Source organism: Betta splendens, chromosome 19 (genome assembly GCF_900634795.4).
Source record: "Betta splendens chromosome 19, fBetSpl5.4, whole genome shotgun sequence".
Taxonomy (NCBI): Eukaryota; Metazoa; Chordata; class Actinopteri; order Anabantiformes; family Osphronemidae; genus Betta; species Betta splendens.
In genome coordinates this window covers 11598889-11738043 of record NC_040898.2, presented here as the reverse complement: position 1 = coordinate 11738043, position 139155 = coordinate 11598889, and the positions used below count along the sequence as shown (strand labels likewise).

The following is a 139155-nucleotide window of genomic DNA, read 5'->3' as shown; positions in this document are numbered from 1 at the left end:
TCTGCAGCTGTTGAGGAAAGGAGGCATCATCGCTGTTGACAACGTAAGGCCTTCAACCAGGACAGAACCTGAAGTCGTCTTTGCATGTCGCGCAGCTTATTCTGGAGGCGTGTTCCTCTGCAGGTGCTGTGGGGAGGGAGAGTGCTGAATCCATCCCCTGACGACAAAAGCACCGTAGCCATCGACAAGCTGAACAAGAAGCTGCACAAAGACGCTCGCATCAGCTTGAGCATGATCACAGTAGGAGATGGACTCACGCTGGCTTTTAAACTGTAGGATTATTCTTCCACAAATTATTTTACACGGTGAAAAAACGGAGAGTACCCTTGTACTCTGGACAACTGTTGGTTTATTTGTGTAACAATAAACACTACTCCTGTCATCTATTATAGGTCTCATGCCTCCACACTCTTAATACCCAAATGACTTCCTTCAGTGGTGGGTTCAGCGATTGAGACTGTTGATGCTAAATTCAACAAATGTAACACATGAAATTTTCTATAACTTAAAAATTATACAAACATCTTAAAATTACAATAAAATACATAGTTAATTTAACAAAATTAGTCAATTAGAAATGGCAGCATGATGTTGCACAGAACATGATGACAACCACTGTACAAATATACATGGGTGTCATGTGTCTTGTAAAAAAATTACCAGGCAGGATATGAATTTATTTCAGGGATTTATTGTAAAGGTCTCACATCAACACACAAACAGCTTTCTGATTGGTGTCACCATCCTCAAATGGAAAGTTGATTCGCTCGCATTCTTTTATTTGACTTATTGACCGAGGAAAATCAAAATCTACTTAGCCTTTTCTTGCAACTTAGGAACTGATACATGGGGAAGTGAAGTTCTAACTCATCACACTGCACATTTAGGCTACTCAAAGACCAACCAGTAGACTGGTTTGAGTCTTCATTAATCATGCTTCCCACTGGTAGATAATCACTACCAAATATAAGATGTGCAAATAAAGTGACTTTAAATAAATGTGTATTCTATTGTGCAAAATAGCAGCTCAGATTTACATTCTACATGATAACCATTCAGCAAAATAACAAGCTTTACTCTTTATAGGAACCACTCCTGGATTGTCAAACTAAGGAAGCCAACTTTCAATATCCAGAGGATGGTTTTTCATTATAGTGGTTAAATTGGCAGAGGTCGATAAATACATGTGAAACCTGACTAGTTATTAGAACCACAACGAACAAAAGGTTTTGTCTCAAATTTGGGCTTATGTTTGGTTTTGGCTTTGTCTGTTTAAAATATATTTCCTGCTAACCATAGGAACACTGAAGGTCAGATTCACGTGACAGTCTGAAAACGACAGAGCAGTTCCTACGCCTCCAACTCTAGGCCTAAACCTAGTTTATGACCACCAGCATTGATATTCTTCCCATCCACCAGTGCAGAAAGAGTAAGCTTCATACCTGGAACAAAACGTTTACATGCATTTTAAAAAACTGATTTTAAAAAGAAATAGAGGGAGTTTTTAAAACATTTTAGGTCAGGTTTCTTACCAGGCCTAAGAGTCTGGGTGTAGCCAATTCCTACCAAGCTGGCATTGTTGACCTTAGCCTACAAAAAAAACATTAAGTTATTGTAGTGACAATCACTCAAAGATCCATATAGCATGTGAGATGTAAAACCAGAAGGCTTACCGATATGGAAGCACTGGAGTCTAATTGATATTTGGCAGCAATTCCAAAGCGAGTTCCATTGCTGCCTGCTGTCCAAGCGAGGTTCACAGCAGTCTCCAAGCTGTCATTGACTTTCTGGTAAATGGATCCACCAAACTCTGAACCATCATTTCTACAGAGAAGCAATTAATGCACAACATCACTTGTATGTCTACTTTAAAATCCCAACCTGACATGAATATTGATCAGTGAGTTACATAGTTACTGTTAGTACTTCAAATATTTGTTGATTGAAAACATACACATTGGTGTGAAGCTGAAAATCCCCAGTTGTGTAGCCAACTGCAAAGTTGCTCTGCGTCATCCTGGACTTGGCTGTGTCAAAGGTCATCTGGTACCCAGCCAGCCAGCCCTCGTAGCCGCCCACTGCTGCTCCATGAATAGTAGGACCGGCAAAATCTAAATCCACGTCAGCACCAACATTAAGGTATTCCCTCTTATAAGCAGTCTTAACCTTGCCACTCTTCTTGCTGTAAAATTAAAAACATGCCCTAGTTAAAAGAGGATACAGGAATGCTCCTTGTGTCAATCATGATTTTCTCATTAACATTCAAGTGGAGCTCACCCAGTATTTGGTGAAAATGTAGTCTCAAAGGTGAGTTTCAGCCCTTTAGTGATCTAAAGAGCAAAGTTACTCAATCAGTCACTTTTAATTTAAACTATGTGACTAAAGGTATGATCAGCAATATACAGTTTTTTTTCCTTTTACCTGATCCTCAACACAGACTTCTGTTCCAAGTGTGTTTTCTGTGGTCCACTTCTCTGTAAACGTCAGCCCATACTCAGACCACTTGTACTTGGTTTCCAGGTTTCCAGTGACTTTACTGGTGTCTATGTTGGATGAACCAGATGTTTTAAATTCCTGGAGTTAACACAAGAGAAAATTATTATTACCTGGAAACCAAACAGGTTGAAAAGGTTACACATAAATCACTTAAAGCTAATGTACATTAGAAGCTGACCAATATAAGATTTTATGCCACCAGCATAAAACATACTCTCAAATTGAGACTATTATTATTACTACTATTGTATCATATCAACTCACCACTCCACTTGAAGATTTTGTCTTCACATCAAGCTTAACTATTCCAAAACCTGTAAGGAGAATAAAAGTGAGTAACTGCCAGCATGTCCAACTAATGTCAGTAAATAAATAAATACCACCATAAATAACAACAAGCTTGTACTTACCATATCCTTTACTAAAGATGTCCTTTGCTGATTTTCCAAGGTCTGCATATGTTGGAGGAACTGCCATTATGCCTGTCACAAATTAATACACATTTTATAGTGTAACTGTCATGACGTCCTAAACACAATTGGTCTTTATAAGAGACATAGATATACATTTCTGGTTATTTTGTAAGCCCATCAATGCTGTAGATCATATCCTTAATTATTGTGATTTGTGATTAAATAAATCACATATGTAGATATGCCATAAGCTGAATTTATCCATATTTATTTGTTTTTACCTTTGGTTCATGGTGTAACACTGTAATTAAAATGTGTTGCCGGACACCTGCAGTGTCTCCATGAGTCACACTTAGGCTGTCACGTCTGCGTATGGTCAAGGTTAAGACAGCAGGCTTCTTAAACACCGCCTGACAGGACAATGCTTTAGAAGCTACTTTCTATATTAACACGATTATGAATTATTTGTTTTTAAACAAGGGTCTATGAGGGACACAACACTAAAGTGATTTATTTCAAAAGTCTGTTTTATGCATGCATGCATACGTTCTCGAGGACTGCCGGTTCCTTACCCTTACTACTCAAATAGGTATGAAACTTTGCAAGAAATACTAAATACGCCATAGTTAACGCTGCATCCCGTATTCTGAAGGAGTCTGAACACCCAAGTGTCGTAGGGGGCGTTTTCTAGCTAGCGTTAGCAGACGGGACGTTTGACAGCCATCTTGCTGACATTACAACAAACTGTATCATGAGCAACTTTAGTACCACTAAATGTACAACTTACCGGGTTAAACTGTTGCTAGCGAGCGAGCTGTCAACTTGTTTAATATTAGAAGCGACAGAAAAAGCGTTCAGCACCAGCGTAGGACAACGTAGAAGACGCCGCAGCTAACACCCTCCTCCTGACCTCGGCGCGGCAGGACCCAAACTAAAGCTGTTCACTTTGTGCCTGACTAAAATTGGTTAAAGCTATTTTATTAGTTTTATTATATTACGATTCGAGGTTAATTCATTTAGTATTAGTGGTATGAATTGAAAACAACACATCTTGCTAAGTTGTAATTTTACATTATAGTTTTGTGTGCACTGGCAGGTTAAAGACCTCAAAATCACCATGGCAACCAATACGCCATGGCATGAGTTGGTCATTTGTGATATTTTATACTTTTTAATGAGTGAACAGTCAATACTACTTTAATATTGTGGAGTACCTTTTTCACATAATTACTGTATTACTACCCATAGAAGTACTTAAGTTTTAACCAACTATTATTTGTAAAGTTAAAAATAAATTGCAAAAACATCCTGTATAAGCATTCTAACTATATAAACCCCTATATACTGTAGATGTGTGAAACACAGATCGAATCTTTTTTTTTCTTTAAGGTCTTTAATGATGGACATGACTGAACATTACACTTAAATAGCACATTGTGTTTCAGATAAGAGCAACTGTAAACATAATTTTACATGTGCATGTTGCTGTAACTTTGTTTATGAAATATAAAAATACCTATCAACATTTACAAAGTGAAATAAATTAATATAAACAAATGCATACAAACTGTCATTTTTAAGAACTTTCACTACAAATTATCATCAGGGAGAGGTCAAATAGGTTTTAAGCCTGGTCATATACATTATGATCAAATGTATTTTTTTAAAGCACTAGACAACTAATCAAGAGTAAAGATGACAGATTTGTGGAATTCCTATACAGTAGAACCTATTTTAACACTCAAGGTAATTGGCAAACTGAATTATATTTAAGACAACTGGGAAAAAGCTTTGTGTTCCACACTTTTGGCTGATTTTCTAGGTCTGGTCAGGAAAGGCAGATTATGTGAACAATTTAACAAAAGGAATCAATGCATTTTGTTTATCTTACAACGAGCCATGAGTTGTAGTTTTTTTTTTTTCTGTCAGCATGTAACAATATAATCAAAATATAAGCATCCTGTCCTGGAATGCAACAGACATACAGTACAAAACAATCTACTTCTCAACATGATGAACTTTATACACAGAAAAAAGCATTAGCGTAACATAGCTCCCTACTTATTGCTTTAACAGTGGTCCACAGTTAGTGGTAAGACAAAACATTAAGTCAGGAAGAAAAACTTAAACTTTAAAACAACAGATATTTAAACTGCACAGGAAATGGTAAACACCTATGATGGAATAGGTCGAATACTACCTTAGACCTTTCTTCATGTGGCTTCCTTTTATTGTGTGCTATCGTGTTTTTTTATGACGGGGTAATGAAAAATTTCTGTTTATGTTAAAATAAATTATCCAGCCAATTAGAGAAACAAAGAAATTAACGAGACACACATTCATCATCTTCTGTTTTGAAACCAAGTAACGCATGCTCAGAGGGACTTTTACAACCTCTGCACAGTTAGGGGGCCCTCATCTAATCCAGAGAACAACAACAATAGGAAAGTAGGCTGGAACTAAAGTTCCAAAATAAAAGAAGGTGTGGCTCTGTGTATCCCATCCCATCTTGGTGCTGACAGGATCATCAGTCTGAGTGTTCTTTGTTAATAAGGATATCGCACACAGTCGTAGTTGGCAACTTGACAAAGCAGGTGAAACAGCATGGGCTACGGAGTGTATGACAGAACCACCTCCTGCACCTTACCCAATCAGCCTTCTCATCATAGTAGGCCTAGAGAAGGGCCAGCAGTATTCGTTGGGTACCGGCCCGTTGACGTTACACTCGAAGAAGGAGAACATTGGGAACCAGATGCGAGCTCTTCGACTCTGCTGGTAAGCCCGCGTGTTGGCTAGAGTGTGGTAGTACAGGAATAGTCTGGTAGTGATGTAGAAGGCTATGAAGACGTCAATGGAGTAGTGTTCGTGTGCAGCCAGAATGAAAAAGATGCCAAAGAGATTAAGGACCCACGACAAGGTGTGAATAAAGTTCCAGCTTCGGGGAGTGTCTGCAAAAACAAAACAGTAAATTATGGAATCATCATGGAAAAATATAGTTTATCTTTGTGTGAAAGCGTATTATTGTCCATCATCGTCATCGTCATTTAAATTAGAATTTTAAGTTGTATTACCAATTAAAGACACCGGGTGGCAACAAAGGAACAATATATAATGTCTTCCTAATATCTAAAATTTTAACCATTCAAAACACAGCTTTTAGGAACAGCTCAATCTTTTATAAGGGAACAAAACCTGACAAATACATTTTAAAGATACAATCTGTTTCTATTTTGAAGTGCTTGTGTACATAATTATGTCAAACTACTCACACTCTGTGACAAAGAAGTTGAGCATGGTGAGGACCACTGTGTGGCCACTGAACATGTAGTCACCACATGTATGCACTCCAGTCAGGGTCATCCCAAAACCACTCCAGATGGCCACGGCCCGCTGGAGTTTGGCCCACATGTCACCGTACATCTATGCAGGGGGAAAACAGACGCTGCTCACTGGAACATGCAAACGTGCCGTTCATAATAAAATATATGCAAAGCATATTAGGGCGTTACCTTTCCTGAGCATTGCAGGTGCTGTCCTGGCACAGACAGGGAGGTGACGAACATAGTGATACAGCGCAGCATGAAAACTGTTCCCATGAGGCTGCACATGCGCCGCAGGAGGATGGATCTGCAAGTTGTGAGTAATAGTTATCCAGTGATGCGCAGCAGGTAATCACCGAAGTGACAGCAAGGTGAAGGTCTGACAGGGTTTTACCTGTGCTTATGAAGCAGCAGAACAAGCAGCCAGATGTTGCAGAGGATCACACCACATGCCTCAGCCATGGCAAAGGCCCATGGTATTCTAGGCACACTGTCGAAAAGGAAGAAAAGCGCTCAGGATGCTATCAATGACAACATTCCATAACTACATGATGGAACAAGCTAAACCATGTCTTTTAAAGCTCAAAGCTGATTAAAAACAAACGGGTAAAACTACAATGTATGTCACCTTAAAAAAAAATCTAAAAGACCCCTTTGACCCAAAGCTTGCCATCAGGAATACGCAAGGACAAATATAGAAACATGCGACAAGGAAGTAGGGCAGTTATATTGTCCACCATCTGGCACGATATTCTGACAGTTGACACAAATATATTTCTTTGACATTTAACAGTTGACTAACGTTGTACTTGTCTTTCTGGCACAGACCAGGGACAAAGGTTTCGGAGCAGTCAGACACCCACCTGTCTAGGAAAATATCTGGCAGTGGAGGGTATGTGCGCATGTCGGGTACCCTCTCATGCACAATGACCATGACAAAGGACGTGAAGCCGAACACAAACACCACATAAACTGAGCTAAGCACCGTCTTCCAGTACTCCGGGTCCAGCCGCCTCGTCTGCTGCTTGTACTTCCCATTGGTATACTGGTGGTACTCCTCCCCCACTGGTGCAGTGTCAGTGCTGTCACAGTCTCTACCTGGGTCTCCGTTACACAGCCAGTCCACACTGCCTCCAGAGCCTGTGGGAGAGTGACCATCGAAGGGAAGGCCCAGCTCCTCCATCACGTCCATGTTCTGTTTCTGTAGTTTGCGGATGGAGACCATCAGCCGCTTGATGTCTCCAAGCACCTTGAGCTCCAGAGGTGGCGAGCGGAGGTCGTACTCGCTGAGGGCGAGCAGGCTGGTGCCGTCCAGTCGGTGCTTGTTGCACAGCAGGTCCACGTAGTCACAGAATCCCTCCTCCTTCAGCCACTTGGCCACATGCTTGGGTGTCCAGCGACGGACACTCAGTTGGGTCATTTTGTCTTTGCTTTGAGACCAGAGAGAAGAGCACAAAACCTGATCAGCTCAGACCACTAAACTCTGCCTTTCTGTTACTGTTAGTGTTGTGCCAACTTCCTCATGAACAAATCTTAAGGAGAAAACAGGAAATGAGAGACACTTTGTTTCCATTAAATCAGCAATAATGAATGTAGGTTATAGCATTTTACAAAAGATAACAATCAGTAACCAACTTCCAGAGATTTTACGAGTTTCAGTGTCACATAGATTGAACAGAGATAGATTGAGATAAACACAGATAACTGGAAACAGTATTGCACAATGGAAACTCCACCTTAAAATGTAGGTGAAGGAGCGACTGTAACTGTTAAGCTAGTAGTGGAAAATGTGCCATGCATCATCCTAATTTTAGCCAACACGATCCTAACAATAAAATGAATAGACGTCGTCAATGTTTAATTTCATTTCCAGTGGTCCACATTATGGAATTAAATTCTAGATTGTTATTATTATTATTATAGATCGAGGGTGTATGTAGTCAATAAAACCTGCCCCTTGCATCCACATCACTGTCTCTCAGGGAGGTGGGCTCAGCTAACTGTCCTTCTTATTCCAGTATCTGGTGAAATTACAAACCAGCCTTGTAAGTGAATGTGTGTAAGATCAGCTGTGGTAAACACTGAGCGACACTAAAGCATCTACTGTATCACAACAAGCCCACGGCGGCAGCTAACGGCGGCTAGCGTGCTAAGCGCTAGCATAATCAATGCCCGCGTCCTACTCCTACTCACCGGCACCGAGGTGTGACGGGAGACGATGCGGGGACGCGTCCGTTCAGCTAGCTAGCTGCACGCCATCTCGAAGGACGCTGGAGAAGTCGCGGTTGCCGCATTAAAACGCTCCAAATCATTTCGCGCTGGCTTCGCGGTAGCTAGCATTGTAGCATTGTTGACAGCGCAGTGCGGTAATGTGTAGAATAGCTGCGCAAGGAAAATTAGACGTGTGAGGATGGTGTAGCTGGTTAGATCCGCCTACTGGTGAAAACGATGTATTTGTATCCGCGGTGAGAAGGGATCAATGTGACCACACATTAATAAATATTTGTGCACAGACGTGAAGAGTAAAATGCACTTTTATAGGCTTTACAACGTGTAGGTCGATGTTTTAATTTTAGACTGGGAGCACCTGTTCACGTCAGTACCGAAATGATTAGTGTAAAGTCTCATCAGAGTTTGAAAAGAATTATTGGCAGAAGGAATCGTTTTCTGTTGCGCCAATAGTGAATATTATGCAGGAAAATCCTCCTTCTGTGAAAGACATAGTGAAGGTTCTGTACGGAGGGAAAAGGTTTGGCAATCATGTGGATGAAGTTTGGCCTAATCTCTTCATTGGTGACATGTGAGTCAAAGACATATGATAAAAACAGCTGTTCACTGCTTCTGCATCACGTTTGTTCCCGTTGCTCACAGGTCAGTGGCCAATGATCGCTACCGGCTGTGGAAGCTGGGAATCACTCATGTCCTGAACGCAGCCCACGGGAGGATGCACTGTCAGGGGAGTCACGACTTCTATGGCTCCACTGTGGATTATTATGGCGTGCCTGCAGATGACTCGCCGACCTTTGACCTCTCTCGCTATTTCTTTCCCTCTGCTGAGTATATCCAGAATGCACTCGACACAGCTGGTGGTAAATATCCCTCACGTTGCTTCAATCGCCCACCTTCTCAAATCCCACATCCAGCCGATACAGTAGACTCATTTTAATCTTACTCTGTACCAGGCCGGGTTCTTGTCCACTGTGCAGTCGGGGTGAGCAGGTCCGCCTCCCTCGTCCTGGCCTACCTCATGATCCACCACCATTATACGCTAGTGGAAGCCATCAGTCAGGTCAAAGAGTGCAGGTGGATCTTCCCAAACACAGGATTCCTCAAACAGCTTCGCGCTCTGGACATAGAACTCCACAAGACATCATGAATCCACTGCAAGATTATATTATATAGTTTCACTCACAGAAGCACAAAATGTTTCCCTACCCTGCAAGCAAGTGGATTCATTATGTACTGACAGTTTGTTTGACTGTGCTGCTGTGTTTGATGCAAGCTGCCTTTTCACAAGAGTGAAAAAAAAAGTAAAAAAAAAAGTAGTATAAATCAATTCCAAGACGTGTTTGCATTTTAAGGAATAGTAAATCCATTGTCTGTGACACAAAGTTCATTCACATCATTGTGTTAATCAGATGTTATTTTTTTTATTTTAAAATTGTGTTTTTCTTCAATGTGAAACTTAAATAAGTGAAACTGTGTCAGAGCAGCGTCCTAAAACTTCATGAAGCCGTTTCAGTATTTCTGGAGCATAAATTCAGTGTAAGCACAACATCTTGCCTATAATTACACCTAATTATCACTGCATTACAGCTGATTCATCTCAGTTTGAGTCTTATTGAATCGCAGTCCGACAGCAGGGTGAGGACGCGGCGCGTGAGCAGCCCTGTTTTGTTGTTCTGCCTTTCGCACAAGTAAGACTACACGTTAGGTTAAGCACTAAATTGGGTAGCTGTCCAGTGGCAGCGGATAAACACCTGCTTGTACAGATCACCCTGAGCCGGAGTAGACGGGATTGCTTTAATACAAAAAACATTTGGAGCAGAAATCGATCCAAAGCGGGGGATTAGGACTTAAAATGTCAAGCCAGAAGCGCAAGAGGACGGAATATCTGACTGTCAAAGACCTGCAGAAGCTTTTGGACTCATGCAAACTGCATCTCAGTCAAATCGACGAGGTCTGGCCTAACATATACATAGGAAATGTGTAAGTACGCATTTTATTCGACCTGACTCAGTTTGCCTCGTAGTGAAACAAACAACCCTGCTAGTTTCTACGCTCAGTCCATGTGATACAGCTGCTGCCAAATATATTGTATGGAGCTCAGGGCTCAGGAGTGAACTTCTCTCTGTCTCTGTGTCTTGCCAGGGCAGTAGCCCAAAACAAGGCTGCCTTGCTGAAATTAGGTATAACTCATGTATTAAATGCTGCTCACTCCAAGCGAGGCAGCATAGGGAACCAAAGCTTTTATGGCAGCGACGCTGTGTATTGTGGCATTCCAGCAGATGACTCGACACACTTTGATCTGGATGTTTATTTCCAGCCTGCAGCTGATTTCATTCACAAAGCGCTGAAGTCAACGGATGGTGAGTGTCTTTTTGAGCCTTTGAATATTATATAGTGCCTCAGCAGCTATAAAGATTATAACCAGAGTAATGTTCTTCAGAAATGTGCCACGTTTTGCAGTTTCACTCCACAAATCCTTAATAAACTTAACCTCCCCACTTCTTCCTACATGCCGTCCTTTCAAAGTCACCCACTGCCACAATGTAACACAATTTGTAATAAGTGTATTTTCAGCCAGTGCGAACAATGAGAGTCTTACCTTGAAGAATTTAAGTCCATAATGTGGCCGTGGCTCCTTTCAAAGAAGCTATCAAGTAGAGGACGAATTGGCATTAAAGAGACAGTTGGGCCCAGTCTGCAAAGGGACCTTAAATGAACAAAGGCAGTGAATTGTGGGAACTATTTTTAGCTCGCAGCAGGAAACAGAAAGGCCACAGCACGAGACAGGCAGCCATGTATGATATTAATAAAACCGAGGCCTCTCACTAATCCTCCGCTCACATCCCCCTCTGTTCTTCAGGGAAAGTCTTGGTGCACTGCATCATGGGAATGAGCCGCTCGTCGACCTTGGTGGTGGCCTACCTCATGATCTACCACCACCTGCCGCTCAAGCAGGCTCTGCAGAAGCTGATCCAGAAGAGAGCCATCTACCCCAACAGGAATTTCCTGGCTTTGCTGTTGGATCTGGATCTTCAGCTGACCAGGAAAAAGAAAACATGTCAGATTCTGTAACGAGGAGGCGTCCACGCGTGGTTTTCGCTAGCTCAGACTCAAGTAGTTATAGATTGTTAGGAAACAAAATGAATTAATGGCTTCCTGTCAGAGTGCAATAACACAAAACAGCAGGAAGCCATGCTAATGCATGAAGCAGGGTGTTAGCATGCATGACAGGCATGTTAACATCCAGGGAGCTTATATGCTAATAAGCGTTAGCATTCAGCTCAACGTGCGGCTGAGCCTGACAGAGACTGATCAGATGTGACGACAAGCAGCAACTGGATCTGAGAAGATGTGTATGACATGAAACAGCATAAAAACACGTTTCATCCACTTTACAGTTTTAGTCGAATGTTCCAACAACAAAGTTGTCTCTTTCTTATAACGTGGCTATACGGCAGATGCTTTTAGAGGCAGTGACAGTGAAAAGAGAGAAGGTCTTAATAAAAAGACAGTTAAGATGTAATAGATGTAATATACAGTACAGTAATTTAATAATTATTCAAGTGTTTTTACTTTTTCTTCTTCTTCTGTGTTTGTTTCACAACGAAATGGACCAAATATCTGACAGAAACTGATTTTCAGCAGCAACTCAACCTGGGAATCAATTTACAGTGCAGCATTGTGTCTGCAAAAGTGAACCCATGCAGCCGGTTGAGCTCATCACCATCAAATATCATCCATTAGGGTTCTGGCACCAGTAAAAAACAAAACAAAACAGTAAAAAGAACAGTTCGTTATCAACATGAACTCGTTATCATGGTGAAAAGTGAATTACTGTGTTAACCAATGAGAGGTTTCATCTGGTATTTGAGTAGAAGAAACACTGAACATCACATGGTAGAAATAAATCTTTGTACATGTTGTTCTCTTTGTACGTCGGTGTGATTCCCTTTGATCTCTTACTCATATATTGCAGTTTAAGTGGTATAAGTTGCCTCCTACGCTACACGTTTTGTGCCTTTATGCTCTAAATGATCTGCATACAGTATAAAGTGAAGAGATTAGAAACTCCTGCTTTGACCAGATGCCGGGGCGTCGGTTCAGAGCGGAATCTCGGTAAATATTGCTTGCTTCAAGCTCAAGCAGAGCAGCAGTGATCTAATTCCGCTGCTATTGAAAAAGCTGCGTCCCATCCTTGCCTCCTGTGCCGGCAGCTCGGGTAACCTTTAAGGAATGCAGGAGACGCTGCCAGGATTATTTCGGGCCGAGATTCAGATGTTAAAATAGCAAAAAAGGTTGCCGGGTAGATTACGGAGGGGGAGGCTGTGCCGCCGAGCCACATGTGGCGCCTGCGAGGGGAGAGAAGCAGCGTTTACAACCGAGGCAAGTGTCTGCTCACACCTGTGTGTTGTAGTTGTAGTGGAATCAGTCTAATAAGTGTCACTCCTGCACCGCGCCTTTAATTGCAGGGTAAACATGATCATAAAGCGCATTCATAAACGAGCGCGTTCCACGATCACAATGCTTTGCCTCGTGAATAATCACGTTGCCTGTGTTATTAATTGCACACAGATCTGAGAAGAGCCGCATCCGAACGACTGCAGCGGGAAGTAATTCATAAAACCTCCAAGAAGAGGCCCGAAGGAGGTAAACAGACATCTTTATTTGCCCTCCATGTTAACTGTGGGCACTTTCCCATACATAGCATCTTTAATTACACAGAAGTAGAGCAGGAAGGACAGGTTAGCCTAAGGGGGAGGCTGTGAAAGCAGCACTGGAGCTCAACATGTGCACCGGGGAAATCAGTTCTCTGCCCTGACTGTGGGAGGGAGGGAAGGCTTGTACTTATAGATCAATGAGAAGAAAGAGGAGCCTCCAGGTACTCTGGGCCCATGTTGTACTTGTGCAAAACCACTCTTTTCTCCGCGTCCAGACGCTCATATCTGCAGAGCAGATGCAGGGTCACATGCGGCTCCTCTTGCATGCGCACCTCCGCGTGCCGCGGCGGCTTAACGAAAGGTCACCGCGCCGAGGCTCGGCCTCCGCCACTCATCCCCGCGGACGCGACAATAAGCCCCCGAACCCCGAGAGTCGCATTAGGTGTGCAAACAGGAGGCTGAGCGGCGGCCGGTGTTTTTTTTTGCTGGAACAGCCCGCAGACAGCGGTCGCAGCCGTCGCACAGATGCCCAAACGGATGGTAATGGATGCAGCGGCTGTAGAGCACATTGTAAAGGCGCAGGTTAGATTCGCCTGCAGGAAATGAAAAGATTATGTTTATAGTTCTTCAATAGCAATTTTCTGTATCTCTGGGGAAAGATAAATGCACCAGCTGTTACTGAAGCCCCTTACTGTTACTGGCGTCAGATGAAACAATAAAGAGGAGCATGAGGTGACGCGATAGTTTTCCGGTTTTATTTTGTCTTTATGTTACTCAGAACGATGCCCGGCCCTTAGTTTAGTCTGTTTGGGGCCGTCGGTGCATTTTTTTACTCTTGCTGTGGCTTCTTTACACTTGTTGGGATCTCTGTGACGGCTCAGGAGCGTCCAGACATGGACAGAGGCGGCGGCGGCGGCGGCTACGAGACCCCCTCGGCTTCAGAGCTGCACCGGCTGATGTGGACGAAGAGCGGGAGCAGCAACCACATGGACGAGGTTTACCCCAGGATCTACATAGGAGACATGTGAGGCTGGGGCGCTGCTGGAGGTGGGGGGGGGGGGGGGGTCCGATCAGGATCACAGGCCCTAAAAGCGAGGCTCTCTCCTCCACGCGCTGCAGGCACGCAGCCAAAGACAAGAGCGCACTGCGGGATCACGGCGTGACCCACGTGCTCAACGCCGCTCACGGCGGGTTCGGCGTCAACACGGGGCCCGGCTTCTACAGAGACACCGGGATCACGTACCACGGCGTGGAGGCCTTCGACGCGCCCTCCTTTAACCTGAGCCCCTTCTTCTACCCGGCCGCCGGCTTCATCCGCAACGCGCTGAGCTCGTCGGCAGGTGAGCACATTCAGCAGATTCCCCCGAGGAACAGACGTTTGTCAGTCAGTTCCCGTTACAACAGTCCCTGTTGTATTAGTCATTAAAATGCAAATCAAACACTAAACATAATATCAAGCTAATATCTGTCCCCCGTGGTAATCTTCTCATAAGCTCAGACCTCGGCCGGGGAAATTGGTTTTAAATGGATTGCCCTGGTAATTTGTAAGCAACACTTTTATTGGACATGGAAATTACACAATTATGTTTGTGGCCGGCGCCGGCCTGGCCCGTTGTGCAGAGCGAAGTCGGTATCTGACGCGGCAGTAATGAGCGAGGCCTCCTCCTCCACGCGCCGGCTGATCGGGGGCTGCGGCGTGTGGCGCGGGCGCCGCTAATCCCACCCACGCCGCGACAGTTCAATTACGCGCTCCTCTGCGCCCTAATCCTGGGCCCGATAAGGAGCCGGGGATTACGGCGTGTAGAAACATTTGCTGCAGCACTGTGGAAAAACTCGGAGTGCCGAAGTACTCCACGGCGCGGTAACAAATTAGACAGGAGAGCGTCCACCGCAATAATCCGGGGGTTGAACGCTGTAAACAGAGGCGGCGGCGCCGTCTCGTCCACGCGCTGCAGGTAAGGTGCTGGTCCACTGCGCCATGGGCCTGAGCCGCTCCTCCTCCCTGGTGCTGGCCTACCTGATGATCCACGAGGGCATGACGCTGGCGGACGCCACCCGGGCCGTCGGCGCCAACAGGAACGTGTGCCCCAACGAGGGCTTCCTGCAGCAGCTCAGGGAGCTGGACGCGAAGCTGCGCCGCGGGCGGACGTGAAGGACGATCCGATCATTCGTGCGACTGTGAGACACATGATACTGAGGTATCGATATTTAGGAGCGAACTCGAGGTCACTCTGGGTCAAGGTCACCCTGAGGGTTCTAATGACCACTAGGGGCGCTATAGAGCAAGAAGGGATGAACTACAGGCTATAGAATCTGTATCTGTATCACACTAGAATTAAAAAAACAATAAAAATAAAACATGGCACAAAGTGACTTGTCCTTAATCATTTCTACCAATCGAGCTCTAAGCACTGCTGTGGTTTTAGCAGCCTGACCTCTGCCACAGTGATCCGCGGCAGGAATAGTTCACCCCTCCCCTGCCCAGATCTGGCAGCTTCCGCTGTCTGGTGCCAGCGGAGCAGCTCCACCGCTCAGGCTGCACTTCGGTTTCTGCCCAAGAGCTGCAGAGCGGCGGCAGCGGCCTGCTCATCCTCCCTGCCGGCGACCACCGGAGAAGCCCTGCTTCCACCAAGTTCACTGTGGAATTATCTAAGTGTTTACTGTAATTTGTGATAATTATATGACAACACTGACGCGCAACATGCGGATATGAGGCCAGAGGAGGAGCCAGAGGACCAGACACCTCCCACCTGCGATCTGCTCAGCCTTCTGCTGAAGAACAGGCGCCCCACCGGAGCTGTCAATGAGGTCTGGCCCAGCCTCCACATCGGAGACGCGTAAGTGACAGTCTCACTTCGGGGCCCCTGCTGCAATATGGCGACGTGTTGCTGCAAACAAGTCCTGCTTTCGGCCAAGCGACGGGGCCCACGTAAAAATGTGTAGGTTTGAGTCATCCGCGATGCCTTCGCAGACGCGCGGCCTCACTAAAAATGATGATGTTTGGCGCCGTGTGCAGGGCTACAGCCCGGGATAGAACCCTGCTGAGGAACCTGGGGATAACGCATAGTGAACGCAGCACACGGACCCCAGCACATAGACACCAGCGCGTCTTATTACAAAGACACCAACATACTCTATTACGGAGTGGAGGCGCCGGACTGTCGAGAGTTTGACTTAAGCCCATTCTTCACCCAGACGGCGGATTTCATTCACAGTGCTCTGAGTCAGAACGGTGGGAGTCACACATTTGCATTCAATGTAACAGATCTACAGCCTAACGTGCAGCATGTGATGCGACATGTCCCCCATCGCTGCAGGCGTGGTCCTCGTCCACTGCGCCCGAGGGGTCAGCCGCTCGGCGGCCCTGGTCCTCGCCTTCCTCATGATCAAAGCGGGACGCAGCCTGGCGGAGGCTGCGGAGGCCGTTCACGCCCACAGGAGCATCCTGCCCAACGTGGGCTTCCTGAACCAGCTCCGGCACCTGGACTCCTGCTTGGCCCAGCAGCGGAGGGCCGCGCGGGTCAACAGAGGAGGTGAAGCCCATGCAGATGAACGGGGACCCCCCTGAATAAACAGTAAACGATAGAACTCCGCTGGTGGACTGTTTTTATTGCGCGTAACATCATTTAAAAGCAGTGGGTGTTGAGAATATTGCAGCTTTATATGAACAGGAGGAGTTAAGCTGCGGCCTCAGCTGTTAAACACAGAGTTGCTCCGGCGTGAAACTCGCTTCAAGCACGAAAAAGAAATACAGCTGTGATTTGTAGTTAAGGAGCCAGATACGCAACGCGTTTAACATCACGGAGAGCATTAAAGCGAACGGAGCGCGACCGCCGAAGCCCCCGTTAATAAACAAGGCCCCGCTCCTTCGTTTAGATGCCTCCAAATGACACGCGCGCGTTCACCGCCGCAGTCCTGCGTCGCCAATCACAGCGGCGGCGGCGTCTAAAGAGGCCTGATGCGAGATGACAAAAATACGCCGGAGCGGCTGCGGGCGCGCGTACAGATTCAGGTCAGACTTTGAAAGAGAGAGATGAAACGATGAAGCCGTCTTAATAAGAGATGCTCTCCAGAGCACGCTGGGAGACGGAGGGAGAAAGATGCTGTCAAAATAAAAGGAATTGGATATCACAGGTTTAATGATTTCACTGTCAGAATGAATGATGGCAGAGTATGAAGATATGAGGGAAAAATAAAGGAGCCTGATGGTGTGAAAATTCTGTCTGACGTGTTAGCGGCTTCATCCAGCCATTCTGCAATACAGTCATCATCACACCCCCTCTTTGGGGCCGTGCATTTAGATCACTGAATGGACCATGCATATCATATAAGAGCGAATCAAAGACATGTGCCATCCTGTGAAAACCCTCATCTGTCTAACAGTCTGACACATTTCACTTCTCTTTTGGCCCCGAGAGGCTGCAGAAGATGCAGAACATCCTTAACGGGTGTTAAGGCAGCGCTTACACGCGTCTGAAGGCGTTCTGCGAGAACGGGGGGGGGGGGGGGGGTGTTCATGAGTCGCTCAGAGCCGGGGGAGGAGATTAAAGTTGTGTGCTTGGAAGTGGATGGCAGGGACAGGCCCCCCCCCCCAGGCGGGGAGCGTGGCAGCGAAGGTCACAGCCCCCCCCTAAAAATAAATACGCCCTGCATTTGATGCCCCGTCACAGAGCGGTTACACAATCCGCGCCCCGGCTCGAGTTCGCCTGAACACGGCTTCAAGGAGCGCTTCGCAACCAGCTGGCGGAATGATGACAACAGCACTTTCCGGGGGGAAAACAAAGAGCTTCAATGTATCGGTGAGCGGTTGTGGGGGACGCACCTGCTTAGCTGAGAGAGAGAGAGAGAGAGAGGGCGAGAGAGAGAGAGAGGGCGAGAGAGAGAGAGAGGGCGAGAGAGAGAGGGCGAGAGTGGTGTTTCTTTTCCCCCTTAAGCTAATAAATCATGTGTGAAAGGAAGCCACAGTGACAAAATGGCCTCTCACAAGTCAAAGACTGGCACCGTGATGAACGTTACAAAGGCGGCATCGGCACCGGCGCATGAATACGTCACACCTGGAGGATACGAGCTGGAGAAAATCCTCCACCGAGGGAGTGTGGCCTACGCTCCCGTCAACGAGGTGTGGCCCAACGTCTACATAGGAGACGAGTGAGTAAACAAGCATGGACTTATTAAGGTGGATGGAATGATGGTGGATTATTGATGGTGGAGGACGGGACCTTTTTGCAGACAGACTGCGAAGAACAAGCACAGCCTGCAGAGGTTGGGCGTTACTCACGTCCTGAACGCAGCGGAGGGAACGTGGAACAACGTGGACACCGGCGCCGGCTACTACGGCGACATGGGCATCGTCTACTACGGGGTGGTGGCGGAGGACGTCGCGACCTTTGACCTCAGCCAGCACTTCTATGCCGCCGCTCGCTTCATCGAGGCGACGCTGAGCAACCGGCAGAGTAAGACCACAGTTAAAGGGCCATTCCGCCAGTTGCATGCATGAATAAAAGGAAAGAATCTGACAGAATGTGACTGATTGCGCCTCCAGACAAGCTGCTGGTCCACTGCGTGATGGGGAGGAGTCGCTCGGCCACGCTCTTCCTCGCCTTCCTCATGATCTGCGAGAAGATGACGCTGGTCGAGGCCATAGAGAGCGTGAAGAGGCGCAGGCGCATCATCCCCAACTGGGGCTTCCTCAAACAGCTGAGGGAGCTGGACATGCAGCTGCTGGAGGAGAGGGAGGGACTGAGACGAGAGGAAGCAGCCGCCCGCGTTAGCGCCACTCCGTCACTGACCTGTTAGCGCCTCGTTCAAATCAAAGGAGAACAATCACGTACATGGTCAATCATAATTTATTCTTATGCTAAAATGTACAGCATTTTAAATGACTGACAAAAGGAGAAAAGTCATAAATACAAGAATGTCATTCTGTCCGACTTTTGTGCACATAGCCAGGTATTTCCCCCCTGTTCTCACCAGCAATGCTGTACAGGTACAAAGGCTACAAAAAGAGCAATATAAACAAAAACACAAGTACAAGTTGCGTTTTACATGCAATCCATTAGCTTAGTTTGGTCTATTCACAGGCTGTATTCTTCTACACTTCAGTAAAATATAAATCCAACATTTTATAAAGATAGAAAACAAATCTACAGATGGAATGAAAACGTAGCTTTAAAGGCATTATGTAAAATATCAACTTTGGACTAAATTTATACTTTCTTTATTGTTATTCATCGCTATAATCATTTAGTTCTTTTAAATTCTGCCACACTTCTGGACCGTTTGAAATGTTTTAGAATTTTTCAGGGTACAAACACTGAGATATGCTTTGTTATTTTGACAGAAATCAGTCTGCTTTATTAAACAGAAAGCTGCCTCAAGGAGATCTGTTACAAAAGACTTCAGAATTATACATAGATAGCAATAAAACCTCTCAAACCAAACATAAAACAGGACTAGGTTTACATTTTTTTACATTATTAGAATTAACAAAATATAGTTTCCTCTTTCTCCCTGTGGAGAGGCCAGATATCTTTAAAATGGCTTGCTATTAAGCACAACACTTGTACAGTACTACTCAATGCACTGTCACTAACAGAGACTGAAGCATGCTAGTTGTCACTTTACAAAATAAGTACAATAATTTAAATATACAAAGGCATGAGTATAGTACAAACTAATTGTCAGCACTGTTAGACAGGTACAAACAGCCACTAACTCCACTTGTAGCAGGCACATTAAATGGCTTCATTTGAGGCTGCTACACAACTGCAAGACCACTGATGAAATCTCTACCTCTGAGCTCTGAACCTACCTGCTCTAAAGACACATTAGAGACGCTACCACTAATTAAATAGATTTTCATCGTAATCGATCGATGTAAGGCTTCCCATCTGGACAAACAAAAATACTTTTCAACATTAGCTTCAATGTTCACTCGCTGCTGAGGAGTTTTTGCATTCTTCCCAAGTGCTGCTGCTGCTGGTTTTTAAGTCATAGAACGATAAGAAAAAGGACACAACGCAAGAGAGGGACACAAGGCCAGATCAGTGCATCTCTAGACGGGCGACAATGCACGCGCGAAGGACCAGCTCAGTCAGTTACCGCCTGATGAAAGGCGCTTTCAGGGACTGCTTGGACATGCCTGTGTTCATGTAACCATGGTGACCAGCTGGAGTATACACCATGTTGCCATGTGGTGGAGCCTGCATGGGCTGCTGGGGGTATGGCTGTGTTCCCATCATGCCCATCTGCATAGAGTACTGGGTTGACTGGTTCATATAGGCATGGTTGCCATGGTAGCCACTGTTCATCATGGGCTGGCTCATGCCGTAGCCGCCGAGGGAGGTCATGTTCATGGAGTTGACGTTGTAGGCCGGGGCCGGCATGATGTTCACGCTCATGTTCATGCGAGGCATGGCGGCCAGCGTCCTGGACGGCGCCTGCATGGCCACGGCCTGCGGCTGCCGGGCGTACATCTGCTGCTGGTGGTGCGACAGCGGGGCCGACTTGGCGCGGGCCGAGATGTGAGTCTTGGAGGCCATTTGGGGCTGGATCTGCTGCGAGGGCGGGATGCCCATGTTGCGCTGCAGCATCATGGGCGGGGAGTTGAGGGTCGGCGGTGGGGTCATGGTGGCCTGCACCTGCGGGTTGGGGACTCTGTGGGGGGTCTGGGACAGCGAGACCAGGCTGGAGTGCTGTGAGGAGAGCGAAGGTGTGTTTGCATACGATGTGATGGGATGAGAGGCAGTGTGGTTGAAAGGCAGCGAGTGCGGGTGGTCTATGAATGTGTTGGTGAACTGCTGCAGTTTAGCCAGACTCAGGCCTGACGACTGGGAGTAGTGCCCGCCGCCGTACTCCCCCTGGTGGTTGAGCCTCTCGAAGAGCGCAAAGTTTGTGTTGCCAGATTCAGCGATGTCTGTCAGCTGCATGGTGGTGGTGAAGTTGGTGGGTATGGCGCACTGTGCCAGCGGCTGCTGCTGGCCGTGCTGACTGTGTTGATTGTGAAGGCTATGCTGAGTGTGCTGATTGTGCTGGCTGAGCTGATTGTGCTGCAGGTGGTGATTGTGGTGGTGACTATGCGGGTTGTGGGGATTGTGTTGACTGTGCTGGCTTAGCTGATTGTGTGGACCGTGCTGATTGTGTTGGCTGTGCTGATTGTGTGGGCCGTGCCTGCTGTGAGAGTTGTGTTGGCTGTGCTGGCCGCGCTGGCTGTGCTGACTGTGCTGGCTGTTGCTGGGAGGCCTCTCTACCACCACACAGCCCTGTGGCGACTTGACGTTGCAGTGCGGCGGCGAGCTCAGGCTGTTCTGCTGAATCATCCCACAGCTGCCGGGGTTGACGGCAGCCATTTGCTGGCTCACGGCGCAGCTGCTCTGGGCCAGGCCACTGGGGGGAATGGTGCCATAGGAGCAGCTGTTCTGGGTGGGGCCTGCCCCACAGATGCTGCCCCCCATGGTGGAGTCATAGCTGCTGGGATTCTCGTAGTTCTCCGTGGTGCTCTCGATGCTGCCCAGATCACTGAAGCCGCTGTCCACCACTTGCTGCGAGTGGTCCGACACCGATGGCACATCCATCATGGGGCTCGTCTCCATGTTGTGGAGCGAGGGCACTGAGATGGCACTGTGGTCGGGGCTTATCTGAGTGTAGCCGCTCTCCAGGATGGAGACCGCCGGGCTGCTGACGGAGCGAACCGACTGACTCGGATGAGACTGCGCGGAGGACAGTGGACTGCTGTGGTCTGACTGGGGGCAGTCCTCCAGAGAGGTGAGCTGGGGGCTCTGGGCGACACGGGTGTAGGCCTGCAGGCTCCTGCAGGGCTCCTGGCTCTCCACACAGTCCTGGAAAACGTTTTCCCGCTCCGTCTCCTGTGTCAGGGATTGAACAGCTTGCGCCGTCTCCGAGTCGATCTCCGTGCAGACTGGGGCATCTTCCCTCTGCACGGGACTAAGCGTCTGCCTCTCTGCAGGCTGGGGAGCCACGTGACCTGGACAAGGACTGGGAGCACTGTCTTCCTCTGACTCAGAGTCCAGAGCGTTATCAGATTCTGCGGCTGCTACCGAAGCAACTGCTTCTGCTTTAGGTGGTGGTGCTGCTACTGTTGTTTCTGTGACAGCCTCTTGGAGGTTTTCTGTGACAGCAGCCGGTTTCTCTTCACAAGATGTCACAGTAGAAACCTGCTGACACAACTCAGACTCGTTGCTTTCTTTTGGATCTAAAAAAGACGAGGTGCGTTCAGGTACTTCCTTTGAGTTCTGCTCCAGTTCCACTTTGCTGCCGTCCGGTTCTCCTGCCTTGCCGTGACTGTCATCCTCATCGTCTGCATCTTGATCCTCAATCTGAGTCCTCTGCTCGTCCTCCTCTTCATCGTCCTCATTGTCATTCTCTAGTGACAGAGCGCTTTCTGTGACGTGTTTCACATCTTTGGCTCGGGAGTCCTGCTCGTTCTCACTCTCTTGGTGGTCATCTTCAGGCGGCATGGAGAGATCCCCTCTGTCCTCTGGTCTTGGTGACGTGGCGCCTGGGGAGGCAGCAGCCGAGCCTATCGGAGAAGCCATCGGTGATTCCTCTGGGGAACTTGACTTCTGGGAGCCATGGTCTGTGGGACTAGGGGGCTCTGTGGGGAGCCTCTCTTGCATCATTCCGACACTAGAAGTCCCTCTGGCTGCTGTGCTGCCCGTGTCTGCAGTGACAAAAGCCTGGTCTTGTTTCCCTTTCACATCCCCCGTCTGAATATGATGCTGCTCAGCTTCCATGGGGGTTTCAGGAGGTGTGTAGAGATTGAGCTTAAATCCCATCTTTCGCTCATTCTTCAGCCTCCATTTAGGAGGACCGCGTTTGACTCCTTTGGGCCATCCTTTCTTCCGCTTCACTGGGCGGGTTCTACTGGGTCTCTTAGAGAGGGCATCAGCTCCTAGATATGAAAAATAAATAATGAGAGCTAGAACAATCTAATATGCTATTATGTTGTAGGAAAAAAATATCATGGTGGTGCTAATACCTTCATTCCAGTGTTGAAGATTGTCTTTGTGTGCATTTTTCTCCAGCCTCGGGCGACCTCTTCGCCGCTTCATTGGTATAATCGGTGGCCTTTCCTCCTCCTCTTCCTCCATCTCACCCACTCTGCAGGTGCGCTCCAGCAGGGGCATGGGCCGCTCGTCCTCAGAGTTGTCAAACGGCTCGTTCAGCACCTCAGTCGTCTCAGAGATGGTTTCTGTCGTTACGCTGCTGTTTATTCTCTTTCTCTTACGCCCTCTCTTTTTGAGCACAATGGTTCTCTGCAAACACAAAAGAACAACAACCCCCGCCGTCAGAGTGGTGAAGTTATGTAAAGCGGAAAACTAGGGCAGTAGGTGGATGACCTCCATGAGGATATAGCAGAGATCCATTCAGGGTTTCATGCTAAGTGTAAAATGTTAAACCCACACTGAGACTAAATGTTTGAGCGATGAAGCCTGGTGTGGAAAACCACAAATGAGGCCAGCAGAGCAAGCAGAAACCACAGTCTACATTTTACATTCTCCAGTTGTTTCCCACTGTCTGCTTGCGACTCAACCACTCTCCTCTCTGAAACCCTTCACAAGAAGAATGTGAAATCAATACTGTAACTAATGCCCCACAAAACCCCAACAGCCTCTGTCATCCCTTTCTGGTTTCCAAGCTGTATTTGTTTAAAAAGGTCTCCCTAACGTCACGCAGCCCGTTGTAATATTATCTTAAACACAAGGGGGCAGTGCCATCTAGTCAGAACAGATGTGGGAAGCACAGAGGAGGGCAGTAAATTAACCATGACGACTGACAATAGTACAAGGTTTAGCCTGCACAGTCTCGACACCAGCAGAGAAAACACAATCTATTATCTACAGTACAGCTGCAGGCTGCACACAAGGAGACTCCAGATGATAGGAGGAAGCCATTGAACCCTTCACTGCATTCATGAATATTTATGGTCTCACTTAAGTACACAACATGGTCATTAATGAAGGGAAATATTTGAGGATATGCATTTGATTCTACCTTTTCCCACAATAAATGTTCAGATAATCAATGAGATAATCCTAGTTAATGCCCCCATGGAAAAAAGCTGACAAAAACAAAACCATGATACATAACAAAATAATGTCACCTTTCTCTTGGCGGCGAGCATTGCATGGGCTTTTGTCAGGATGCAGGATGAGCCATCCGAGGCATCGGAGTCGCCGTCGTCATCGGCTTCGTCATCGCTCACTTCCTTGGACGGCAGAATGCGCCGTGTCCACGACGGCGCCGGGCGCCGCTCATAGGTCCTGTAGGGAACCTTGCAGTGGACCTTGGTGAGAGGTTGCCTGTTACTGTGAGTCATCATGTAGCTCTCCCTCTCCTTCTCCCAGCAACTGGCCTGCTCCTTCAGCCGCTCAGCCTGGTAATTAAACAGACAAGATGCATTATCTCTGGGAGAAGCACACACACAGCTCCAACATCTGAGCAGTGACGCTAATGGGAAAACAAGGGATTGAAATTAACATCATGACAAATGAATCACTGCAAATTTCTCCTAATAATAAGAGCGGCATCCTGATTGGACGTCTGCCCGTCATGGAAGTACATTTCCGTTGAGCAAGCATGGAGAGATTGCATTTCATGGAATATTCAGCTCTATCAATTATGTAGTGAACAGATTTAGGCCAATTTTGCACAACATTAGATGCCTGCTGACAGTGAGAATGACTTTCCCATTAATGGCCTCTATTTGAACTCCCCAGCTAATCAAACAAACATTGGAACACAGCATTTCAGGCAAATGTAAACAAATTACTAGTGACTGCTGGAAAAACACCTACATCCATCTCTGCCTCCCTTTCCTCTTCAGACAGCACGGCACTGAAGCCAGAGGGAGGTGTCCAGCGCAGGGCATCGGGGTCCACCGTGTTCTGACGTGGGTTCGCTCTCAGTCTCTCCACGTGCCTCTGAATCTGTCGCTCTCTTCTGATTAGCACAATCCTGAGTCACAGTGAGAGAAGCCCATGAGTTCATTCCCACAGTAGAATGAGGCAAGGTGATGTGTGGTTAAATATGAGCACAAAGATGAGCTCCTTGGTACAGCAGGTGCTCAAATGTCCTTGGGGTGCTTAACCTGACTTACTTCTGTCAATATTCAGCTGCATTAATGGATATGCTGTTAAAAATACCAGCTGGCCTGGATAAGTCAGACAGCATACATAAGCGGCAGCACGGGCTGAAGGAGACTGCGGCTCGGAAACTGACCTGCCATCCTGTCTGTCAATCATGCCGAGCTGCTGGAGAGTAGCGGCAATGTCATGTGGACACATCCCAGTGGCCCTGCTTATTCCTTTAACACTGATGTGTTTATCTGGGTGCTTATAAAGGTACTCCAGTATGACACTTTTCCAATATGCCAGGTAGGATAAGCGACCCAGATCTGACAGTGGCTTCTCCGGGGAGCCGGCTTGTCCTTCTTGCCTGGTGAGAAGGTAACCTAAAAAGACACGATTCAAACAAAAACAAAATGCTTTAGTCAAGCTAAAGGCTGCTGCTGGGTTATTTTAGACTGCAATTCAATCCCTGCAGCCCCTCCCTTATGGATTACATATTCATGCCTGGGTGTCACACTGAACCCTGGTTGGGATTTCACCTTCAAACACTATAAAGGGAGGCAAGTAAATCAGTTTTCCTCTCCTTCAAATTCTGTCAAAAGCAATGATACATGCTGGCAAGGGCAACAAAGGCAGTTTAAAAGAGGGAGTAAGGGGGAAAGAAAGCGACAAAGCGAAGCTGAGAAGCAGCTGGATGTCACTGCTCACAAGAGACTGCACTCAGGAGAGATAACGAACAAGAAAAAAATCTAATACTAATATGTATCTGTGCGTAATTAGTTTTATAGCGACCCTATCAAGGGTCATCCATTATGAGCGGCATGAAATTAATTAATGCCTTTTAATGTGCACCCACTACCGAGAACCAAACAAGCTAATCTAATCACCAAACAGTGAACGCACAATATTCCAGTAATCATGACAATATTCATTACTAAAGCTAAGAGGAGCCTGTGATAACAAACACTTAGCGATGAATATATTCAGCTAAATTAATTGAAAAAGTCATCTTTTATTCGGTGTCATTTTACAAGTATATAATCATTAATAAACCAGAATAAAAGAGCTACTGTAAGTCCTTTGAATTATGATCTGAAAGAGAATTTTTCACACAAGCACTCACTAACGCTATGCTCCCAGCTACCTGAGACAAAGTGTTTCTCTAATACGTTCCAATATAACAGAAAATCTTAATCTAAACAACTTCCAGCTCCAAAGCTACATTTTCCAATAAAGCCTTCAAAGAGCTCAGAACTCAGCTGTGTTCAATCTCCCTTAATCCCTGTCTTTGTTATCAGCACACTCTCAATATCACAGATCCTCTTGCATCTCTGTGTCTGAATGGCTCCCAAAGTGAACAGGAAATCAAATGCTCCATTACCGCCCGCCCTCCCTGCACCGGCTCCTTTTTCTCCATCTCTTCACACATAGTCTCCCAGACACAACTCCTAAAAAATAATAAAATGCCTATAATGACAAAAAAACCTGCCTGCCTAAACACAGAAATCCACTCAAGGCAGCAACTGTTTTCATAAGTGGACCGTAAGGCTTTAAATATTGTATGTGTTGCATTTACTGGACTAAAGCAAAAAAGCTGCATCTACACCTCATCACGAGTCAAGGAGAGAGAATTGCAGGCATTTTCCATGGAAGAAAAGCTCTTCAGGCGATGCTTAGGTGAAATACTATTGGCCATCAAATAATGTATGCAGCTAGAATGTAGTGTTTCTAGCTCCTAATCTTCTGCGATTGCTTAAGCACAGTACATGAATGCTCTTGATTAGGCCACTTCAAACCTTATCCAAATAACAGCACCTTGCCACAAGCTATAAATTCACTCCTTAATCCGAAACTGTTTGTAAAGACCAATGAAAAAAAACTCCAGTGGTCTAAAAAGCATTAAGAAACTTACTGAAATCAATAAGGAACCTTCCAAATCCTTGCCTTTGGTACTGAGGCATGATCATTATGCAGGAGACATTGTACTTCTGCTGGCAAAGCTTTTCCTGGGGGAAGGAGAAACAGATCAAGTATGTCAGAGCTCTGCTGAAGCTGGCAATTTACTGCACCTGCCATTGTCCTTGTCGAAAGCTGTGCACGGTGCACGGTGCACGGCGCATGCACGTACGTACGCACGCACGCACGCACACACGGAGCAGTGGGTTTTCACTGAAAAGTATCACCCTGGTCTGAACCAGTGCACTATTTGAATAATAGTTTCAAGATATAGACTGACCATCAATACAGACATAAGGATTACCACTTACATTTATGAAAAACAGTAATACTCAAAATAAATTAAATCTGTGGAACAGAGATGGACAAATTACAGAAAGGCCTCTCTGTATCAGTATCACCGCTCAAAAATGATGTGCGGTATTCCTTCATTTGCCATGTAATCACTGTGTAATTCTTACCTTGGAGAAATAGCCCACAAGATGACAGCCTTTCTCATCATTCTTCGTAAGTATGTAGAAGAGGAAAGGCTCCACATCATAATACAAGGTCTTGTGATCCAGGAAAAGCTTGGCTAACAGGCAGAGGTTTTGGCAGAATAGTTTGCTGACATTTCCATCAACCTAAACACAGAATAAAAAGAGCATGAGGACACTGTTCAAGCAGTTCCCATTTTGTCTCTCCTCCTCCTAGAACCCATTCAGTGGAATCTCATGCAGCATACAGTTATTGCTTTTTTGCAGTAAAGGGAGGCTGACCTCAAACACGGAAAGGTTGTCCTTTCTGTAGATTTCATTGGCTGGCGGGTGGAACCAGCCACACTTCTTTGTGTGCCTCTGGAGAATGTTTTTGCTTCTCATGTACTTCAGACAGAACTCACACAGATAAAGCTTTTGTAATCTAGTGAAGACAAGGGGAGAGCTGTGGTTTGTACTTGAAGGTTTTATAAATGACACTACTATAAACCATACAGAGAAACTCCAGCACCATAGCAACTGAAAGATGTAAAATAAACAATACCTTGAATATTCAGGAGGATAAGGTGACGAGTACCACGTCTGAATCTCATACTTCCCAAATTCAATGACAGCGGGACATCGCATCGAGTCTGTGTTCAGAGATCCAGTTCTCTGTAAGAAAGATTCAACAAAAGGCAAACTGATAAATATTGCGACCCAGATAATTCAATGTTACAGTGTCTCTTATCGCTGGTTCATGCAAATCTTAAATCAAGATTATGCTTCAACTACTTGTGTGGAAATTACCACCGCGAATAAAATTTGTCGCTAATACTAAATTAAGTACCTAAAAAGACTCAAATATAAATATGCAGGACCCAGATATTTTTACAAAACGAGCAAAGCGAGCAAGAAAAAAAAAGAATGAAGGAATTTCAGTTTGTTATTGAGTAAATCAACCTTAACCTTGTATTAAAACTATATTAATAATGTCAATCAACACAGTTAAAACTGAAATCCTAGTCATTTTTCTTACCTGTGCTGCAAGTTCCTGCACGTGTGTGAATGTCTCAATGTCCTCTTCTGTGACATGGTCTCTCGACATGGCCACAAAGTCCATTTGGGCCTCCTGCTTCACACGAAGCTCCCGGTTGTGGCCTGTTGCAAGCACAACAACACAACATGGCCACATTAGACAGCATATCAACACAGACACTGTTTGAAGCAGCCGTGGCTGAATAATCTCATAAATGCATTCTATGCAAATGTGCTTATACTGTGAGTGCTGTTGCTGAGTCTGTTTGAGGCCGTGTCTCTGAGGAATTTCATAATGTATCATCTTTGCATGTTTATATGAAAATCCCTAATGTAATGAAGTGAAACTAAATCACTCTAATTGCATAACCGCTTTCATGTGCTTAGTCATCCACCAAGACAGTTTCCCATGAATTAAGAAGCAGATGCAGTGAAGGGAGCGAGTGTCGACATGAAAAGCAACTGATGTTGGTAAGCAGGCAGTAATTTTATGAAAGACATCAACACCATGACTTAACTATCAAAACAAAAACCCATTACAAGTGGAAGTGATGTGTCATTAACATATTTATGGAAATGTGATGCAGAGGTAAGCATTCTTTGTACACTGTGTTGTTTAGAACTGTTTAAAACATAGAGCCATTTGGTTTCTAGTGTGTTATTTCTTTAAACTATGACTTCACTCCTGAAGACAGTGAAATGCAAGGGTTGCTGCACCTGTGGCTATAATCATCATGTCAGCTGTGAGTCAACTTGGGTGTGTGAATCACTGGGTTATATATGTCTAATGACCACTGGAAGTGAGGTTGAGTGGAGACAGTGATTTTTAAGAGTAAGGGTGGGATGAGGAAGAGCACAGATGTGACTACAGCCTCTACTAGGTAGTGATCACAATGTGCGCGCTACTGCAGAGGGTCAAGGACAGAGCAAGGAGCAACATGAGGGAGTTAGTGGGCCATGCACTATGACAAAAGCCAACGGGCGAGAGGATGGATGCCACGTGAACTCCGCAGCCAAGTCAAAACGCAACGAAACTGGGTTAAAAAAAAAACTCAAAGAATACAAATTAGGTAGAAGATTAGTAGTCTGTTAGAATGTTGAGGGTGTCTTCTCAAAAGAAAAGATTAGCTCTACTCTGGAAAAACATAACTGCGAGTGTCAAGCTTTAAAAAATAAAAAATAAAAGAAGAAGCTTATAGGTGTAGAGACGCAGGTCTTGGCTGGAGTTTCGAGCCTTGCTTACCATGATTATTCTCAGGCTTAATTCTTCCGTCTGTCAAGTCTGCCTTTCCTGGTGAGGGGGCTCCCTTCTGAGGGCTCACTTTATATCTCAGCCTGCCTAGTGTCCTGTGCTTTTTAAGGAAGGGGTTTAGTTTGAAATGACTGACCATCTTAAAAGCGTGTCCTCTGGGCCGCCCCGGCCCAGCAGATGTGGAGTGCAACCTATTTTTATTAAACTCATTCTTTCCAAGGCGCTGGGGACCCGATTTGGATGCATGGGGCGAATCCTGCTTATGGTGCATGCGTTTAGGCGGTGCGTAGGAAGGTAGTCTCTTTTTCCGCGACTGTCCCTGAGTAGTATATATGTGAGAAAGTCCGTCAAAAAGTCCCTTAAGTTGGCTGCTATTGCAGAGACTACTCAGAGAAGGAACACTAGATTGGCTGGAAGAGCTTTGGGGTGAGTTAGCGGAGGTGGAGCTGCTGGACACCTGCGAGGGGGGGCTAAGTCCCGGCAATGTGGGAGCGGAAGGAAGTGCAGAGGACGAGGGCGTAATCTTTTGAGTGGAGCCAACAACGAAGGCAAATGACTCTGGTGGCTTGGACAGTTTGGGAGGACTCCTGTCTCTAGAGCCTAAATGCTTGGCAGGCAACTCTACGGGAAGAGCTCGCGAGCGACGGCCCACTGGGGAAGGGGTAAAGAATTTGGAAAGCCCATCAATAAGCCCTTTGGTTTTCTTGTTAACGGTGAGTGCAGCTGGGGTGGAGGTGGGCGTGAGGGAGGGAGTGGTGGTGGGGGTGGAAGTGGTGAATTGGGTGGCGTCGACCGCACAACGGGGGTCTGCAACAGCCAATCTGTCTCTGACGTCCTTCACAGATGCAGCATGACCAGATGAAGGTGTGGAACAGACGGTAATCTTTTGACCCCTACCAGGTGACCCCCTTCCTCCAAGTGCTACCATGGAGCCGTCACAACTGGTTACAGACCTGCAAAGACAAGAGCAACAGAGTCTGCTAATTGAAAGAGGGAAGATCCCAGATCAATGTCTATGTACCAAAAATTGACGTTTTAAGCCACAATGCTTTTGACAACATTTAGGATTAACACTAGTAAAACGATTTAAATTAAACCAGAGCTGAGTGTTATGGGAGTTAACACTGCACATAAAATGTTCTGCACACTCACATTCTTTGTTTGAGCTTATTTCTGGGCCTTCCGATTGGCTTTGCATATCGACGTTTGATCTGATCGGCTTTCTTGTGCAGCAGTTTCTTCCCATTCTCCTTGGGCCTGCAGACCTGACAGATCCAGGTTCCTGGAGTACGTCCAAACACAGAGGGTTCCATTTGGATGGGTTCATCAATTCAAAAGGACATAGAGTGCATTCATTTGAAACATTTCCTTTAATACAGAGAGCTGGCGAGGATCCCACCAGCTCACAATGACAATCAATTACTCAGCACAAAGCGAAAATCCATAAGAAAAACACTGGGTCAATTCTGTGTCCAGTGCAATAGACTTCGTGTCACTTTGTTGAGCAAAACTATGTGACTTGTATGAAAGGCCTGCCAAACATCCCACTACTGTATGTGCACCATCATTACAAGTCTCGCTGTAGGGTCAGTACTGTAATCCAGAGATAGCGAGATCTCCCCGGGGATGCTGGAATAATTTGATATCCATGCAAAGCTCCTAATGAGCCACCGCTGCCTCGCTGTGTGCTGAGTGACAGCCCCAAACGGCCGTCTGTGAAGAAAAGGCTTTGAATTGACAGCAGAGAGGGAAACAGAGGAGCCAGACAGTGTAAACACCTCACCTTTTGGCATTCTTGAAAGCGGCGGGTCGCAACATTCCATGTGAAAGCCCCGATCACATGAATCGCAGAATAGCATCTCATCCTGAAAAGGAGCAGCAGGCAAGTGTAAAGGATGTCCCGATTGCACACACGCAACACCCACCCGTCATTTAAAGTCTTTTGGAAATATAAGCCCAATTGTGCACAAGAGAGGCTTTACAAATCTGAGGGAAAAGGAGGAAATCCTCAGGGACGCACAAAATGGATCTACCTCCAAGCCAACAACACAGAAAATAGTGCGTCTTAAGATGTATGCAATATTATACTTACAGCATTTTTGCCCTGTATTCGACAGGAGCTGCAGGTTTTGCATTCAATACACTGCCACCGCAATCTCTTCACATTTGAGGTTAATTCAGGGGAAAACTTCAGACAGGATGGATGCCCTTGAGAGGTAATCAAAAATGCATTTTAGGATATCGTTATCAAAATTAACTGTGTCACTGAACATCAGGCTCTTTCTTTCCGCTCATTTGCACAGTAGAATTAAATATTAACATATTACATCACCAGGAATACAATGACGGGCCTGTTTGTCCGCAGTCCTTTCTGCCTCTGCCACAAGTTGTCTAAAAACACTATGATCAAACATCTGAGCTGCTAATTACAGATAATTTGATCCTAATGAGGCAGAAACAGTAGCAGCACTCATTTTAATGGAAGCAGATCCATGAAAGTCATGTAAAAGCTTGCCTTCTCCCTCACCCGGCTCCCTCTCATGGTTGTAAAACAGCTGTTTTACAGTGAGAGCACAATTTGTGTACACTACGAGCGGTTAATGAAAACCACCTCGACGCTACTTAGTCAAATTTGAGCTATAAAAATGTCACCAGGAGAACAATTCCTTACGGCATTTAAAATAATTGTTCAAACATAAATGACTCCTTGGCAGAGGTAATTTTATGGGGGTGGGGGTGGGGGGGGGGGCGTTCTGTCTGAAACAAAAGAACAATAAAGAAAATGCCACCAATCTGCGGCAGGGGAAAAGGGTTGATCTTTGATCCGCGGAGCCTGGTGTGCTCGGGAAGACGAATCTGAATTGAGTGAAAATGACTGGGGTGATTTTGGATTCTAATGGCCACTTATGGAGCATCTGCCGTTCTTCAGTCCACTGAGGGTTGCAAGCAATTTGGACCCCTTCAGCCACTCAATTTGAACATTGTTCTCTCAATAAATCCCTTAAAGGGAAGTGAAAAACGTAATATCTGGCTCAACAATGCTGGCAACCGCTGCTACCAGTATCAGGTTCATGATACATCACTATATGATATAAGAGATGTAAAGCTGTCAACAACCACAGAATGCACTATGACCTCTACTTAAGTTGCTTCTTGTTTGTTGTCATTGTTAAATAGTGCCGCTCTATGATCAGTTATATAGAAGTTATAAACCCTGGACCCTAAATTCACTGGTAAACTCAAACGTGTCACACCAGGTTTTATATACACTGAAATTCAGTCTCTGTCTGTGAGAAGTACAACACAGCATGGTGCTGCCGCCACCATACTTCTCCGTAGCTATGGTATTAACTAGGTGGTGTCTGCCAGGCGGCGCTTGGAGTTCTGTCCAGGGACTTAATTCTTTGTTTCATAAGACCCAGAAATTACTTTTTCATGCTCAATTTGGCCAAACATTTATCTCAAGGAAGAGTCCTGTTGCTTGCACACCTCTCTTTTTCACATTTATTGAGGCTGCTGTGCTCCTGGGAACAAACACAGCTTTGGAAAAGATTTGTCTTGGTGTTGCAGTGATATAAGGAGACTGTGAGGCCTTATACATAAAGGTGTTTAACCTTTTATACAATGTTCAGTCAATTCAGTTCTAATAAAATTCTGAAGCCACTTCCTGTCACGTCTTACCATTAGAGTCAGTTAAAAAAACAATTTCATTTTATTGCAGTGATAATGAAAACATTTCTTCCACCTTCTGTCCGTTATGGATGATCCAATTGGTGAATCGCTGCTACTTACCACTGCTCCCACAGTCTGCACAGGACAGCAGCTCTTCTGGCCGCTTGTCCCGATTTGACTCTTTCGTTCCAAGACAGAAACTGCATATTGGGATGGGGTCAACCCGGAGCTGGGTGGGAACACAAACAGAGACAAACTGTTTAAGAAACATAAATGGACACACACTGTGCATGTAGCCCTTGAAAGTCTGGTTGTTTCTGGCCAGTTTATCTGGTGAGGATTTTGGGGACCACTGTTGGCATATTGGTGGTTAAAAGAGAAAACCAGTGCGTGGATTTAACAACACTGAGAAACATGAACTGGAAGCATAAGCACAAAGAATGAAAAAAAGATTTGAGTTCTCACAGCCAAGAAATGAATAATAAATGAATCTCATCCTCAGAGATATGCTGCGTTTGAGATCTACTGTACCTCCTTTATCCATTACATATGAATGGTAAAGTGATCTTAGTAATCATAGTTTAAGGGCTTAATCCAATTCCTAAAGCTTGCACTCCAGTCTGAAAGGATTAACCAGCATGTAATCAAATTACCTCAATAATAAAACATACTTTCATTGTTACTGCCATGATCCAGTGTAAATGTTGCAAGTCTCAGAACAAACGCTCACTTATGAGATTATGGTTCAGTTGAGAAGAAATAAAATATGAGCTCAAGGTTTAAGAAGATTTCCCTATTGATCACTCAGAATAAAAAGAGGCTGCCTCACAGAGAGGACTCAGAAAGACTTGTGTCATCTCTTCAAGAAGCAGTTAGGCAAACTCAATCCAATCTTAGACTACAACGTACAATGCAAAACAAAAGACACTGTAATATGACTTTCATGGAGTGTCCCTTTAAATCTGAGATCATACACACAAGCTTCCAACAAACTGCCGCCTCTTTCCTGGTTAGGAGGAAGTTCTTAACGGAAAAAAATACTGGCGGGGTGTGACCATAAATAACCCACCTCATCATTGGTTTACACACTAAAGCCTTGTCAATTGACTGGGGCTTTGAAGGGCACTCTGGGGATGCTCATAATTAGTTCCTGGTTTCTATGACGCACTTCAGCATCCTGACCTCAACCAAATTTGCAACCTCCAAATCTTTATTGGTGCTGACCTACTCCTGACCTATGGCTGAATTAGACAAAATCGTGCTCTTCCCATTTGTCGACATAACACAAGACGGCAGCATCCTTACAATGGGTCACATCGTTCGCAGCGGAAAACACAGCAAACTGTGCTGCAGTGGGAATTTGGTCATGGTCCACGCGGCTGTATCAATTAGCTGTTACGATGAGGGGAAGCGGTTTGGTGCCACAACAACGATTACTCTATTTTTTAACCTGCCAGGTCAATATTTGAAAGCAGGCATTGGGAGTAGAAGCAGACTGCTGCTCACACAGCTGTGATCATGCACACAAAAATACCAAAATGTCACTTTGTGACCAGTGATTAGTAGTTTGAAATGCCTAGTTATTGGAATTATTTACCTTTCAATCGCACAATCACCATTTAATAAGTTAAATGATTTTTTAAACTATGATATCAAGCAATACATGGTTTATGCTTCTATAGCTTGTTGATTTCCTGGATTAATAGCAATTAATTATCTTAGAAACAAAAGCAGCTTACAGATTCTTAAACATGACATGTTTAACATGTTTGCGTTTAGCCTTTTGTTCCTGCCAAATGCAACAGCCGTGTGAAAACAATGCCTCTGTGTTGTTATCACTCACGAGCTATTACATCTTGTTTATATACAGAAAGCATGTGCATGTCACTCTATTATGTGTCCTGAAAAGCAAAAATCATTCTGTAAATATTGCTCAAGAGCTTTACAATTCATATTTTGGACTGATGAGAAGCAGAAAGAGGTGGAAGAATGGATATTAATGTAACGAGCTTAAAATTAACATGTCATCGGCGCAGCTTGTCCATAATATTGATGAAATGCAAAGTTGACAGGCGAGTTTTTAAATAATAGTCTTTACTTCATAACATAGTCTCCACTGACTGAGCTATAGAGTCTCCTCTGGATGAACTGGATGATTAATTTCAATCAGGAATATTCTTAGTCTTGGTGATTAAATCCAATCACACATCTGCACAGCACAGAAATAGGAAAATATGGTACAAACAGCTGAAGAGATGCTGATGATTTAGTTGGGGAGTCTAAATTAAGTGCATTACAGGAAATTATGCTGCTTCGAAAGAAAAGGTTGTCCTGAGTGAGGGGGTGGGGTCCTGTTACAACACTGCTGGTAGAGAGAGAGAGCTCAAGTGGTTGCATAACACAGCAGGGGAAAAAAACTCTCATTCCTTGCTTTTGTTCCTGCCAGAGTCTCTTCAGAATCTAATAAACTCTAAACCGAGCCTGCTCCTTTTGACCTTAAAGTATGTCTTTTTCCCCAACACATACACAATGGTTTTGACTCAACTGAGGCAATGAAGGATCATCCTTTGAGGCTAAGTGCAAACCTGGACTGGGCGAGGTGATGTCACCAGACCAGCAGCAATAGATTCGAAAGTTCCAAATGGAAAACAAGGGGCCGTCCTCAGCTATGAGAACTATCGCAGGACACAGTGTCTCTGAGTGGGGTTTAGTTTCACTTCTGGCCTGAGCACAGACGCAGTCACAGTTGTGGCTGCAGTATCAAGGTGTCACTTCCTGATTATTCACTATGAAACTTGTGGAGAGCAGGGCGATATCGGTGCTGCTCACCACTTCAGCTGCATAACTTCTGCATAAAGAATTAGACCGCAGTTTATCTTGATAAGCCCCAACACACGAAAGCGCAGAAAAGCCTTCACACCAAACTATCTAAATGACTGTAAGCGCCGCGTCAAGGCCACACAAAGACAAATACTTTCCATGACACACTTTCCTATGTGCGACAGTAATTAAATTGCAAAGAACGTACCTAGGTGCTGTCTCCTTACAAATATTTGTCTGCAGCATGCATTACAGCTAAGCACTAGAGGTGCTGAGACAAAATCTCTGCAAACTATACGCCACCCCAGAGGTGCCCAACGCAGCGGATACAATGCGACATGAAAGTTTGTTTATAAGGTTTTATTTCCTCTCTGTGGCACCTCACTTACCAAGGTCACAATAGCTGCATGTCGTCTGTCCCGCCGCACAAGCCTCATTTGTGAAGCACTAGTTTATGCTCATGAGCTTGCAAATGACCAATAATATATACAAAATCTGCTCGCTAATGCTCTGCAGCTCACAAGACAGCCAGCAACATCCCTTAAGGTCATTAGGGTAGAGTTACATAACCTGTGGGAAGGCTGCAGCACACTGCCTACCACACACTGTCAGCATGACTTTCTGATTATCCAAGCTCCCTTATTATGGAGACCAACAGAAACACAGGCCCAAAGGGATACGCTCTAGATGGCGTCGGTTCTGACCTGGCAAAGTGGACTGCAAACGATTACAACTACAGTCAAAAGATAGATCAGGCACTTAGTGGTGCTCTATACTCTCACCATTCCTCCTCTGTGCTAATATTGTGAATTGATCAGGTTCTACAACAGTCTTATCTACTAAAAATCAGGCTTTAGAGTAATGCATGTGCTAGGATTAAAGATCTAAACTAAGAACACATTAACAACAATGTATTCTTACTACACAGATATTTGGGACGTCTCCTATTGTGGTAACAACAGTTTGACAGGGAGAACAGCATGATGTGAAGGCGTGGGAACGAGGAGGCCAAGGTGTGCCTGGAGGTCAAGGTATGCGTACCTGTTCCCGTTCGTGAGGAAGCAGCGTCACTGACGACAGGACCAAGGGGGAAGCGTGCGGACACCTGGAACCCCTCCCCTCGGCGCCGCCAAGGCTCATCTTGTAACGCGGGCCGTTTTTGGACAACCTGCCATTGTTTACCGAGCGCTTGGCCGCCAGCCGCAACCTCTGCCTGAACGCACAGTTGTCAACAATATCTGAGAGGTCGTCCTGGTTCCTCAGATACCTCTCGATATTCTTGAGCGAGGAGCCGTGGGTATCATCCAGGCCCTCAATGGCCCTCTTAAGTATTTTATTCCAATCAATATGGCGAAGATCGCTTGAATTCCATATAGATTCCTTTGATGGCACGGATACGTTTGCAGGCGAGATTGATCCAACTCTCCCAGGAACTCCTGGATCCTTGTAAGAGGCGCTCCCCTTATTTGTAACCTTGAGAATGGAGCCATCGTGAACACTTAATTCCAACTGTTCAAGGACAGTCTTCCTGTCCAGTCCGTGCGACGTGGCCACCGCATGACAAATCCTCTCCTCCGAGGGCCGCTGCTTTTGCCTTTTGATTTTTTGTATTGCTTCAAGAATCCACTCCGTGTACAGAGGGTTCGCAAGTTTTACCATGGCTGAAGAATTAGATTCACAAAAACGCGATCCATACAGATTCCCACTCTCTGCAGCTGAAAACTGGGTACATCCACATCCTTCAATGGGGTCAAAAAGTTACGTTCCACTCTAGGATCCACATGTTTCTTCTCATTCCTGGGTGTCTGACATTGAACTTGAGGAAATCTTGGCACTAGTAAATTCCACAATGGTAGTTACCAGCTGACCTGAAGATTTAGATATCTAATCCGAGATTAAATCTAAAAAGGAAAAAAAGGAATGGATGGTTATAAATCAATTAACATAGCAAAGCAGAAGCTGGTGATTTCATCTTATTCACATTTTATAAATTAGCTTGAAGAAACTGTAATTACATAGGATAAGTCAGAGGAATGCAGGACTTTTAAGTTGTGCTAAAACATGAGAAGCAGATGGATAAAAAGAGATGCAGGAGCTGTCATGGCTGCTAAAGATGAGACTTAATCCACAGTCTGATAGTATAATCCACGCACAGCACCAGATGTCCGCATCAAAACAGAGTATTTTCGTAAAAGCAGTAAGTTTCTGCGCCGTGACAAGCAGCTAGAAACTTCTACTGCTTCCTGGAAAAGTATAAACAGTGTCGACGGCAGACGCATATTTTCGGTTTCAGATTGCAGCTCGACATAAAGTTAACATTTTATACCTTTAACGCGTCGTTTACAAAATGTCACCTCGAACGGTCCAAAACGCACGAAAAGCAGCGCGACGGCGCGCACGCGGAAAGTTTAACCGTTCGCCGTCCGCACGCGACTTTTGACAGCTCGACGTCCGCCGCGACGAACTGGTCGGCGCGAGCTCCGGCGACACAATCCACGTCCGCGCTCGTGACAGCTGCCGTCGGCCGCTCGAGTCACGTCCGCCGAGCGCCGCCGAGCCGCGTAGCGCGGGAACAAACCGGCAATAACTGTGTAACAAACCTGGAGTTGAGCACCGCTGAGTTGAGCTGGTAAATGACAGCGCTGCCAGTATTACTGATGTCACCTAAACAGTCGCCATTTTGTTACAATGTTGTAGTTTACATGAATCCGACATGACGCTGATTACAATCCAATGGAGTCTCATTAAACCGTACCTACACTAATGTGCCCTCCCCAGCAACTTCAATATTGGCTGTAAAGACAAGATCCGATTTCTGGTTTGATAAAGCACATGTCAATCTTTATGTATGAGCTCACTCTACGAGGCACGGCACTGGCTGTATGATCTGTCACTTCACTCAACTGACCCGCCTCTTAAGGTGCCTTCGGTGATGAATCGATCTCATTTACCTCCAACACTCGAATTATGTCAACTTACAGCAGTAGCCACGGCCACGCAAACTACCAGGTACTAAATACGTTAGAACACACACAAAGTGGCTGAGTGGTAATTAAGCGAGATTAATATTTAACCTCATTTGCAAAGCGCTTAACACCGGCCCACCTTTATTTAGATTCCTCCTTGAAACAGTTGGTTACACTTGAAAGTGATTTGGATCATTTTGGGCTTTAATTGGCTGTTTGTTAAATCTATCATTTGTTTGCATATAACCTGCAAAGGGCTCTAGCGCCGGCTTAAAGTGGAACGCGTTTAATTTTTAATAAATTCCAGGTAGCACATCCAACACTCCCGCAGGCTAAACGTGTCCGAGCTATCGCCTTTCCCCGTCTTCATCTCCCTCCCTTTTCATCCTTTCCCCGAGAAACGCCGCAGTTCCACGGATGTTTAACGTCCAAACAACGTGACGTTAAAAGTGGAGGCGATGAATAAATGTTGCGGAGGGGGGAGGAAAAAAGTGCGTTTTCCGCGCGCCGCGAGTCTCGCGGCGACGCCACGAAGGTCCCGCGCTGTGCGCCGCTATGATGGCATGACCTCTTTATCACCATTAACTATCAAATATCTCCAATGAGGAAAAACAGTGAGCCCTGCAGGGAAAACGTCGTCCACGGGGGAATACAAGTTAACGCGGCGGCTCCTCAATTACGGAGCGCTGGCGTTAATTTCCCGTCCACGGCTCCGCGCTTTTCCCACCTTATATTAGGAGCCGATCCACAGCCTGCACGCATTTTCGCACCGTTTTGTTAGACGTTAAACAAACCGACCCGCACGTATCTAATCCGCCGCCGCCGCCGTGGGCGAGAACGCGCAGCAAATTAACGCCAAGTTTCCATGCAAGGGTGAACATATAACTAGTGGCTACGCGAGGAGGCGGATGGGAGGAAAAAAAAAAAAAAACAGCATACGCTACCGTGAATATTTGCTGGTAGTTTTACCTCTTCAAGTTTTCCCCCCCTCGGATACTCCTCTTCATTATCGGGGAAACGTCGAAGGATGAACGAGCGGCGACATATCCGAGCGATTTCGTGGGATTTGATCTGTTACAACGAGGGCTGAGAAGCTTGCGCCGAGACATGGAGAGGACCTGATAACAACTAATTGAAAGGTTAATCTACATAGCAGCCTGTGACAAAGTGGTACCCTCCCCCTTCTTCTTCTTCCACTGTAGACATCCCTACTTCAGTGTAGTGCAGCGGACCGTCGCCCCTTTAGTGCGCTCCTACTATGATATTGTCAATTTGACTTTCTCGCCTCCATCATGTCCACTGATGAGCCGAGAGGAACATTTTTATACACTTCATCCGTTTGTGTATTGATGTAGACACGCTCGCAACCGCTGCCATTGAATCCCTGCGGGCTTTTTTTTTTTTTTTTTTTTAAATAGAACTTCCACTGATGTGCAGTGGATATGAGCCTCGCATGTGGCACAAACGCACAAATTAGGAGTTTAATTTTAAACGGTGCGATTTCATGACTGGCTAATATGACCCAGAGCAGTATGGGATAATATACAGTAACTCGCTAATCTGCTAATTAACTTCAGCACGCCCAAGGAAGAGCAGTGGTTGTCAGCAATAAAGTAGATCATTAAAATTTCACTCTTCACATTTGAGCCGCTCTCTCTCATTCACCAAACTCTTTAGCAGCGTTTCAAAAATGCCAAAAACGCTCATTTTTCATGCTGTAACACAGATGTAATTAGAGAGATAATTGGTAACTTCCCATCACAATATAAACACACACTGTAGTGTACAGACAGCTTGGGGAAAAAGCTTATATAAATATGTTTAATGTGTAATTTGATTTGCATTCATTTCCTTCACGGGTTAATAGTCTTGTCATTGTGCTCTCCTGTATCTTCACATGCACTTAGTACAAGTTCACCTGAATCAGTATTTTCTTTCTTTCTTGATTAAATCTACTGCCTGGTCATTATAATGCATTGTTATTGAGTCTTTATTTATTCTGGCCACCGTAAAACGTGTTAAACAGGTGCAATGCACATGAAGCGGGTCTGAGCGGAGCCACGTTAAAGCCTGGTGTGGTGATGGTGGTGGGAGGCTCCGAGCAGACCTGCCTGTGTCTGCTCATAATGAATGCCACCCTGGGCCCCAGCAGGTCCTTCACTGCTACATGGGTCCAGGGATAATTTGAATTGGAGCATGTGCCATTGCAATTCACCCATCCCCCCCTCGGCTCAGTCCTTGCCAACTGCCACACTGGTATTCACAAGCACTGCTGCCCATCTGCGGGGCAAAACACTGGCCAGGGCCCCAGTTCCTCCTTCACTGAACCCACCATTGAAGGCAACTATCACAAAGTCAAGTTTCCTTTTTTTTGCCTTATTTCATAACAATATATTTAACTCAAAAGAGTAAATGAAAAGATTTTGCAGACTTCTGCTACACAATAAAGCTGCAATTAAACATTTTGAAAAAGCCTCTGGCTCCCTCGCTGATCAAACACAGTGCAGCGTTGTAAAATGTAAATGAAATGCACAGATTTTATGCTTGTTTTTACGCCTCGCGCAGCCATTGAGCAACACAAAAGTTTACTAGGAAGAGCGAGAAAAGTATGTTTAGTCGTTTCCTTATTGTGGCAGGCTTTCTCATTACTTAATCATGGCTCCCTCTTTTTGTGTTTGTGTTTTGCCATCTGTCATCTTGAGAAGCAAATGAACCAGCTGCCATGGAGTGTGATCTTGCCCAATCAGAAATGTGGTCCTTTTCAAAGCGCATCTGCACGAAACCTTAAAAATGCTGATGAAAAAAAAAAAAAAAAACAGTGTCTCAAAGTTGTTAATAACATTTTGGCTGGAGACAGTTTTCACCTAGACGCCCCTGATTAGCATGAACGCATATACTATGCCTCATTATAGCAAAGCGAGCGCTCCGGACCTACAAAATAAAACAAATATGATGTAACAGGTTGGTTTAGAGGAACAAAATGTTATTCTTAATCATATTCCTTTGTGGAACAGATGAGTGTTGAATTGTTTTCAACAAAACACTGGAGACACTGGCCAACACGCTGCCGGCCCACAGTCAGTGAAAGGGGGGCTGGAGGGGAGGGTCCTCCCTCTGATCCTCGTCCCTAACCCCCCAGCGACAGCACAGCTGGGCACCAAGGATCAGCCTAATTTTCAGGTCCCTCTAATGACGGCCACGACGAGCAGCCACTAATCCCCTAACTGAGGAAAATGATCTCCTGCAGCCTCTCTGTGCAGACCCCAGACCCGGAGAGTCCCGCTAGTGCCCGACAGCGTGACTGACTGGAGCCAGGACGCCAGGCTGGAGGACGCGCGTCGCCCCGAATAACAGAGGAACACACAAGTCCTGTGTGTTGTGGAGTTCTTGTATTTTCGGAGGGGGGTTTATTTAAAGAAACGCTGGCGGCTGATGAAACAAATTTCAACGTCAAAACCCGAGCGAAGTAGTTTCATCTTAGATGTCAAATGTATTTTAAACCGTTTTATTTGTGTAATAACCCAAAAAAAACATCCTTTTCATTAAAACTGTCAGATAACGGGACCCAATTCATGATCTCCACAGCTTCTTATTAAAGTAATACTCAACTGAAAATGTAATCTATTCTGTAGTGCATAATGTGGCAGCACTCAGCCCCTGCAGGCCTGAAAGGAGGCTGTAAAAAGTTTGTGAATGATGACACTCGTGGGCTTCACTGCCAAACACACCACTTCTGTGCCACGCTGCTGCATCCTCATAACTCATAAGAGTCTAATTAGCAGTTTATTGGTGAAGCAATAACATTCTGAGCCTAATGATTAATAGAGTTGCAGGAGAGGTTTGCAAAAGTTTGAGTGTTTTTTGTTTTGTTTTCGGCCTTGACTCTGGGTCACGACTAGAATTGATCGTTGACTCCTCCGTGAAGGAGCGAGACACTAACTTAAATCTTACTTTTGGAACATATCCCGCGGGATGATGCGCTCGTCCGCCCGTCCAGTCTGCAGCTTTAGCCAAAATATCACACGCCGCTACCTTTTAAGTGCAGCAACAGCATGAATAGGGATACAACTTGTTGTTGATCTCCACCTGCAGGTTCAGTTTCTAATCGTAGACAGATTTTAAATGGAATGCTCCTTTAAACACAGTCATATTACTGTAATATTTTATGCTAGTACATTGGATCAATTGTATTAAAACATTGGAGCTTGATGCATCCATGTTGCTGCACTTAGTCACATAAAGTCAGTCAGTTGCTGTAAATAGAAAAAAAATGTACATAAAAATTCCAGAGCATACATTCACAAGGATTTGATGGAAATGAGATGTGGCGCATCAGTGATATTCTGGTTTCTCCGGGAAGGTGCATCCGACTCGTCTGATGATGACGTGGGCGGCGTAGTGCCCGGCCCGGATGCACTCCTCCAGCGCGTGCTCCTGGACCAACGCCGAGAGGAATCCTGGGAAAGAAGAGCACGGGTCAACACCGAATCATCCATTTGGCCCAAAATAGTTTGGGGAGCGCTTGCTATTAATTTGATCCGGGCGCTAATGGTTGCTGGGAAATGGGAAAATGAGGTTTGGTCCTCTGCACGGCTCAAATGACGACTGTTTTATGTGGCGCTGTGATCAGCTCATACAGGGTAAAAACAGCAGGCTAAATGTCACGCTCATATAATCTGGAGACATTACTACGTGACATAGTTGGTCAGTATCAAAGGTTAATTGGGAAAATACACTGAAGCCATGCTGTGCCGAGGGTAATTTTCATGTCGTACCTCCCACGAAGGCGTCTCCTGCTCCGTTAGTGTCCACAATATCGTTCTGGTCGATGTCCAGAACGGGGAACATGGTCACCTTCTCCCCTGTGGTCAGGACACAGGAAGGCTGTTAATTAAAGCCCACCAATAATGTTTCCTTTACTGTTTTTTCAAAGTTTTGCCTTATTATTTCTTTTATTGCAACTTCATAGGTCACTTCACACAAGGCTTCATTATAATTAGTTAGAATAACTGCTCATTTGGGTTTTGCACTGCAGCAAAAGTCCAATTAATAACTTAAAAGATAACGACTTTAACTACATACATACTAAATAATTAGTGTCGTATAACAGTTAAGCAATTCACTTAAAACAATGTGAACTATGTATAATCTATGGATTATCTCAAGTGCTGCCACGACAAACCTGCAATATTAATAATAATCTGCCTCAGCTGTTTGCATCTAAGAAGCAAATATAACACATTCAACATGTCGCTGCTCAAAGTCTAAAATCCTCATTCATGTTCCAGGAGGTGAATTCATTAATAGTTTGTTTTGATGCTCAAAACCACGAAACACTTCAGAAAGACTCAGAACGTTTGCGGAGTCCGTGGCATTTTCGCGCAATAATAACAATCTTTCCCATCAACACACAAATGGATTTGTTCTAGCACCGCTGACGAGGTGAATCACATGTTACACTAAAAGGCATTCGTGTGGATCCGCTGCAACGGTGGCCTTAAATAAAGGCACCAAAAGCAACAAATGAACAAATGCTCTAATCCTCGGCGTCTAGAAAGCTTTAGGTGAGTGCTCTGATGAATTAAAAACAATGCAATAACAGTTACTGTGACTCATTTCAGTTCAAAATGGAATCCATTAAATGGGGGCCTCTCTATTATCTTCAATGGATTATACTGCTTCAATTATCAGTAGCATATGCACTTCAAAGAGACTTCCAGTTGGGGGGGGGGGGGGGGGGGGGTGCAGACACAAAAATCTACCAGATGACAAAGTCTTGAGGTGTAGAGTGACATTAAATCAGCAACTTATGTCAGAACAATCTAAACCACACGCAGAATCTTCAAACAATCCAAGGCTCTGGTGCCGACGTGAACCTTCAAAAAAGGTGCAGGAGACAAAAGACTGACGTGTGGATAAAAGGAACACGAGGCGGCTGACAGACCCCTTATTGAGAGCAAAAGCTTGGGAGTTTAAGAAGAACACGAGCAGGGGAGAAAAACTACAAAAACCCCGTCTAATGAGGCTCCCTGCTAATCTAACAATGAGCCTCAGAAAGTGTCAGCTGCACAAACCCCACCTTATCAATTTTTAAGTACATTTCTGTCGTCGTCCTACAGGGCGAAAGATACACAACCTGCAGCCGAGCATATGCTCAACACCTGATGTCAGGGAGACGACTGTGAGACACAACTCCCCGGAGTTGTGGCTGAAAATGACATTACAGGTCAGACGCAGGCGATAAAAAGAGTCCAGTGTGTTTTCATAATGACACGTTCTCTCTTCCTGAGCCAAGCAGCTGACTGTCACTTTGATAATAAATTACAGACCGACATGAATCCTTTTAGGATCATCTAATTAGCAGCATAACGACTTTGTTTAATTAATGCCACAGACGAACCCTCCTCCCTCTTAAAAAGATTAATCGCACATGGAAAATGTGCTAATAATAAATTACAGTTTGTCAGTTGACGCGGGTAGAAGAGTGGATCCGTCAGATGCGGTGGCGCTCGCGCAGCCACGAGGCCGAACGCGCTCGTTCGCCACAGACCGTCCAGCCGCACGTCCGACGCGCGACAACGCCCGGCCGCCGCCTCGGTGAGGTCTCGTCAGGGACCCGGGTGAACTCTCGCGTGGAGGGTGATGATCGTCGTGGTGACGGCGCGGCAGCGGAAGGTGTCAAAGTTCATTAAACAAACAGATCGGAAGCCGTGAGACCCGTTGTTATGCAGTGGAAATTAACAGCTCTGTTTTTGGATTGTTTTGAAAGAGGTGACACGTTTGGCTTCATTGTGTCTTATTTTTGTTCTGACTCATTTCCTGTAAATTCTGTTTTCCAGAATTAGCCTTTTTAGAATTCAGTCATCCTCCAATACTTTGCCTAATTAGCTTATTTTCAGAATAAAACAACTGCCAGGTAGAGTAGAACTTTACAACGTCTCACTTATGGCATCAGAACCGTGACGTGTGGCGTGTGAAGGTCCCCCAATTGGGTCCAGACTGGAATTTCCACCAGCGCTTCATGAACTGCCACGAAACGCAGTAAAACGAAAATCATGGTCCCCGTGGGATAGATCGTTACAACTTTGCCAATCCTTCCGTCGCCCTCTCGTCTGAATGGCCGGCGCTGCTTCCTCGAACGGCGCGACCGCGGCATTTGGCCGTTCGTGTTCTGCATTGGGGGGAAAGTGCACATCACCTCACGGATACAAATTGTTAAATCCGACTGACATGCTAACTCAAGTTACAGTCAAACAATTCCCCGGCCATCTGTAACAGAGATCCCTTTGGCAACGTCTGCAGTGGAAATAGCAATAAAACAGCTCCTGCCAAAACGCTCTGACTCTGTTGATACTGGCTTGTAGACGAACTGAAAACATCACTTTGCTGACTTTCAGAATAATGAGGTTGATGACATTCGCTTCCCCGCTGTACTTTGTTGTTGTTGTTGTTGTTGTCGCGGTTGTCGTGGAACGCCACCATATTCCGGCTTCTTGAGTTCGGTTTGAGGAAGTAGGCGAAGCAGCAGACTGGGGGCGCACACGTGGGAGTTTGGCGCCGGTCGCGCTGCGACAGGTGACTTGTGCAGGGAAAAAACAATAAACGTGAAGGAAGGCTTCCTTTCAGCGAGCTGTAATTGTGTGCTTTTGTTAATTCACTCTTCATAATTCCCTCATTACAAGTCTTGAATGCTAGTGATTAAACTTAAGAAACTCTTTCAACGGGCGCCTCTTTGAAATTAGTATCAATTAAGTCATTTATTATTGGCTATTCTGTTGCACAATGCCAATTCACGGCTCGACACCCGCTCTGAAAACGCTCCCCTGCACAAAAAGCGACTGTACATGCAAATAAGAGGAGCTGGGCTTTATTGGAAAATGAGCATATGGAGCGCTTTTGAATGAGTCCCCGCTTCTCTTTGCGCTGCGCTCACCTGTGGCAGGTGCTCGGAGGCCCGGCGGGTCATTGAACTCAACTTTCATCGTTGATCACTGAGCATTTTAAGCCTCGACCAGTTCCACGCGACTGTTAGTGGCAGTCAAAGTTTAACGGCAGCATCTTCACGAGAGAAAACTTCGGTGGATTCTTTTCCTGGAGCGCTTCCTGTCGCGTTGGAGCCAAACTCCGCTTTCTTGGCAAACGCGGCCGCTTCGGATCAAGTTGAAACTCAATCTGCTTCCTTATCATAACCGGCATCTTTGCTCACAATTCGGTTCGAAAAAATAAAAAAGTAAACGCTGCCTATAATTACGAGAACTGTGGGCAAAAGATCAGCAGCGACCACTATCCTTTTAGAGGCACATGAAAGAAAACACTTCAGTGCGAGATGCCAAGAGAAAAAAGAGGTCCGACTCAGAGAGCAGGCTGTTAATTGACTTCGTCTATTATGTAGTATGAAACACAAGCGCGCCGCTTTCTTAGCAGAGCATTAAAATGTCTTCGAGTAGTGATTAAAATAATTCTGCAGCATTTAATCTAACTTCAGTGGTGATGACAAATGACCCATCTAGGAAAAAAACCCACGACTACAGAGCTTCTGCCTCGTAGCCGTGTTTGCGCGTCTCCTTCTACCTTATGTGATCACCATGTATAGATTAGTTTTTTTCTTCCAAGTGGAAATGTGCTGGCCTCGTCCCCCCGAGAGCCCTAAAACTCGCTGAGAAAACGAGCCGGCCTTTATCAAGTCCTTATCAGCGATTAGAGCGCCAACCCCTGCTGAATGATCATTTATTAGATCTCCTCACCATTAAGGTTCAGGGCACAATGATCTTAATTACTGCTTTAATGGGTGTATAAGCAAAAGCCGCGGCGTAGTTCAGCAGTGGCAGTGGCAGCTAAATAAAGGGCCGTTCCCCCTGCTCCCGGCTCTTAAAAAGGCACGTTTGAAGCAGCGGCGTGATGAAAGGCTCCCAATGAAGGACAGGGAGACGAGAACAATAACAAATTGACATCTCTTTTTGGAGAACGATACCATGGGGGGAGGCATTCTCCCGTCCTTAATCACTATAAAATGGTTTAACACGACATGCAGAGGCTGGCGAATGATCAAATCCTGACAGGAGGACAAATTGCAAACAAAATGAGAGATCAAGTTTATTAGAGCGCCGCCTCTGGGAAATGAAAATCTTTAATTCTCTTTTTACATTGACATTTATTTGGCTGGGATGAATAGCGATGTTCCCACGCGCACACACACTCACACACACACGGCAGCACTGCTGCACCTACTACTGTAACTGCGCCGCCGCAATGATAGCACAGTCAATGACATTTATCATGTTTGCCTTTGTAGATGACATCTGAAACACATTGTCTTTCATCCCACCTGCATTCATCATGTATTTTATATAAAGTTCACAGAGGCACGCAGCTCTGTCTTCATGCAGGAGCAATGAGAGGCGGAGGCAGGAATTATCCATCACCTCCAGCACAATGGATGGATTCCTGTTGGAGCGCTGCTTAGAGAATTCTTTTCAAACTATCATGAAAGGAGAATCACTTCTAGTAGCTCTAGTTAAATAACAAAAATTCAAATGAGCCTCTTGGATTAAAATAGATTCTATTCATTAATGCAATAACTCAACATTAACATTTATTGACTTGAAGATGACTCGCGTCTCATGGTTTTGTTATGTGAGTAGGAATTGCTAGGCAAATTCAAAGTTGGGTGTTTCATCTGATGCACATACACATAATGTATGTACTGCACATTAAGAAGCCCACGCCTCGCGTGTCATCGCGCCCCCTCTGCATGAGGCAGACCATCTTTCTTGCAGATATGCTCCAGGAAATTTGCAATTTTATCAAATCTGTTCCCATCATTTACATATCCTGGCTATTTATGTGTGTTTGAAGTGCTGTGATGTCAGAAGATGCAACGCTTCACAATGGAAGTGATTTATTTTTTCTAAGAAGTGGAAAACACACAACATGACTGAACTGATCATATCACACATTACTGTGCACATCACATGCAATTTGTCTCTTGTGTGTCATGTCGAGCTTTGATGTGATACTAATTAAAAGCATTTCAAACACAGACATTTAAATTGATGTTTTTTTTTACAGTAAGTTGAATGTTATAGCTCTTGTTTTGGTCTCAACCTGGACATGCCTTCACTTTAAAGTGAGTTCATGAGGTCAACATGAACAAATGCAAGAAAAGGTTTATTTATACCTGCTGTTAATAAAATAATATTGACCAAAAACACATTTAATTCCATTATAAGAAAATGTTCTTGAGTCCCGACACAAAAGAACCAGTTAATTCTGGCCTGTCCTCTGCGACATACTGTACAAATAACCCTCACTCACTGTATGAGGGGTAAGCACTGGACACATGTGGAGGCAGTGTCCTGCTGCTGGGAGATCTCACCTGAGGCCATCTGTCCCCATTCTCTGTCTGAACACAAGGAGAGACACCCGGCGGCGCCAAACGAAGGCAAAGAAATCGGAGACTATTGCTTCGTCCCACAAAGCTTCAACCTCCAACCCCTGCTCACTTAGGACGACACTGTCTTTTAAAGTCGGACTAACAACAAACATGCCCAGTATGAAAAGAAATTGGATTGATTTGAGGACCAGTGTGGTCGACCTCTTATCAAGGTTACTCTGCCAGCAATTCACAGCGAAAAGGCCAGGATATAAGACTTGATGCATAAAAATTGCTGAGGACTGGCCTGGAGTCTGTCCAAGACAAAGTTAGAAGTACTTCACAAATCAATGCCTGCTCCCTGCATCCCCCACACTTCTTTTATGCTCCGAAATGACAGAATGTAGTGCAAGCGTGCTTTTTTTAACATCTGGTGTCAATATTGGAGGTTAACTTCAAAGAAATTACTGATAGTATTCGGCTCTTTTCAGTCAGCGCTCCAGCATCTATTTAAGGCTGTGTTCTGCAGTTGTGAGATATGAGGTTTAAGTAAAGGGTAAAGATGTCCAAAAGGGGCCAAAGTTGGGATGCTTTCAAGTGGTGCTCAAGTGAAAACGCGCCTGGATGAACGGACAGAAGTGGAAAAGGGCCTACCGACGGTTGCGACGGTGTCGTCCTTGCCCTGGGTGAAGACCACCACTCGCCGCCTGTCCGGGTTCTCCTTGGGGAGCTCCTGGGTCCTCTTCGCGATCTCCGCAATGTCGTCGGTCTGCGAAAACACGAGGCCCCTGGGTGAATGCGTAACGTCGAACGGGCGCATCACAAAGAGCAATTTGTGAGGAGTTAATCAAAGGCCTCAAGTGCGACGGCGAGGTCGGACGTTTCCCAACCCCGGCAGACGGGATCAAGGTGATAATGAAAGCAGATGGGCTATGAACCCCCCCTGAGAACAGATCAATATGAGCGCTCAATGATGCTTTCGCGCAGTTACACAAGAGCCGCAAAATATTAGAATATCGTATTCCCCGAGTGAAATGAAAAGATGTACGCGCGTCAGATGAAGCCGCGTCTGCCAGCTGAAGGGATAGGCGGTGCGTGTACTGTATCACTCGCTTCCTGAAACAGGCCATCTCTCCCAAGCATCTGCACAGAATGGATATTCTCGCCTGGAGACGACAAAACTCTCCGGAGTGCTTGCCTTTGATCATGAGAGGGATAAAAAAACCCACACCTGTCAGTGCTACTTTATTATTAACTCATCATGATGTAGTATGAGCAGGTGGAATGTCTTTATCGCCGCCTCACAGTGGGGTGGACTCTGCTTTTCTGTAATACTGCACACCGAGGAGCCAGCATTAAGGGTCATAGACACCTCTAGCATGTGTATCAAAGCTAACAGTCAAGCACCTTTAGGGTGAGCAAATACTGTGGTTATGGGACTAATCAGATAGATAGGCTCCAGTCCAATACCAGCAGCCACGCCGGCTCACTCAAACCAATGAGCTTTTACACCTCTAAATGCTTCCCAAACGTCCTTTAATCAGCCCTGAGAGGTCCGGGGAGAGCCTGGGCTGAGGAAAAATGGGTGTAACACTCTAAGTAAGTGCTAATGGCGAGGTTAATACAGAGGCCGTTAGCAGGCGACGCTGGAAAAAAAGGCAATTTGTCACTGTGACTGGACGTAACCACAAGCACTCCTCCAGACACTGAATGCAAAACCGCACAGGGCTGCGGCACATTGTCACCCCTTGGTTTTATGTTCGCGGACATAAAAAAAGGCGCGCTGCTCAGGTTCAGGAGCTAAAAGGTTCTGGGGGCCAGAGGTGGCGGGAGAAGCGTCAAATGCTTCCCACGGCACAACAACGTACGGCGTGACGGCGAAACAAATGAATGGACAAATGATCCGATCAATCCAGCGCGCCGCTGACAAACGGCGATATTTACGATTGTGGGGCGATTGATCGGACGCGAGTCGGCAAAGCGTGAAATATGAAAGCTTTACGAGGGTGTTAAATTGCGTTGGCGCGTTGATGCCGGCGAGGGAGCAGGGACGCGGCCGCGAGGAGATTCAATTACGGCGGCGACGCCGGGCCGTTCTCTGGGCATTTAGAGGAAACAGATCCCAATCAGGAGGCCGCGTTCAGATGGGCCAATTGCTGGTCCGGAGGCGGGCTTCTTATCCAGTATTTATGGCGAGGAAGCGCTGCCGTCATCTTTTCCCGTCGCCCATAATGTGATGATAACAGTGGTTGTGAGCTCGGTCACAGTGCGTTCCTGCCGCGTCTCCAGTGAGCGGAAACCGCAACAACATCCAATTACAGCGTCCCCTCAAAAGAGCCATACTGACCAATTAACTGGGCTATTACTGAATTTAAATTAACCTCCGCGGCCTTAAAAGAGTCCGGCTTCACACAGCGGCACACTTCCGCCCATTGGATTTGTGACAGCAATTATTCTCCGCTGGTGTTTTTGTTTACTGTAGTACAACTGAATGACAGCTCCGAGTTTAGTCGGCGCAGGAACTGATATGATTAGACTGCGTTGTCCTGGTGCACCAGCAAATACGAAACTGATATTAAGCACACGCCACTAAAACGAACCGTCCTCTAACTCTGCCTCGGGCTGAAGGCACATGCACACATATGATGGAGCCCTACTAGTGTACAACTAGTGAAATCGTCTGAGAGGAGCAGGCGAAAGGAAAAGACAGCTGTGAAGAAAACCTCTTTGAACTGCGACCACCTAGAAATGCACTAAGTACAGTACACACCCCGGATGTTATCTGAGAAATCACATTCATCCAACGCAATTTTGTAGTGTTCTGGCAAATCAGGTTGACATGGAAAATGTCAAAGAACTGTAACTGCTAGGAAAGTCTACATGCCCTTTGTGGGCTGTTTTTTTTCTCCAGTGGAGGCTCCCCCCCCACACACACACACACCACCACCACCACGTTTGCTGCTTTTATCCCCTCTCCTCTCTTAAACCTGTCACTGCCATCAGGATTGCATTTCTATTCCAGTCACGTTGATCACACCGTTAGTGATTCTGGATGACAATTATTCACACAGAGCAGAGCCATATTCAAGGCAGCGCTACCTTTGAAAGAGAAGGCACTTAAAATACCTGAGCCCATTTTCAAAAACTCACGCACGCGCTTGCACACACACACACACACACACACACACACACACACACTGGCTACTCGTGTTTTTGATTTCACGTTTTTAAAGCAGCACAAGGAATATGCAAAACGCAAGCAAAAATAGACGCTTACAGTTGAGAGATAGCTCCTCTTTAAAAAACACTGGAGCTTCTATGGGGGAACAAGCACTGTAATTTTCATTTCCATAATCTAAAACCACAGGTGGCGATAATTTGGTTATTAAAAGACTACAGTGTGCTTTAGTGTGGCGTAATGGTATAGCAGTGAGGGGAGACATACAGTATCATCCCTGAGAGCATTGAAGATAATGAGGAAGCTTTTTAACCAGGCAACCTGATGAGCCCCGAGCCTGCAGAGAAAGGCTTGAAACCATGCCCAACTTCTCAGCTTCCCAAGAGGCTTTTCAAAATTCAATAAATAACATCTGTAGGCGATGTTGGGTGCAGACCTAGCAGAGTGCGTCATAACAGAGAGCTGGCTGAACAAAGAAACCATGACGACTGCCAGGTTTCCATAGCAACTGCTGCAAGGCCTGGAGAGTATAATAGCACATCAATCACTGTCCAAAAAGAACTTCATTATCAGCAAAAAATAAACCTTTAGGATCTGTTTAGTGTGCAATCGCTGGTCAACTCACCTCAAAGCCCAGCACGCTGGCAAAGGTGGCCGCTTCCTAGGACAGAGCACAAACAAATGAGCAGTTAATTACAGTCACAAACGGAGCATAATGTCACACTCCAGACCAGAAGTAAAGACATCTGCTTTCCCTCCGCTCCTCGCTGTCACTCCGGAGCGAGTAACCTGAGCTGGCGTCGCTCTGCCAGCTCCTGATTTAATAGGCACGCAGCCCACCCGTTTAATCTGTTGCCCCACTTCATCTCGCCTTACCACAGCGGCATGAGATAACACCACGTCAGCCTCCAGCCATGAAACCGCCGCTGAAACCATGAACGCCGTATGTGGGAATCCCCGGCGCTGCGGGCGCTCGGCCCCTGATGCTGTACAGTATATGCTGCTTTGGTCTCCAACGAGGTGCGAGTTAAAGGCAGCGTTTATGCTTGTAAGCGTCCCACGCTCACGGGTTTCCACTCATTTCATCCTCTATTCAAGAGCATTGGGATTGGGTTTTATAGCATGCATTTAAAAAAAAGTGGAACCAACAATGTCTTATTACGACGTTGAGGCGAATCAATGGGGTCTGACCTCATCTCCCTGCTCTGCCTGTCTACCGGCTGCTACACTGTGTCCAGCCCTTCAAGTGTGAGCCGCTATCAGTTACCGGCAAACTGATCCGCGGGTCAGGCGTCGCCGAGGCTGTCAGCAACATCTCCTCCAAGGAAGATGAGTAACGGAAAAAAGAAGTTTGATAGAAGACGCTTTATGTCGGGAGAAAAGGCCAATAGTTACACACAGTGGTTGTTAGGATTACAGTGATGTGTATCCTTGATGATGACAGGAGCTCTCACTTGTCCATTCGCAACCGTGCCGCAAATCATGACAGACAACCTTGTGCACTTAATTCACTTTTGACCCCCGCGCGGGGGCAATAAGTTGACGCCACGATTCCAAATAATCCAATTACATGCAGGAGGGGGGCCGGTGTTTGCGTGACCTTGGGGGGAGGTCGGCGGCCTGGTCCTCAAATAGAAGGGGAGGAGATGACACGGAACAATAAGGTTACAGGTCCCCGGGGGGACGCGTCGGGGCTCCCGGCGTCCGAGCGGCAGCGACGTGTCACTCCGGCCCCTCTGACTAGCGGGGAGGCTAGTCAATTAGCCGCGTAGCGAAGGAGCCGTCTGATAATGAGCAAAGGTGAGCAGCCTTTCTTCTCTTCTCCTCCCTTCGCCTCCCCAATCCATCACGGGCTTAGGTCTCACATTTGTTTTCATTTATTTACAAGCGCATATTGACTTTTCTCCTCCGGAGCGCTCCATCACCAGCCGGCGCGAGGCATCTCGCCGGGACGCGAGCAGCTCGGAAAATGCCTTGTCAAAACAGCGATATTTCATCTCGGAGCGTTTAACAGAGACACATGAATGAAGGCTGGAGGAACGGCGGCGCTGCTGAGCGGCACATGCCTCTATCGCGCCCTCCATCTCCCTCTAGTTAGCAGCTATAATATTTGTGAGAAAAGCCTTTCGAGAGCGCGTGGGTGGAAGAAGAAAAGATAATTGAAGCAATGTCTATGAGCCACATGTGTACAGTGTAATCCCTTTTAGGAATTTATTAATTTCTATGAGCTGTTATGAATGCCAGCATCAAAAATATTTCGTTCTACAGGCTCAGCTAACCTAATATATTGCTATGATAAATACTGTATGGTGGTAAATAAGCAATTACTGAGACTATGCTAATAAAGCTGCAATGACAGACAGTCCAAGTCCCCGTTCTATAAGGGGCTTATTGTCGCCATTAATACTCCAGACCCTTATGCTTCAGCCTGTGTTGCACACTCGACGTGTGGCGCTCTGGTGCGTTGCGGTAGCCGCCTTTCAAGCGACGGCCCATGTGCTCCCACAGCTGTCGCCGACAATGACGAGTGCTTGGAAATGACATCTGGGCAAAAATCCTCTCGCGCCCGAAAAAAGCATCTCGTTTGTTCGCCGATTGCCGTGATTGCGCGCTCGCCTTTGATGATCCGCTCCGGGTCGGGTTCCAAAGCAGAGGGAACCGTTGTGGATTTCGGGGGGGGGGGGGGTCGCTCTCCTCCTTTCCCTCCTCGGGCAAACAAGGTACGAGATAACAAGGCAGGATGAGTGCATGAGCCCTCTGCAGCCATAGTTAGTATAAAGCTATCAGAATGTGTGAGATGTTGCTGCTGTCAGAGGCTTAAACAGTCAAAGGGATATTTTTAGAGAGCTTAAGCTAATAATCCAGAGCCCAGTCGGGGGGGGGGGGGGGTCTACCATTTCTTGCCAAGCAAAATGAAAGACAAAATACACACTTCGTGCGAGGGGCAGTTTTCACGCTGTGTTTTCTTTGACACTGTAAGTGACAGGAGCCGGGCAGGCCTGAAACAGTCTGTGCCGTCACAGTAGGTGGTGCTTTGCTTTCTGTAACGTCCCCCGTGCGGCTGAATCTCCATTCAGACTTTATCTGAGGCGGCGACCGATCATTGGGATTCTTTGAGCTCCGATTTGGGGCTCCACCGACCCCTGAGCAGAACGTCTGCTGGTGTTATGTAAATACAAGATGTTACACAACAAAACTATTCAAATCGCCTGAAAGTGCGTTCAAACTTAAAAAAGCAACAACATAAAAGCGCCCGAAAGACAAGAAGTGAAACGGGAGAAGTTATTGACTCTAATATAATGCAGGTAACGCAGCAAAGCAAGCGTTTAGTCATAACAAGTTGTTGAGCACATGTCACAGCGGGAGTGAGAGATGGAAGGAAAAAAAATCCAATTTTCTTGTTTCCCAAAGAATCTAAATCAAAGAGCAAACCTCAGTGCTAAGGTTAATAAAAGTTGATAAGCTGAAAAGCGTAACTCCCTCAGGCCATTCAGAAAACAGGCATTTGCTTGACCGCGTTAGCCCGCGCCGATGCCGAGGCAGAAATTGAATTGTATTTGACACCGTGTGTGTGTGTGTGTGGGGGGGGGGGGGGGGGGGGGGGGGGGGGGTGGAAGCTATAGCCCTGACAAGTTGCTTACAACAACACCCCTGTTTTTCTTCTTCCTGTCTGGGAATTCCAATGAGACCTCATTTCAGAGACACAGATTTAGGAGAATACAGTCAAGACCAACGCCGCAGGTCACCAAATCTCCCACGTATCAGCCAATTATCACCACTTACGCGCAGACCAGAGCAGTCGCGTGCGTCATATTTCCTTGGGCACCTGCATGCGGGTGCGGCAGCTTGTCATAAACCCCCGGCCAAAACAACATCTGGCGTCCGTCTCCAGCCGTCGCTGCCAGATTACCGCAGCAACCATTACAGGCCGGTGGGCGGACGGCTGAATTATTAATCGCGGCGGCACCGGCGCGGATTAGCGGCGTCCTTGGCGCGGACTGGGGGCCACGGGGCCACGGGGCAGAAGAAGCAGCCACCGCCTCAGACGCACGTGAGGCGATCGGTGATTATTAATAAGATGACGGGAGCCGATGGACCTGACTCACGCCGGGCGAGGGGGGGGCACCGGCGCCTGTGCAGGACAGATTAGGAGGAATAAATCACCTGTTCCGAGGCCTCGTGAGGCTCCCAGGAGAATGCAGCAGAGCCACCGGAGCGTGACATCCCCCCGACATGAGGATAAACACGACGCGCGCTCCAGGGCGGCGCGTCGACTCCACAGCCTCTGATGGTTGGAGTTCTTACCAGGCCATTAAGCGGCGTCTCTACCTAGTCATTTTCTTACATTTAGGTGTGATCGCGCCGCTTTCCGTGTTACTGACAGATTTACATCTTTCACGCGCACGCAGTCGCGCTGGATTCCAATGCGAGGCTTTTTCTCTGGCTCCCGCGTGCGTTGCCTCAAATTCGCCTCCTGATCAGCGCTGCTCCGAAAAGCTGTGAACACGCCGAGAACACCTGCTAAACGCATGCACCTCCAAACGCCTTTATTTCCTCCTCGACTCCGCGCGACGGCGGCCGCGGCGCCGCAGATGGCGTCTTATTGAGACGCGGCGTTTACATTTGTAGTGGCTCGTGCAGAACACGGCGCGGAATTCATTTTCAACTCTCATCTCGCCTCAAGCTACAGTTTGCTCATTATATAACGTGCTGCCGTAAACTGCAGCGTCCTGGTAACTTTGCCCATTAAACCCGAGCACGTGTCAGTCCGATGCATAAACATCAACATTTGTACTGCGTCCTCTGCGCTGCAGCTGCACACAGTCCGCATGATGTTTTTCCTGTGATATTTCCTTTATTGTTCCACCGCATCGCCTCCGTAGCGGCGGACGCGCGCCCGCGTGGATCTGCTGTACCGGGATTTGGACGGGATTTGAGCCCCTTCGTGTGCAGCGTGAACAAACTGCTAAAGTGCATCTGCGGATTCCAGCTGGCGCCCACGGAGGTGAGCGTCACCTGCGAAACGCCACTGGAAGACGTTCACGCGCTTTGGAGACGCGATGGAGCGTTTCAGGGATCAGAGTTGACTCTGATTTAAGACAAATTAGACATTTGACTATATGTTTATTCCAGAAATGTAGTAAAATCACCTGTTTGCAATATGCAAAGATCCTCATAATGAAAAGCTTAACGCCTGCATACTAGTAGTTTGACCATTTCCCTGCTGCCTGAAAGCTCACACCAATTAAAAAATGCTTTCTGAAAAAGAAAAATGGAGCCAGAATCCAAATTGCTTGGACATTTCCCTTTGAATCCGTTTTGATGACTCCGGTCCAAACTTGAAAGCGTGAGCGGCGCTAACCTAAGCCTTCGCGTGACCAATTTCCACAGGACCCTCGCTGCCAGTCCATTACGCACCTCCGGCGGCGGCCCGCGCCCGCTTCTACCCCGGGAGGAGGCGCGAGGGACGCCGGCGGCGCCTGCAGCGCTGGTCCTGAGGTTAAACAACCGGAAACATGCGCGGCGCATAAAAATCCCAGCTGACAGCGTCTCTGCATGGGAAAGCAGGCTTTGCACAAGGGCCCGGGGAGGGAGCGTGCGACCTCGGAGGCAGCGGGGAGCCGTTCGGCCGCTCCGCTGGGGCTAATGGAGGCCGCGGCGGCTGCAGGAGCAGCTTTGTGCGGAGGGGAGCGCATTATCGGCACCCGGGGCCTCTATCGCACATCTCAGCCGTGGGCTCAAACGAGGGGTCAGTGCCCGGCGTCAAGCCGGCGGCGAGCGGCGCTCCCTCTCCTGGTCCTCAGGCGTGGGTGACCCCTGAGTTCTTAACTCCGAGGCGAGGTCGTGGATATAATGACCCCGAGCGGGAGATAAACGCTCGTGTCTACTTTGACTCCGCCGGCGCTGCGACGCGAGCCGGACCCCGAAACTCACCTGGATCACTCGCTCGAGACGGAGAAACGGAATTTGCTCTCGGGTGGAATTCTACTGTTGCTGCTGTAAGTTTTATTGATTGTCCAGGAGTTGGATGCTTCGAGGTCCATCTCACTGAATTCTTCAGTCTCCCAATCCTATGACTGCTTTTAGTCGTGGATGTATTGAGTTGAATCGATTCATCTCAAAATATGTTTTTTTACAATTTTGCTCCCATTTATATGTAATTAGTCTATTTATTCTCCTATTTTCATGCATACTTAATATTTTTTGCAGCTGTTTTGCGACTTGTAGTTGAAGATGATAATTATACATTTGCTATTTTTAACTTTTAGCCTAAATTCTTTGTGGAGCATTATTAAGCAGTGGATTCAACAGGCGTTCTGCAAAGAAAGGTTAAAAAATGTTTTTTTTTTACACTTAACTGCTGAGAACAGTGACCATTCCCTCCTGTGTATAATAAACATATGAGCATTTGGCCTGCTCTATTTACCTCCTAATGAGAAACAAAGATCTGCTCTGGAGGGACTCAAATGCTTCAGACAATGAAAAACCCGGGGAAGAGGGAAAAAAAATGCTCTCGGAATAATTCAAACCATTTGTGTGCTCGGGGGACACGAGAGTTTTGGATAAATTGCCCATACAAATACTGAGATGGTGTCCAGCGTGCTGTCGGCTGATGTGGCATGAGATGGAGAGAGGCCAGCAGCCCTTTCACATGCATGCACGCACATGACACTGGGAACACTGGGAACGCTGGGAACCACCAACTCTTATAGGTGCAATATCTCACACAACAGGGCTTTTTTTTCTGAAAACGAATCCACAGGTCCCCTCATCTATGACACGAGCACAATTAATTCAGCATCGGGGCCGGGTGTGTTACGCATGTCGATTGTGTCTTTGTTGTCGCCTCCTCCAGATCCGTCTGAGCGCGAGGAGAACGGAGGAGTCCTCCAAATGACACTGGAAAACATGACTGTACAGCCCGGACTGTGGGAACACAATCACGAGCAGACAAAGGCCGGTCCTCCCGCCAACTCTGTGTGGATAAGAGGATTGGAGAGGGGAGGGGGGGGGGGCGCGAGCAGCCAAACTCTGGGTGGAGGAAGGACCATCGCGCACGCTCTCCTGCTGCGGCGGAGGAGCACCGGCCGCCATCGATCCGCTCGGCGGCGACGTCTCCTCTCTCACGTCCGTGATGATTCTCCTCCCGCGGTCCCGGTCCGACCCGGTCCGACCCGCCCCGGCCAGCCGTTCTGTCCGCCTCCTTGTTAAAGATGCTCTATGCGCTCACATTCCACGTGCCCCCCCTCTCTTAACCCTGGCATTTTCGAACATTTCATGGTTCAATCCAGAGGTCGGAGGAAGGCGGCTTCAGTGCAGCACAATTACAGTGGTCAGCCGGACTCCTCTGGAGCCGCGCCGGCTCCCACAGTGCAAACCGGCAGGCCAGGAAAAACACTGCACTGGGTCCGGCACGCGGCCGATGGTTCGAGTGTAGCACTCGCAGTGTGCATAGCCGCTGCATTAAGTGCTTGTGATGTTTATATTAAAAGTATTTAACCTAGAAGCTGAAGGTTGAGGTGGACGTCAGTGCCGCTGCTGCAGAGGTGCCGACTCCCTTCACTCCAATGAGACACAAACAGGCTCGTCTCTGATGCCAGATCTCCTCTCATGAACCTATCGTGGCCTCCATGCGCTCCTTTTTACTCCTCGCCACCAGCTGTATCTACACAAATAATTCAACTAATGACTAATGATGAGAAAGAAATGATTTATGCAGAAGTAACGTTCTTTTTGCTGTTTTTAAACATGGAAGGTCCTGGTCCTGAGGGTGAGATCTGCTGATCTAATATTAAAACAATAACAGAAATACAAATAAAGGCACCTTTGAATCGAGCTAATGTGCGCCGTGACTCATCACACGACTCGCTGACTGTACATCACGCTGAAGGTCAACGCACTGTGGCGGCCGAGCGGAAGCCGTGTGACTCATCCTTCAATTAAAACCCGGACCGGTCCGGTGTCCGTCCTCCCAGTTGGCCTGTGGGGCCTTGTGAATGAACACATGGAGGTTAATGGCTCATGTTCGGTGCTAAGACGCTAATCTGGCTCCCGCACCTCTTTGTTTCAGGCCGTGAGACGGGATCTTCTCCCCCAAACGCATGGAGTCCGCCGTGGGTGAGCCACCGAGGCTCCGCCGTCACCCACGCGGCCCCGCTCACGTCACAGAGGCGATAAACAGGGCCTCGGCGCGGAGATACGGCTTCCAGGCAGTCCATCGAACAAACAGAGCCAGATGACGGATCTGCAGAGATGTTGAGGAGCCGTGCATCTCCTCCGCCTGCCGCTTTTTCCATCCACACAAACGCGTATATATACACTTGTACACCCACTTCAGCCTGTCCTGGAAAAATCATTAGATCCCCCCCCCCTGCACACACACACACACACACACACGCACACACACGCACACACACACACACACACACACACACACACACACACACACTGCATGCAGATGGAGCGAAGCAGGGCTGAAAGCCAGAGCGCCTGAGGGGCTTTTCATGACAATAACCTTCTGTAGAGCTGCTTGTATCCCTCCACCTAGATCACGGAGAAGTGCTGAGGGACGGCTGGGGGAAAATAGGCGCGATAACCACACACAATATTAGGCGAGGAGCGCTCGGGCAAAGTACAGAGGAGGAAGAAATGCGTGTCATTCTGCTCTCGCGGCCTGGAGAGATGGCGGCTAAATGCTCTTTTAAAACAGCTTGAACAGTGAAATGATGATGGCTCCTTTTGCTTCGGCAAAGCACATTAATACATAGCTGAATGCCATTTCCACTTCTGTTAAATGGCTCACCTATTGAGTATTCAATTACAATGGCTGTCTGCGGAAGACGAGGCTGGGACCCAGATAAATAAGCGCCCTGCGAGCGCTTCCGCGCGGCGCCGCTAGCCGATGCTAATGTCAGACCAGCGAGGAGGCTGCTCGGGCAAAAAAAAACAAGCTCCCTCCTGCATGTGTGGTCCTGTTTTATTATAGGAGCACGTCTTAAAACCTTCGCACATAAAAATGCACAAATAATGAAGTAAATGGAGAAAGCTATGAATCCTGGCTCAGTCAGGGTGATTAATTCAGTCCTGATTAATCGTTCCATTTGTCTATGATACGTCTAGAATTCCACAGTACAAATCCTCCGGTAATGGTCGAATTCCGCAGCCCCATTGTGTGGTTTATCTCTTGTGCTCCAATAGCAAAAGCAAATTGTGGCTAATTTTATCGGCGAATCCACTGGCATGTGGTTTTTCCTGCAGTAATGATTCCCTCATTCGGGCCTAATTAACTGCAGCCATTAAATGGAGGGAAATGTAATGCCCTGGGTTCCATGTCAGGTAGTCAGAGGAGGACAGCACAGGAGGACTCAATTAGGCCGGTGCCGGTCCCAGGTTATCACGCGACATGTTTGCCAATTACGCCGAGTAGCGTGTGATGTCTGTGCGGCTCCGTGGGCGCCGTCTCACAGGGACCGGCGTAACTAGCCTCTCCACCCCCGACCGGCGAAGGAGCCGACACGACTCCGTGTCCCGAAAAGGCAGTAATTACAGGACGGACGGGAGGCTGTTATATGGGCGCGAGGCCGCCGATGGACCGGACCGGGCCGGGCCGGACCAGGCTGGACCAGGCCCGCCGATGCCAGCTTTCAAGCGAGCAGCAGCAGGATGGAGCCACAGAGGCAGGAAAAACAAGAGACGTCTCATCATCAAACGCAGGCGAAAACAAAGAGGAGACATGAAGCCCATTGACATTTTTGGAGAGCGGCGGAATTGAAAGCGATCAAAGGGGGAGCGCGTCCCGGCCGCGGCACGTCACGCGGCCCTCGCCCGTCAAAAAATTCAAATCCTGCCTAAAATTGCTATTAGTCACTTTCAAAACATGAGATCTTACAGCTGCCTAAAACATATTTTCCCAAGTGTGTGAAGCTGCGTACGGTGAGTCAGTGCGTGTGGGAGAGGGAGGCAGCGACAGGCAGACACATTAGCCTCCCCTTATGGCGCATTCTGCACGGCTATAGGAGTCGGCCCGCGTGATCCCCACTGTCACTGACGTGTTATGAAAGCACGGAGGGCTGAGGCTGATCCATCACTCCGGGGGACGGGGGCTGAGGCGATAGGAGGGCCGGGGGGGGGGGGGGGGGGGGGGGGGGGGGGCAGGGCGTCAGCGACCCTGTTGCCTGTCACTCACCACGCACCGCTGCATGACCGCCAACCTTGTCTGGCTCGTGCGCGATGGGAGGTCTGGGTCTTAACTGTTCGAGCAGTCATTCCCCACTCCCTCGCCGCTGCAGCCAACGCAGTCGAAGGCCAACGGGAGTCAAAACACTCTGAACAGACATTAGTCCCATATAGACCCTGGAAGACCTCGCAGCTTGAGGCGGCCGAGCGCTGAATATCTGCCCTGTTTCCCATTGACTCTCTCGGTGTGGAGGACTCCGCTGGGCTCACTTCTTGACAGCAAGACCTGACAGCCTCCGAAAGATAATCTCCCTCAACAAACGTGCATTGCAATTACCCAGAGTCATTAAAGGGGTCACGCCTGGAGGTGTGAGCCAGAGAGCCACTGTGCGGCACCTCCCACCCGAAAATGCAGAGCGCCTGCAAAACGCACGCCTCGGTTGGGGAGACAGAATCGTTGCTCACAGCAATTAAGGAGCGCGAGAGACGCGCGTATGTACAGTAGAAGGGAGGACAGAGAGGGGGAAAACGCTGAGGTCGGCACCGGCAATAAATCCTCAAATGCTGAGCGGCTCCTTTCCAATTCCGTGTCTAACTCCGAGACGCGTGGGGCTCTGTTTAGTCGCGGGTCCGGTCCGGTCCGGTCCGGTCCGGTCCGCGGCCGCCCTCGGGGGCGCTGCAGAGCTGCCCTGTTAGAGGACACGCTGCAGCCACCACAGTCCGTGACCACAGCTTGACCTCCGAGCAGCCGGTCGCTTCCACGGGGCCCGGAGGAATCGATAGTTCAGGCAGCGTGCAACGGTGATGCAATAGAGATGAACGATTCCAGGGCTGCTTCCTATTCATCGCTTTATGGGCCGGCAATGACTGGGGACTTAAATTGATACTGAGGGGAATGAAACACTGGACCTGGCATTCGTGTGACGATACACAGAGAACATGTGTTCAGTCCTTTGAAATAGATGTTGTCAAATCTTTGGATGCACCCACATATTTCCTATTAGCTCCAAATAAAAAATAAGATTTGAACAAACATATAAGGTTTTACTCACCGTCTCGTTGCCAAACAGGATGTCGACGTAGGGCATGACTTTCATCAGCGGCTCCTTAAAGAACTGGCTGATGAACGGAGCCGAGAGGTTCATGCAGAAGATCTTGTTGTTGTCTGAGGCGTGCTTCGCTACCTTGATGATCGACTCCGGGGACACGGTCAGGAAGAAGCCCTAAAAACACAACAACAGCGTCTGCTTATTTGCATCTGACCTCCAGCGTGAGTCAGTTCTGAACCGCTGGAAAAGCAGCATTATCTGCGTTTATGAAAGCGATAGACTTAAGTACAGGCTGCTCCTCAAACACAAACTGCTCATTTGTGGCTTCTGGATTCTGACGTTGCAATTTGTATGTGGCAAAGCTTGATATTACTGAAATAACAGGGAGGCAGCAAACATTTATCTGAAGCGCTTTTAGAGCAACAAAGAAGAGGAAAAGGGCAGGAGGAAAAAAAAAATCCATCCAGGACAAAGCCGGTGGCTGCGCTCCAAGGCCCGTCCTGGAGGAAGCGGCGTGCACGTATCTGATTCGGGCCCGAACAAAAGTCTCGTCTGGACTCTCCTTACTTGGAAACAAGAGAGGCAGGTCCACTCATTGTGTGAATGAATACAAATCAGGTAAGAAAACACCTTTGTGTTGCAGGTGGAAACCTGAAGCGAGACTCTCCTGCGAGCCGCACAAAAACAATCCTCCTTTGATACTGATCTCCTTAACCTTGTTTTTCAGCAACAAGCTGCTCTGTAAAACCACTGTGTCACAATAGGGGCAAAAAAAGGGGGGGGGGGGGGGGGGGGGGGGGGGGGGGAGAAAAGGAAAGTTTCAGCACAGTGACACATTTAATCTGCATGAAAAGCTCCTATTGTGGGCGACTCTCGTTAAAGTGCTATGAAATTTGCAGGAACAGAGGTAAGAGAAAGGCGTTGGATGCCAGTGAACGGCGGGGAGCTGTCAATCAAGAGCACGGGGCGGTACAAGACAGGCACGCTGGGTGAGCCGCGTCAGACCTGCCCACTTTTTGGACATGTCTTCACGTTGAGCCCCAGGTCAGCGCCCGCGGCGGCGTCTGCTGAAGGCTAAAACGGTGATTTCAATGGGCCGGGGGCACAAAGGAGCCTCACTCTGGGCTAATGGCCCATCACTGACCCTGACGTTTTTCTTTTGCCACGTGCCAACGTGTCGGCGGAAGGGGAGATTGTTTCCTGACACAAATGGTCTTTTTTGGTAGTTGAAAATAAACCGTCACGCCGGCCGCAATGTTAACGTTGATCAAAGTTCGCCGGCTCGATGGAACATCCCGAGGGGTGGTGAACTTTAAAAGCCGAGCCGCCGCTCCTCTAATCACGCGCCGGCTGTGTGTAATTTACTTCTAACCTCGCCGGAGCGGCCGCATTAAACTGTCCACAACCCCCGGCGCCGCCAAGAAAGACCCGCGGCCGCTAAAAGGTGCTCTGCGTCCTGCACTTTGTGATGTAAATTTGATTAAAACAGATCCCATTTCTGGTTTGAAGCATCGCTGGGTGGATTCAAAAAGCCACGTCTGCACCTGTCGTGCGTCGTCTTCTCACGTCTGTCACATGTAATGAAGCTTAAATGAATATCAGTCGACTCCCAAAACCGTTTCTCTGCATTTGAAGTCGAAGCGCAGCCGGAGGAATCTCGTTCATAAAAGTCACAGACTTCATTTTTTTTCCCCCAAAAGGCTCCAAATGTTGTGACTTTTGTGGCCTGTGGCGAGGAGAAAAAAAAGAGGCCTCGGTCGGAGCCATGTGAAACTCCAGTTCCCATCGGTGAAACGGGAGACCTGAAGTCTTTAGTGCCGCGGCGCGGATCGCGTATCCGCAGCGCCGGCTCCCGTTTCCCAGGTGTCAGAGAGCCCTGTGAAGCCGGGTGACGATCACGTTTCCAGGTCAAGATGATCAAAGCGCCGGGGACACGTCGTACAATTTCCATCCAGCCAAAACATTCAATAAAGCACTGAGAAATGCATTTTCCTGGCAGACAATAACGCGGAGTGATGCTTGGCCGTGTCAAGTGGTAATTTGAGGGAAGAGCTGGAAAGGCCGGGCATCCATTTTCAATGTTTACCCTAAAAAGAGGAACGACTTCCACTTTACTCGCACAAAGAGAACGTCTAAATGCTACTCTGGGATGAAATTAGTGGTAATCTAACCATAGAAGCCCTGACTGCACAGCAGCGGCACGCTATCGCACTCGGCCCGCTCGGTGCCAGCGTTTTCCCCGGGGCCGCTCGCGTCTGAAGCGTGATGGATGGCATCGTGTCACTGGGCTTAAAATACAAGTGGACATCTGAAGGGCAGAAATGATCTATTCTGGGGAAGGGCACCGTCATTTGCACCTCCAGCAAAGGTAGCGGAGGAAAAGCAGAAGCTTTTGTTCCGGGTCTATTTTAAATTCTCCATCACTGAAGTTTAACTTCACTCTAGTTGTGTTGAATGTTTCTTCATCATGAAAGAGGAAAGAAACTGATGGAGACTCCACTGGTTTTACGTCTGATTAGCTTCGAAAAGCAAGGTAACCTATAGTAACCATCACATCCTGCTTTCAGTCTGATTCATCTCTTTACTGTATTTCACATAAATTGAAGGACATCTTCCTTTAGATTCACTGTAGGAAGCTATTATCTTTAAATGCAGATTATGAACCAGGGGAATGACTTCATTGCAGAGGTTTGGCTGGTTTGACCCAAAAACAAACACTGTTTACAGTTTGTCATCACTCCATAGAAGCTTTTTGGGGGTCTGAATCTGCATGTGAATCAGTTCTGGGACTGGTGTTGGGGTGAAGTTCAGCTGAGGAAACCGCCTGTCAGGAAAAGTCTGGAAGTTTTCGGGAATGGGAAAGAAGGAGGAGCTTCAGGGGACAACAGTGTGTATTTTCCTGCTGCTTAGACATAATACAGTAACCAACCATGGCTGGAAATGAAGGTAAGCCTCAGATCGGCTCCATCATAGGTTCCTTTTTACCAGGAAATCCCTTTTCGAGCCATTTTAAAAGCCACCCAGGCCATTACCATAGACGCCCCCCACCACGCTCCGGAATCAGATGTCACACAGATCAGAGGCGTCATCTCTGTAAAGCGCCGTTGTGCGGCGGATCGATGGCTCAGGTTTGGAGCTTCATTAGCTCAGTGTGACTCCCATCTCCATCAGCGCACCTCGGGCACGCGGCGCCCGTGTCGTGTCGCAGGATGTATTTTCGCCCGGCGATTCTGGAGGCCCTGCTGTTTTTACAGGACAGAACAGGAGGGAGGAGGCGATTAATGGTGTTGCAACGCGTACGAGTGGAGGGAAGGAACGACGAGGATGACGGCTCTTCAATTTCTTTTCAAATAAGTGAGACGCACGCTACAAAGCAGCTGATTTCCACCAGGCTAACGATGTTTTGTTTGCATCGAGCGGCCACTTGGTTCCATTTAGAAACAAGTTCGATTGAGCCAGCGGAGACGCCGCGCTCGCGGCGGCCGCGCCACACAATTCAGCATTCCCCGCACTTCCAGGATGTTTGATCCGACTGCGAGGCCATTCAAGCGCGCCGATAGCATCTGCGTCCTCTTCTTCTCGCTTCCATTAAGGCCCGTGTTCTGCCGGAGCTTATCAGACATCTAGGAATTCATCCACCTCTTCGGAGGCAGCTGGAGGGCGGCCAACTGTACAGGAAGCGGGAGGGAGGCGTTCAAAGGCTGCGCGGAGATGAGGCGCGGGGGCTATCATGTCAGCCGGCATCTCCAGGGCAACGTAAATGTGCCACAAACGCTGGGTTTAACAACTGGGCACAGGCATCACTCAGCTGTATTTATATCCAAAACGTTTTCTTTGGGTTAAATATCGCCCACGTTTTCTCCCGGTGCCGTGAAAGGACTCTCGCGGTGATAACCGAGCATACCTTGCCGCGGTCGCCTTAACGAGCACGGGTAAAACAAGGCATTAAAGCCAACCGCAAAAAAACTTGAGGGGAGCATGTGTCACTCCACCAACCTCTAATATGTAGAACCATCAGAGACTGTAATTACATTAACCTCAGTCTCCTCCACTCTGTAAAGTAATGAGGGAAACTACTGGCATGGAAATAAAAAAATTAAAAAAGGGTTTTAACCCCAGCTTGAGGTTAAGGTTTGCTGGCATCACAACACTGGAAAAATTGGTTGGAGCGGTATCTCACTAAAAGTAATTTGAGATCAGCTTCAGGTCTCTTCAAATCGCTGCCTTTTGCTCTCGTTAAGCTCTACGGTTTCAAAAATGTGTTGGCCGGGGGAGCCGGGCGGCCTGAGCGGGAGCGCCCGACGCCAAGGAATGTACTTAAGATCTAAAACAGACAAGATTTAAAGCCGGGAGTATTTAAATGCCAGTACTAATCTACAAACTAATTCGGCGCGCGGACCTTCCCTCACAGACGCCATATGTTACCTCTGTGGAGAGATGAAACAGGGGACGACGCCAGAGGAGAGGCTTTCTTCTCCTGCATCTTATCTCGCTCACGAAACAGGCGGCCATTGTTCCCGCGAAGCAGGTCTGTGCTTCCACTGTATCGGCCCCCTGTTTGGTTTTTGCCCCCATCGCTGCAGGAGCGGGCCAGAACAAACTGTTTGGTTTGCAGGGAGCTAACGCTCGCTAATGCACACGCTCTCAAGTGTCCTCGCCCGCCACACTGCACTTAATTAGCATTTTAGCGCAAGCGGTTCTCTCCCCTTCGGTGCCACTGAGGGGGGAACACCAGCCTGACAAACGCGCACTGTGCGGGTGTGGAGTCAAACGGCGCTTGTGTCGCGTCGTACGCGCCGCGAGAACAGGACGCGGGAGGGAAAAGGGGAGGTTTGTGGGGGTCAGCGGGGAAAAAAACGGGCGCAAAGGACGCAATGCAAAAACAGATGTGGGAGCCTGGCGGTCGTTCCTCGTGAAATGTCTTGAAAAGACATATTAATATATTTGGGTCAGATGTTTAAAGCAGAGGCTCGGTGTTAGCGCGCCGCCGCCGCCGCGCATGGGTTTCCAGTGTCAGTGACTCGAAGGCTGCGCGCGGACAGAAACCAAATCTCTGCAGACGTTCCCGCTGCCGGGAAGTGAACATTTCCAAATGTGCCACTCTGCGGAGCTAAATGAATTAGTGCACTTAAGTTGAACGCTGAAATGAGGAGCCGAGGAGACAATCTTTCACTGTTCACAGGCGCGGCGGCGAGCGCTAGCGCACCGGCTTGGAAAATTATAGGTAATTGCTGAAGCCATTGAATCCAGTTTGGTTTTGGTTGAAAGACTGAAATAACAAAGCTCTGATTGCTGAAAAGACAAGGGCAGGGAGCTCGGAGGCCCTGTTGCTAAGAGTTAATTTGATACATATTTCTTCCCCTTCAAATGTCTGAGGTACTGGCAAGAGGCGGTGAAAAAAAAAAACCCACACAGTGAGAGGGAGGGTGAGACCCCCGCTCTCCCTGCAAATACTATCCATCTGCCATATTACATTTAACCAGCATGAGAAGCTAAGGGAGCGCCCTTGCACAATATTGTGTGAAGGCTGTCAAACTCAATGCAGGAGCTCGGTGCCCACTGCTCAGAGCTGAGGACGCGGGGCCGCTCCAATCCGGTCTAATAATAACCTCGGATCGCGCTCCGGCAAAGTCGGAGGAACGCGCGGCGGAGGAAGGAGCCGCCATTATTTACGCCCGGTTAAAAGATAAAAATAATTGAGCGCGCGATACGAAAAACACCGGCAGCTATAAACAGCTTCTGCCAAATTGCCAAATTAGAATTCCAAATGAGTGGAGAGTCAAAAAGTCACAGGAGGTGTGTGAAAACAAAAAGATCCGTTCTGGCAGGAATGTACGTGTTCTATGTTTAAAAGAGGTGGATTCAGATTAGAGTAGATACAACCTGACCTTTACTGGTGAGTTTACTGGTTAGTTTACTGGTGGGTTTACTGGTTAGTTTACTGGTTGATCCCCATTAATACAACCTAACATGTCAAATCAAACAGAACTTTATTCTATTCCTATCAGTGCTGCAAATTATTGTTTAGATTCCAGATAATCAACCAACTAATCGCATCCTAAAATATCATACTACAATAAAACACTACGAATGAATCTCTCCTTCAATCATGAACCAAATGAATCCAGCTAATTGACTGTTTCACTGCTAAATCCAACGCCTGCCCCTCAACCTCTAATGCACAAACATACAAATGGTAAAATCAGACACAGCTCACTTCAAGGTTTCAGTGTATTTGCACTTTAATGACAACACCGTGCTTACAGCACAGCTTTGCTCCACTAGTATTAAAATCAAGCTCAGGAAAAAAAAAAAATCAATTGCCTGGAGGCAAGAAGTGTGAACTTTCATACCTTAAGCCCAATTTCTTTGAAAGTGGAGGCCCCCAAATCAAATCAAGCCGAGGCAGTGCACCGTGGAATTATGCAAGAAATGACACGGCTATATGAAATGACAACTGGTAGGAACGGCTGCCAAGGCTCGGAAACTTTAGAGCTTGTTTATTTGTTCCACATGCTTTTTCATGCGCTGCGCTGCGCGTCGGCTCTGATTGTCTTTGTCTTTTATTCAAACCAAAGGGGAGAAATATTGAGCGCGCACAGATGATGTAAACATTCAGCGCGGAGGAAAACAAGGGCGCTCTAAACTCAGTGTTTACGGGTGGCGCGGACGCCAGGACGCGCTGAGTAAAAGCTCTGCTGTTGGATTCTCTTTGTTCAGAGAAATGGGTCAGAATTTAAGATTGACTGTACAATTGGCCGCGGAAGTCGGGGCACTTCCCTCCCTGTGCACCGCTAATCACAGCTGATGGGGACGACTCAGCAGGACTTCACTTCTTAGCGTTTTTAAAAAGCAGCGGCATCGGAAAGACACTGAAGGAGCTTTCAACTTTTTAAAGCAAGTGCATGATAATACCATTAAAAGTTGGCCACCGTTCGTGTACTTATTCTCTGTCTGCGAGTTATTGTGAAAGTTATTGCTCTCCACTGGGCTAAACAGACATTTTCCTCCCTCGAAGCACTCAAATATTAGCGGTGTAGTGAGCTAAGAGCTTCTCCCACTTGAGAATAGCATCTCAGACTGAGATGGATATAATCACCGCCAGAAAATATGAGTCTTTCTTAAGCTTCAAACAAAACCTTAAAATCACAGAATTCAGATGCTGCTGGTAGGCGTCAGGGTTGTCTGCCAAAAGCACAAGTAACAGGGTGAGGAAACGTGTTAGATGTTAAATTAAAATTGTTCAGAGGCATTAGCGTGCTGCTTGCCTTTGATAATTCTGACTTTAAGGCTTATTAACTGCAATGTGCTCAGCATTACTTCTCTGTAGGACAGGATGACTAATACACATCAGGGACCTGTTTTAAGAATCGCTGCTATGCTAATCGGCGGGGTTAAATTATTTTCCCCTGGAAGTCGCCTAACGTGAGGTCGGCAGCTTAGCAAAAAATAACACTGACTAATCGGAGCCCAAAAAGGGCAGCCAACCTGCCTCCAGGCTGACTCAGAGCAAAGAGATGCTGTTTCCACGGCAACAATCAATGCCATTTGTTGACCGGTGACACCAAGTAGATAATAACATTTCTCCGTGGCTCGTGTTTGTTTTGGTGCTAATAACGCGGCTTCTTCTTCAAGGTTTAATATTTTACTTTCTTCCGTTCATGTCGACTGAAACGCATGAAAATTGAATATTATTTGTTGATGCTCGCAACTGTCGCCGAGTTATTTTTTTTCTTCCTGGTATAACTGAACCTGGTACAGAATTTATCCAGAAAAGTGTCCTTGAAAATGTTTTTTTTGTTGTTGTTGCTCTGTTCTAAAGAGTCATTAGCACCAACCAGCAAACATGCATAATCCGTCTACTCCTCGACTTCCCATTCAACTGTGAGGCTGTTAAAGATTACAAACATAGAGCACTATTAATAAGTAACTACAGCGAACTAGGTAACACAAAATTATAGTGAGCCACCAAAAATATCTGTGCAACAGATGGACGCCCATATGAGAACCAGCTCCAAACCAGCATTTATTTCGGCTCATTGGTTCAATGGCGAGGCGCTAAACCCAGGGCTTAGAGCGGTCGTAACCGTGTTTATGCTCACAGTATTAACAATAAAACACAGTGGTGTCCGGGGTGGATTTTAAAGCTCTTTAGCCAAGGCCACAGAGAAGACCAGTCACTATCTCGCCTGATTTATTACGACGAGAGCCTCTCAGACGGACAGGAGAGTCATCCTCGGCCTCTACAGACAAATCCATTTCTCTAAAATTTCAAAGTGCTCGAGATCTGTAAGTGGAGCGGCCGAAATGAGACGGGCGGGATGCAGAGTCCAAAGCAGCATGCGTGAATCATCCGCGTAATACACTGACTGCACAGTGCATTACGAGCCTGCGCTTGGTGGCTTTCTTCAAAGATAAGAAGACATTAACCAAATTTTGGTATCCAACACGTCAGTCTGGTTGAAGAGTATCCATTACTTAATACACACCCACACTGCGCGGAGCTGAGCCGCAACATGAAAAATTACCACTTAAGGGAAAAATAAACGTATAAAGCTGGTCTGAAGAGCAGGAGGTGGAAGGTTGCCTTCTAATTGCTGGAGGGGAGAGAAACCATGTTAGAGTAAACAAAGTCTGATCGATGGTGGGGATTATATCAGAAAGAGCCTTTGGCCTTTGGCCAAGATGAGCAAACACACTAGTCTCTGTCTCCGCTACAGATGGAAAAAATAGCCCAGGCAAAAAGCTGGCGAGTTAAAAGCATTATATTTCACAGAGGGGGGAGCGGATAGAGCGCGGTACAATGCCAGATATGACATGTAGCCAAGTGTATCGCGTCTTGGCTATTTGTATCAGACAGAAATGCCAGCAGATAAGAGAGCAGTGTTGTGAGTTTGATGGAGGGCTGTAGCGGCCGGGGGCTCAGCTCCGGGTCGGCCCGCGCTCCCACGGCGCCGCGTGTGAAACCCCTCCATCACCACACGCACCGCTCGGGCGCCACGTTCGCCGGTCACGGCCGGGAAGAAATGAATTGTGCCGACTCCTGGCTTCAATGTGGCGACTGCAATTCACATAAGCCACTTAAGGAAATCTGCCGAGGGACAGAAAGGTAGAAAACTGCAAGGGGCTTATGAGTTATAGGAGTCAACAGACGGGGGTTCCTTTTGCCTGAGTTCTGTCACTGAGTTCACTCCATTGCCTCTAAAACCCTGGTAAAGGTATTAAGTCTGAAAATAACATAATTCATTACCATCGGTTCAAACATTTATAACCTAAAGATGTAATATGAGCAAAAGTGCTTTGGCATCAATTGCCAGGATTAAAAAGAAAGCAAGTAGGTTTGTAGGAAAAGTAAGCTGGGACGTCATTCAGCACAAAAGGCAGCTAATGACTTTTGAATCCATTTAGTGGCTCACTTCAATTTGTGATTTGTATTAATGGCCTGTGTATCGCTTTCTCCACATCCAACGGGGCCGTGTTCTGCTAAATTTCTCCATAATATTCCTGTCGATAAGCAGGTGACGACTTGGAGAAAGGCCTGATTATATTTGCTAATCCCCAAAGAAATTAGGCGAGATTGATGAAAGCGTGCATATACAGCAGACAAAGCCCTGGGAGTCTCTAAAAGCTGTTACCATGGTGGTATCCCATTAGAATAACAAACATTTCCCCTGGATGTTTAACATTGCTTCCCAGTGAGCACAGCCCTCCCTCAGACCCCCCCCTCCACCCTCCTCACCCTCCTCCCCCGCGCTGCCTCGCTCTCCAGCACCTGCCTTCACACTTTCCACTTTTAAAATTCCACCAGCCGCCTGGAAAAAAAAAAAAACTGAAATAAGAAATATGAAATGCAGTTACGAGAAAACTTGAGTGCCAAAAAAAGGACTTTTCTTCAAACCTGTAATAACTTTCCATGGGAATAGGGAGAAACTTAAAAAGAATAACACTTCCCCTTGATTTCCAACTCCTACCACTTTTTTAAGCAGGCAGTGAATTTCCTGGAGTGATAAGGGCTTAGCCAATGTAATCCTCAGAGGACCCTTCTCTGGCATGCCAGGAATCAAGAAACCTTCCCCTCTTGAAATACAAAAGTAGAAAAAGACAGAGAGGGGGAGGCAACAGTAGGTCTGGGAGCGAGGAGGAGAGGCAGCCAGCACGCCGTCTCCCACACATGCTGGCGAATGCAAATTAGCATGTGTGGAAAGAGCAGCCGGACCCGCCTCAGCTGGAGATCAGCAGAGGAATATGGATATGACAACGCGAGGGGCTTCCCTGACTCAGCGGCAGGGGCCAATCGTAAATGTTTCACACAGATTGGTTCATAATCAGGGACGGGCCTCGTAAAAAGCGCCTTTGGCCTTTGGCTTCACGCAGAGACGCCCGCTCCAGCGCTTCAAACACGTGATCACAGGCGACAGCGCGAGGGGAGACGCTAATATTTCACGGCGCGTCTGCAGGTGCCTGCCGTCTCTTCCCGCCTCCCCCGCGCCCACGCGTCGGAGTCTGAGGTTTCGACGTTGCCTTGATTAAGAAGCGGGCGCGGAATGAAAGGTGTTCCCGCCGCACCCGTGTAAACCAGAAACCGAGAACAAGCCATTAAAGTGATTTATTGGCGCCTTTTACACCAGAGGCCAATTAGTGCGTCTGCACCGTCGCACGGGTTTGCGGCCGGACTCGAACCCGCGTCCGACCGGCCCAAGGACGCACGCCGGGCCGCGAGGGACCGCTGGCACCGCTTCAAGCCGTGAGGGCGGCAGCGGCGGCTGCTCACATGTGGCTCGCATGTTCGCATCATCAAAGACGCACACAGACAAAGTCAATGTGTGTGAGGACGTCTGGGCGGCATGTGGAAACCCCCCGTCCTTCCTCTGAAGAGGAGCCCCCCCCTTTCCTCAAACACGGGTTTGGAGGTCCCATATCTGTCGAGCGCCTGCTTGGACTGGATGAACAGGAAGCAGGCGGCGCGAATCAGGAGCCATTACGCAGCAACAAATATGACAGCAACAGTGCCGCGCATTATTCCGGCTCCAGGAGTCATTCACTCAGCGTCTCATCCCATGAGCGCGAACAATGCACGCGTTTCCCCCTCGGATCGGGGGCTAAATTGCAGTAGAGGCCTGTGCAAATGTGACGCGACGGCTTCACAACGCGTCTCGGTCGAAGCGCGCGTCTCGTAGCGCTGCGCGGTTATTCTATATGAGGAACACACGCATCTGTCCTCGCATTAACATGAAGAGTGTGGGTCCTGTTCCCCTTAAATGCGACTTCCGGAGCAGGTCCTGGAGCGTTTGGAGTGGTTCGAGTCCCCAGAGGCCGTTTGCTGCGGGAGGAGCGCGAGGACCCGAGGGGAACAGCCGGATTTGGAGAGGACCCATCCAGAGCGACGCTCAGCGCTTGACGCTCGCTCGCCGAGGGAGTGCGTTCGAGTGCCATCGCGTTTGCACGAGCTCACGGCACCGCGAGGACCCATAAACAGCAACGCGTAGCGTGTGCGCAACTGTGCGCGATTTCTTATTACAGCGTGACCTCATTCGCCCGCATAATTCTGCGCGCGGAGAAATAAATTACCTTCGCGATTTGGGACGCGTCCGAAAGGTGCGCGTCCGAAAGGTGCGCGCGGGCGGCGCCGAGCGGCCGCGGGGTCGAGGCCGCGGCTACGCACGGTCACCGGCACCGACGCCTCAGCTGAACCAGAAAAAGTCACCGCAACGGTTGAGTGGAGGGAGACTCTGAGAAAGAAACGGCGCCCGAGGGAGAAGCAGACAGAAAGAAAAAAAAAAAAAAAAAAGGTTTCCTGTAAACACAGACGAAGAATTATTTACTCACAAGACTAAACATTAAAGCTTCTTCCCATCCTTAATTAAGTCTTGTTTATACTCCCAGTGACGGCTGAGTAATATACATAGGACGTCTAGTTGAGATGCATCAATATTGTCTCCTCAGCTGTGCCTGCTACATAATTAATACACACACTGACATGACATGGATATGATATGACAAGACTATCAGAGGCGAAGACTTAGAAAAAGAGCCGAGCGGATGCATTTTTCATGAACTGCAGAGCTCCCCAGCCAAAGTTCTAGACATGATGTTTCAGTTTCAGGGAGGAAGGAGGCGGCGGCACGGGGGCCAAATATGTGGCCGCGTGAAGACCGATCTGGGCTTTCGCCCGGTCGGCCTCGCGGCGAGGCGTCCACGCCGCTGGTGGCGCGTCCACGGGTCGACTTTGATCAGCGCTGCCTTTCCCTCACGGCGATGGTCTCGAGGTCCGGCAGGAAAAAAAAAAAAAAAAAAAAAAAACCCAGCTGTGATACAACATCCTCTGATCTCTCCACTTCCAGTGATGCGTCAACATCTGATGGGCCGCGGCGTCGCAGCAGCTGCTGATACTTAATAAAAGTGAAGGCTGGATATTTTAAGGGTACCGTTTTTCCATTTCTTTTTACAATTTCTCCTCAGATCGGCGAAGCTATAAATAGCCTGGATCTCTCGTTCCGCAGAAGAAGAAGGAACCCACACAGGTGAAGAGGAGAATTCATTTTGTGAGTTCGGACGGGGCAGCGGCGCCCTATGCCACAGGGAGGGGGGTCTTACAGGGACCGTTCCTCCTCATTCAGCACCATTACCACCCCACTGTCACTGTCAGTATGTGCCCTCACCCATCACAGAACCCAGAGCAGCCTCACAACTGAATCACATTGTACGCACAAACGGCCGGGACGCGCAATATCTACTGAACCTAATCTAATCTGTCCATCTCCTGTGTCCCTACACTGTACACACACACACACACACACACACACACACACACACACACACAGACCCACATCACGCACCTCAATCATGTACATTTCCGCTGTGTGCAGTCAAACAAGGGTCGGTAATGCAAATCAGAAATCAGGATTTGCCTCCGTAATTGGGGCTTTATCAGCTCATTAGGAAACAGGGAGGCATGAGTGAAATGAGCATGCAATATTCCCATTAAAGCCGCCAAAGGAGAGAGCACTTAGAACATATCAGCACAAGTCCTTGGGAGAGAGGGGGAAGCAGCTGTGATTGATAAGGTTACTATCTTGTCAGCTCAAAAAAACAGCACCTAGGGGAAGCAGCAATTGAGCAGAAAGAACAGAGCGAATGTTCTCAGGTGGCCCTGATGGCCACTTGTCTGCCCCTCAGTGTTATGACACCCAGTGCAAAACGGCACGTCTTATTAAAAACCTGACAGATTTATTTTTACAGTTGTTTAACCTTGTTATAATCAAATTACGTTCCGGGTTCAAGGAGACTCTCCCACTGAATTATAATCATTTTTGCCTGATTTAAGCTCTGGTTACCCCATGCAGGCCCACTTCCTGTTTACATCCAGCTGGATTCAGAGTCAAGTGTGCGTGTGGGACAAGAAGGAAATAATATGAATCAGGCCACTTGTTGCACTTCAGGCCCTGTGTCAAAAAAAACAAAACGGGGAAATGAGACGGTACCAATTTGAAAGCGCAGAAATAAATCAAGGCATCTCGCCCGCAGCTAAGCTTACAGATCCGAATGGCGGGACACGCACGTCTGCAGCGAAGTGAGCGAGCAAGAGCTGCATGAATCCATCTGTGCCCGCGCCACAGACAGGGCGATGACGTGCCGGCATATTGGGTTCCGTGTGTACTTGCTGTCGGGGCACAAAGCTGTTTGGAGGTGGAATCGCAAACAAACAGTGTCACCGTGAAGGGAGCGTGTGCTGACGCCTGTGGGGGGGGGGCTGTCATTAGCTATTTAACAGCGACGGTTGAGTAAGGGCCTGTTTTATTCTATGGAGCCCACACCATCACAATGCAAATTGTGACCATTCGAGCTGCATGACATGGGATGATGCACCATTACTTATTCTGACTCCATTCAGTGTCATCATTAGCCTTTACAGTGTCAAATCCGCTCAATAAAGGGCATTATTTCCAAAAGGATGAGCGCCGCATTAATCCTTTTATGCTGCTTCCAGCAGGATGGAGGCTCCCACGGCTAATATTAATGCACGCGGTGTCAGGAGCGCGATGGCTAATCCCGATAACTCGGGATGTACAGTCAACTCTGCAGATGGCTATCGGCCCCGGACCGGCGCCGCTAATAGGCGCGGGAACAGGATGTGCTTTAAGAGCCGCGCTCCTCAAAAGTCGTCTTCAAAGAAAAAGCATAATTTTCAACGGGGCTTTCTGAACTGAGAAGATAAGCCACGGAACGGGGGAGGACAAAATAAAAATGATGCTCGCCTTAGAGAGGAAAAATAGCTTCCTGATATAGTCCTAGCTCCCTCTTTAAAGCTGACACCTAGAACATACAGTTTATCAATTATACATGAAGCCAGAATCCATCTTCTGTTGGCAGCTTGTTTGGATCTGGCCCGAGCCCTCTGAGTGGTGAAATGTGTCTGGGAGCCCCCATCCCGCCTGTCGCCTTTTTCCACTCACAGCCTGTCCTTAAATCAATCCCTTTTTAGGCCTGAATTTATTTTTCCTGTAACAAATCTGTCTTGGCAAATGATGTCACATAAGCGGGGAGAATGACAGCCTGATGTCTATGCGGGGAACATCAACCTTGCTCCAGCAGCCTCCTCCCAAGGTGAGTAATCATGCTGAGGAGCGGTGCAGTGTGTGGATGCCAGCCAGAGTCCAAACAAACCCAGAGTCTGTTGCTCAAGATAAACAAACCAATTAGGGGGAAGGCATGTTATTCCTCAGTTGGTGGGATATTTGCTAGATGGAAAATAATCAATGCATTCTTATTTCCACGGGGTGAAGCTGGAGTCCTGAGCAGAATAAAATCTAGGCGGAGAGGGAGAGTAAAATTATTCATTAGAAAAAATAAATAATGGGACTAAACTAGCTACTAGTCATGTAATTAATCCATGCAGGCTCAGTGGAGAGAGGAGCGCACAGAGGGGAAGATTCATCATAGCTTTGCGCCCCTCGCTCCCAGGGATACATGCCCTTCTTGTGTGGATGAGTCAGCTTACATCTTCTGACAATTGTGAGCCAAGGGCTTTGTCAAAAGGAACCACAGTTATTGTTTTGATTGGTCCCCCCCCCTTGTTAGGTTGGAAGCGCAAAACGCTTTCAAATGTGATTGCGCCACAGCATCCCAGAGGAAGGCACGCACATATAGAACATCAAACGGGGAGGATGTCTGCTTTTTATTTGCCGAGGACCATCGCTGGGCGCGCTGGCGCTCTCGCCGGCCTCGCCTCCACTCTGGAACCGGCGGCCCTATCGGTAATTGCAGGGAGCGGCCCCGTCGGCCAGCCGGAGCATTAGCCGACTGGGCTCGCGGTGGATGACATTCAAGCCGGCCAATAACGGCGGACATGCTAATCAAAGTGGCGCTGGCCGTCCCTTCACAGCGCGACGGGAGGACTTTGCCCAGTCGGAGTGGACGTGCAGCTGCTCTGGCTGCGTCTGCCCGCTGCCCCTCAGGGCCCGGGCACCAGGCTAACCGCTGGCACAAGAGTTTAGATGCTGGAGGGGGAGGGGGAGGTTAGCGACGGGCTAACAACGGCACACATGAAAAATAAATCACAGCCAGCTTGTTAGCATGGCAGGAAGAGCGGAAAAAAAGAGGAAGAGGAGAGGGAGGGGAAGAAAGAACTGGGTTAAGAGATTTAATGTGCTGCTGAAAATCTGACACTTGCCAGAGGTCCAAATGCTCCACCAGAGCAACGGCAGCCGCGGCGGCTAAGTCTCCAAAAAGCCTGCGAAAGCTGCTTACAAGATACACTCGAGGAACAATAGATAAGATCAGAGCGGTAGCCAACGTGTGTCTGAGCGGAGCACGTACGGGAAACAAACAGGCGGCGGCCGCGTGCGCTAACACCAGACATGCTAGCTAAACCCAGGCCGCTAAAGCTGCGGCGGCGGCTGCAGACTGCAAGGGCGCGCCGCCATCGGGCGTCACCTCTGCTGCACAGCGGCGGTGCACGTGCAAAATGACACAAACAGCTGACTGATGCCTCCGGAACAAAATGTTCAGTCGTGCTCGTTTAGCATTTCTTGTGCGTGCGCTCGATTACTTCCTGTTCTTGGCAGGAGAGCGGCGCCTCGCTCACACCTGTCCGCCGAACGCACAGCTTGTGCCAGGCGCGGGTTAGTCTTCGCGTGCTCACACCCGCGACGCGTCGCCCGGCGCCCGCTTTGTCTGCGCTAAAGTGTCAAAACAACAAGTTGCAGTTGTGTGTCGGGGACCGTTTCCCTTCGCCAGGTGCAGTGACTTCTTGGGAGTCTTCTCATCCGTGTGCAGTTGCCAGGCAACCGCCAAAAACACGTCACCGCTCCTGGCCAAGAAGCACGGCCGCATTTAAGTCTGCATAATATCACAACTATTCATTTTTACATATAAGACACAGGAAAAATACAAAATGTCACAGGCCACCGAAGCATCAAGGGACAGGAGTCATTGTGTTGTTTTGATAAAGAACAGCAGACACAAATAAAACCAGCAGCAATAACAGGATGCAAACAAATTCAATGGATGCTGATGACGAAATAAGTAAAAATTAAACATTATCTTAAAATAGATATAATAATCCTTTTACAAAATATAAAATCCTTAAAAGTCACTGGGCCCCTTTAAAAAGGAGAGAGGAAAAAATTACTGGCAGTTTACAATGGATCCATGCCAAACTGGCAGAAGGAAGATATGCACAGGCTTATTACAAACCATAAACAAATTACAGCAACATAAAAGAGAGAAATGAAACCTCGCAGAAGGAAACAATTCTCAGAGAACAGTGTCCAGCATCTGCCGCGCAGAGATGCACATCTGCGGCGGCTCTTTGTGGGCCGCTTTCATAAGCTGTCAGGCTGACCCCATTGCTGCAGATGCTTTGTGGGGAGGAGAATATTCCAGCAATATTTGCTCAGTGGAGGCTTTATGCTCCAGCGTGATAATATAACAGTGTCTGACACTTAACTCTACTCACTATCTTTGCCCAGGAGACACACTATCCTAAAGCGTCTGCAGCTCCATCATGTGAATCTTAATCAGATACTTAGCCAGTAGAGCAGGTTTTTACTCTCCCTGGTGAGAGTATCAACACATGGCCATCAGGCACAATTCACGGCCGCAAAGTGGCTATTTATTTTCTGCTCAGCATTACTTGACAAATAATTACTCAGTCTATTCAATTAAGCCCGTGGAACTCCACGCAAACGGCCACAGCATCCCAGCGTAGGACCCGAACGTTACTCCGCGTTTTTACCGCTCGGCCTCATGAATAAAAGGGCGCCGCCCGCTCGCACACAAGCGCTTTGATGCAGAGGCAGCGAAGGGGACAAGGTGACGGAAGGTAGAAATGTCATTAGGTCTGGACTATTTCACCGGCGTTACAGTGGTAAAAGGGAGGGAGGCGACTTGTTGATGGAGCAGATGGACGCGGTAACATTGAGGACCCCCCCCCCCACACACAAAAAAGACAGAGGATCTACAGTCAAGCCCTTTTTTCTGGCCAACTTTGAAATATTCCCCCACATATTTCAAACAGAACAATCTAAACAGAAATAGAAGCCAGTGAGAATGATGAAAAGTCCACTTAGCAATGACAACATGAGGTAAACTCAGACGTCCTGTAAACAGTCTCCACAACAATTTATACTGCTTTGCTTTTGCAAAATCCAAATAATCAACACTAGAACAAAGTGCATTTACTTCTACTATCACTTTGTAGATCTACTCTTAAGTTGCATATTTTTTATATATGATAAACCATCACACAGAACAGTTTATAGTGCTTTAACTTACTGTTACACCTCAATCAGCCCATTAAAACCATTAGTTCAAAGAGTAAATCTACACATAGTGGCCTCAAGCAGGAATGAAGCACATCATCTTCACTTGGTGTGAGTTTTTTATAGTACATTATTACTACTTTAGCCTAATCAAAACATCTGAAAACTTGCTCCGACATGAAGTAGTAAAACTAAATAAACCCCACAGTCGGATGAAAGCCACAGGATGTCTCCGCAGCCGGCGCTGCTTGGCCTCTCCACCCTAATTTGCCGTGCTCCACCCACCCCCGGCCCGCGGGGCTGCGGAGCTGGCTGATCCTCCAGCAGGGCGGGCCAGCCCATACATCCCACTGGCACGGGACGCCCCATTGAGAGCCAATCACCAAGCCGGCACTCCTGACAGCTCATTACCACTCAATTAGGCAGGTGCACCTCCACGCGCAGCCTTCTGACAGATACAGCCCTCCCAGATGCATGTTTAACATTCGAGAGAATTATATAGTGACAGCAAACACTAAACGCCTCACCCTTATCACTTGATTGCCTCAAGATTGAAATTCTATAATTGGCCCAGGCCAGCGGGAGAAAAAAATAAATAAGCCAATAAATATGATGCAGTCGGCTTGTAATTGAACAATTATGAATTCATATTCATAAGATGCTTGTTGGCAATTACAAAATGCCATCTGATTAGGCGCAATTTGAAATGACATTGTTCCGTGCTAAAGACACTGTGGTGTCAGCCTAATAAAGGCAAGACACATCATAGCGGCGCTCGCCGGCGCCGTGACCTCCAGAGACGGGAGACATGCTGACACAGTGGCTCAGCCGCTGACGGACGGGACGGGACTTGGCACCGCTCGCTCTTTGTCCCCTCCGCCGACTGCTCACGCGGCAAAGCAACACCACCAAGGGTTGACTTTCAAATTTCCCAACACCAGTGGGCACAGATTGTGCACATAACAAAACACAAGCAAGGCGAAAAAATGTCGATCCCCCGAGAACAGATTCTAATCAAGATGAAATGATTTACAAATCTATTTAATACGGCTTGCCAGAAGTCAAACTTGGCATGTAAATGCGGTGGGGATTAAATTTCATCGGCAACCAAGACTGTAACTGATCGCCTGCAGACAAAGGGGGAGTCTGCCAGTTTTTGTCCTCCCCCCTCCTCCTCTCCTCCCTCCCTCCCTCCCTCATTCTCGCCACTGCCTGCATTTTGCCTCGTGATCCTATGTGGAAGGACAGGGGCAGTGCAGAGTGGTGCAGAGAGGAAAGACAAAAAAAAAAGAGAGAGAGAGGAGGGAGGAGGTAGGAGGTGGGGACGGACGAAAGGAGGAACAGGGTTGATGAAGCAGTAGTGAGAGGGACAGGAGGAGGAAGGAGGAGGATGGAGAAGGACGGAGGGAGGGACGAGAGGAGCTCAAGGTCAGCGTGAGGACAGTGTGGTCCTCAGAGTTGGACAGAGACACAGCCGCAGTCACCTCGGTGCTAATCAGCCCTTTGGCTGGCTGATGAGGTGTCAGTTCGTGTGTGTGTGTGTGTGTGTGTGTGTGTGTGTGTGTGTGTGTGTGTGTGTGTGTGTGTGTGTGTGTGTGTGTGTGTGTGTAAAACCTCTCCCTTCACTTTTTTTTGGCTGCAAATTGCAGGGGCTGCTGGGGCAGAGTAACAATGTGTGTGTGTGTGTGTGTGTGTGTGTGTGTGTGTGTGTGTGTGTGTGTGTGTGTGTGTGTGTGTGGCTGACGTGCTGCTCGCCGTGCCAGTATTGCGCCCCCCCCCCGCCTCTTTCTTCTTGCATATTATGCTACGGTGACTGAGGCTGAACTCAGCTTTCCCCTGCAGTGAGGGCAAGAATACAACTGCCAATTAATGCGAGATGCAGTTTGCCAGTGTTAACAGTGCAGGCTTTCTACTCCGACCGCTGCACCGGCGGGGGGGCGGTGGGGGGAGCTCGGCGTCGTTTTTTCCTTGGGCGTGGCTAACCTCCTGCACGCTAACAGGGAGAGCGTTGTTAGCCTCGGGTGTAAAGCGTCTACAGCTGTGATCAGGTTTGTGACCTGACAGCGCTGCAGCTTGTGTCTCATTGAGGGACTTTAGTGTGTGAGGCCAGTTGGCAGAGCCGGGTGTCTCCTCAGTCTATCCTTGGGTTATTTCTGACCATCTGTGCCCAGTCATTAACAAACCTTTTCACAGTCAATTGTCTTGTTTGTCTCCTCTGTTCTTCATTTCTGCTCATTTTGCACCACCCGCGACCAGGAGACGGTGGTTTCCCTCCCCTGAATGTGAATGGCGTGAGTGAGGACGGGCGTTTTTATTATCAGGGGGCTAAAGAGAGCGTTGGAGCCATAGGTTAATTCAAAGTGGCATCGTGGAGGATGCATCAAGCAGTGGAGATCAAATTACAGGGCAAAGCGCTCAGTGGCAAGAAAAATAAGCCAGTGGTATGCTGCAGAATGTGTGCGTGCACGCTGTGTGTGTTTAGCAGCAAGTGCATGTGTGTCGGAGACGAGAGAACGAGGGAGAGGGGGGGAGAACGGGGGAGACAGCAAAAGGAGAGGAGGAGGACAGGGAGGGGGTGTCCACAGGGGGCCGGGGGGGGGGGGGGGTGAGGGAGGGGGGAGGAGGCAAACTGGGCCAGCACGTACACATCACCTCCACCAATTAGTCACTCATCTCCCCTGCACGCGCACACAATGCATCGCCCTCCACTTGTGATGTTTACAGTCGTCACGAAGAGGAAGAACTGTAAGCATCGCTGCAGCAGTGATGGCATCCGACCAGAAGAAAAGAAGGTATCCTCCGCCTGAAATGCGCTTAGCCGTTCCCTTCTCCCCCCCCTCGCGCCTTTGTTATTGGTCTTTGTGCGATGATTTGCCTAAGGACCCACATTTCCTAGCAACAGCCTGCCACCAAACATTTGGCAGGAGTTCAACATTCTCCCTCTTTGTGAGAAACGGCAGCGCTGCCTCCCCGCTCTGCGTCTGCCGCCGCCACCGTTACCACCGCCGCCGCCTTGAGAGCCTCCGAGTCATGAATCAACCCTTTAACGCACATGCGCGCGAGGGGACGATGCCGCGACGTAGGCGGTAATTAAATCTACAGATTAGCGCGCAGGCGCCGCCGCGCGCGCCGGCTAGCGGTCCGCTAACGGAGAGGCTGGTACCGCGGGCGAGAGCGTGGGGCGGAGAACGCACACTCTGGCTGTAAATTGGGTAAATACATCTGAGTACTCTCGACAAGGTTAATGGAGAGAGGAGGCCTCAGTGAACACCGGCCTAGACGTGCCACGCGGTATTAAGTGGGAATAGCTCTGCCAGCGTATCTGGCTAAGCGCTAGAAGTGCGAATAGGACTTTAATAAAGCAAATGATCCCCCTGTTTTGACAAAGAGGCCCAGGAGGGACGCCGGGCACCACGTTTGAGATTCCAGGCACCGACAAACGCCCATTTGTGGCCCTTCTATCCCCGCTAAAATCCCACGGAAGCTTTTCCCTCCGCGCAAGACTGTCGGATGTGGGCAAAGCCCAACTGCCAATTTGCAGAGGATGTGCCGTGTTTGCTAATGCGAAGCAGAGGCTAAAAAGCGAGACCACACAAACTGCGGAGGACGGAGCGGCTGATCTGCTGTCTGGCACCAGCACTGATGTCTTCTCATTGGGTGTTTGTTCCTGAGAGCGGGCGGCATAGTGCGGCACAGTTACCCTCACGCCTGTGGGCAACGGGAGGAGGGGGGGGGGGGGGGGCGTCCCGCCTCAGGGGGACCTGACGAGCCGCACGTCCGCGGCGCTGATTTATGCCGATAACGAACTGCTCAAAGAGGCGGCACCCGGTGAAATTTCAGGGCTATCGCCTTGACGTGAGATCAGAGAGAGCGCGGCTCGGCAGGAATTACACATAATCCCAATGAGTGAAACATGAGCATCGCGGGCCGGCCTAATCCAGAAGCTGTAAGTGAAGACATTACCTCACGGCGCAGCTTGGATGTGCGTGCGTGCGTGCGTGTGTGTGCGTGCGTGCGTGTGTGTGTGTGTGTGTGTGTGTGTGTGTGTGTGTGTGCGTCTAGGAAGAAAACATCTGTCCTCCTCAGTCTGTTTGTGTGCGTCTCGTCTGCGCGGGGGAGATTGCGTGGGGGGGGGGGGGGGGGGTCGAAGCCGAATGAACTCGCCTAATCGATTTTCACACTTCCGCGGCACCTGTTGGCTTGTTTTCACGTTAAAAGAAATGAGTGCATGCATTACATGTAGAACAATTTCACAGTGCGCTGCGGCTACGTGCCCGAGGACCAGGGGGAAGCGGGGAGAATGGAGCTGCATTGTCTCAGTGGGTAACGTAGCCGCTTCCACTCAGCAGAGAATGAATAGATATATTGACAATGCAAAAGGCACAGCGAGGCGTTTCTTGAATAAAGCCTCTTAACATTTCGTCCTCCTCTGGCTCCGAGTCGGTGGAACAGTCATTCTGCATGCAGAGGGTCTCACTTACCGCAATATAATAGACCTTGGCTTTCTTCACCAGCTCCCAGTTGCTGTCCAAGTCCAGGTGTTTTTCCTTTTTGTAGCAGTTTGCCGCTGCCAGGTTAGCAACAAGGGACCTGCCGAGACAGACCCCATAAATCTTCTGCCTCGCTTATCATCCATCTTAATTTTGTCTCAAAAACATCCCTAAAAACACTCGGGCCCCAGACTTTCCTTTGTTCTTTCCTGATATAAAAGACTGATAATGGCCTCTTAGAATGTCTGAACCACGGTGGAATAAAGTCGTCAGGATGTCTTTATTATTTTATTTTTTCCTGGTTATCTCCAGCCGCGAAAAGAAGAGATTAAAATAAGCTGAGAGATTTTGAAGGCCAGCGCCGGGTCACCTCCGGATGATTCACATAATCACATCACCTGGAAAGAGGTCTGTTGTTAAAGAGGAGGGAAAACAACGGGAACGCGACGCGAAATGAGCACCTGAGTGGAGCAGAGCCGCAAAGCGGAGCAGGTGGCTTCATCGTAACGCAGCTCATTAGCCGGCGCTCACGTGCCGCCGCTTTACGAGCGGCCGTCAAAATAAACGCAGCCGTCATTGGCGCTAAGGGGGGGAAACTGCTAGACGGCCGTATGACGGGAGGGCGCTGCCACAGGAAGGAAGCGCTGCTCACAGAGGAGACGGACAATGAGCCGAGCGTGAGTCAGAGGACGGCGACGCAGTGACAGACGGAACTAAACCAGCACCGTTTCCACCCTCATGACGAATGAAAATGTACATGAAGTAAAGAAGATTAAAAGATGTCAATTACAGTTTAAATCAATAACATAGCATCATTTTATTACAAAGATTTGATTCAATTCTATGCATAATTAACACGGCTTAGATCGTCTCAAAGCTAAGAAAAAGCTAAATTCCCTCGCTTCCTAATTCCTAAAAATGGGACTATTCATCTCAACTGGAGCTCGACTTGTCAGAGGTGACATGTTTTGTGCTCTGAGAAGTTCATCAATCAAAGCCCGGGGACCGTGACACGCTGACTCCCCGGTCCTTCGGCGCCGTCAGCCCTGCGACCCGGCCGCGCCAACCTCTCCTCCGGCCTCTCCAGCTGTCTGTTAAACACCTGTAAGAAATATTACAGCGCGCGTCTCCGGGAGCACGGCGCCTGACCTTTTCAGGCGTCAGAGCCGGCATCAAACGGCGCCGGGCCGGAGCTCCTGGAGCGGCCGGGCTCCAGGCGGTGACTGACTGACAAGTCCGGTAGCGGCGGATCAAGGGCCGCAGACGACGAGTGTGTTCAGAAAGGAGCTTATTGATCGGCGCCCGGACTGTGTGGAACCCGCACGGCTGCGTCTGTGCAGACCGTGATGATGCTCGTCGCTAACGCCCCCGTCCACAATGGAGGAGGCTGACAGGTGAGCGCCTAACACGCCGCTACTGTCAGCTTGTAGATGGACGAGGACCCACCGAGGCGGCAGAGACTGAGTGAGACGGGGAAAACACGCGCGAGCTGCTCTTTCCCCCCCTTTTGATGCGTGAGCCCAGTTCCCTGTTATGACTTCCAGCCCAGAGAGGACGCAGAAACGAACAGCAGCGACGGGGATCGAAGCTGGGCTCTAGGCGGAACGTGAGGAGACGGCGCCAACCTATTGTCCCCTGTGATGCAGGCGGCGCAGGTGCCGGTGGGCTCCTCGCTCTGCTCGTAGTAGTGGGCGTCCACGTGGGCCTCCTCGGCCTTCTTCTTCAGGATCTTGCCGAAGTGGTCGGCGCCGATGCACCCGAAGAACGTGGCCACCTTGTGGGGCTCCTGGATCATCCACTGAGGAGGAGCAGATAAACAACTTACTTAACAGCAGTTACAGTGAGCTCAGTTGACAAAATATAAGTCTGTTTGAAGGGTCGGGTTCAGCTAAGGCAGATGGCACACAAACTGTAGCTTCACGGCAAACATACTGCCTGTGATATATGAGGGCTGCGAGCTGTCGTAAACAACCCAGGACCAATTCCATTCTGCACAGAGGCTCCACTCTCATCCAAGCACTCCTTCCTCCCCGCGCTAAAAACAGTCTCATCTCCTTATTTACACAAAGCCCATAATTCAAGGCTCCATCTTACTTATGCAAACACAGGCTGTGTGTGTATGTGTGTGTGTGTGTGTGTGTGTGTGTGTGTGTGTGTGTGTGTGTGTGTGTGTGTGTGTGTGTGTGTGTTGGGCAGAGAGCGAGCAGTGCAGTACCTGCCGCCACAGAACTACTCGTCTGCTATTTTGCGGTCTCGACCGTCCTGATGCACCCGATGACTTCTACCTGACGAGAGCGAGGCTGCTCAGAGTCTCCGCAGATTTACCGGCGCGCGCTGCCGTGCGCCGCTTTTATTGCAGATCCTGTTTTGTTGCTGACGGAGGCCCCTTGCGAATGAGACGTTGCTGCTTTCGGGAGATGACCTGTATATTAATCATTTCACTGTGACCAAATAGCATCTTGCTATGGGGGGGGGGGGGGGGGGGGGGGGGGCGGGCGTTTTCATCATCCATCCTGAGCTGCTGTTCATTGCTCTCCCTCCAGTCTCCAGGTAACTAGTTCACAGAAGAAAATAAATAAATAACCAAATCGAGAAATGAAATTATATCCAGGAATCCGGGAAGAAATTCATTACTTAAAGCGAGGCTCTGGTGTGATTTCAAACTGCCAATCAGCTTCACTTCAGGACGAAAACAGGGATTATTTCCACTATCCATGAACCTTCATGCTGGAGACTGGTTCAAACTCCTTGTTTTTGTGAAAGAGTCAAAAGTCTGAAACTGAAGGGCGATTCTACGGTTTGGTGTTTGTGCTTCATCAGCGAGATGCTCAACATAAGCCTTTTCATATTTTTTTCCAGCGTCTGCCCATAAGAGCAGGCCAAACGCGTGTCGTGTGGAGTCACCGGGCCGAATATCCCTCCTCACCTGAACAACACGAACGCACGCACACGGCGGAGGCTGCCTCTTCTTCCCTAACCTCTGGCTGCAGGCGCCTCACACTTATCAAGGTCACTGACTCGGGTACACGTCAACTCCAATCTGATTCTCCCTTTGCGGTGATGAGCTCCGAATCCAAGGTTAGGAGCTGCGGGCTGTAAATAATGACAGCGTGGCCCCTCCATTTTCAGGCCTCTCAGGTGGGAATAGAGGGGGCCACTCAGAGGCCCCCGTCCCTCTGATGACAGCATGGTGAATCAGACCACCCCCCTTTATCTGAACTACCCCCCCCCATGACCGTCGGCTGTACTCTCACTGCCAGCTCAGCTTGTCATTTTACAGGGTCATTAACAGACACACACACACACACACACACACTAACGCGTGCATCAGTACACGGTGCACCCACGCAGTAAAAAGGCTGACATATACACACACACACGCACAGAGAAATCCTCCGGTGCCACCGCATCTCCCTCCCTCCCTCCCTCCCTCCCCCGTCCTAAAAATCTTACACCTGCTTTAGCCAGAAGCTGCTCCGCTACTCCAATAAACACAAAGCGGCAATAGATAAAAAGAAAACGTCTTCATTATGAGCATGTAAAAAAAATTATCTTGCTTTGGGTTTTTTTTTTCTCCCCTTCTGCTCTGTGGTGCACGGGAGCGGGGAGTTATATCAATTCATTTCCATCCCTGGCACCCTGCAGACAATCCCTCTCCATTCCCAGATTATGTGAGATAATACCTCCATTATGACAAAAGCGCTATTCGCGGGGTCGCCGAGAGGTCAACCAACCCCGCGCCGGGAACGCGTGCTTAGTCACATCCCAATTACGCCGCAGTGGCAGAGGCAGAAATTGGCAAATGTACATCAAGGCGCTTCATTACTGAGGGGCCGCTCCAGTGAAATTAAGCAGCAGATGAGACAGAGTGAGATTTGCCCCCAGGCGGCGTGTTAGAGGGAGCGGAGGAGGCGGACGGCGAACGAGGGAAGCTGAGGATTCCTCTCAAGGTGCTGGGAGCCTGTGTCTCAGCGGCTCGTGTATATTTACTTATCTAGGGAGAATGCCGGTCCCCGGAGATTCACGCGCTCCCGTGAGACAACAACAGCAACGCTTCTCGAGGTCAGTTTGGAGCCTAATGCAAACAAGCAGGAAAACATCCCAGAAAAGCAGGGGGCGAGTCGCTGACGGCAACGCCGCCGTAAGTGTACATTATGCTAAGTGGCCGATGAGCCTGGCGTCTCTTTCTATTTGGATTCCATTTGCCCAAATAATCACGACCCCCACCTCCCCGACGCCGGCCCCCGCACGGCTATTAATTATGACATCTCGGAGCCCCACTCGGGGAGCTGACCCGGGACCGCTCCGAGCAGCTGCCACCTTTCACTGCGGAGGCAGCCGCCTCGCGTGGCAGCTTCCAGGAGGGCAATTACACAGCCCAGATGAGATGAGGCGGCTGAATGTTTGGGACTGGAGCGCTCAGACTGCCATTAGCACTAGGAGCTATTACGCTCCCTCTTCCTCCTCCCCTCCTTCCATCGCCTCACTCACTCGCTGCTGTATATTGATGAAGTGGTAATGGGACCTCTTGTTAGATATTCCTCCTGTAAAAACATTGTCTTGTTTCTAGTCTCCCTTAGGGGTCAACGTATTCTCCCAGAGTCGCCGGGAATCATTTCTGCTCTATTAATGATGCAATTCCGATGCAATTCAGATCCACCGATGCTGACGTTTGTAGACGACGCCGCGTTCCGCTCGGCAGGAAGCTGCCCGGCCGTCGCCCTCAGCTCCGGGAGTCTCTCCTCTCCCCACTTCACCTCACCCGCCGGGTCCTCTTGAGGGGAACGTGTCCGCGCCTAATGATGGCCACATTAATTACGGGCTTATCAGGCCCAGCGAAAATTCAATGGGGCTATTTATAGAGGCCTAAAATAGCAGAGGCTGAGGGTGCAGCCGGTAACAAGCTCCCCTCACTTCACAGCGGTGGAGCCAGAGGTGCACGAGGTGGAGGTGGACCCATGTTCCTTTTCTGCCGTACGGTTTAAACCACCCTCAAACATCTGTCCATCAGGACCTGTCACGGCGAGCGCCTTTATATATAAAGCACGGCCGAGCGGAGGGCCCTCACCGCGAGCGCTGACACTGATGAGGTCTGGCAGCTTTCATTAAATCACTCTCTCCTGTAAAGCGCAGGGCATCAAAGCAACCAGACGACCATTTTTCACTCAATCAGGTAACACGCGAGCTTCCCGGCCCCGACCCTCCTCCCCGTCCTCCCAGGGGCTGCAGCCTTCTGGTCAATAACTCCAATCAGCTCAATTTCATGCATAGTTAACCGTGTTGGGGTGCCGGGGCGCCGCTCGCGTCAGGGCTGCATATGTTGTCGTCGCCGTTGTTGGTTTTCTTTAATATTTTATCTTCCCTGAGAGGCTTGATAAGTGGGGTGGAGACCTGCACTGTGGAGAAGTGGAGAGTCGCCAGGGCTAGCATGCTTGTTTTAACTCTGCCTCACCACAGCGGGCTCCCTGCCAAGCCATTAAAAGTCTCTGTGCTCTGCATCAGTGACACGGCTAAAAGAATAGAGAGCGGGCGAAAGGAGAGAGCTGTAAATGATCAACACGATAATGAGCTGATTATCAGTCAAAGGCATGGATAAGCTCCCTCTCCAGTAATTTCCTTTCAGATCAGTCAACCGCATTCTCCTCTATGCAATCAACACTCAAAGCGGAGGCATAGCGCGTAGCTCCGTGGGAGTCCGGCCCAGTATCAGCTTGAAATACCACGATAAGTGCGGCCCGTGCCTGGTGTCCAAGGCGCGCCGGAGAGCCCGGCGCGTCGCTCCTGAAGGGTCATGTCACGGTTGTCACGCTGCTCCGGGATCTGTCTGCGGGACAATATGACTGATGCTCGACAGATGATCAAATGGAGTGTGAAATCTGGTGTTTGGACTCCCTTTAAGTATTAGATTTAACATCTCCTGTAATAAGTGTGGTTACATCACCGAGGCGCAAGGTCAATAGACATGCAGCGGGTGCGTGTGTGAGTGTGTGTGCGTGCGTGCGTGTCACAGACGGGGGGTGGGGGTTGTGGAGGTGACAGCTCCTGGGAACAGCCCCCGACGATAAGCATCGCGTGCGACGACGCGACAGCACACTCCATAGATTTTGATGCTAAACACAAGGCGAACGTCCCTGACAGTATCTCTGCACCCTCTTCAGAGAGTTATCAAAGGGCAGGTTCAGTGAGAACAAAATAAAGCCGTGCGCACCCCTCCCCGACGCCAGCACACCTTCTAACATATCTCTCAGCTGCATCTTCGCGCTGCATAGAAATCAGGCATGTGTCGCTGTCTCCAGGCACCAAGTTTATCTAAAAAGGAAACACCTGATTTTTTTTTTTTTGGCTCCTCTTCATTCCTCGCCTCCCTTGTTAAACACACAACCTTGATTTTGTTTCTGTTGCCCGGGAGGGGTGAATTATTTACAGGATAAACAAGGTGATGTTGTTTCAGTCAGTCGGAGCCAAACTCCCCTATCGCAGCGGCAAAGAGGCAGACGGGTTTACCTGGCAGGCATGAGGGGCTCAGCTCGGATACACGATCCAGGGAGCGGCTCCACAATGGCGGCCTTACAGTGATACCCATCTGAGGTGGGGGGGCTTAGGAGAGAAAATGCCTTCACGCCGGATTCATGGGCTGGGAGTCCCACGCTGCGGGGTTGTCCTATTTATCTGCAGCTATAAAAGCTCATGCGCTGATTTACTCGCAGCGTAAGTGCACGGGGTGAGGACGGGGGCTGTTATTAAGCGATCACACGGCGTCATCGCTGTTGCAGGGGTTGCTGCCGCGGAGTCCGACGGAGGAACGATGACGGACCTTTGCAGCTCGAGCCCCTCTAATCCCGTCCGCGGCCCACGGGCTCCAGCTGTGAGGAGCGCAGCTGTGCTCGGCCCCTTGCGCAGGTGAATCGGTTCTGCCCCCCCCCCCCCCCAGGACCCGTTCACACAGTATGGTGGGTCTCCACGGTGCTTTGATCCAGCGGAGGTGGCGGCGCCCCCCCCCGTACGGTCACAGCGTGCATTGTTTTTATTTATTTACTTTTTTTTTGACGGTCCAGCACGGGTAAAATCAGATTCAAATCAAAAGGAGGCTGTGCAGAACATTCCTTCAAAAAGCATTTGGATGCATCCTCACAGATGTTACGGCTGCTCTTCATGGTATCCATGACGACCCCGGAGACGCGGACACTTTAGCTCGATGCTAGCGCTTTGGGGGAAACCAGAAGCGGACACTTCCCGTCCACCAGAACCGACCGCGCTTCCGGCTTGACCTCCGCCTGCCTGCGTGTTGGCTGCAAACCCATTCACAGCCAGCTCTGACAGGGACACAATGGGAGGATATGATTCGGCCCTTGGCGCCGATCGGGGGACAACACTCCTAATGTCTTCACGCGCCGCGGCAAGATCCCCACTTATCATATTACTCATGCCTTTGTGTCCTTTTCTGCAGGCGAAGAGGTTTCTCTTCGCGTTACCAGCTGGAAATATCAGCGATGGCGTCTCCGCTTACTAAGCTCGCCGGCGTGAGGGCGGTTTGTGTGCAGATTCTGTGGCCGGCCGGCTGCACAGGTAAGCAGAAAATAGCTCTCAGCTCCGGCCTGACCTTGAGAAGGTTGCCATTCAATCAGCGAGCCCGCTGCAGTAAAGGCCCTATCATTGCACTAATAGACTGACTCTTCCTCTGCGTCTGGATCATGGACAATGCATGGATCGCTTCCCCCTGCTTGGCAAGTTAAAGAGGCAATTCATTCAATAAATTAAACAGGGAGAATAAGCCATGATGAAAGCGGCGCCGCTGCTGCTGTTGGGCGGATATAGATTGAACGCGTGTAACAATCTGCACACCTAATTTAATTTCCAGTTTATAGACATAACAGAAGTGGATGATGCCAATTGACAAAACAGTTAAAATGCGAGACTGAACAGACTGTGCTCACGCTCGCTCCTTGCCAGGAACGAACATCGCAGGTGGAGAGCGGGCGAGCGAGGGAGCGGGCGAGCGAGGGAGCGGGCGCGGCGCCGCCTTATCGGCGCCCCGTCATCCAGCGAGAGGCGGACAGATCCAGCGTAATAAGAAAGAGATTTAAGAACAGCTGCCCGCTTTGAACTTCGGGGTTTCGCGATCAAATTCCGCCTTATCAACCGACAGCTTAAACAAGTTGTTATTTTTCTGATGGCTCACGGCGGGTGGGAGACGGGCCGAACAGGCGGCTGCTGCAGTGCACGGTGACAAACAACGGCGGGAAAACTTGGGATTTATTGCTCTGATAACCTTCCAGATTCCTTCGCCGGGCGCCGCGTGCCAGGCAACTCCAACAGAGTTATGCATCATTAATCCCCGTGAAGACTGCCAATGATAAATAATGCTCCGCGTCGCTATGAAAAATAAGGCAGTTATTACAAAACCATAAAGAATGGTATTCGTATCATCACTTCAAGCGGATAATAATGTGAAGATACGATGTTCCGAGGATTCAAAAGCACACTCACGGTGACAGCCAGCACTATATTCCTGCTGTCGTCAATGCGCCGGTGGAGGAAGACTCCCAATAAATAACAGCGCATGGAATACGTGTCCACATCCACACCAGCAGACGCGAGCGCCATGAGACCATGCGCTGTATAATAAACCCAGGTTAATGAGGTCTTAGTAGGTAGCAGACAGCAGAAAACCACAACGTGAGGCTCCCACAAACAGCGGCTCATTTCACTCATTTGATAATTTCTCAAGGCTCAGGCTTGAACGCGGTCCAGCTCCATAGTAACACTATATCCCCCACAGGTGTAAATTCTTGGTGGTTTAGCAGCGCAAAGAGAAGGGAGACGGAGCCCCGTTTGATACGGAGATGTTTCCAGCGCCAGATGCCGTGGGGCCCTCGCTCCGGTGAGAAACCGGGCGAGGATCGCTTACTTTCCGACGGAGGGCTGGAACATAAATTCAAACCCTGCTATAAATCAAATATAAATTTTCAGCTCCCCTCACTTTCCCGGGGAACGGCTGCAATAACAATGTCATCCGACTCTGCCTGGTTACCATTAATGCTCTGGATTCCATCCACGCTAATGATTGGGCCCTGTATCCTGTGCGTTGTACAAACGCTGCAGAAGGAGAAGGGAAATATTACTGACCTATTTAACACTTTGCAGGTTACAAGAAGAAACCGAGGTCTGTGGCAGATGCTCTTATACTGAATATATATATACATAGAGCATTTCCAAAGCCTCCAGAATGGATTCTCTTTGCCAGATAAAACACCCGGTGTGCCAATAATGTTAATATACTGAAACTCTGCGGCTGCGACTTTCACATTTCTAGACAGGCAACGCTCCCGCGCCAAAAAGGAGGACAATGCACTCCAGTTAAATCTAACTTGAGTGAAAAATGTGATTTCTATTTAGATATTGTTCTGGGTGCCAACAAGCCTTTCCTCCTGCCAAAACACAGAATTCGATCTCATTCCGTCTATTTTCCCCTTGAAATCACAGTCGCATGATAATCTTTAAGAACTGAACGGGAGCCAAGGCTGATTCACCCAAGTCCCAAACCACACTGGATATTTACCGGAATGGCCATATATCACCGTCTGAGCAAAAATATATACAGTCTTGTATCTGAATCCAATTCATATATTTGTTTCACACAGTGTAAACAGACTCCTTAATTCCAGCAAAACCAAAACCCTAAAGTGGAGCACAGGGAGCTGATTCTGGTTCCAGAGACTGTTTAGAGAGAGCCTCTCTGGGTGACGCATACTTTACTTTTTAAGCAAAAAGCAAACCAATTTCGGCGCAGCACCTGCACCTTCTGCCCTGTTGGCTTTGGCGCAGCCGCCTCCACGGGTTTCCAGCCAACACTACGGGGCTGTGTGCCCGTAAGAATGTGCACTGACAGGAGGCTTTCGCCGGAGAAGAGAGGTCGCCGGCGCAACAACGCGGGGCGCGGGATCTGCCCCGAGCCGGAGGAAGAGCCGCGGCTCCCAAACGGGTTCAGCGCAAATAACTCCGCTCTGTAGCCTCAGCAGAAAGAGCAGAAAGAGCCAGGAAGCAGGAGCCTAACAAGGCGCGCTTGTTCCTACGGCATCGCAGCGTCCGCGCAACCGAAGCTGCTCCTGCACCGAGCATCACGTACGAGGAGAAAGGCATCGCACGCAGCTGCTGTCATCACACGAGCCCCAGAGGACTGACTTTGACTCGGCGTCACCTCCGGCACAGAGGTCGATCTCGCGCAGTTCAAACGAGAGGGAGCAGGACGTCGCCAAAATCCCGTTTACGGGTTCCGCTGACATTTGGCGAAAAAGGCAGCAATGAGCCGTAAGTGAGTAAGTAATGGCTGCGGGAACGGACTTCTTCAAAGGATAAGGAGACTTCTGTGTCTCACGCTGTCAACAGATTGTTGTTTCAGGTCCATTGGTTCCTAATGAAGACATAAATGTGTACAAGCGGCTCACGAGTACAAGGGTTGCATTTAAAGAGGGTCACTACATTAAACTACCGTCGCTACTCAAACAGGAATAAACAACTTATCAGTTGTGGACTATTCTGAGCAGCGAATGAACACAGGGTTTACAGTAATGACAGGTAATGGAGGAAGGCGCCGCCCAACGCTGCGCCATGTCCTAAACACCGCTCGGACGCCGACCGACGGCTTCCTTTCAGCCGCAACGACCCGCGTCGTCACCGCGATGGAGGTTCTTGTTCTAATTTGATGTGGATCCAGATACACATACATTTGTTATCGTCGCAAAACACATTTCTGAACATGTATTATTTAGAGCATGTTTAACAGTATGGGGATAATAACACATCAGTCTGATGACACGCGGCCAGCGGTGCTGGTTCATCTCAGGGAAGTTCCCCATCACCAAATCATGGGAAACTCCCCGCGAAATCACGAACAGCTGCGGGAATTCGGAATCGCCAGAGCAGCGTTTTGTGACTGGCGCATGGACGTTACACCTACTTCGTAATGATATGTTTCTCTTTGGTGACGTGCCAAATGGGCCGCTGCCAGCGCCGCCATGACAGACGGATCGGATCGCTCTGTGCAAACACATCAAGTCGAGGCAAACTATAATTATTTGTCAGGTCGAGGTCAGGTTGCTGTAAAGCGAGATATAACAAATTTAATAATGATGACTGCACTCAAAAAGTCATTTTGCTGAATAAGCCTTAATTACAGCTTCTAGCCTTTACATATTTTACACACTTCCATAAGGAGAAGCATTTCTGACAAGGTAATAGTGGCGTGAACCCAGTAATGGAGCAAACGCTTAATGTCTTAATTTGATGTTATTTTAGACGAATGGCTTGGTTTGGTGCCGTCCCACCGCACCGCTGGGATCGGAGTCCAGGAAATGAAGTCAAACTAACAAAAGGAGGCGGAGGAATGAGCCCAACGGACTGACGGCGGTCGTGCATCTTCCTCCACTCCGCCACACCTGCTCAGGTCCGTCTGTAATAACCCGCTGTCTGCTCTGCAGGTGTACTCTGGGTATTTACTTCAGACCCATTTACCACAGATACACGTTATTGTGTGTTGCGCTGCTCCGCCGGCCCCTTCTCTCCTCGTCTAATGCTATAAACCCAGCGCTCGCCCAGTCTCAACTCGGCCCCGATGATACGTTTGCCTTCCATCAGTCAGCTTCTGAAACTCTGCAATTAACCCGCAGCACAGGAAGTCAGGGAAAATCCATAAGTCAGAGGTCCTGAAGATTCTCAGCAGTTGGTTCTGTCACTTCCTGTCTGCCTGCTTCAAAACACAGTGATGGATCTCAGCGGTAACGATAACAGGTCAATAACGTCCGTGCGATGAGACGCCAGCGCACAAGAGCTGGTTGGAGAAAAAATAACAAACCAAGAACAGCAGGAAATCTACATACACACCTGCAACCGCCGCTAATCAGGCTTTAAACATCCCACTCAACAAGGCTTTATTGATTTCACCACCTCTCTCGTGTCCTTCACAATAAACAATGACAGTATACGACAACATCGATGGCAAATTAAATTTAAACATGCGGATTTCACTTGTAATTAGTTACAGTCAACCAGCAGACACTTTGCTCCGATTCCCACCGAACCGCATGCTAACGCGCGCAATAAGCTAATTCCCACGTTCCGCAGAAGGAGTAGAGCGGGGTGTCAATCAAAGGGAAACTTTGGAACACCGCCGCCAATTAAACGCAACAAAGACTTAACACTTAGGCGTTTGCTTCTCGCCGCCGTCCCTACGAGTGGCGCAGAGGTCAACAGATGTCATACAGCACGTCGCTTCATTAATCTTTAATGAGATCCTGATACAGGAAGCAGCGCTCACAGAGATTAGCAGCATTTCCTGTGACTGACATCAACAGCTGAAGTTCCTCAAAAACCCATGAGACAAAACCTGTAATGTGATATCGCGGCGCTCGTCCCGTTGCCGGTTTAACAGCCGCTCGGCGCTTTAGCTCCTTCGCATGTTTACCTTCGCTTCCTCCCCCTCCTCCTCCCCCCGTAACATTTCTCTCCTTTCTTCCCTCCCAGGAGGCAGCGCGGGCAGACAGCTCTAATAAACAGCGGCGTGAAGCCTCGCGGTGATGGCGCGCGCCGAGGCGGCCGATGTGATCAATTATCGAGTGGCCGATTCTCTTTAATTAGAGGGTTTAAGTATTGAGTTAGCCTGGGTGGGAAGCCGAGAAGCAGCATGTAAACCAACCTCATTACACTGCAGTGATTCACCTCCCAGGAGCCGTGATCCACGCGGTGTTTACACCATACATTTGTTTCTGTGGTAACAAGTGGAGTGGAGGAATGGCTCGGTGACAGACCCAGTTTTTTGCCCTGCTCTCCTCCAGCCCCTCTCCGTTCTCTCTTCCTTTTCGCTCTCCCTCCCACTCGCTGCTGAAGAGGCTGTCACACTGCTTTGCCTTTTGTTGTGGAGAGTCTGGAGAGGTAGCACAATGTGTCCTAGTTAAAGCAGTGCCCCATCTGCCCGGCATAATTAGACAATTATGCTGGAAGGATCAGTCATTAATTCCTTTGTGGTGGCCAATTTCGCACCACAAAGAGGTCTCAGGTTTAGTTCCTTCTTTGCAGATCCCTGTTCACTTACACTGGTCCCTCTTATCGTCCTCAGGTATTGATACTGAGGCAACTTGGGGGCTGGAAAATATTCTCCTGCCAATATTGACTGGTTTGTACTGTTGTAGTGAAAAGGCCAAGGGGAATATTGGCTGCCGGATCAAAACACGCAGCTTGGAGACAGCGCCGACACACAAGCACCGGCGGCGGTGAGGTGTCGAGGCTAATGAAATATGCATCACACGCACCCAATGTTGCATGGTGATGTATAGACACATCAGTCTCATCAAAGCAGGGATAATGAAACACCAGGAGGCCGCGGCATAGCCGGCCTCTATACGACGATGCGCTGGCTCACTGGAGGTCCCTCCTTGCCTCCTCGCCTGCTGCGTCGCCAAAGTGCGGCCTGCGAAACTTCCCGTCCGACATATGTGTTGTCACTTCGACTGCTTCACAGTTACAACGCGCCGCTCAGCTTGACAGAGACATGTGGGCCGATCTCGCACGACGCAGCTCAAATCTGATTAGAGCGGCGATCAAATCAGCCATGAATTCATCTGTGAAGACAAGCAGGCAAAGGGAAAATCACCGTGGAGAATTCTGTATAATTATCAGAAATCTCACAGCGGTACATTAAAATTCTAATTACGACATATTATCTTAATTGCTAAGGAGATGCAAATCAAAACAAGGTTAACGCCGCTCCCTTAACATGCAGGAGAACATGTGGCGGGTACCTCTTCAATATTCACTGAATCAGCTTGACTTGTTCGACATGAGAGGCTGTCATTTTGTAACGCTTCCCCCTCTTAGGGGCGATAATCCAGCCGAGCTGAGAGCACAGGCACCAGCGGTGCAGTCGCGCAACAATAACACAGAACAAACATCTAATTGCCCCGCATTCATTTCCTTTCTTTGTGTCGAACAAAGCTGACAGCTCGTCGCGAAGCTAACGAATGCCGGCGTCTGGAGGAAACCCGTGTGGCTCCAAAATGTCAGCGCTGCACAAAGCAGCCGGACTTTTTCCCCTTTTAATCCTGCACCTTGTCGGGGCCCAAAACGCCGGCGCCAGAACCCGGACCCGCTCCCCTTTCGCACTCGGCCACAGCGTCGGCAGGAACAACGGGCGGATGAAATACGGGAAAGAAGTTCAAGAAGCTGCCGCTCCCGCGGTGCACAACAAATTGTTTGCTATAAATTGTATGTGACAGGTGCACACTGTAACTCTGCAGACATGAGACAGCCGGATGACAGCAGGCACAAGGGGTAATGGTGACAAGAGAAGAACACGCCACCGAACATGGATTTATGAGCGGGCTCGGGCTGCAGCGATCCATCAGCGGCGTCGCGTTTGGGACACGTTTAGATGAGGCCTTAGGGGCGTTTCAAAAGGTGCCAACACTCCAAAACATGTGGTGCAATTTGTCGCTTTCATCCACACAAGGAGTCTGGTGCCACCCACAAAGGCAGTTCTCAATCCGGTGCAGTCTCTTAATTGAAGCGGTTATGCCTTTGATAGAGAGCTCCCGTTCCTCCGGAGCTTCTCGCAGCGGGCTAATTACAGCATGTGGCAGCTTTAAAATAACTGCTGCACGCTGTTTTTTCTTTTTTTTTTTTTTTTGGAAACTTCATAAACCTGACAGAAAATAATAAACAAGAGGTGGCCCACGACTTATTGGAGTTCTTCTGCAAACTGGCGTCGGGATGGTGGTTAGCCACATACTGTAAATTGAGTCTCTCGTTCTCACTTTCTCCCCCAAAACGCACACACACATCGCACAATACAAACACTCAGTGGCACACAGTCCTCCCTTTGCTGCATAGAAATAAATGGAGATCCCAGGAGCTCCCGTTGGCCTCGGCCCTAGAACTCCATAACAGAGCCGACAGCTCTGATCACTCCTGAGAAAGCAAAAGCTGCTCGGGGATCGCTTTACAATTCTCAGGGGCTCGAATAACCTGATCTTGAACTGATCCCGAGCACTGATCCTTTGGTATTGGGTTAGGAACGTGTGAAGGGGCCTGTTGAATGAGCTCGCCAGATATCAACATCTTCACTTCGTGTTGCTCCGGCCGAGCAGATTGTTTGACTTGATTAGTCCCTGCCCAAGTGTTAGACTACCCAACGCCGAGCCCTCCAGACACCGGTATCAATGTGTCAGAGGGAAAAGTGCTCTCCCAAGTCTCAAGGTGGAGCCCATTACCCTGAGTGAGAGCACTGTAAGTTAATAGGATTTGCTCCCGATCAAGAGACTGAGCTATTTCCTGAGGCTGTTACAGGCCGAAGCACAAAAATAAATGTTCCTTTATTCAACACTATTAAGCATCCCCCCACCGCCACCACCAGCCACCCTGACCCCACCCCTCCTCTCTCCCCTTGTTGCTACATCCGTTATTACTGCAGGAGGTTGTGCTCTCGCTCGGCCCCCCCCACTCCCCTCTTGTTTTTTTTTCCTCAAGCAGCCAGTAAAAGTAAAAGGCTGGCGCTTTTTGTCTAAAGGAGCCATTTGTTCAGGTGGAAATGAAACTTGCATGGTAAGCAGAGCCAGAGCGGTCGGACGGAGGCAGAGGTGATTCCAGATTAATCATATAGCCTATATGCCACGAGGAGACTCGCTGAGGAGTAATTGCCAAGGGGCTTTATGTAAAGTATTCTCCCCATGAGGTAGAACCTTGTATCAGGGAGGACAGATAATAGAGTAAGAGGATCATATAAAATGTTTGCTGCTCCAACCTTTAACTCCGAGCTTAACCCCGACCTCGCGTAGTAATTACGCAGTTAATTGCCAGCTGATCTTGACGAGGCGCCGCCATCCAATTACTGTACGCAGCACATGTCAAATAGGCTTCGGAGCCTCGGCCGGAGGTGCAACAGGTCAGGGATGGTCTCATATCACTTAAAGAAAGGACAATTAACACAAGTCAGGTGGCTCTGCTGGTAAAGCTTGTATGACCATCCATTAATTCATTGATACCACACGAATACTTTTAGAATTGTATTAAGATCGTAATTAATTATTTTCGCATTTTCGCTTTTTTCAGCTATGCAACAGAGAAAAGCAGCAAATCCTCACATTTGAGAGTTTGGAACTGGATGTTGGACATTTTCCTTGATATATTATTTTAATTATCAATTACTCCACTAATGACTGCAACACTAAATGACATTATAATAGCATCCCACTGCGTTACTGTTTCACAAAACACAGTCACTGGAATGAACCAAATTACTTAGTGATGTTCCAGTTTAGCATCTATGAAGAATGGTTTCTAGTGAAATAACTAATGAACTCACTGAATGCCAATGTACGAGTTAAATAACCTTCTTATGGAAATGACGTGTAATCATAAAGGTTACTGAAGCACTTCAAGAACAAAGATCATCGTGAAAGCTTTAATACAATATGTACAAAGATACAAAACAGCTTATTAAGGTTGTTGTACTGCAGATGTGTATTACGCCGCGTAAAGCAGCTACACGTGTCCCTCTAATAACTTTAGGTTTACAATAGGAAACAGCTGTTGAAGTGCAAAACACCGGCGCTCTGCAGCCTTCCTTTGGTGTGCATGACACCACACGGCTCCAGTTGGGAAATTAAGCGCATTAGACGATCCACAAGCCTGTCTGGGCGGGGAGAAAAAGGCCAGATTTCCTCTGGATTTGCTTAAAACCTTGAGAGAGAGCGGAAGCGGTGCATTTCAGCGCGGATCCGAGCGCCGCTTGCCCGGGGAACCCGGGCGTCTTCGGCGAGTCAAACAGTTAAGTTGAGCTGGTGCTGCCATAAACCCGGTGGGAGAGCTCGGAATAATCTAGGCGATGTTAATGATGCAATTTATATGTGAGGGGACCGGTGTTTGGCAGGCGCTTTCCGTCTGAGCGGGCGGTACAACCCAGCGAGCTCCCAGCACCCCCTGCGAGATGGAGGGGGTGGAGTGGGAGGAGGATGTCAGAGCCCATGTGAAAAGAGGGAGCGAGCGCAGCGCTGATAAGAGCCATTACTATTAGTGTCTGTCTGTCACCTGCTGTGCGTCATCCAGCCTCCTCTCTCTGCACGCGCGCCCCCGTCCCCGTTGCTCCATCCCCATCCGCTTTCCTGAGGCGCATCACTTCAAATTTGCACTCACCTACACATTTTCCATCCTGTCACCGATACACACTCCTGAAAACCGAGCCGAGCTGCACCCGGAAAAACTACCGCGAGCTTTGTTTCAAAACAGTTGTGAATTAGCGGAGGTGCAGGCAGCTGCCAGCATTTATCCCATAAACAATAAAGCTATAGATGAATACCCGAGCTGACACGCGGAGTCGTACTGTTTTTCTGCTTTTCCAGGCGAACACAAAGCCTAATTTGGGATTTCATTTATTACTTGGCACAATCCTATACCTCCTTAAACTTATGAACTCAGGAAAAATGAACAGTAATTGCAGGCTGTTCTTTATTTTCTTAAAAACCTTTTTAACCAAAATATTTAAAGCTGTTTTTCTCAGTTGCTATGCAACACTTCAACCGCAAGAGTGGGAGCACGCTGAGAATGTGCCAAATAAATACGACTGCCACAGACGTTCTGCAGGGAAATATGAGCGAGGGGCATCGTTCGATAATCACATGAAAGCGTCGAGCAGTTGTGTAAAATGCACAATCACTCGTTCATTCATCATTTACTTGACCTGTGTCAACAGATGAGCCAAACAATAGTTTGTTTAATGAAGCATTGTTTACAGCCTCCAAGGCTCTCAGACCATTACGGAGCCATGTGTGCATGTTTTTTTCTTTGCTTCGCCCGTGCACCGAACACGCGAGCGCCTGCGTCTTTAGCGGCAGCGACGTGTCCTGTGCAAAATATCATTCTGTAATTTGACATGAGGACGCTGCCAGGAATCCAGACTACTGTCTGTTTCACAAGTCCTTTCAGATTTCACTCAGAGCTCGCCTGGAGCCCGGGAAACTGAGACACAGCCAAGCAAAAAGTATGCGAGCCAATGGTCCGGTCTTCCTTTCTGAGCCTGGAAACAAGGACTTAAAGCAAGGACACGTTATGCAAGATATCACATTCAATTCCTCTGCCAGCCTCTGAGGCCAGATGACACACACTGAGTGTGTCTGTCTCTCGAGCCCTCAATGTTAATCAACACTCTATCCAATGCATACTTATGAGTTACAATCTACTCCCCACGTCTTCCTTTTGGCAGCTTAAATTAAGTTGCATATTTGACGGCAAATTAACTTCAACGGGGACGGGTAATATGTCACCTATACACAGAGGAAAATTAAATCTGAGGAAATATTTTTGTGAGAAAGTTACATTTGCCGCCGAGGAGGCGTCCTGCTGTGCGACCATCGGTTGTTAACGAATGCCTGTGATGACAAAGCCTTGCATAATTGCCCAGTCAACCTTGATCACTTTGAACACGGAGCTTCGAATTATATCGCAGGCTGGTATTAGCGGTGACACGCAGTCACAATACAGCGGAGGTGGGAGGAACACATGTTCAGACGGGGCGTGTGCACATGTGTTCAAACCGGGTGGGGGGGGGGGGGGGGGGGTCAGAGATACCCCCTCTTCATCATTGAGCAAATGGCAGCGGAGCTTCGCAGCTGCCTCGTGGCGGGTGACGCCGAAGGCCCACGCGTGAGCATATCGCTCATCAAAGCGAATGAGGCGTTCGCTGCAACGAACAACGGCGCCCCCCCCCCCCCCCCCCCCCAAGAGCACGCCTGCACACCTGGAATGTCTGGGAATGAAACCCCCCCCCCCACAAAAAATCCATTTGGTTGCAGAAACTTAACAGACTGTGACCTTCCACTGCTCGGTAATGGGAAGGAAACGGCGAGACCTTGGTGCCATAAAGCGGCTCAAAGCGGGCGTTAACAGTGGTTCCGCAATTAACCTTAAAGCAAACAAGAAGCTCTTGCTTTAGCAACAGGCCAACGCTTGATATCTGTGGCGCGGAGCTCAAAAGCCCACCGGGGTTTTAGGTTTTAATCTGTGCGACCACCAGCTCACTGCGATGGAGTCGCATCGCAAAACAAGCCAAAGAAATAAATAAAAACACGCCACCAATGAACCTATCAAAAGGCCTCCGAGCATCACAGAGAACATTTGTTCGAGGCAAATCAAAGTCGGAGAAGAATGCAAGTAAAGACAGAAAGCAGCAGTAATGCCCCCTTTCAGCGAAAACACATTCTCCGAAGCGTTCACTCACATAGTTTGAGCACAAAAGCTCCACTCTTTCTCCTTAACTGTCCTCCTTCCTCTAAGTGGTACCAGACACAGGCATTTGTTCATTTAGCCCATTCAAGTGGAGGCAGGTTGCTGTTCTTTATTTATTTAACAAAACGAGCTGTTAAAGCCAAACATTAGGTCATGGAATATTTTCACCCCGAGGAATAAGTCAGTGCCTTCAATGAGACATCAGACCCAGGTTTAAGTATTCTGCTGCAAAATACGAGCTGGTGAAGACCTTTACGAAGTCAAGCAGAGCAACGGGAGTTTTTTTTTTTTTTTTTTGACTGCGTGGTGCACATGCGTTTCCAATTAAGCGCTCAGAGCCAACATCCAAACCTGGGCCCCATTCAGCCCTTCCACGAATGACCAAGTCTGAGGAAATGTTAAACAGCCATCATAACCATAACATGGACGGCAGATTTTTCAAAAGCCTTTACTTTCCAAACAATAATTAAGACATCACAGGGAATTGATGATGTCGACTGCGAGCGTCACGTAATCTAAATAAAGCAAAGGGAACACACTCCATCATGCATTTCTTCGCGACGCGTTCGCGGCCGAGCCGCTTATACAAAAGCGCTTCCCCCCCCTTTTGCCGAATGGATACGAAGTCTGCTTACAGTGCTGAGAAATAAAATACGTCAATGGTGTTGATTTGCGAGGATCATAATGAGGACGCGCGGTTTACGCGAGGCACTCAGAGCGGGATCTGCTTCCCTGGCAGCAGCAATAACTCCCCGTGAGCCTGTCTCTGCTCAGACTTCAATCTCTGGGCCCTAAGGAGCTGTTGGAGGACTTTGATGTTCTGTCTAAATGAATTGACTGTGCTCCTCGATACGGCCCCTCCACTCGAGCGGCACCCCCCCCCTTCACGCCGACTCTGTCACCTGTGATAAACCCCATGCGTGCGCAGCGGTGCCAAATTATGGACCACATGCTCCATAAAGCCACCAATTTCCCTTCACCTTTGTAATTGAGTGTTTCAGAAGAGGATGCCTGCTTCCCACCACGCCCTATCGGAGCAGAAGGCCTTTGATGTGTGCCCGAGCGCCGCTGGGCTGCTTCTGGTTACCGCAGCATCCAGTAGGTGAGCCTTTATGCCGGACGCCCCTCCAGGGCACGGTGTTTGTTGGAGCCTGGGCAGCGGCAACAACCTGCAGCCCACTTCTAGAATCAGAGCCAGAGACCGACTTCGCACCGCCGCCTGAAGCTTCCTGCGCCCACTTTGTCACCTTGTCACTAGTTTGGGCTTTGATTTTGAAGAAGTGGTGACAGGAGCCATAATGCATGAGAAATTACAGGAAGTGCTGAAGATAGTGCGAAGTTCAAGCGGATGACGACGACCAAACTCTTCTACAACAGAAGGATTCGGATCCATCGGAGCTTTAGCTTGGCCAAATCTCATTGGACAAAATCCTATTACCATTGATTCTGCATCTTCTTAAAGCCTGGGTTCGGGTTCTCCTTCTCAACTCGGACGAAGCGACAGTATTTAACCTATTACAGCCCCGATAAAGCGGAGGGAAGTACGACTTCGACTGGCGGCGGCATTGATCCTCCCACACCCCCGTCCTCCCCGGGTTTTCCCAGCGTGTGCACTGATTCCAGTGCAAAGCCTCTGAACACTTCTTTCTCTCCTCCAGCGGCGATGGTGCTCCTGAGCAAACCTGCCCTGGATCGAGCATCTCATTTATTCACCGGGGCCTTTGATGTGGATTCAGTGCTGCAGTGCATATCATTCGTGTTTGAAGGTTCAGCTTCCACAATACAGCAAGGTTTGAAGTTTCACATATTGCAGGTGCTACAATGTGATAATCTGGGAGCCGGTTATGCATTATACATTTTTCATAAAAGAACACCATCACCTGAAAGTGAAATGTGGAAAAGTCAGTGCTTGAAGGTATATATTGACAGAAAGTGTTTCTGAGACTGAAGGAGTGGGACAGAAATTGTGAACATTTCAGAATCAGCCCGACATCTTCCCTTGAAGGGGGGTAAATATCCAAATAAGCAACACAGAATAACATTTGACTGGGGCCAGTCATGCTATTATAAGACCAACTGAGTTGACTGAATGCTTCTCAGAGGGCGCGGAGGCCATGACGGCTCCTTCTCCACTGGAGGCCCACATTAAAAGAAAGTGTCTCCATCTGATTTCACAAAAGAGTTGATACGCACCTCGGGGCAGTTTCTTCAACGTATTCTTAAAACCCGAAAAGTACCGTACTTGTCAAGATCTAAGCTTTAACTGGAGCCTGCGTATGGCTTCAGCCAGCGCGCGGGCGATAAAGGAGGAGATCTCTGGCTGAAGGTTCAGCGGCAGCGTTCATAATTAACTCCAGCAGAAACATCTTTTTGCAACACAACGGCATCAAACGCGCAAACACACAAGAAACGGCAAAAACGGGGGAGTTGTTATCCACAGAATGAAATCAAATTGGCAGTTAATGTGTGTGAGTGACTGAGGTTTATGCCGGCGCTTCTGATCTTGATAATTAAAGAATGTTTGCACGGAGGTGCAGAGCCGAGGCTCCTTTAAAGCCTTGTTTACCGTCTCCGAAGCGTGGAGCCGGTGGCAGCCTGAGGGCCCGCCTGCCTTCTCCTTCCCCTCCCTGGATCCATCTTGTGCTAAACACACACACAAACAGGCGCGGCGCGCACGTACATGTGTACAAATAGCGACCGACGCGTCCAAACACAAGCCCGCACGGACGAAAGAGGCGGCGCGTTCGCAAACATCGGCCTCTCAATTAGCTCCCGCGCCCGTTTCTGCCTGCGAGAGAGTCGCTCTTCAGCTGGATGCGTCCCCTGTGTTTATTGTGCGCAGACCAAAGCTCTATCGGCGGTTAATTGCTGCATGTCAAATTCAGACTTACCACAGTCACTTAAAAATAAAAAAAAAGGATTCAGTGATAATCTTCGATTGCCATTTCCGATTTGGACAATCACTCAAATCTGTCTAACAGCCAGGGAGACGATCAGCATTTGTTTGATATAATTTGTTGTGACATGTTAATTGCATCTACTTGTAATTCTCTCTAATTGATGTTTGATATGTCTCAGGAAATTAGGCCAAATAGATAACACTGCAAGTATTATGAGTCCTCCCCGCCTTTCCCCTTCTGATGAATTCACAACACCTAAAACTGTAATGTGTCAACGTGCTGTGCGGTTACAGTATGTGCTCAACTCCCAGGGCTGCCAAGTCGACGCCTCTAAGGTTACAAGCATGCCGGCGTATATTCAAACCACATTTGTGCGCGCTCAGAGGCCCGGAGAGGACAAACCTGGGCGATTTTCACCGAGTTCTGGGTCGAGCCACCGGCGTGGTACTCAACTTTGTTCCTCTTGACGATTTCTTCGAACCTGAAACACAACAAAGAGAGGTTCAAGACTGAAGGTCTGCTCCTAAAGGCTTAGTTCAAACACGACATGTGCTCACTGTTGCCTTTGCTATAGATGTCTACAGAAAGAAATAAAGCGCCAAGATGAAGGAAATGCTTAACCAACGAATGTTGATGGAGTTTAAAAGAGGTATTTAGGTTCTAGAGGTCAGTAAGTAAAAGCATGCAGGGAGGCAGGCAGCATTAAAGCCAGCTATTTCTGAAATAAAAGGATCTATTCATTTCATCCTGATAGAGCTCACATTTCATAGGTGGTCATCCGCTTAGAGCACATCGCACAAACCCCAGAGCTAAATAACTCGTTTAGGGAGCGACCACATCTGATTAAATGTCTGATGTCTGAACTACAGCGAAGTCTGAAAACGGCTGCAGCAGACTAAACACAATGAGTCAACAAAACCGACAGGACTTGGGAAACAGAGGGCGCCTCCACGCATGAACCTCAGCAACATCCTCGGATCTGCAGCCAAGCATTTGTACGTGTTCTCAACCTACTGCCATTGAAAACGTCGGCGGTTTCACTCGGATGCTGGCGAACGCTGTCAGATAAGAGTGTTTATATTCTCCACATCATTCCCACAAACAGCCTCCCAAGGGGGTGGCTCTGAGACGTGTCCGCCCAGCAACGGAAGCTGACATAACGTTAGGAAGCTCGTGGGTTCTAACCTCCTCAACTGGAAACTGAAGACCCTCCATGTGCAACTGTATTTACATCAGGGGGGTAAAATCCAATGACACAGTAAATAGGTCAAGGTGCACATCTCCATTTGTAATTCTTGAATGAAAGGTTGCACATGAATGATACAAAGTACCCAGTGTTTTACAATATGCATGCACGTAAACAGCTACAGCTGCCGGCCGCTTAGCAACACGTCAGCCAGAGGTGTTCAGCCCTCCAACACAGCCTGCTTTAACTAAGCATGGCCGCATTTTGAGCGAGTGTGAAAGTAACCTTTACGGCTTCAAAGCAAGTCTGCATATCATGTCTCAAGGCGCGGGGTCTACCCAGGGCAGAGTGTTCCTAATAAAGGAAAAAAAAAAAACTTTCCATGCAAGTGGAAAATATGCTAACTGGGAAAAAAAACGTCTTCCTGAGACACCTGTTATGACTCCTTGACAAAGAAAGAATCCGAGCACTGTGGGTGTTTATAACATGAAGGCAGCCGAGGGACTCTCGAGCTCATTTCAAATAGACACACAGCTTGTGAGGATTTCAGCCCCCCCCCCCCCCCCCCCCTTCCCTAGAAGTATTTGCTCCACCTTTCAGTGCAGACAGCATGGGGCCCTGCTCTCGGACGCCTCGAAAATCCCATCCGAAAAGGAACAGCTGCCTCGAGACCTTTACACCCTCAAACATCATGTGATCCCATAGTAGTGACACCGTAAACGGCCCCCTTGGCCATTTAGGGAGAGAAAATCCCTTTCCATCCACTGCAGCCGGAGCTCGCTCCGCGCGAGGGGAGGGAGCGGAGAAAAAGAAATTGTTTTGAACAAAATGTCCTCAGCAGCAACCTCTGCTGCTGGAGCCTGCTGGTGGCGTCCAATCGAACAGCGATTCCAGCTATGCGACGCATTCCCCTGATGTATGGACAGCGCGTGTTACATAAAACCCACCCTGGCCGTGGTTAAATACCACTCTCACCTTAAGGCACTGTGCCATTTTTCAATTTCATACCTTCCAGTTTGAGACTAATAGAGGCAGTTTCTCATTCAGCTTAAATCAAAATCACATTCAAATTAGGGAAATTAGCCAACTGAACGTGATATTTGTATTGGGATAAGGAGAGTCCTCCAAAACTAATACCTCCACGTCTCTCCGGCATAACAGATAGCGCAAGTCAGAAACATCATGTTGTTTACATTCCTGCGAACGGAGCCCCCGCCGCTGTTCCCCATCAAGGGAAACACGAGAGCTTCCAAAGTGCTACGAGTGTTCTCTGCCCCGAGTGACTCGCGAGTTCCTCTCACACCTCCCCAAAAAAGAGCCAAGTAGATTATTTACACGAGGCAATAATTCAAGATTTGCTCTTTTAAGTCTCTTGCACTGAGGGCAAGGTGAGCCCATTTACCCGATCCCTCTTCATTCGCCTTTGATGTCAGGCGATCTCGATAAGACCGGATGAGTGGCCCAAAATCCCCGTCGAGTGATTTCACAGGAAGAACAAGTCTCTGTTAATCAATGGCTAGATTGGATCTGTATCCTCGAGAGTGGTCCGCCTGAAAGTCCTCCCAAGTGTTTGAGTGCACACCGGGGTAATTCATTGCTAATGATCACCACGGCACCCACTCTCCTACGCGCCGTTCGTCCTTATTTAATTGCCCTGTTCACGTTTAAATAGCTTACAAATCACAAGGACAGGCAGGGAAACATGATCAAACGGCCCCTATCGCTAATCAGGGGAGGGCGAGGTAGGAAGCGAGGGCCGCGGCTCTCCTTAGGGATTAGGAAGGAGGAGGGCTGTACAGGAACAGTAAATTATCTCTGCTTCTACTACAGCAGGCAGGTATTTTTAAACAGGCAGATCAATCTTACTCGGCCTGACACAGCCAGAGAGGGGGCAGTGCGGCTAAAAGGCTCCGCTAATCCCAGTTTCAACACAGTCATCTGGAGTGGAGACAGGTCCCCCCATTGATTAGATTCCCCAATCAGCGTGTGCATCCTTGCTAGTCTGGAGGCAGTACAAGGCCTGATGCACAGTAATTGTTTCCATAGGTCAGGCGGAGGAAAAAAAAGCTTGGGGATGTGATGAAAGGGAGATGGAGAGGGTGAGGAATATTGTTGTTTTTCCCCCCAATTAAATTGTTTGTCAAACCCTTCACAAAGGGTTACGCAGTTTATCTGTTTAAAATCAATACGCCCGTCTCAGCGTGAAAGCTTGTCCCGACACAAGACAGGCCCATTAATTATTCCGTTCGGCGCGCTATCGCCGGGCTGCTCAAGGTTGAGCCTTATCTTTTCTTATTTCAAATCAATAATTATCTCCTGGCGCTCGCGCTGCTCCTCAGAAACAGACATGCTTTTCATTCAACGCCTGTAAAGTGTCTCTCTCTCTCTCTCTGCAGCAACCGGTGAGGAACGCGCGATGAATAGGACATTCTTATCAGTGGAACATTAGGCTCAGGATGGGAATAGATGCCGAAGAATGAGGCACATGAAAGTGCTGAACACAAATGAGTCATGATTCAAACAGCGCGAGAGGCCTTGTTCCTGTCCTCTGACATCCTCTAATAGACCACAGTAAGGAATGAATGCAGATTCGCACAAAGGCGTCCGGATATCGCCGTCGTTCAGGTATCTCAATCCATTCGGGTAAATCCCCGCTCAGCTGAGGAGAAACCCGCCTCTCGTGTCCCTCGGCGGCCAAAAAAAAAAAAAAAAAAAAAAAGAAGCCACAACTCAAACCGCAACGAACCCCTTTGTATTACAGACTGGATGCACAATTAATGGCTGCACGATTACATGGTCATAATGGGTGAGTAATTGCATTAGAATGCAGAAACAACAAATGTGCATCCCTTTAATAATCGGCCGATCCAGCAGCAGCAGCAGCAGCAGCAGCAGCAGCAGCAGCCCATTTGTTGGCATTAACCGAGGACCGCTGTTTGTACTTAATTAGGCTGCACTCAAGGATTAGGACGGTGGGGGCACAATCTGGTCACGGAGGATGAGTTCATATTATTCCCTCTAAAATGTCACAGGTTTTTGGCTTCGCACTGCAGAGGGTGGCGTTGTTTGTCACACTGTAGCCTAGTGTGGGGATGTGTGTGTGTGGATATGAGGAGAGAAAGAGGGACACATTGAGGAAGAGGGTGAGAAGAGGGAGTGTGTAAGCAAAGGATGGGACTTCTGGTGTTCTCTTGAGGATTGAGATTTGAAGCCGGAGCACAAAGCCTTTGAGACGTCCCCCTTATCTTGGAGGTTGACACCAGGATCTTGGTGATTCGGAGCGCTCCGGGTGAATAATTCCACCAGCACCCCCTACTGCGAGGACCATATGGCACAGTGTGAACTTTAAACACGCCACCCGTTGGCCTCCCACCGCTGCCCCTGCCCAGGCTGGATGCAGACGGGCGATGGGCGCAGACAGCACGCTAACCGCTGCGTTTGTATAGGAGCCGCTGCCATCGGAGGCTTTTCCTGCGTTGCTGCCGGGGATCAAAGACGACTAAAAATAGCCCCGGGCGCGCGTTTCTGAACCGAACATGCTGTATGTACTGGCTGAGACGGCCACATTTTAATTATAAAATGCTCTTTAAAAGGCGGGAGTTGGAGGAAGCGAGGGACGGGGAGGGAGGAGGGGGGGGGGGCACCCACATGCACAAGGATGTGGATTATGTTTGTTACACCCCTTTGACTTGTGATGTTTCCTTCTGGCACCACCTGCTGGCAGGCGCCATCAACATGGGCGAGAGGCGAGGACGAGCCTTAATTATGATTGCATCAGCCATGTCTTATGATGCAGTATGAGCGCTCTGAATGCACAGCAATCACCGAGCGGCACAGCAGGTTGCTCTATTTAATCAAATAACAAACAGCAGAACAAACTATGCGGCTTCATTCATTATAGAATTGGAGGAAGTCTAGATTGGGGGTTCTTCTAAGAGCGGCTTGGGTGGGAACGTCGGATTTATGCAAGTTGGCCCAATCGTTACTTTTAAGCACAACAATAAAAGCCGGAGAACAGCACAGCTGGCGTTTGACCGCGCTCCTGATGTCTCAATTACAAGTCGAGAGCCATTATTCTCTGCTCCTGCTCCTTGGCTCCGAGGCAGGCTGACGCATGCAGGTCCCTGAACCCCGGGCCCCAGCAGCAGGGGGCGCCCGGCGCCCTGACCCCCCCGGCGGAGGTGAGTCCCAGCACGGCGGTACGGCGGGAGGCGGCGCGACTCCACACGCAAACACGCGCGCCGGCTACGAGGAGCGCGGCTCCTCCCGACACATCAGGACGGCTCCGCGGGGGGTCCTCACGCTCACAGTTTGCTTAGTTATATATAAAAAATACGAGTAAAAACGAGGAAAAAAAAGGGTAGAGTCAAGTATGTTTACGGAGCTAAACCTATGGTGCGCGCGCACACACACACACACACACACACACACACACACACACACACACACACACACACACACACACACACACACACACACACACACACACAGGAGCCAGAGTGTTTAGCATGTACGCTGTGAGTGGGGCCTTTGTTGTTTTCCTCCCAGTAAGCAGATTGAGCTGCACGGCAGCAGCAGGAGTGTGTAAGATGTACACAGACAGCGGGGTGTGTGAGTGAAGAGGCACCTCCACTGATCTCCTGTGTCGTGTGATGATGTGTGTGTGATGTGTGTGTCTCAATCCAGCACTGATCCCCCTGAGTCAGCCCTGTCAGTGATATGAGCCCCCCCCCCCCCCCTCCCTCCCTCCCTCCCTCGTTCTCCCTACCCTTCGCCATCCGGAATGCTAATAACAGCCAGCCACTAACGCTGCAGCCCTGAATTATTCATGCAGCAGAGGGTCACACGGCATAATGAGGAGTTTACTCTCATTCTGGATGTGATTGTGACGCTGCTAATCTGCATTTAGCACAGAGAAGGAGAGAAAGGGAGGCTGGTGGTGGTGGTGGCGGCGAGGGGGAGCAGAGCCGGGGAGGGAGGAGGGAGGATGAGCACTGATGAACTTAATTGCTGTGAGCAAACAACCTCTGAAAAGAGTCACGCCATCATCCAGAGATGAGAAAGTAAACAATTAATTATCATCGGACAGAGGGAGCCATAAAACAAATGTTTGAACGACACTAATATTCAGGAGCCAGCTGATACACACACACCCCCACCAGCACCACCGCCACCCCCCTGAGGTGACAGTACAGTCACTGTAACAATGACTCACTCATCTGACACACCAATAATCATCAGCCTCTAATACGATACGGCTAACGAGCCCAAGACGCTTGGGTGGATTGTTTATTGTGAAATGCAGCGTGCTCTAAAACAACCTGTAGTGCCTAGTTATCCAGAAATGAAATGTCTATTTGCCCACATAATAATCTCCTGCAGAAAGAGGCGTGTTTTCATTATGTTGACATGATGTTTCCTATAGAGACTCCTCGGCTTGGAAACACCAGGCGACCGATGCCATCTGCTGGACGTCAAAGGGATTTTAACTCAACGGTGACCAGAGGAATTTACATGGAGAAATTAAACTTAATCCAAAGATAACATGCAAATGTAAAATCTAACACCAGACACCTATTATTTACTGTATGTATTCATTCGTCTAATTTTCTCAGACAAAATATATTTTGCTGGTACAAAGAGGGAGATTACAGATGTCCTACCCTGCACCACATGATGGCAGCAGCACCTGAAAAAGGGTGCAGGCGTGCAGCACTGCAGTTTCCCTCAGCACAAACCCAAAAGAAGAACTATGCTTTGCTGGTTTCCTCTTATACCTCCAGTTCAAAACAACCAAGGTGGTCAGGGAAAAGCCGCCGTGGGCCCAAAGCGGCCCACTAACCACTGTGGAAACATCATCCCAGCGACAGTTCAAAGTCTGGGCGTTTACTGTTAGAGTGAGTGAGCCAGGCATGAGAATCAGCACTGGTTGCACAGCCAATCTATTTACAGCAATCATCATCACAGCCGTTATAGGAAGCATGTTAATCCCCACTTTATGTTGCCTCATTATTAACGAAGCGAAGAACTTTTTAATCTTCATCGTCTGTCTGTAAATAACTGGTTTGTTCCTTTCAGAAGATAAAGATCAAAATAGCTTTAAGCAGTGAACACAAGTTCCTTGGGCCCGCGATGACACTTATAAATCCTTCATTCTGTCGTTTATAATGACATAAATCCGAGCCCAGAAGGTTCTAATACAGACGTCATATCTGGGACTTACTCAGGAGAGAAAAAGAGATTAAGCCTGCAGCCAGCGCTAACAGGGATGCTGTCGCTTTCTACAGTACAGCGGGCAATTTCTCAGGATTATATGGACTCTGCTGTGTCGGGATAATTGAATTCAGACATGGCCACAGTGCACTGCGTCCAATGATCTCCCTCCCACCAGGGTGATGGGGAAAATGAATCGCGTTCCACTCTGCAGCTTCAGGAGCACATCAACAGCGTTTGCTGACCAGACTTCTATCGTGGCCTTTCTACAAATCTCAGTGGTCCCCACGTTCCAGCCGAGCTGCTTCTTCCACGGACCGGCGACCTTGTGAATGACCCACGCGCTCACGTCAGCAACTGAAGGCAGGTTTGTCACAACCTGCGCAGCGACAGATCGGAACGGCGTGAGAACCGCGTTCAGCCGTACGTCGACGGGCGCTGAAATGCATTGTGCTGGGAATAACGCCGCGTGTTAATCCTGCCCTGACCTTGTGCAGAATGCGGAGGGAACTGGGTCTGTGGGGCTAAAGATAACGCCGCTGCTTTGTGCTGGAGGAGGACAACAGCGCTGATGATGCTGCTCTGCCCACGGTCACATGCGTCCCTTTGTCGAGTAACAAGAGCCGACAAGGTAGCGATGGGCAGATACACTGTCTTTATCAGATGTCAAACCTTTTCATACCGTGTGTTGTAAGATTAACATGACGTTATATTCCAGGGTCAAATCACTTACATTATATTTGTAATAACAGCTGTTAATGGGAATGCATAGAAGTCACGAGCCTCCTTGTTTCAGAACATTAGCTCTGCCCCAAACCAACAAGGCCACACTGGGTTTAGGAAATGCAAGGAGCATTTGTCTCACCCTTCATGCCACTGCAGAGATGCCCTTGAGCAAGGTACTTAACACCCATCTGCTCACACGGAGCCGCGCGTCGGCCGGCAGGTAAGAATGTGACTATCGTACGTGCAACAGATGTATTATGTTGTTGGAGGGCACTGATGTGTGAAGCAATGAATTCCTGTAAAGGAACATTTGTTTGCAGTCAGTCAATCGCGGTTAAATACAAACTTAACGGTACTTAACTTAAAAAGTTACTGCACTACTTGTAAAGAGGGAGACTCAAGCCAAGTCTGAATAGTAGCGTTGCTGTATCTGATACGACGATCGATCCAACATCAGCTAAACGAACGAGGATCTCAGTGGTGAAGTCATGAGTATGAGTCAGGCTGCAGTGCCAAAAGTCGCCCACTTATTATGACTCATCCTGTCGTGAAAAAAAGCTTTGAGACGATTGAAACGTTCCTGCCGGATCCAACAAAGGTTCTGTTTCTGCATCAGATCAAGTCTGACCACATATAAGAAAGTCAAGTTTTGGTGTAAACGACTGTGTCACATTTTTTTAACATTATTATTCACAGTCTTGAACAATCGGCCTCTTCCTATATGACACAAATGTCTTCTTCACTCAAATGTTACAGCATGTGGAATGGGTTCATCTAAAACAAACCCCGCTACAGATGGTTCACTTTTTCGTGTCTGCACTAAAATGAAGGAAGTTAAAAGCCCCCTGCGACCTATGGGACCAAAGAAATGGGACCATCAATAATTAAAGTTGGTTCCTGCTTTAATTAGCCTCCCTGCTGTTTACGGCCTGTGTTTAACTTCAGGTGCATTCCTGAAGCGTGAAGGGCTGTTCTGGGATGTGCCGCCACGTTTTCGAGGAAGGCTATAGCGTTACTGCTTGAAATGTGAAGGAGGGAGGGTCTGGAGAAGGGACGCTGCATGCTTAGCAATCCACTGATAATGTAATGGTATGTGCTTAAACTTGCATAGAAAATATTCCTGTATTTATACTATTTAGTCCTTCAAATCATTTTTGTGACAGCAATACTACAAATTTGGTACCGGGGAAACCTGAGGCTCCGTTACACAGGGCTGATTTATGACTTGGCTATTTTAAGCACAGCTTGGTGTCAAGAGGGCAGTACGGTATGAATGACCAGCGTGGCCCTTTTTGGCGCAGAGTAATTTTAACATGTGCGTTACACTACTTGAACATGTGGTCTTCCAGTGAAGCTTTGACTCACAGGGCTTTGTGTTTGTCTTCAGCGAGGATCTGGTCATTGGGCTTCAGGCCAAACCTTTCAGGAAAGAAATTAACAAACAAAGATGTCAGTTTGGTTTGTTCAGAAACACGAGGACATCGGTGGAACTAAGTGCAGTGTTCGGACTTACTTGTCAAGGAAATCTTTGTCCACTACAGCTGAAATGTCGAGCAAGGGATTTCCCATCCCGAAGAGCATGTTTTCACTGTGTGGAGACAAAAAACATGCTGTATTGTGAAGACTCCCACTCAGCAGCCCTCCGTGGACAGAGGAAACAAACAGTCGTCTGTAATCCAGAAACTCATCTGTTTCTGATTCTGACCCTTGTCTCGCTTGTGTCTTCGGTACCTGACTTTTTATTGACAATTTAACGTGCATGTACACAACGAACAGAAGCTACACTAAAAACCAATGAGCTCACAACAGAGTAATTACTGATTTTTACAACTGTGGGCTGGGAAATTCAATACAGCCACCAAGAGAGTTTTGTTTTGCCTGTTCAAAAGGAAGATTAGTCAAATAATGAGCAGGCTGAAATAAAGGATTATGGCTCTGTGTGTGTGAATGCTCTCATAGCCTACAGGCACGTGCAGCATTTGTTCCATTACAAAGCTTATGAATAACACATTTATGAACGTGAAGGGGTCAAAGACTATTTACAATCTAGAAAATGTCAAACAGGATGAAAACTCCCTGAAGACGGCGGGTTTGTATGTATCTATCACGAGTCAGGGATCTACGCTTTGAAGCAACTAGTGAGGTTTCCAGAGCACATTGTAAACAAACAATTACAACAGGAGAGCTGGTAATGATTTGATCAGCTGGATCTTACCTCGGAGTTGGCATGTTTTCAGAAACCTCAGCAGCCTAACCTGGTGTTTTAAATGGCCAGGAGCTTCCTATTCTGTGAAAGCAACGTGGTTTTTGACTACAGGAACTGACGATGCTCCTTAGGCTACGGTGACTGGTCGGTGGAGGAGGGGGGCAGGACAAAGCGTCTCTTAGACATTTGATTGGCTGCACATGTTCCAATCATTCTAAAGCTTTCTATGATGCGTTTGAAGAACATAGGAAAAAACGGCCAAATCTACAGATCAATGCCATCAAATGGACAAATAGCAACCAAATAAATAACACAATTTAAAATTATATTAACAAAGTTCCTCTTTAATCATAGGTTAGACACATGATAGACACAGGTAGAAAAGGCAGCACAAGGTCATAAAACCATAACTCCCCCCTTCCCTCTAAGGACTGAATTCTTCTCATTAGTTGCATTTAGCAGCTTCTCCACTATCTTGCAGAACCCTTTTCTTTTACTAATATGGGACGAATATGAGGAAAATGTGCCTTGACCTTCGCAAATATATGCACGTAGGCCACGTGTCACATTCTGATTCGTCACAGCACAGATGTTCTAAACATAAAGACTCATAAAGACGAAAGACTCCCAGCTAATCAGTTGGTTCAATTAGATATGATAGTGTCACAATGAGTCAGCAGCCACAAAGAAGTACTAACATGACTGATGATCTGCTCACTGTGACCTTTTGCCTTAACTAATAGGCATTTGTAATGTATAATTCTTCCTTTCTTACCCAAGCTGTTATTTTTCCATTTCTTGGTTTGTTTTCTTAGATTTGATCATGCCACATACAAGTAACATTTCAGGTGCTTTTACAAGTTGAGTTCAGGGTAGAAGTTCTAAGAATAAACCTGCTTTTCCAAGAGCTATTACGCATTTAAACATTAACCAAAAGAGTCTTTCTAAAGCTGCAATTTCCTAGAGTTGATGAACGCAACACCAGCAGGTCGCCTCACATTACGCAGAAAACAGTGTTTTTAATGTAAACACTATTAAGCTGCCTGACGGAACCGTGCATGGTAATATAAGAACAACCAACAATGCAACGCTGAAGTTTGCTTCACACCTGATGGCGTCAAAGCTCCACATTTATCAAAGCTATTTAATAAACTATTGACAATCCCTCAAGCAGCACGATTCGACCACCCGCTCTCAGCGCATCCTTTAAGCACGGGTTGAACAATTCCAGCGTCTGTCAGTCATGTGATGCCGAACCCACCCTCGGCTGCTAGCTGTCGTTAGCATCCTTTTAATGGAGCAATCTGCCCTCAGCTCGAAGGCTAACGGTGCTTTCGCGTGAACGCAGCCGCGATGCGACGTTCAAGTGTCCCGACAGCCCAGCGCCCGGTGCCGCCGCGGCGCTGCAACGGGAGGCGTTAGCGGGAAGTAGCAGCTAGCTGCGGCTGCTACGTGCACAAGCACCGCGTTTACCAGCAACACGGACCGGGTCTTTTGTACCTTAACGTCCTTTTCCTCCACGTCGACGCGCTCGTTTCTTCGGCAGACATCTCTGCTCGTAATCGGCGACCGGCGCGTCGACGCTGACGAGCCCCGGGAAGCCGCTGCTCACTGCCGGGGACGAGTAGCAAGAGGCTGCGGCTTCCTTCCACCGACGATGCTGGAGAAATCGGTGAGCAGGATGCGACCCAGAGAGAAACACATCATTATCTCCAGAGAGGGGCCGATACTTAGGAGCCACGTTCTCCCGGACGAGCCCGACTCCCGTATTCATGTGGTGTTATCACAGCTTTCCCCTCCATCCTGCTTCAACCACGAGTTCAACTTCCTGCCTATTCCCTTCGCTCTGCGAGGTTCACACGCTTAATTGTATTTCTAAAAATAGATCTTAATGTTCCGTGATAAAATACACACATAGAGTAGCCGCTTACTTTTGCACTGCCCATAGGAGGATTTCCCATCTGGAGCCAAAGCCTAAGATCCCACAGTCCAGTGATGAAGAGTCGCCTCAAAATCTGATGATTTATATTAATTGTCAATTCAAATGTATTTCAATTGGTGCCTTGTTAAACACATTACGATAATGTCCTTGTATTGAATCAGGTTAGAAAGTATGCAGCATCAGTTCAAACCAAACATGCGAAATGAGCAAACACGGTTCAAAGTGCTATGAAATGCTTTATTACAAAATAGTGAACAACGCCTAAAGCACAAATGTTCAGTCCCACTGAAACCCAACCAAATTGCATAACCTTGACAGCTTTTACAAGTCCTCAGTAATTGCATAGAGCATAATCTGACTTGAAGTTAGAGCCACAGAGCAGGTGGACCTTTATAGAGCAATCGTGTACAAGTGTTTAACAAATCATCCCAATGTCACCATGTACAAATGATACAAAATGCTAAAAATCAAAACCGTATCAGTTGCAAATAAACGGTCTTCCACAAGGCACATCAGTTGGTACAGGAGATAAAAAAGACTCCAGACATTTCAAAGTATTAATCACAGTTGCCATGAGAAGTGGCCAGTTTCTTTTTCCAGCAGCTGCAGACACTGCTTCATCTCTAGACGCTGGTCGTTCCCATGGCTACCTAGGAGGACTGTGCATTTCATTTTCTCAATGGATGATGCACCAGACATTACACAGTGTGCTCAGTGTTTATAAAAAGCCCTGCAGTTTCTCCAAAGAAGTCCAAGCGTAGTTAGATTGTGTGAAATCAGAGTAATTGTTCTTGGCTGTGAGGCCTCATAGTGATGCACAAGCTTATTAATTACATCTAATCTCAATGCAACACATGGAACATACAATGTGCGTAGAATGACTTGAAGCCGTTTTTGATCTGCTGTGGGGAAGAAACCACAGAGCTTGTTTAAGTAATGTCAAATACATATTGCGGCACTTAAAAAGATCAAGGCAGAAAGTCTTTGGCAGAAGTCTGAAAACATTTACTTTAACTACAACTGTGTTACAAAATGTAAAATAAGGAGCAGTGTTTTTTACTTGTGCTAACATAAAATAGTGTAAACAGATAAATACCACTGACTATGTTTAAAGTGTGTTCAACATAAGCTTATAATGTCCCCTAGTTCACGTGTGCTTGTTCTAGCAACGTTGAATTAATGATAATTATAACATTATTATTATTTAAACTGTGGTTTGTGTCCAGAAGAGTCAAGAAACAACCTACTATACCTCCACGTTTTAGTGGAGAGTTTAAGAACCTCTAATCAATATATATAAATCTCTGGGATTTGTCAAAATAAACTACTGCACTAAATTTTTTACACACTTTTGAATAAAAGACGCTCCCAGCAAGTAAAACTAATCCATAACCCGCACAGACAGGGCATTTTTTACATTCTACCAGGACAGCAACTGTTACAGACAGGACCTGGGACTAAGCGACAGCTCTGGCCACAGCAGAGGGATGGGCACCGTTATTACAGCTCTGATGAAGCATACATCTGTCCGACAGCCGGACAGACCAGCATGGAGCGGTGGAACCGTGGCCCTTCTCTTACTGGTACCAGGGGGTCTTCCTGACCCAGTGGAGGGTGAAACCTGCATCTGTCCGGATCTTAATAGAAGCCGCCTCCGCTTCCCGGACCGTCTCCTTCACAGATTGCATCAGGTTCTGAGCGTTGTGGACTAACATTTCAGTAGCCTGATGGGGGAAAAAGGTAGACAGTAAATGATGAATTCAACTGCAATTCACCAAGAACACTTGGAAGCTGTAGTCTGACACACTCACCTGCTCTGACTCCTCTTCGCTAATGTTTGTACGACCCAACATAGTGGCCTTGACTGTGGACAGGATTTTAAGCTGGGTGCTGATGGTGGGAATACGCTCACACACCTAAATAAAAGAAAATGGGATTCGAAAATAATGACTGATAGTTTTCCACAGTGAGAAGGTGCACATTACTGAACTGACCTGAAGCAGGTTGGTGCGGATGCGTTTGTCAGTACACTGCTTCGCCACTTCCTTGGCCAGTCGCGTTACTTCATCAGAGGCCTTTGCGATATCCTTGGCACACTGGATGAGCGCTCGCTTGTTCCCGCTGCCGCCGCGCACCAGACGCGACATCTCGGCCATGAGCAAGGCCATTCGTTTGGCAGCGCCAATGATGTCGTTGCCCTGTGAAGCACAACAGAATTCCAATCAGTCTCAAAGCGCTTACTCCATTACTCTCTCTGGTGTGCAGTGGTGACTCACTTTGCTGGACCACTTGCGGGCCTCGTCGTGGAGCTGCCTGGCAGCGACCATCATGGGCTCATTAACCATGTCGCCAGCCTTCTGCTCAGGGAACTCCTCGTCTTTCTCCTCTGGAGGAGGAGGCCTCGGGGGAGGAACCTCACCCTCTGGAAGAGGAGGCTTTGGTGGTGCTGGCTCATCGTTGAGCTACCAAGAAAAATGCAAGTACTTGGTCATTTTAATATACAATTCACTCTGGACACACTGTGTTTTTCCACCCACCACTTAACTCTGCTAGACTATACATGCTTTTTGCACCAGGTACTTGGTTTCTAGTTGTCATAGCAGCGCTACACGGAGCTGCCATGAAGTCTTGTCGAACTGCCAACACATACATAAACCATGGACGACTTTGAAGGAATGTTGCTCTTGTTTCTCAGTATGTGGTTTGTCACAGCAAGAAAAGGCTGAGAGCAGTAAGATGAAAGGCTGCTCAGCACACAGGGGGCCTCGAAAAATACTTTAGAATTCTCAACAACAAAATGCCTCAGTGTGGTAAGGCGTTACTACGACGACAGACAGTCGTCACTACTTCCTCGTCACCTTTTGGTGCGGCGCAGCTCATCGACCAAGATGATACTGTACCAACAAAGTACTAGGTTCCATCTACGTCAACACCTGCCTGAAGCAAAGTCAAAAGCAAATTGCCAAAAACAAATCAATTTAAAATAATCGACAACTCACATTAAGCTGGTCCAGTTCTGGAGGAGGTGGTGGGAAGTCTGGCTCTTGTGGCTGGAAGGCCTCTCTGACTTTTGCCACAGCTCCAAGAATCTTATACCCCGAATCCAGAAAGCCCTTCTGTAGATCTGACGGTGAAAACAAATAAAGTAAAATGTCACACTATCCACATAAAATACCTTTTAAAGACTTGGAGGTAGGAAAATCTGCCTACTTGGATCCTGGATATTTCCAGCCACTGCCTTCGCACCCATCACCATGGGGGAAATTGTGCGGCTCAGCTCATCGGAGGCCGCCTTCACAATCTCCCTGAATTTAGGATCCTCTGAGTTCTCCACCTCCCGCTTTGCCACCAACATGATACGATTCGCTCTGCGGGCGATGCTCGTGGCGCCAGCTACCAGCATCTGAGGCTGGTGATTGGCCATGGCCACACGGCACTTATCCAAGTCCTTCTTAATGGCTTCCTCTGAAGCATCCAGCAGAGATTTGGTATCGATGGCCTCGTCCACCAGACCTGAACACATCACATAGCATATAGTGGATGAGGAAGCACAATCACCTGCAATCAAGCTTTAAGCGAAACCCCACCTGTCATTTTCTCTACATTGTCAATCCACTGATTCTTCATGGTCTCAAAATGTTCATATGCAGCTTGGTTGCCAGGATTTCTCAGCAGAATACGAGCAGCAGACACCACCTGAAAACAAACCCAGCCATTATTGTCAGTTATAATAAATACTTAAGCTCCATGACTGGAGAGGCAGACAAACGGCAACAGATATAAACAATAAAGCGTGACACACTTGTGGTGTTAAGTCCCTTGTTGATTTGACAGCGGCCTGGATCCCCTCCACTGTGCTCTTGTTGGCAGTGCCGACAGCTGCAGCCTTCTCTGCTGTGGCGCCAAGCCTATTGGCGTGGTTTTCAAAGTTGGCAGCCCTTTCCTCAAAGACCTGCACATGATCAAATAAAACAATTGCCCAAAAGGCTTGTTAAAAATAGAAAACCCTTTTTTAATAAACATTCCACCACTGATAGGAGCTTAGCACAGTAAGGAACGGATCCCACTGACCTCATCTCTGTTGGGGGCATCCAGAGAGGCGGTAGCAGCCACAGCGAGTAACTTGATGGGGGTGGTGGTGTCACTGAAGATGTCGGACACCTCCTGAGTCATCGCCTCCTGCATCTTTCCTTTTAGATCCTGGGAGCAGGACAAACAGATGTTACAACCCGTTAGCACAAGAGGTCGTTCACCGAGCCGCTGTCAACCAGCAGATGGAGCCGTTTGTCTGCGTCATTGTCTGGATTTCCCGAAGTTACAGGTCTTAATGAGAAAAGCCAGTTGAGTGTGAGCCATCTTACTTTCAAGGCTTCCTGCAGCTGCTGCGCCACAGCACGTGCCTGGGGGCTGTCCCCTTCACCGCGGGCAGCCAGGTCAGCAAGCTGGGCCATAAGCTGCTCCACCTGCTCACATTTGCCCACCAGCTCCTGCCTGTATGGACCTGGCAGCGCGTTGGCCAGCCGGCGGCCCTCTGCCACCAGCCCACGGATGGCTGCTTGGCCTGGACACACGGAGACAGGTGTGTAAAGTCACTCAGTAAGGTAGCATAGTGCTAATTCAAAATCTCTTTTTATGCCTGTTTCATCGTTCCACCATTCCTGTATTTAAGCTTGTATAACAGCATGTCCAAACCACAGAATACAACAACAGCAAAGAGTGCTGTGGAATGTATGACAGCAGAAGGCAATATGTTCACCAAGTGTCTGGTCTGCAATTTAGCCACAGGAGAAAGAATGTGAAGGAGTGTCAAGGAAAGATGAAGCGGGGTGAGGAAATACAGGAGGATGGGAGCCAGACCCACCAACACCACTGTCATCCACTGTGGGATTGTCGATCCAGCGCTGCGCCTGCTCAATCTTTCCTTCCAAGTGCACGGCTGCCTTCGCAGGCCTGCTGTTGGCCACAGCTTTGTTGGTCTTGGATTGCAGGTTCTGCAGAGCTGTTGCGATTTGTTTAGCCAAAGCTCTGGCCTCAGGAGTGTCACCTTTACCCCTAGAAGAAATTGAAAAGTTAATCATATTTGCAAGCAGGGAATAGACCAGAAATAAATCCAATTTAGATTTGGATTATTAGAAGGGCTCATATTTCAGACAAACTGCAACTTACTGTCGTCTAAGATCTGACAGCTTGGCCGTCATGGCAGCAATCTCTCCCATTGAGCGCAATATGTCATCTCTTTCTTTGGGATCCTCACACATGTCTGCAATCTTTTTGGTTTCAGCGAGCAGGGCTCTGATGTTTTCTTCTCCCTCTGGGCCGCCGTGAGGGTCAGACAGCCAGTTCTAAAGCAGAAAAATAAAAACTCTTCCAACTGGATGTTCTGACAGATTCCAACTCATGACTCGTAAGACAAATGCTGTATGGGTCAGTGATTCACCTGAGCAGCATCGATCCTTTTGGCAATGACCTGCTTGGAGTTAGTCATGGCCTCCAGCTTGCGAGCTGCATTTTCCACCTTGCCAGTTAGCACGTCCAGCCCTTGAGAAACCTGCTGGGCTTTCTGCATGGCGGCTGGAGATGCCCCGTGACCTCTGGAATGGACAAATCAGAGACATGGATACCGTCAGCGGAAGAACTGACTAAACTGTGACTAGAAATCTAGAGAATTTACAATAACAAGGCACAGATCTGTCTAATGAAAACAACAGACTGTATTAAATGTGTGAAAACATTTTGCCATAGTCGACACAGATGAACAATGTCCTGTGGTGTAAACTGTACCTGGCTCTCATCTCGGACACCTGGTCAGTCATCTGGCCCAGGGTCTTGGCTGTGCCTAGGATATCTCGGCGCTCCTTGCCAGCACACAGTTCGCCCACTTTCCCAGCTTCATCAAGGATCTGTCGGACAGCCTGTTCGCCTGCATCCCCTAAAAGCAAAAACAAACACATTACACGTGCTGTAACTAGCAAAATACAGATAAAAAAACTAATGAGAATAGACTGAGTCACTAAGAGGACATGGGTTCATGTTCATCACCTGGTTGAGCATTTGGATCCCTCAGCCAGTTCTTGGCCTGAGCCATCTTTGAGTCAATGAGCCCCAGAGCTCTTCTCATGGCTTCTGTGTCCTTTAGGATAGAAGAAAATGAAATGAATAATTTAAAAAGGAATCAACTGAATTAATGAATAAACTAAGCGGAAGAAAACTAGAAAAGGAGTTAATGCACTTCATTTTAAGTAACATTAATGCGCTCAAGTTAAATTCCCCATATTGCATCATAGCCATGACATTTAGAAACTGGGTTTTGACTGTAGTTGCATGATCAGAAAAGCTTCAAGATCTTGTCATTTTTCACAACCAGAAAACAGCAAAGTCCACATGCAGCATCACTAACGTCAGTCAGGCACAACCATGTAACACATGCTGTTTCCATCGTTCTTTTCCATCACCAGTCATGAATGTGTTAAAAGCCAAACAACTCTCCATTGTATCTCAATCAAAGGGGATGGAAATACAACAATCTGTCCAACAGCAGCAGACTTGACAATGAGTCCACTCATCGCTGAAGTCTGCAAGACAAGGTTGCGTCCAATCGGACTATGCAGAGGACCAAAGCAAACGAATGGGTGGTTCAGTTCAGACAACACATGCCTCTTAATGTAGCCTGAATTGTTGCCACACAAGGCAAAGGTTTCATAGTAATTGAATCCTATTAAGTACAAAGCCCTGCAAATAAAAACAGGAACCACAAATATGTCTACATCAGTGACTCAGTGTCAACAGCCTAACAACAATCATGTTAGTGTGCATGACTAGGAATGTGAAAGTAAGTGAGGCGAACAAAGGAAGCCTAAGACACGGTACAAGGTGTGAAGTGATGTTCCCTGTGCTATTGGGTGTAGTGGTTTTCTGGTTAAACCGCAGCTGCTGTTATTCACTTGAATATGTGTGAAAAACAGTCAGTGTTAAGGATGGCCAGTTTAAGGATGAAAAAACAAAAACGCTTTTCAGTCAATCACAGGATCATCTTGCTCAGAAATCACAACGGGCTTGTCTCAGGGCATTAGTAATGAGAGTTGTTTAAACAAAAGGGTATGTCAAAAGTGTGTCAGCTCAATCAATTACCAGAGGGATTGAGGAGATGCATGCTATGGGTCTTATATGACAGGAGGAGGACGCAGAGATCTTAATATAATTTCATGTTATTATACAAAACAAACAAATAAAAAAATACTGAATAAAATAGTGAATAGGTCAAGATTTTAGCAATTCAACCTTTTTAACATCATTCTAACAGTCAAACTCATCATTTACCTTATTATAGCTGGGGAAATGTTTAACCCCACTATCGCATTGCTACTGAAATGTATCAACTGGCACCACAAAGCACAAAACAGCAAACATATCTGTCAGACATGCTGCCGCACAACCAAGGGGTGAGACAGGAGAGGCTTACCTTCTACAGGGGGTTAAGGAAGAAAGAAATGGTGAAAAGAAAGGAAAAGCCACATAAATACAAATGTACAAATGGACATAACTAAATAAGGCCACCAACACTGTGGAAAAATGGACACAAGATGGCGGCATTATAGGGAGTGTGGCAGATGCAGAAACATAGAGAAGGCAACAGATTAACCAGCTACACAGACACAGGGAGGTAAAGTAAGGCTTGGTAACACTACTCCATGAACTCTAAACTCATCAGAACATTAAAGTGTATGCCAAAGAAAAAAGGTTCATCTATTAGGAGGAAAAGCACAGAACGGAAAGGAGTGCACGCACTTTGTTGGCCCAGGCGTCCTCGTCCCAGGACGTCAGCTGCAGCACTCTGATGATCTCATTTATCTCTGCGCTCATCTTCTCAAAGGTGAAGTTCCTGTTTTTCAAGGCTTCCTCCACTCCATGACTGCCAGATGTCTTCGTAGTCACAAAGATTTTGATTCCTGAAACAGAAAAGCTAACTCAAGCTCAGAAGCTAATTAAAAGTGGCATGTGCACAGTGCAGGACTGGCCTCTTTGTTAAGGTCACCTGAGATGAGGATGGGCAGAAGCTCTTTGACGGTGTTCATGGAGTTGACCAGCATCACGCGGTGCTCCTGGTGTGTCAGCTCCTGCTGTCTCTCATCTATCATCTTGGCCATCTTTGTCATTCCTGTACATAAAAAACAAACATTAAGTACATTTCACTTCTTCAAAAGCCACACTGAGCTGGTGCTGCTCTGTCAGTAGACTGACCTGGTCCCAGGTTTTTTGTGTATGTGATCAGGTCCTCCATAGACTCCACCACCTCTGCCACTGTCAGATACTCCAGGATGCCTTTACACACACGGATTATTTTGCGAACCTATGACATGTTTAAATAGAACAAGAGCTAATTAAACACTATGTTGCCTCCACACTGAAAAGTGATTATGCAAACACAGCCCATAACAGCCCCCGTTCAAACACTTAATGCTGCCTAGACATTTCATTGCTTTGTCCTTCTATACTCCAGCTTTATGTGGTCTGCTAGAGTTCACTGGCTCCACTATACAGACTTATCCCTAAACAGCATTGAAAAGCATGAACGCAGCTGACAGATGACTCCTGCTGAGTCTTGCTGACTGCTGCAGCTCTGGGATGCCTGATGGGTTTTCATATAATGCTGATGTGCAATTTCTTTCTTTTCGAGGGACATGACAGATGACACTGTTGCCTGGCTCAAGATTAAAGAATGACCTACGTACAAAATGTGCCAAATGTATTTACTCCTGTCTACTATATAAGGATTTCTGCACACAAAGGGAAAGTAAAAATAGGAACCTGTGAGAAACAAGAGTTATTCTAAAGTGTCCATTAAATGAGTGGCAGGCCGTCACACAGTTTTGCACATGTTTAATGTCTCAGGTTCTCAGGTGTATTGCAACTTTGGATGATGTTAGCAGCTTATCGTAAATGCATTTGTTGCTTTTCTTTTATTCATAACCACTAAAGCCCAAGACGTCCAAGAAAATCCTCAAAACCAGACTAACCAGTTCAGGTGAAGAAAAAAAATCATATGAAGGTAGATGTAAGCAGACACCACTTTGCACCTATAAATTATTCACGCACTGGGATAACTCAAGAGCAGGGGATGCCAAGAAACCAATTCCTACAACGTCAGGAAAATCAATAAACCATCACTGAATTCACATGCGATCTACACTTGGATATCAGGCAGAGTCACTGGGTCAATATTTCATTCCAGTAACTATTTCTGACTTTCTTCTTCGGAAAACGATCTTACATGGATTAACAGGTTTACAAATCCAATAAATAAAGAATGAATAAATGAATACCTCGGCCTCATCAAAGGTCAGAAGCAGGTCAGAGGTGCCAGAGAGGATTCCCCGGGAGCCATCAATGAGGTAATCCCGAGCAGGAACAGAGTATGGATCGGCCTTCAGCATGGAGGCAGCCTGCACCAGTTTAGTGCATGCATTCTCCACTCTGTGGAAAGCAGAAGACAATGGATTCAAAGTCAGGAAAGAAATCAATACAGAACGTCATGCTAACGTCACCAAGCTGCGCTGGACATACAAGAATGCAGGAAACAACAAATGGATGTTTAGGAACTTTGTATTTTGTACTATATCTTTTATTAGAATAAGAATAATACTTCAAAATCTTCTTCAAAACAAAAAATGGAAATTTAAAAGGCGTCAGTATGTCAAAAACGAAAATAGTGTAACCATAATCATTATAAGTACATAAAAATGTACTTACAAAATGGAGTAATTCACACATGTTTCAGTCTATTTCTGTAATCTTCTTCATCTTTGCACTATGGTCACTATTTCCTTCCTGTTTGATTTGCATGCATACGATTGAATAGGACACTGTAATAGGGCTGTAGTACATGACTGAGAACAGCCTGAATTAACCAGATTTAGAAGTACATTTTAAGCCTTATACGGAATCAGAATTGCACAATTGCACGTCATCAGCGTAATATCGCAACAGCCATATTGCACAAAGACAAAGGCAACATGCCTGACTCAAACAAGCGTCAACACATAGGCTACTTAACATTACGCAGACTCTAAAAGGTTGTACTACGAGGACAATGTTCCAGTTTTAGGCATTAAAAAGGGGCCAAATGAGAAGAAACCCAGTTTCCACTGTTCTGACAGGGCAATTGTTTTAAACTGTAAAAGCCAATGCATGTTCATGACATCGAGTCAGGCCTGCACAGAACCAGCCAACAGTGTCCTTCAGCGTGCACTAGGGAGAAACAGCCATGCACACACTAGGCCTCAACAGACACTATATTTAGTGAAGGAGGCGCATTCCAGCACGTGTGCTGACGGCTCACGACAAGGTGACGATGTGACTTTGAGGAGCCAAATGTGTGGGGCCTGACAACCTGTGCCTGCCAGTTCATTTCATCCCTGACCCCCGAGGGCTCCAGGACCTGCCCCTTCACTGAAAACAGTATTATAGAACCTGCCAATAAATCCTTTCTCTAAATATCTCTCATTTTATCCTCGGCATGTGTGTTTTCTGTATATAAATATCAGACAGCAAGGGACTGTGCAATGAGTTTGTGGGTGTCGGGATAAATGAGGTACTCCCTAGAAAATAAAGTATTTATGTTTCACTAGGGCAAGACATTAACAAGCCATGTCTGACCTTTGCTTGGACACAACCAGTCATTACTGCAACAGATAAAGAGAGAATCCAGTGGGTTCCACGTACTGTAGAGAATGAATCACTTGATCTAAATTCATCTCAGAGGTTTAGGAGAGCAGTGTGACAATACTGTGCTTACTTAATAAAAGCTGGGGGCATGTCCCTTTTCATGAGCTGGTCTTCTGTGGTTTGCACGGTTTCCTTTCCCACCTGAAAAAAGCAGATGAGGTTTTCTGAGTATACACACACACATCACGAAGGATGTCATGAGTTATTGCAAGGAAATTAAAATGTCAGGTACACATCAGAAAGACACATGAGACATTACCAAGACACAAGAGGAAATTGTTGATGCTGAACTTTTCATATCATGCCAACATTTGCAGTCAATATGTTGGCTAAGCTAATTAGCTAAATAATGTTAGCATGGTTTCTGAAGTCGGTGCTCAATGAGCAAACCTTTAATTGTCTCCACTCAGCTGCCATTCTCTAACAGGCTTTCAGTTGCAGCAGCCTGCCCCAACATGCACTATGCAAACATGTAGGAGGACGTACAGTGTCAACACAGATGTTGTATAATAGCATTCTATACTATGACATGAAGTCACCCCTCTTACAAAAACCTATTTCAGTTGCTGATATGTATGTATGACATTTTCTGAATTATTTACATACTAATGTTCAGTCAAGCCACTTACCTTTTATTTATGTCTAAATTTACACATATTTCCTAAGTGGCATTAACCTTTATGCTTTAGTGTAGTAATGTCTGTTGTGAGAACTGGTGAGAAAAAAACAACAGTATGAAAATAACTCAGGAAACACTTTCTTTCAGTTTACGCTTGAAGTCAGCGGCACTTTAAACACAGCTCAGATATGAGTCTTACCAAAGATCCTAAATCAGTGCAGATACTAGAATGTCACACTGATTTCTATACATTAGTAACAAGGAGTTAGAGCAGTTTCATATTGCTTAGGCTGTCACTGCCTAATGCTTAAGTTAACCTGCAAATAATGTGGAATGTGACGAGCGAGGTAATGCTGCACACCAAACCAGTCATGTTTCAAAATGTGCAAAGTGACAGCAGGCGTGGTGAGATGGACTCCAGTGGAGACAGGATATGATGTACACTCCTACTCCGTGTCAGACCAGATGACTACTTCATCAGTCTTGGGGATTTTGTATCAGTCAACACTTCCAGTTCCAGCACTAAGTTTCAGAGGGGTTTGTACTCATGTTTAAGGTTCAGATGTATTCCAACGTCTTTATAACTGCAATGAGGAAGCACAAGGACCACAACTGCCTCTTTTTTTGGGGGGTGTCTTTAATCTTGTACTTTTGCCCCATTACTTGTTCAGACAGCTGCTGGGGGCAGACCAGGCCCCGGCAGTCATAATGTGTAAAGCAGCTGAATGCTTCCTCTCGCTCCATGCTAAAGTAAGTCACCTCCCCCACAATGACCTCAGCTCTGCAGAGAGACAAATCAGCCACATTGAGCTGCCGTGGGTAAAAGACCGCTCACATTCATTTCAGGACGCCAAACTGACTGGGTTAAAAAAGCAGAACAACACTTGACAGTATTTTACCAAGTGTGTATTAAGTATTAACTTACACACACAATTTAACAACATGTAACATTTCCAACCTTGAACTTTGCTGTGTAATCACTGGAGGTGTTTTTATGATGGACTGGACAATACAAAAAATGGAAGGATGTTGAAAAACTGATTATCTAAATAATTATAATAAATCAGCTTTGCTTATATTAATAGAGCATAGATTCCATTGGTGACACTTGGGTGAGCAGCCTCACACACAGTAGCAGAGTCATTCCAGACGGTTGACGTGGAGGCTGAAATGGAGCAGAGCCGTACATACATACATCTTACTTTCTTTTTCCTGGACCAAAGGGTCTGTGAGTAACTGAGGGGTTATAAATTAGGCCAAAGTTTGTGCCAAAATGAGACTGAAGCTTAGCAGAGGCTGCCCATCGCCATGTGACGTGGCTCCCTGACACTGGGATTTGGCTGAAAAACCCGCTGGACAAGTTTATGTGATCTCAGAGCAAAACTGTGCAAATTTATATGATCAAGTCAAGTTTAGACACGACGGTCGAATGAACCCGGACTCATATTCTCCTGTGAGGTAGCACAAAGGAGTGCCTAAACCAAGCAGACTCAAGGCTCTATTTACAGGTCATCGCTGTCCTTTTCCACCCAGAGCTGCTTCCTGGTATCTCGAATAAAATAGAATGATGATCCCAAGCTTAAAACTGCTGCTGTCAAGCAGTTTGACATGTTGTAAATGTGGATCACATTCTTAACTCCTTACAACAGGGTCCTGATAGTATTAATACACTACACAATAACACACAAGAGTTTTAATAATATTAGAAGGTGAAAATATCCCTATCTAGTTCCTAGAGCAGAATCTATGAACTTCTGGGCAGGCAAAGCAAAGATATTCTATGTTGGAGAAGCAGGAGCCACATCACATTTGCCATTTTTGTCTAATAAATAAACTTAATTGTTGTTTACTGATAGTAAAGACAAAGGGAACAATTATGTGTGGAGTGTTTCATGTCTTCATGACAGCAGTCCAACCCACAACACAAATATCATGTTCTTTTAATAGATTCTACACCCTTTATGGAAGAGCAGCTGTTCACTTCCACAGTCCTTTTTAAAACAGTTCACCGATTCAGTGTCACCATCCTCCAATTGCGACGCTATTGGCCGACAGTCTCGTTTGCAGTTCATATCTGTAGTGGGAACATCACGCAAGACTCCACGGTTGTGTGGAAACCCTATGTTGTGAAGCAACTTGATGAAGTGGCTGCTTCTTTGGAACAGACCCGCCTTTGTTGACAGCAGTCCATTGCTGGGCCAGTAGAAGAAAGGCCACTCTGAAAGCCTCAGGGCTGGTAGGACACAGCCTGCCTTTCACATGTTGGCTAGCTTTAGCACAATAGTGTCATGGTGACTGCAAAGATCTATAATGTCAAAATTCTAGCAAGTGCTGTCAATGCTGCCCTTGGCAATGCCCTACAAAGGCAAAGTACGTTTGCATAGAGATTTAGACCCTCAAAATCGAATTCTGTGATTAATAACCTTTCTTTGCAATGGAATCTGATCAGGCATGCTAACACAAAGTGATGATGCAGCACAACAATGCTTAGACTCCATCAATAACCCCAGTTCCAGCAAGTGATATATGACAAATCGAGTGGCTTGTGAGTAATAGCAACGTATAGGAGCAGCAGAGGTTGCACTGAAGGTCAGTTATCGTGTGGTGACAAACAGTGTAAATTAATCTGGTTTAGGAAGTAGCTACACATAGCGTTTCAGAAGCGATGACAGTAGAGAATCAAAAGGCTTGTCTGTCCGTGTCAAAGCAGGAGAAAATAGATCACTGCCACCTATCTGATGTTACAGGAGCTTAGCAGGTCACACTCCACTCAGTTTGAACGCTAGTTTAAAAATGTTAAACATTTTTTTTTGTAGTCTCGAGGCATAAACATTGCACTGCTATAATAAGGATTTCCCTAAACTGGCCTATATTACTGTTCCCGAGTGGGGCCAACAGCTGCTGGGTCTTCCTGACTTGGCTTCCTGCTTTTCCTCCTCATTTCAACGCTCCTGCGTCCTAGACAAGAGTGGAAACGAATTCCCTTGGCCAATTGTAGGAAGTTGACGTACCAGGTAATCGGAAGCATTCTCTTTTGTGTGATCATAAGAACTTCAGGTAATGAGCGTGCCTATTTCCCATTTGTAAAGGAATGAATAAGAGGGTGAGTGAAGTCATTAACCTGGGCTCCACACTTTGTTTAATCATCGTAAAAACATTTAAAACAATTGTATAAATCAGTCATTGTACAGTAAAAATTTTTTTTTAAATTATTTTCCCACATTATGAATAAGTTAGATGACAGGACATGAATATGTCTCCGTGGATGCATCTTCCGTTAACAACTCAGACAACTCACACAAACATATGTATAAAACTAAACACAACTTCCAGGAATGGCACTTTCTTGGTGTGTTGCAACCTCACCAACACTGCAGCATGAGGAGATTTTTACGTGTGATGTGAAGAAGTGAGAGGCTTCTCATCTGTGTAAACAGGAAGTCATCAATTTCACAAGCGCAGTACATCACTGACACGGTTTATTTTATCAAATGCCCACCACGAGAAGCTATAACAAAGAGGTAGAGTTTACTTACAGAGATCACGACTGTGATGTGTGTTGGTGCTGTGAATATAAACCATACACACCACACTTACAAGTTAATCTGATATGAACAGCTAAATTATGTCTTTACAGGAAGATTAATTGATCTGCTTCTTCAATAGTTTATTAAATTGCTCATTCAAAGTTCAGACTCAGCCCCCTCTGAGCTAAATGCTGGGGTGGGAGCTGGGAATTCTTCACATTCCTCACATTCATCCTGGCTTGAGGTCTGGCTCATTGTCTTTATCAGAGAACACTGATGTCAACATTGCTGGGCACTACTGAGAGGACTTGGTGGGGCTAATTATATATTTCATACATTCAAAGGCCTATTCTCGCAAATACTACACATTTACCAGAACCAGTATGAGCAATCCAAAAGGCCAGGTTGATGTAGTCATTAGATTATCTTGAAGGGTACAGTCAGACGTTAATAAATTGTCCACTTCAATAAACTGTTCTTAAGTTTCAGGTGACCAAGATTTTGAATTGGGTTCATAAAGGAAATGTTATGCAATGATTTGTGGGCAAGGAAGACAATGCACTTAATGACTTTTCTTTGACGAAGCTCCACCCTGAAAGTGTCTGGAGAAATGCAATTACAAGGCCTCATCCCTTTCGCCTCCTCGGCTCCTATATTCAAAACAAATACTGTCTGCAGTTACTTGCTTAAGCCAACAGACCTAATTAAACTCTGTGACTGGAAAATCCAAGGACACCACAACCTCAAATTACTGATGACAAAATATTCTGCTGTCTTCAGTCAAAGAGAGGACCCACACAGTGTGTCTGTTTCCTCGTGTGAGCCTGGTCACGTATGACTCATGGAGCTGCTGGGACTAAAAGCAGAGGAATTACATCTGATTGTTAACTTCCATGAACGCATAACACCATCCATGTTGTAATGTTGCTACAGCAACTGGAAGCAATTACAGGCTTATACACTCATTCATGCATCTATTGGAAAACATATGAACACAATTGAGCGACGTCTGGAGAGTCTGGATTAGTTCACTCCCAGCTGGTTGAGGGAGCACACTGTTGCTGCACCCAACATGCAAAAAAAGCATTATGCCTGATAAACAGTTCTCTTACATGGCTCTCAGAGGAAGGAAGTCAAATGGGTGAAAAAACAAATGCAATGGCATATGAGGAAGAAGAAAGGCATAGAATAGCAAAGGCTGGTATGAAACAGTTTAACGCCACAAAAGCAGCTACAAGTATGGCAGGGTGATGATGAACAACATTTTAAACGAATCCTCCATCTGATGACAATAGACACCAGAAATGTATAGGTCTGCCAACTGGCAGGGCCTGTGTGCTAGAGCAGGCTGATAAAGGGCAATACACAAGGATGAGTGTGCCTCTAAATAGCTACAATATCTGCCTTAAGTTAAAAGCTACAATATCAGTCAAATCCCCCATCTCCCCATGTGTTTCCTTTAAAAAAAAGAAAATGTTTGCCATGTATTGTTTCTGTGAGGTAACAGCGATGGCATTTCATTAGTTGGCGCGTTGTGGCTGAGGAACACCAGCGCGGTGAGGTTGCTTTGATTCTAAAAATAATAGAAGCCACACATGCATCTGTTCTAAAGGATGCTTATAACGCTTCTGAAACTCAGCGGGTGGGGTACCAAAATAAAGCCCACAAAGTGAAAGTTACAGTATATGACACCGCCCTACAATCGGAACCTAGGGAAGCGGGCCTGACAACGCAACACACCATGCAGGTGTGGTGGAAACTTCACAGCTGCCATGAATATAGATTTAATCTCACTATGACTTCGCGCTGGTCCCGTGCAGCTCTGCTCTTTTTCAGTTTGACAGAGCTGTCGCACCTTCTGCCCTGGGGGACCACTGAAACCTCCTATCCTGCTTATAAGCCCCATTCATCGTCTATGTGGAGGGGGCAAGTGTTAAAGTTGCTCTGTGAAGTGAAGTGGGTTAAACAGTGAATAAGTCGTGGCCGTTGGAGCTGTTGCTCCAGTACCTGGTTGAACGTAGCAGCGGTGCCTACGTCAGACACGGCAGCACCGGAGGAGGCAGGGCGTGTTTTCAAGGGGAAAAGGGCGTCACTGCCCTTTGCCCCGAGCCAAACAACTTTATTTAACTTCAGCAGGATGCAAAGATCTCCCCTGTCCACAAAGACGTAAACGTAAAGAGACGACCACATGCTACATCGCTAGCTAGGATCCGCGTTTCAACGTCCGCTAACGTTGCCGCCAGAGCGGGACAAAGTGCGACAGGTAGCCTCCCACGCGCCGCCGAGCTCGGGCACACGTCGTCACCAGATACGGTGTCACGCAGCGTTACTCACCCGAACGAGGTTGCTCACTGCAGCCTGGACGGCGGCGACCGGCGCCGACAGATCCGGGATAGCCTTCCCGTCAACCTCACCTTCCTCGTGCATTATCACCAGATGGGATATCTGCTGAGCCACCGGCTCCAGGATACTTTCTATCGTCTTCGTGTGAAACACCGGCATGGTGAAAACTTTAGATCACTATCCGAGAGAAAAGGAGCAAAAACCCTGCCACTTGCGGTAACTTCACCCAAACTCCAGCTAAAACTATCCCGGCAGTTTTCTATCCAGGTCGGCTTCGCCTCCCGTTTGAACACTACAACTACTCCCGTGAAACCATCAATGTGGAAAAACTCCTAGCCTCGGAGTGGGCGCGAGCGCCAGCCTCGTTCGCGTCACCGAACGCTGCCTGTCATCTGACCAATCATGAAGGGTGGTGGAAAATGTCCTGGCGCCTGATTGGTCCGCCGCGACGCCATTTCTGCACAAGCACCTCCCGCTTCCACAAAGGCGAGTTTGCCAGAGATCCGAGTGCTCCCTAAATTACGTAATAGAGTCTCATGCCCTAAAAAGGGAAATATGTGTCTACTGTTTGTAAGGCGCGCGTCTCACCGCTGTAAATTACACAACCGGACAAGCTTTCATGGCAGCTCTGACTAAATGAAGCACACACAGGATCGCGGACCTCCTTGGAAATAAACCGGATTATCTAAATAACTTAAAACTCGTGTATCCCTCAAAGAAGATAATGACATATGACGCCAAACGCCATGATATATGACCAATCATTATACATTACAAGAACCATACACAATTGTTTACTATCCCCAGGACAGATGTTTATCTTGTCTGTCTCAATCTCTCTGATTTAGGATTCAAAGCCAACAGCCAAACAAACCAGTTAAGAAAATTCCCACAGATTCCCAAGAGGGACTGCAGGCAGCAGCCCATTGCCTAAAAAGGAAGAGTCCAAAATGAAAGAACCAAGGAAGTTACTCAGTTTGAACTCCAGTGTAAACACCCAAGGAGCTGATACGCTTCCACTTTATGCAAGTAATTATTGCAACAAATATAAATTGGATGCTGTTACAGCCTGAATAACACTGGATATCGCATATCCTTACTTTGAGGTTGA

At 47.6% G+C, this 139155-nt stretch overlaps 10 protein-coding genes, 1 long non-coding RNA gene and 1 pseudogene across 23 annotated transcripts in view; 7 read left to right on the top strand and 5 right to left on the bottom strand.

Annotated features, from left to right (window-relative positions):
• The window catches only part of comtd1 (catechol-O-methyltransferase domain containing 1), a 2805-nt gene extending 2418 nt beyond the window's left edge, over positions 1-387 (top strand). For all 5 annotated transcript variants that reach the window (XM_029134010.3, XM_029134007.3, XM_029134005.3 and 2 more), the window contains 2 exons: positions 1-43; positions 124-387. The exon at positions 1-43 is cut by the window's left edge and continues 91 nt beyond it. In XM_029134010.3, coding sequence (XP_028989843.1) covers positions 1-43; positions 124-276 — 196 coding nt within the window. In that variant the 3' untranslated portion in view covers positions 277-387. The remainder of the gene's footprint in view (positions 44-123) is intronic.
• Positions 388-671: 284 nt separating this feature from the next.
• Positions 672-3853, bottom strand: LOC114845680 (voltage-dependent anion-selective channel protein 2-like). The gene is made up of 9 exons (XM_029134004.2): positions 3697-3853; positions 2907-2978; positions 2761-2810; positions 2422-2574; positions 2278-2330; positions 1955-2182; positions 1674-1824; positions 1533-1590; positions 672-1442 (listed from the first exon to the last, which is right to left on the bottom strand). Exons 2-9 carry the CDS (start codon positions 2971-2973, stop codon positions 1351-1353), a joined length of 852 nt encoding a protein of 283 aa, XP_028989837.1. The 5' UTR covers positions 2974-2978; positions 3697-3853; the 3' UTR covers positions 672-1350.
• A 1055-nt stretch (positions 3854-4908) lies between these two features.
• On the bottom strand, positions 4909-8563 carry samd8 (sterile alpha motif domain containing 8). The gene is made up of 6 exons (XM_029134003.3): positions 8423-8563; positions 7093-7659; positions 6624-6719; positions 6419-6536; positions 6179-6329; positions 4909-5857 (listed from the first exon to the last, which is right to left on the bottom strand). The coding sequence occupies exons 2-6, from the start codon at positions 7647-7649 to the stop codon at positions 5553-5555; spliced, it is 1227 nt and encodes a 408-aa protein (XP_028989836.1). The 5' UTR covers positions 7650-7659; positions 8423-8563; the 3' UTR covers positions 4909-5552.
• Positions 8564-8896: 333 nt separating this feature from the next.
• On the top strand, positions 8897-9932 carry LOC114845683 (dual specificity protein phosphatase 13-like). Its single transcript, XM_029134012.3, has 3 exons — positions 8897-9029; positions 9101-9318; positions 9412-9932. Exons 1-3 carry the CDS (start codon positions 8920-8922, stop codon positions 9603-9605), a joined length of 522 nt encoding a protein of 173 aa, XP_028989845.1. The 5' UTR covers positions 8897-8919; the 3' UTR covers positions 9606-9932.
• Positions 9933-10156: 224 nt separating this feature from the next.
• On the top strand, positions 10157-12381 carry LOC114845682 (dual specificity protein phosphatase 13-like). Its single transcript, XM_029134011.3, has 3 exons — positions 10157-10438; positions 10601-10818; positions 11319-12381. The coding sequence occupies exons 1-3, from the start codon at positions 10311-10313 to the stop codon at positions 11528-11530; spliced, it is 558 nt and encodes a 185-aa protein (XP_028989844.1). The 5' UTR covers positions 10157-10310; the 3' UTR covers positions 11531-12381.
• An 823-nt stretch (positions 12382-13204) lies between these two features.
• LOC114846483 (dual specificity phosphatase 29-like) lies at positions 13205-15535 on the top strand. The gene is made up of 4 exons (XM_055504281.1): positions 13205-13656; positions 13998-14140; positions 14236-14456; positions 15072-15535. Exons 1-4 carry the CDS (start codon positions 13642-13644, stop codon positions 15266-15268), a joined length of 576 nt encoding a protein of 191 aa, XP_055360256.1. The 5' UTR covers positions 13205-13641; the 3' UTR covers positions 15269-15535.
• Positions 15536-15604: 69 nt separating this feature from the next.
• Positions 15605-16709, top strand: LOC114846481 (dual specificity phosphatase 29-like; annotated as a pseudogene).
• Positions 16710-17768: 1059 nt separating this feature from the next.
• Positions 17769-19046, top strand: LOC114845993 (dual specificity phosphatase 29-like). Of its 2 annotated transcripts, none has more exons than XM_029134648.3 (4): positions 17769-17915; positions 18076-18264; positions 18346-18569; positions 18659-19046. In XM_029134648.3, the coding sequence occupies exons 1-4, from the start codon at positions 17908-17910 to the stop codon at positions 18910-18912; spliced, it is 675 nt and encodes a 224-aa protein (XP_028990481.1). In that variant the 5' UTR covers positions 17769-17907; the 3' UTR covers positions 18913-19046. The 2 variants fall into 2 exon arrangements, with proteins under 2 accessions (XP_028990481.1, XP_028990482.1); XM_029134649.3 differs by having other exon boundaries at positions 17771-17915; positions 18072-18264.
• On the bottom strand, positions 18947-40750 carry kat6b (K(lysine) acetyltransferase 6B). Of its 6 annotated transcripts, none has more exons than XM_029134637.3 (17): positions 40309-40750; positions 37440-38299; positions 33699-33807; positions 31999-32114; positions 31690-31771; positions 31059-31188; positions 29898-30859; positions 28656-28777; positions 28182-28291; positions 27920-28061; positions 27623-27784; positions 27118-27211; positions 25357-25588; positions 24933-25092; positions 24239-24511; positions 23114-23390; positions 18947-23026 (listed from the first exon to the last, which is right to left on the bottom strand). In XM_029134637.3, the coding sequence occupies exons 2-17, from the start codon at positions 38055-38057 to the stop codon at positions 20214-20216; spliced, it is 6402 nt and encodes a 2133-aa protein (XP_028990470.1). In that variant the 5' UTR covers positions 38058-38299; positions 40309-40750; the 3' UTR covers positions 18947-20213. The 6 variants fall into 6 exon arrangements, with proteins under 6 accessions (XP_028990470.1, XP_028990472.1, XP_028990475.1 ...); XM_029134639.3 differs by having other exon boundaries at positions 40334-40750; XM_029134642.3 differs by lacking the exon at positions 40309-40750 and adding an exon at positions 40092-40265.
• Positions 40751-42853: 2103 nt separating this feature from the next.
• On the bottom strand, positions 42854-120682 carry adkb (adenosine kinase b). Of its 3 annotated transcripts, XM_055504280.1 has the most exons (12): positions 120392-120682; positions 118901-118921; positions 118199-118273; positions 118051-118104; positions 108963-109041; positions 88017-88189; positions 86383-86491; positions 64143-64313; positions 53540-53575; positions 50391-50505; positions 44140-44226; positions 42854-43821 (listed from the first exon to the last, which is right to left on the bottom strand). In XM_055504280.1, the coding sequence occupies exons 1-12, from the start codon at positions 120439-120441 to the stop codon at positions 43697-43699; spliced, it is 1095 nt and encodes a 364-aa protein (XP_055360255.1). In that variant the 5' UTR covers positions 120442-120682; the 3' UTR covers positions 42854-43696. The 3 variants fall into 3 exon arrangements, with proteins under 3 accessions (XP_055360255.1, XP_028990478.1, XP_028990479.1); XM_029134645.3 differs by lacking the exon at positions 118901-118921 and having other exon boundaries at positions 120365-120682; XM_029134646.2 differs by lacking the exon at positions 118901-118921 and having other exon boundaries at positions 120392-120679.
• LOC129603373 (uncharacterized) lies at positions 120605-120874 on the top strand. The gene is made up of 2 exons (XR_008693158.1): positions 120605-120744; positions 120840-120874. It is a non-coding gene; the product is annotated as an uncharacterized LOC129603373 (long non-coding RNA).
• Positions 120875-121049: 175 nt separating this feature from the next.
• Positions 121050-138394, bottom strand: LOC114845990 (vinculin). The gene is made up of 21 exons (XM_029134644.3): positions 138036-138394; positions 131626-131696; positions 130154-130304; positions 129072-129180; positions 128866-128988; positions 128619-128779; positions 126873-126963; positions 126615-126762; positions 126271-126424; positions 126000-126175; positions 125695-125885; positions 125195-125394; positions 124905-125033; positions 124636-124785; positions 124421-124529; positions 124044-124346; positions 123833-123957; positions 123110-123295; positions 122828-123031; positions 122645-122749; positions 121050-122557 (listed from the first exon to the last, which is right to left on the bottom strand). Exons 1-21 carry the CDS (start codon positions 138201-138203, stop codon positions 122411-122413), a joined length of 3201 nt encoding a protein of 1066 aa, XP_028990477.1. The 5' UTR covers positions 138204-138394; the 3' UTR covers positions 121050-122410.
• Between the last annotated feature and the right edge of the window lie 761 nt (positions 138395-139155).

Bases quoted from the DNA above. Each gene is read 5' to 3' on its own strand.
- samd8 (XM_029134003.3), bottom strand. From the start codon at position 7,649: ATGACCCAACTGAGTGTCCGTCGCTGGACACCCAAGCATGTGGCCAAG. The intron at 6,537-6,623 runs GTAAAACCCTGT...CACAACTTGCAG, and splicing joins CTGCTGCTTCATAAGCACAG to ATCCATCCTCCTGCGGCGCA. The intron at 6,330-6,418 runs GTAACGCCCTAA...CCCCCTGCATAG, and splicing joins ACCTGCAATGCTCAGGAAAG to ATGTACGGTGACATGTGGGC.
- adkb (XM_029134645.3), bottom strand. From the start codon at position 120,441: ATGTCTGCCGAAGAAACGAGCGCGTCGACGTGGAGGAAAAGGACGTTA. The intron at 109,042-118,050 runs GTGAGTCAAAGC...GTTGTGTTTCAG, and splicing joins GAAGACAAACACAAAGCCCT to GTTCGAAGAAATCGTCAAGA. The intron at 53,576-64,142 runs GTGAGTAAAACC...GCTCTGTCCTAG, and splicing joins TCCTGTTTGGCAACGAGACG to GAAGCGGCCACCTTTGCCAG.
- LOC114845993 (XM_029134648.3), top strand. The intron at 18,265-18,345 runs GTGAGTAAACAA...ACCTTTTTGCAG, and splicing joins AACGTCTACATAGGAGACGA to ACAGACTGCGAAGAACAAGC. The intron at 18,570-18,658 runs GTAAGACCACAG...TTGCGCCTCCAG, and splicing joins GACGCTGAGCAACCGGCAGA to ACAAGCTGCTGGTCCACTGC.
- LOC114845990 (XM_029134644.3), bottom strand. From the start codon at position 138,203: ATGCCGGTGTTTCACACGAAGACGATAGAAAGTATCCTGGAGCCGGTG. The intron at 131,697-138,035 runs GTGAGTAACGCT...TGCTTTTTTCAG, and splicing joins CAGTGAGCAACCTCGTTCGG to GTGGGAAAGGAAACCGTGCA. The intron at 123,958-124,043 runs GTAGGCAGATTT...TTTCACCGTCAG, and splicing joins TGGAAATATCCAGGATCCAA to ATCTACAGAAGGGCTTTCTG.
- kat6b (XM_029134637.3), bottom strand. From the start codon at position 38,057: ATGGTAAAACTTGCGAACCCTCTGTACACGGAGTGGATTCTTGAAGCA. The intron at 32,115-33,698 runs GTAAGTAGCAGC...TTACCTCTCAAG, and splicing joins TGCAGACTGTGGGAGCAGTG to GGCATCCATCCTGTCTGAAG. The intron at 30,860-31,058 runs GTGAGTGTGCAG...TTGTCTTTGCAG, and splicing joins AATAAGCTCAAACAAAGAAT to GTCTGTAACCAGTTGTGACG.
- LOC114845682 (XM_029134011.3), top strand. From the start codon at position 10,311: ATGTCAAGCCAGAAGCGCAAGAGGACGGAATATCTGACTGTCAAAGAC. The intron at 10,439-10,600 runs GTAAGTACGCAT...GTGTCTTGCCAG, and splicing joins AACATATACATAGGAAATGT to GGCAGTAGCCCAAAACAAGG. The intron at 10,819-11,318 runs GTGAGTGTCTTT...TCTGTTCTTCAG, and splicing joins AGCGCTGAAGTCAACGGATG to GGAAAGTCTTGGTGCACTGC.
- LOC114846483 (XM_055504281.1), top strand. The intron at 14,141-14,235 runs GTGAGGCTGGGG...CACGCGCTGCAG, and splicing joins AGGATCTACATAGGAGACAT to GCACGCAGCCAAAGACAAGA. The intron at 14,457-15,071 runs GTGAGCACATTC...CACGCGCTGCAG, and splicing joins CGCGCTGAGCTCGTCGGCAG to GTAAGGTGCTGGTCCACTGC.
- LOC114845680 (XM_029134004.2), bottom strand. From the start codon at position 2,973: ATGGCAGTTCCTCCAACATATGCAGACCTTGGAAAATCAGCAAAGGAC. The intron at 2,575-2,760 runs GTGAGTTGATAT...TGTTAACTCCAG, and splicing joins CAAAATCTTCAAGTGGAGTG to GAATTTAAAACATCTGGTTC. The intron at 1,591-1,673 runs GTAAGCCTTCTG...TTTTTTTTGTAG, and splicing joins ACTCCAGTGCTTCCATATCG to GCTAAGGTCAACAATGCCAG.
- LOC114845683 (XM_029134012.3), top strand. From the start codon at position 8,920: ATGCAGGAAAATCCTCCTTCTGTGAAAGACATAGTGAAGGTTCTGTAC. The intron at 9,030-9,100 runs GTGAGTCAAAGA...CGTTGCTCACAG, and splicing joins AATCTCTTCATTGGTGACAT to GTCAGTGGCCAATGATCGCT. The intron at 9,319-9,411 runs GTAAATATCCCT...ACTCTGTACCAG, and splicing joins TGCACTCGACACAGCTGGTG to GCCGGGTTCTTGTCCACTGT.